General features: G+C 46.6%; 2 protein-coding genes across 5 annotated transcripts; both read right to left on the bottom strand.

Moving 5' to 3' along the window:
• Positions 1-890: 890 nt before the first annotated feature.
• Positions 891-20273, bottom strand: LOC138657386 (RING finger protein 37-like). Of its 4 annotated transcripts, XM_069745143.1 has the most exons (5): positions 20172-20260; positions 11362-11454; positions 9269-10436; positions 7051-7218; positions 891-3901 (listed from the first exon to the last, which is right to left on the bottom strand). In XM_069745143.1, exons 2-5 carry the CDS (start codon positions 11413-11415, stop codon positions 3693-3695), a joined length of 1599 nt encoding a protein of 532 aa, XP_069601244.1. In that variant the 5' UTR covers positions 11416-11454; positions 20172-20260; the 3' UTR covers positions 891-3692. The 4 variants fall into 4 exon arrangements, with proteins under 4 accessions (XP_069601244.1, XP_069601245.1, XP_069601242.1 ...); XM_069745144.1 differs by lacking the exon at positions 7051-7218 and having other exon boundaries at positions 20172-20258; XM_069745142.1 differs by lacking the exons at positions 891-3901; positions 7051-7218; positions 9269-10436; positions 11362-11454 and adding exons at positions 15825-18330; positions 19341-19451 and having other exon boundaries at positions 20172-20246.
• A 702-nt stretch (positions 20274-20975) lies between these two features.
• LOC138658399 (progonadoliberin-2) lies at positions 20976-96470 on the bottom strand. The gene is made up of 4 exons (XM_069745837.1): positions 96432-96470; positions 49085-49257; positions 32324-32407; positions 20976-21310 (listed from the first exon to the last, which is right to left on the bottom strand). The coding sequence occupies exons 2-4, from the start codon at positions 49220-49222 to the stop codon at positions 21275-21277; spliced, it is 258 nt and encodes an 85-aa protein (XP_069601938.1). The 5' UTR covers positions 49223-49257; positions 96432-96470; the 3' UTR covers positions 20976-21274.
• Positions 96471-144179: the final 47709 nt, after the last annotated feature.

A 144179-nucleotide genomic window follows, 5' to 3' on the forward strand; every position in this document is an offset into this window, starting at 1 on the left:
CGCCATTTTACTCTCCTTTCTCCCCTGTTGTACCTCATATTCTCCTGCTTGGCTCTCCTCCTCTTCGGTATCAGCTCCGGCTCCCTCCTCTGCGGCCTCCGCTCTCGCGAACTGCTGGAGCTTTGCCGCTACCACCATACGCTTTCTGCATGCGGCGTTCTCCTTATCCGCCTTCTCCCTTGTGTCGGCGCCATCTTGGATTGCACCTGCATCCCCGGCTCCTGCGTCCTTCTGCCGTCTCCTTGTCATGTTCGCCGGTTCCAGCGCTACCGCTCAGCGCCACCGGGCTCCACAAGTCTCCCCGCAGCCGGTAAGCCCCCTCAGGGACCAAACAGCAGCGGCTCTGCAGGATTTTTAGATATACAGCGGCGGGAGCTCACAGCCACACGTCCGCTCACATGGACTCTCAGGCCACGCCCCCCCAAGCTGTCAACACTAAGGCCAAAAGTAGAGTCATTTTTGGAAGATTGGGGATGACATTATGTTATCCTCCTAAGTATAGAATGATTTAGGCTCTTAACTTGTCAATTACTATGAAAGACTTTTTTTTTTCTTTACGACAATCAGAGATTGTCAGAGTTGGGATGAAGGGTTTAGATCAGGTTGCAATTTTCCTCTGTCATTTGTTGCATTTGCATGGTATTTTCTATTTAAAATAATAAAGAAATAAAAAGCTAAAAAAACAAGGCCGTATTGTCCAGTCTGGATTTACTGCAGCATAGCTAAAGTTTGGAAGCAAAAACTTTCAGAAGTTGGTTCGAAAGGCTTAGGTGAACCACAAGCGAAGGACTGGTTTAGTAGACTAAAATAAGGCAGGCGGTGGCACATGCCCTTCCTCCAAACAAAAAAAAATAAGTATTTTACAGCACAGAAAGCAAACCACAATAACAAAATTTTAGCATATCTTTAATGCGCCATACATTACATTGAGCAGTTGTTATCCAAAGAACGTTCTACATGTTCTTACACAGATTATTCACTCGTCCGTAAGATTATTTAGATTGTGGCAAGACGAGAAGGTGCTTGTGAAAGTATTTGGCCCGTGTTGACATTGGCTTGAAATTTTACAGTTTAACTTACACAAAGGCACAAGAAACAGTCAATTTCGGTTCCATCACATATCCTGAAAAACACATATGGAACTTTACTTAAGACCCAGCAAGCTTATAGCCATATAAAAATCGATGAGCTTGACCTTATGTTTCTAAAAAGACAATCAGAACATGGAGAGATCTGTAAACATTCACATTACAAGGGATAGTCAAAACTGCATGTAATCTTAGGGAGTAGAGTTGGCAATGGACAAAAATAGCAAAATTTTCTCCAACAAAGAGTATAGTTAACATGGCGCAGATTTTACACAACTCTTCTAATTCATTGGTTTAGGGTTTGTAGAAATCCATGTGTTTGGCACCAAAAAAAAAGCAATTTAGTAGAGCACATTTTTGAAGAACACTGCAACAAAAATAGAATTCATCCCAAGGATCAGCTCACAACGCACATGGCTGCCCTTTCATGGCTTCTTCTTTACCAACGCACGTGGCTGCCCTTTCATGGCTTCTTCTTTACCAACGCACGTGGCTGCCCTTTCATGGCTTCTTCTTTCCCTCCATCAGAGCCAATCAATTCAATAAGACAAATGGGGTCCGAATCTGTTTAGCTGGTGACAATAACGGAGTAGTCTACATTATTCTTTTCTGCTGAATTGGACATAGCTGGAAAACAGTGGTCAAACGTTTCATAATTTGGGTTCCATTTGTCTTATTCCACTGAATGGCTTTAAACGGGGGCACAGCAAAACCCTGCTTTTCAGATATACAGACCGAAGCCAACGGAGTCACAATCAGGTCCCAAAACGTGATCTGAACCTGGCCAAGCTCATCTTACCAGAACGTGAATATATAAATGAAGAAGACTTGACAACGATTCCCACTTCACCAAAAAATGGATGCTCTGATGATCTGACAGTCTGTACAGAAAGAGATTATTTTTTTTCTAATGTTTTCTCTCTGCATTAATTGTATGATAGTAAGAAACATTTCTCTCCAAGATGGGTTACGACAATGTGTCATTTTACCAAGCTTCAGTCAAGTTTTGAAAAAATAAACAAAAGCCTAAGAAATAGATCTTTTCCTTAAGGTGGGCATCTATAATACTTTGGCTAAAGAGTAAATCATGTCACAAAACATCAATCTGCACAGTGGTACCACAGTCAGCAATGAGGACCTAAACTTACGGAATGAAACGGACGTACTGCAAGAACACTTCACGTAAAGGTTAGAATTGTCGCACATTCACAGCCACCGTCTCAGAATTACAGCACAGTGAGGGTCATGTACAAGTGTTCGAAGGTCTCTGAAGAAATTGCAAGTCCCCTTTCTGCAATGAAAAGGACCGTAACCAGTTATGTCATTTTTGCACTGATGGCCTCCAGTAAATCAACGGTGTAGAATGGAATTTTTGATTCCCTATTTTAAAAATTGTACAAATTTCGGCATTTTTCCCCAACCGGGGTTGAGTTTAGTTATTTAAAAAACAACCTATCTATCGATTTATAAGGAAAAGGGGAATAATCTACTGGATGCATGGACAATAAGAATGGCCAAGTCAAGCTCCGCTATGATATAGCATCTACACTATTCGTATATGACTCTACTATTGAGAGGGATGTCACGTCATCATAAATGGGTAGTTTTGCAATTTACTTATTAATAATCTACTTTTGTATACATCTTGTTGCCAGGACTACAGGCCACTGCTGCAGAGAAGTGGTCTTCTCGGCAAGGAATGCAGCGCTCATAAGCTCTTTGCTATGGAGACTGCAAGTGCTGCTCTGGAGATTCATAACTCCTCCGGTGCTGTGGAGGCAAAGCCGCTGGTCCGGACCGTCAATCACTGAGAAGCGCATTGCTCCTAGCGATCAGGAAGCCTTAGGTCAGGAGTGATATCTCCTGAAGACATTGACGATAACCATTTAAGAAAACATTCTACATCGCTGCTCCGCATCGACCACAAAGATGGTCATCCTACCGACGTTAGAGAACACCTCTAAGATGGTTGCTAGGATGTAGACAGATTGGATCTGAAACCTTCAAACAGGTACCTGAGATGAATAATTCTAGACTGAAGACGGCCATATTGCAAATTGTACTTATGTCATGTGACAGGAAGTGCACATATATGGAGGGAGCGCCGATCCTTTGACACATTTGGCGCCAATTTAATAACCACATTAGATAACTGAAGGAAGACGGGGGTGGTCTGTGCAAAGGGGGTGCCCAAGTAAGGCCATTTTATTACTATGGAAATGCTCAAGAGACCAACAGGGCACAACAGATGGCGGTACGAGGCCTGTTATTACTGGAACCACGCGGGGAACATACCAGGCACCAAGGAAGGAAAGCATGAGGATCACGATACACAATTGCACTTAATTCCAAAATCAGGTTTCCATCAGGCGTCCGTTGTGGAATCCCATTGTAAACACAAAAACTAGATTTTTTTTTTTGGCTAGCACAGCTATGAGCGAGCGGAGAGGCCGAGGCTCCGGCGCCGGCTAAACATCCTAATATGACCTTTTTAAATAAATATGCACAAGTCTGTAGAGATTAGCAGCAAAGGTTGTGTCCCGTCTAAGCGTTACACCCCGGAAGGAAGCTGAACGTGATTGGCTCCTCTGGTCTTGGCGCCGTCTACAGGTGGACCCTCAGCACGTCACGGGTGGCAACGGTCCGATTGCAATTCCTGCAGACGACGGAGAGCGCCTTTTGCGTTTCGGCCAGGCAAGGGCGACACATCAGGTGGCTGCAGGAAAGCTGGTAAATGGGTTCAGTCTTAGAATAAGCTGAAAATGTCCTCAGACAAGACGCGCAGCCTTGATCCGCGCCGCTCCTCGCGTGCTCTGCAGAAGAGATCCCACACACAAAATCGTTACTAAAACCTGACGTCAAAAGGCAAATACACAACGATGAAGTCTGAAAGTAGAACCCCCCCATTATGTAAAGACAATTAATACAGTCATCAATAATGGGGACCCCTCCTGCACACCCCCTGATCCTGCAATGTCAGCAGTACCTGCGAAAGATGGTGCGGCGGTAACATCAGGAGTGATAAATCCATGGCCTACTGTGGGCCTTCAGGAAGTGGATACTGTCTTTGTTTTTCACCAATTAATTTGCTTAGGCTGTGTGCACACGTTGCGGATTTTTTGAGGTTTTTTTTTTTGCGTTTTTTCGCTATAAAAACGCGATAAAAACGCTTAAAATACACATACATATGCATCCCATCATTTAGAATGAATTCCACAATTTTTGTGCATATGTTGCGTTTTTTCCCGTGGAAAAAAAAACAGCATGTTCATTAATTTTGCAGATGTTTTGCGGATTTCCCACTATATTATTGCATCCCAGAACCTCCGGAAAAAAAAAAAAACAACAAAAAAATCAACAAAAAATCAGCAGGAAGAAAAAAAAATGCAGAAAATGTCCGGTTTTGTTCAGGAAATTTCTGCAAGAAATCCTGACGTGTGCACATAGCCAGTCTGTCTTTAGCACAAAAAACCCTTGTTAGTGACTTTTCTTCTTAGGCCGGGATCCAAGATGTGGCGCCGGCACTGTGGAGTGGAGCGTGCGACTGCATAGCAACACATGGAGCCGCACGCTCCGCTCCCAAGTGCCGGCGCCAGAGCTTGGATTTCACAAGCGAGACACGGACGTGTTTCTCGCATGTGTGATCCCGGCCTTAATCAAAACGGTGACAGGACTTAGTTTTTGTGTTTTTTAGGGGGTGGGGGAGAGTAAAGTGTTGTCATTTTATATTAGTAACATTCTGGAAACTTTAGTCTTTTTATGTATAAAATATTTTTCTTTTTTACTGCTTTCCGATAACATATTTTTGGATCTTTGTGGACCCAGCAATATTTATCTTTAAATTTTTTTCTAATGTAAAAAAGAAGAATTTTGTGCTTTTAATATCGTTACAGCTCTATAAAAAAAATATATATTTTAGACCTGACTTCTATGAAGTTGTTCATTCAAAACCATACTGTATGGTAAATTGGTCGGCATAACACTGATATGCATCTTTATTAGGTTCTTGGATCAAACTGAAGAGGGGGGAGAAAGGGGGTCTTGTGGCAATAACATAACTGTGACATCTAAGGGGGTCACTGCCAGAAAAATGCTGTTAGAGAAGGGGCCGGGATATCACTCATTACCGAGCTTTGTATTTTAACAATTTGCGGGAACAACCCGCCAACTAGGACGTCATTCACACGTATTAGTCTTTTCTCGTTATGGGGGTAAATGGGTTGAACTGACTCTTAGGTCTTCATTAGTGATTCCAATCATAAACTTCAGTCTTTGCGATGTTTTTTCTTTGCTTTTTCCCCCACAAGTCACAACTTCATTTATTTAGAGATGAGAGAAACAACTTAAAAGTTCTGGATTTGTACGGGGAAGCCCGTCGCGCAGTCCAGAGTTCCGGGGGAAGCCCGTCGCGCAGTCCAGAGTTCCAGGGGAAGCCCGTCGCACAGTCCAGAGTTCCGGGGGAAGCCCGTCGCACAGTCCAGAGTTCCGGGGGAAGCCAGTCACACAGTCCAGAGTTCCGGGGGAAGCCCGTCGCACAGTCCAAAGTTCCGGGGGAAGCCCGTCGCACAGTCCAGAGTTCGGGGGGAAGCCCGTCGCAAAGTCCAGAGTTCCTGGGGAAGCCCGTCGCACAGTCCAGAGTTCCTGGGGAAGCCCGTCGCACAGTCTAGAGTTCCTGGGTAAGCCCGTCGCACAGTGCAGAGTTCCGGGGGAAGCCCGTCGCACAGTCCAGAGTTCCAGGGGAAGCCCGTCACACAGTCCACAGGTCCGGTGGAAGCCCGTCGCATAGTCAGGAGTTCTGAGAGAAGCCCGTCGTATCGCATAGTCCAGAGTTCCGGGGGAAGCCCGTCGCATAGTCCCATAGTCCGGAGTTACGGGGGAAGCCCGTCGCATAGTCTGTAGTTCCGGGGGAAGCCCGTTCAATAGTCTGGAGGAAGCACGTCGTAAGTGAAGGGGAGAAGAGGAGAATCAGTGGAGGAGAGAGGGTGAGGCAGAGAGATGCACATAGCTGCACGAAGACTTGATTTTTGGAGATCGAGTTGTAGTTTTGACATTTCATTACATAAGTGAAAAACTAGAAAGAAAACCCTGAAATTTGGTTAAATGGCCCAAATAAAATGCATTTTCAACGGTCTTTGGGGTTTCGTTTTCATAGCAATTTGTGTGACGAGGTGACGGGATGGTCAATACGGTTACGATGACTCCTAGACTTGTGAAGACTTTTTTATATTTTATTGGCTTAAAAAAAATAAGAACTTACATTTGTAAAATAAAAAAATAAAAAATTTGCTTGAGTACTTTCATTTTGAAACCTATAAATTTTATTTTTTACCCAGTGGATAGACCTGTATAAGTTTGTTTTTTATATTACTACCATTTTGGGGTAAGTAATTTGTATTGCATTTTTAAACGACATGCAGTTTACAAAAAAAAAAAAAGGAAGTTCTGGCGTTTTGCTTTTTTTCCCCCAGCATATATTCTATGGATTACATTTTTGTTATACTTTCATATATCGGACTTTTACAGCCACAGCAATAGTGACTACCGTATCTTCTTGTTTGTAATTATTTTTTATATGTAATTTTTTATTTTGGAAGCTGAAGGAGAATTAAAAGTTTTATATTTCTGTTTAACATTTTTAAAAGTTAACTTTTTTTTGTCTTGAACTTGTCATTGTTTGTTCTCTTGCTCTATGTTACAATACTTGGTACTGCTAGTATTGAATACAGTAAAAAAAAAAATTAAGATCTCTAAAGAAGACCATCCTGTGGCTGAGCCTCACAGGAGTACCAAGGTGGTGGTAATGGGTGCCCCCACTGCCATAGCTATCCATTAGGGCCCCATGGATATAGGGAGGACCATATGACATGAGGGGCAGGAGATGCAGGATAGACACGGTGCGGATCATCCCTGCATTGCTCAATATACGGATCATTGCCAGTAGTGATCTTCTCTAGGACAATACCGGTGAAGGTTGAGGCTGTGGTCCAGGGTGGGCTCCCAGCGCTCTCCATGTGAAATCCTGGCTGTTGACTCTTCATAAACCTTGCTGTGTACGACGGCATGGAGCCCAGGGCTGAGGTGAGAGCTTGGTCCAAGCTTTGTGTTAGTCTCTGCTCATGGGATATTGACTCTGTGGGCAAACCAAAATCTTAAAACAAATCCCAAACCCCAACAATAATATTCCAGCCCAACATCCTCGATGTCCCATTTCCCCTCCCACTGTGAGCCTCTTGAGTTTAGATTAAAAACTTTTCCTAAGCCTTGACAATTCAGGCCCAAAGCCTGAGACACCTACTGAGCATCATAAGGATAACATGCCCATTCCTAAAATCTGTCAGTATGGAGACGTTGTCTACACTGATCACCTATGAGGACGTTGTGGCTGAACAAACAGGGCAATATCACTCCTAGGAATCACTCATAAGGATCCAGGAGAGCCTGCTTATCTTACCTGGCTGATGAGACCATCAATACTTTTGTGAACCTCAACAGGGTTATCCAGTTGAAAAAATAAAGTTTAGATGCTGTATTAACTGATGAAGCTGCTCCAATGGTCAGATTTAATGGTGGTCCCAGCTTGGGGCTGGGCCATTTTCAGCTTCTTCTCGACACAGGAGAAAGTTTTCTGTAACAGCACGTTCCAGTGTTGACAAAGGATCATCCTTCGCTACCGAAATGAGCAGCTAGTCCCCTTCTCTCTCAGCGCTGGACACTGGCCAACTTTCTCCAGTGTCGAGAAGCCTCCTCACAGAGGAAAAGGGTCTCTAGTGCCACTTATCCACTATTTAAAAGATCCTTCATTTCACATGAATAAGGAAGTAAAACCAGACCAGAATTTTCTCCAGAACAAGCAGTCCGCCATCTTCAGACAGCTGTCTCATCAGTGCAATGTAGGAGTATGGTTGGCTGTGTGAGAGGCCTTCGACAGATAGAAGGGTCAAAGTTTGGGACCTATCACTGGTCGGAAGTGGCCATTTTTGCTTTTTTTTATTCCGGCTGACCCCGAGTATTCTGCACATTTTTTGTTAAATTCCACATAGGTCCAGAGATTTTAATTTATTGCTACTTTATATGCTCTTAACAAAAGGGCTCACTGGATAATAATACAGAGCAGCCGATTGACACGCCCCTGAGGAGCCGGTGACCATAAAAATTAGCACTAAATATAAAAGGTCTTGATCTCTGGAACTGTATGGTGAAGTAAAAAAAAAAAAACTACTCAGGAAAGTATCAGGAATAAAATAAGAGCAAAAAACTGGCCACGATTGATCCGATGATACGTCCACTAAGAGGTCCCCAAATTGAATTGCCACTTCCCAGTCAAGCCTCTGTTTTTGTCCTATATGTAGAGACTATTTGCATACTGTATTTCCCAGGGGACATTGTGAGGCTTATAGGTCTTCCTACACTAGTACGGTGGTCTCCATCAGGAGAAACATTCCCTATTATTTATTGGCATTCAGCTTGGCCACAAGTCATGGTGACTTGATGGATGAACGATCTGTAGGAAGATCGATCTTGTGCAAGCCTGGATAAGTCTACCAGGGTCTTCACTGCCGTAATTTTGATAGCATGGGTTGCTGGTGCCTTAGTCTTGGCCATTGCCTTTTAGATCCCCATTAACGTCCTCTCCTTCACACAACCACTTTATACTGACAGGTAAGAACGATGTAAAACCTATATACAAGTGGAGGTTCTGGTTTGGCTTTATATCTACACGTCATGTGACAAAGTTTCTTTAAAACAGTGAATATTGTCTTCTAGGATTTCCACTTCCAATCGGTGTCGCTAGAGTGCTTGTTCTCTTCCTATTTGCATATTTTATTTCCCACGGAGCACTGCATGTACTATGAGTTTCCAGTTTGGCAGTTTTCTTAAAGGGGCTGTCCAGAGGGTCTAGGACATCAAATTGGTGGGAGTACGAAACCCAGCACCCCTGAAGATCAGCCTTGGTGGGATCAGCACAGCTCCGTAAGCTGTATAGTGGCTGTGGCCAGGTCCTGCACAATGAATAACGGTGGATCTGCAGCACGGCGCTGTGGCCACTACACAGTTGACAGGAGTCTCCAGCATCGGAAAACAGCTGATCGGTGAGGATGACGAGTATCGCACCTCCCCCAATCAGGTATTGACGACTGATTCCTACTTTACCCTTTAGAAATAGCCAGCGTTAGGAGTACCTGAATTGGAGCAATCCATCTGTGACGTGTGACTGTCAGTCTCCATCTTCATCTTTTTCATGCCAATCGCTGAGGTAGAAGAGAGGCCATTCACTGCCGAAAAGTAGGTGTCTACCTTATCGCCATCGTTGGCCGAATCCTCCATCCACTCCACTTTCCTCTTCATGGAGGACAAAGCGATGGCGGAAGCAGTCACTGGGGCGCCGACTCGCGCTCTTCCCAGGAGGTTGGAGCCGGGAATATTGTGCTGTAGGAGGAAGTAGTCTATCCTAGCTTTGAGTGAAGGATGCGGGAGAGGCTGGGAGTGTGCGGTGTACGGCACACCCGTAAACGGGTCACTTGGTATCCTGCCCCATGATGCTTCACTTTGGTTGCATTTGTCAAGTGTGCTTTGGTCGATGACTTTCCCCGATGGAAGGACTATGGGGAAAGTCATGATCTCCAGTGTGATTGGGTCCAGAAACTCCTCGGGGACATCTTGGAGAATATTGGCGAGCTCGCTCATGCTGTGCTGTGTGTTTTCTGAGTTGCTTTCCATTGGCGACGCCGGACGTTGCTGCCCAAAGCCATGGGGAAGACTCAGGCAAGCGATTTGGTAGACACTCTCCACCAGTTCCTTGGGGCAAGTCTTTGCCGGCTGCCCCCACACCTCCACCCTCTTTATACTACAAGGCGTCCCCCCGGCCACATGCGTTATGCAGATCTTCAGGTGGCCAACATTACTTAGTGAGTGCAGCCCCTTGTTCCACAGATCTTGGCAAGACGAGCCATGGTAGGACATCACGTTATCGGTCTGATGGAACGGGTGTCTAGGCTTGAAGCCCCGGTTATTGAAAGTAGCCTTGCTTTGATTTTTTAGCACAACTTTTCCCACCAAAGCAAAGACTTCTTTGTCCGGTGCCTGGCCGACCGAAGCCGGCTGGTTCACCTCGTGGTTAGTACTAGACATTTTGTTGGTGGAGGTAGCTGTATATATGTCCATTCCTGAAAAGTGCTGGTGCCCCCCTGAGGAGGTGTCAATATTAATCCTACATATATCTAGGTTAAAGGGGAAGGAGAAGGTGATGTGTATCGGAGGCTTAATGAAATATTCACAGCGAAAGCCTCGGTTCCTTTTTGCCAGATCTTCGGAGACCAGATTCTCCACTTCGTATCCATCAGCGCTGATCTAAGAACAGAGGAGACATGTTATGGTCTATTCTTTGTACCGGACTGCCATTTCTAAACCTATAAATGTGGATTTTTCCATAATTGGATTTGAAATCTGAACTTTGGGGGAAAAAAAAAAGGAAGCGACGTATATATTCTTAAGGCGGATTCTGTTTGGAACCTATGTGGAATCTCCATGGACTGTGTGCAGACAGGCGGCAAATCAAATTATAGCTGCATATTTTCTTTCAAAGCATTATCTGAACATGTCTGAGGGCAGCATACTGTAGGGGCAGAGACCCTGATCATAGTGATGTGTCACTTACTAGGATTTGTGCTGTTGATTCTATAACATCAGCGTTTTATCAGCAGGAGATTATCACTACAGGACTAGGCGTCTCGTGCCATGTTGTCCTCCTGAGAAGTGTAACTTTACTGATTGGAAGCTTGCTGCCTATGCACAGTGTACTCAGACAGTTACCAATCAGTGATGGGGGCAAGGTTATACAGAGCTCTACATTTGAGCTCTGCAGAATAGAAAACTGTGATTGTATCAAAATGACAGCAAGCAGCACATCGCTAGAGTCTGGGATTCAATTTATCGCCGGGTTTTTGCTATGTAATCCAATAGCAGCACGATGTAGAGGCATAGACCTCGATTCCAGCGATGTATCACTTACTGGGCTGTTTGCTGTCAGTTTGATACAATCACAGTTTTCTTCGCTACAGATCTAGCAGTGCTCAGAATGCGGAGCTCTGTATAACTCCGCCCACTCCAGCTCTCTGTGTACATTGGCAGAAAGCTGCCAATCAGTGCTGGGGTCGTGGTCGGACTAGGAGGCACGAGACACCTAGTCGTGTACTGAAAAACTTGTTCTTTCGCTAGGAAATGTAAAGCCATCGATTCATTTATCTTTAGCGCTTAATAAATTAGCAAACGTTACCTTGTTGCAATATACCCGTGGCTTGAACTGAGGAAGGCAGAGATTTACGACCATCTTGGCGCAATATAGTGTCAGGTCTCCGCGCAGCAACACCTAGGAGATCAGATGGTTAACGTTCAATCACAGGCTGCGGGTTAGCGTACTGTGACGATGGTTGGGATCAGCGATGGACGGTGGACACTGGATTCATTAAAAAGGGAGATTTCAATTAAGAAAGTGGCACAAAATATTGTGTACGGCAACGCTGATGTCCCTATGCAGCATACGCAAGACGTCGCCATAAAGGTCGACACAAAGCTTTCTATATTTCCACAACGGCACCGCTCTGCTGAACTAGTGCAGTGCAGCCATCCCATAATTTACTATAGTGTCATCAAGTCATCACACGGACCGGACATCACAGGGAGCGACAGAAGCGCCACTCTTGCTCCTTCCTTACAGACAGACATGTAATCAGCTAACAAGCCGGGATCCCTTATGAAGACCGACATCGCCACCGGCTGGTCATTGATGGCTACAGCAAGACCCAAATCCCAAATTTTAAAACCGAGAAATCTGTAGATCTTTTTTTATTCTTTTGCGATTCCTGGTAACATTGATACTTTTTGGTTATGTGGTTTTTTTATTTTGTTTTTTTGCATCTTTATTGTTACTTAAAATTAGAGCAGATGTCAATTAATTGCAAACATTTAAACTTAAATGGTCAAAACACAAAACAAGATACAGGTATTTTTTGTCCAACGTTTACTATAGATATTTATCTTTATTATCCATGCGTTCCCTACGGTCCCCCAATATCGCCCCCAGGAGACCACCGACAACAGCGGTAATGGCAACAACCCATCTACATAGACATGATCCCAGGGGCGCACACATTACCTGCAGGACCATAGAATAAAATGAGGGGTGAAAACAGACGATCACTGGAAGAACTGATCGGGCTCTGCTAACCCCCAAACCCCCAGAGGGAGTTTCATGGTGAGGGGCAGCTGCGGTCACATGACCATAGAACCAAAATGTGACATTTTTTTTTAGAAAGGAGCCGCATGTGTCTGATCTGATTTTGTGGGTGAAATTCACAGGGTCGGCGGGGCGTCTCCTGATTAGCGGTGTGGGGGCTGGACCTTCCTATCTGACACATGGGACTAACCTCCATGGAAACAGCAAAAATATTCAGCTTTATTATTATTAATAATATTTCTTCCTGAAGCCCAATAAACCAGAAAATTTTATATTAATATTCAGGTCCCTTAAATGTCAGTCTAAAGGGATTTTCAGGAATAATGATAATACTAGCAAACAACAGAGGAGGGGAAAAGAGTAAAGGCGGGGGGGAAAGAGGAAAGGCGGGGGGGAAAGAGGAAAGGCGGGGGGGAAAGAGGAAAGGCGGGGGGGGAAAGAGGAAAGGCGGGGGGGGGGGGAAGAGGAAAGGCGGGGGGGGGGGGAAGAGGAAAGGCGGGGGGGGGGAAAGAGGAAAGGCGGGGGGGAAAGAGGAAAGGCGGGGGGGAAAGAGGAAAGGCGGGGGGGAAAGAGGAAAGGCGGGGGGGAAAGAGGAAAGGCGGGGGGGAAAGAGGAAAGGCGGGGGGAAAGAGGAAAGGCGGGGGGGAAAGAGGAAAGGCGGGGGGGGGGGGGAAGAGGAAAGGCGGGGGGGAAAGAGGAAAGGCGGGGGGGAAAGAGGAAAGGCGGGGGGGAAAGAGGAAAGGCGGGGGGGAAGAGGAAAGGCGGGGGGGAAAGAGGAAAGGCGGGGGGGAAGAGGAAAGGCGGGGGGAAAAGAAGAAGGCAGGGGGAAAGAAGAAGGCAGGGGGAAAGAGGGAGGCCGGGGGAAAGCGGAGGGGAAAGAGGGAAGGCAGGGGGAAAGAGGGAAGGCAGGGGGGAAAGAGGGAGGCCGGGGGAAAGCGGAGGGGCAAAGCGGAGGGGAAAGAGGGAAGGCAGGGGAAAGAGGGAAGGCAGGGGAAAGAGGGAAGGCAGGGGAAAGAGGGAAGGCAGGGGGAAAGAGGGAAGGCAGGGGGAAAGAGGGAAGGCAGGGGGAAAGAGGGAAGGCAGGGGGAAAGAGGGAAGGCGGGGGGAAAGAGGGAAGGCGGGGGGAAAGAGGGAAGGCGGGGGGAAAGAGGGAAGGCGGGAGAAAGGCGGAGGGTAAAGCGGGAAGGCGGGGGGAAAGAAGGCAGGGGGAAAGAAGGCAGGGGGAAAGAGGGAGGCCGGGGGAAAGCGGAGGGGAAAGAGGGAAGGCGGGGGGAAAGAGGGAAGGCAGGGGGGAAAGAGGGAGGCCAGGGGAAAGCGGAGGGGAAAGAGGGAAGGCAGGGGGAAAGAGGGAAGGCGGGGGAAAGAGGGAAGGCGGGGGAAAGCGGAGGGGAAAGAGGGAAGGCGGGGGGAAAGAGGGAAGGCAGAGGGGAAAGAGGGAGGCCAGGGGAAAGCGGAGGGGAAAGAGGGAAGGCAGGGGGAAAGAGGGAAGGCGGGGGAAAGAGGGAAGGCAGGGGGAAAGAGGGAAGGCAGGGGGAAAGAGGGAAGGCAGGGGGAAAGAGGGAAGGCAGGGGGAAAGAGGGAAGGCAGGGGGAAAGAGGGAAGGCAGGGGGAAACAGGGAAGGCAGGGGGAAAGAGGGAAGGCGGGGGAAAGAGGGAAGGCGGGGGGAAAGAGGGAAGGCGGGGGGAAAGAGGGAAGGCGGGGGGAAAGAGGGAAGGCGGGGGGAAAGAGGGAAGGCGGGGGGAAAGAGGGAAGGCAGGGGGAAAGAGGGAAAGAGGGAAGGCAGGGGGAAAGAGGGAAGGCAGGGGGAAAGAGGGAAGGCGGGGGAAAGAGGGAAGGCGGGGGAAAGCGGAGGGGAAAGAGGGAAGGCGGGGGGAAAGAGGGAAGGCAGAGGGGAAAGAGGGAGGCCAGGGGAAAGCGGAGGGGAAAGAGGGAAGGCAGGGGGAAAGAGGGAAGGCGGGGGAAAGAGGGAAGGCAGGGGGAAAGAGGGAAGGCAGGGGGAAAGAGGGAAGGCAGGGGGAAAGAGGGAAGGCGGGGGGAAAGAGGGAAGGCGGGGGGAAAGAGGGAAGGCGGGGGAAAGAGGGAAGGCGGGGGAAAGCGGAGGGGAAAGAGGGAAGGCGGGGGGAAAGAGGGAAGGCAGAGGGGAAAGAGGGAGGCCAGGGGAAAGCGGAGGGGAAAGAGGGAAGGCAGGGGGAAAGAGGGAAGGCGGGGGAAAGAGGGAAGGCAGGGGGAAAGAGGGAAGGCAGGGGGAAAGAGGGAAGGCAGGGGGAAAGAGGGAAGGCAGGGGGAAAGAGGGAAGGCAGGGGGAAAGAGGGAAGGCGGGGGAAAGAGGGAAGGCAGGGGGAAAGAGGGAAGGCAGGGGGAAAGAGGGAAGGCAGGGGGAAAGAGGGAAGGCAGGGGGAAAGAAGGAAGGCAGGGGGAAAGAAGGAAGGCAGGGGGAAAGAAGGAAGGCAGGGGGAAAGAAGGAAGGCAGGGGGAAAGAAGGAAGGCAGGGGGAAAGAAGGAAGGCAGGGGGAAAGAGGAAGGCAGGGGGAAAGCGGAGGGGAAAGCGGGAAGGCAGGGAAAAGAGGGAGGCCAGGGGAAAGCAGAGGGGCAAAGCGGGGGTGAAAGAGGGAAGGCGGGGTGAAAGAGGGAAGGCGGGGTGAAAGAGGGAAGGCGGGGTGAAAGAGGGAAGGCGGGGTGAAAGAGGGAAGGCGGGGTGAAAGAGGGAAGGCGGGGTGAAAGAGGGAAGGCGGGGTGAAAGAGGGAAGGCGGGGTGAAAGAGGGAAGGCGGGGTGAAAGAGGGAAGGCGGGGTGAAAGAGGGAAGGCGGGGTGAAAGAGGGAAGGCGGGGTGAAAGAGGGAAGGCGGGGTGAAAGAGGGAAGGCGGGGTGAAAGAGGGAAGGCGGGGTGAAAGAGGGAAGGCGGGGTGAAAGAGGGAAGGCGGGGTGAAAGAGGGAAGGCGGGGTGAAAGAGGGAAGGCGGGGTGAAAGAGGGAAGGCGGGGTGAAAGAGGGAAGGCGGGGTGAAAGAGGGAAGGCGGGGTGAAAGAGGGAAGGCGGGGTGAAAGAGGGAAGGCGGGGTGAAAGAGGGAAGGCGGGGTGAAAGAGGGAAGGCGGGGTGAAAGAGGGAAGGCGGGGTGAAAGAGGGAAGGCGGGGTGAAAGAGGGAAGGCGGGGTGAAAGAGGGAAGGCGGGGTGAAAGAGGGAAGGCGGGGTGAAAGAGGGAAGGCGGGGTGAAAGAGGGAAGGCGGGGTGAAAGAGGGAAGGCGGGGTGAAAGAGGGAAGGCGGGGTGAAAGAGGGAAGGCGGGGTGAAAGAGGGAAGGCGGGGTGAAAGAGGGAAGGCGGGGGGAAAGAGGGAAGGCGGGGGGAAAGAGGAGGAGTATAATATGCTTATATAATATTTGCTATTTTCACTTATCCCTCCCCAAAGAATTTTTTTTTTACTTTGCGATTTAAATGCACCAAACACGAATTCAAATCGGCAGAAAACAATAAATCTGACACTACACAGACAAAAATAAATCCAACCATCTTTTTTTATTCACAGTAAATAGCATGGAGGAGAGGGCTGGAGATATCATTTTCTTGTGTCACGACTATTACTTCTCGTGAATGAATAAACCGATTGGATCAGTTCCGTGTTGGTCGGTCATTGATGACTTTGTCCTTTGGATTGTGATGATCAGTGGTCAGCACTACAGACCCAGCCATCCGTCACCTCGCTTGGTCCAGTGATTCGAACACTTTGTAATGTAGATATGATAGTTTTTCCGACTGGGAGCATTTGGTTAGAGGATACCACTCCCAGTACGGCAGCTCCACCACCACGTAACCCAACTTCTGCAGCTGCCTCCTTTTCATGTTATGGAGACCCAAGAGCCGTTTCTGACCATAGCAATAGTGATTCCGGTTGCTGACCTGAAGGGCCAGCTTAATAACCTCAGCAACAGGTTTCTTATCAAGTTTCCTTCGTGTGGTCAACTGGGACAAGAGGTCTTCAGTGATTCTGGCAGAATCTTTATTTTTTGGACCGTCCCGAGTATCGTCAGGAAAAGGGTTCAGATTTTTATTCAGTAATTGGCTTATGAGGTCATCGGTGACTTGGATGCCAATGGGTTTCTTCTTCGATCGCTCAGCTTTGACAATACTTGCATTTATCGGGATGGGCTTGTTGTTGATATCAAAGTGGACCTCCAAATCTTTTGATCGAGTATGAGGCAAGATCATGTGGTGCTTTACGAACTCAGGACCTCCCAACAAGGTTTCTAACATTGAGGCCGCTACCAGAGCCTCTTCCTTCACGTAGATGTCCAGATTGGAGAAATTTAGAAGCATTTGGGTAACGTCTTGGCGTAGCTCAGGGGAGATGGTTTCTCCGGTGTATTCTGGGCATTCAATCTCTACACTACCGGCTATGGTGAAGAGATCCTTCTTCAGTTCGAACAGGCTTATTTTAGATGACTGAATGATGAACGCTTCGCTTAGGGCAACCTTGATTAAATCCAGCGGGAACCTCTGACAAAAAGCAAGGGCCATCAGGCAAGTCAAGAAGTGTTCAGGAAAGCTCTGAAATTCTTCAAGATTTTTGTAGATTTCTTGAATTAAAACGGAGTAGAAAATGTCAGCGTTGGGTGGATTATAGGTCAAGATGCCAAAAGACCAGAGCAACTTGGCAATGTCTTTGCTCCTACAGTAGACTACTCGATCCGGAATGACCGAGGCGACTGTATTCATGAGATCTTCATCAAGAATATGCATTGAGGCGAAAGACAGGGTAACATGCATGATGCCCTGAATGCCCATGTTGGGTATACGTTGACCGGCCACCTTTCCAACTTGCCTAAAAAACTCCACATGGTCGACGCGGGTGAAGCGGAACATTTTAAGGACGTTGACTAAAGAATAGTTGCTTATGTCATTGATGTTTTCTACGATCAGATCACCAAATTTTCTCATCAGATACTCAGATAAGCCATGACCGGTCTTAAAAAAGCCTAGACAAACTGTCCCGATTTCTTCTAGGTTGATGGTTTGAAGATATCTTAAGACCACTGCCTCGAGTTTCTCCATCAACTCTTCAGGGGCTCGTCTCCCTTCACCGATGATGTATATTAGCTGGATGGCCTGGGCTAAAGTTAGGTTTATAGAACGCAAGTGCATATAACTGTACATTATGTCCAAAAACTTCGGGACGCTGAACGAGAGGCATCTCCACATATCTGCCACCAAAAGTAACTCATTGGTAGACAGGTACCAAACCCGGCCACTAAACTCTTTTTCGTAGGCCTTCAGAATGGGGTGATTCGTGGGAATTTTGAGTTGGACGAAGGCTCTGAGGATACGGATGAGTTCTTGATGACTGTAGAGCTGTAAGGCTTCAACGCTGTGGCCACATAATTTCTCAAAAAGTTTATTGGATTTTAGGTCTCCCATATGGTCTTCAGGGACGCAACTTAGTTTTTCCCAAAAATCTGAAATTTCTGCAGGAGAGAGGTCGTTACAAGCCGCTTTGTGTAGAAGGGTTTCGCCTTCTTCCTTGGATGTGTGCACAGTCTGTCCAAAGCCGTAGCACAGAGACTTGTACTCTGCTCTACTCTGTTGGAAGCCCCTCGGATCGGCCATGCTATTGTACGATTCCACATCATCGTACATGTCCTCATTTCGGCTTTTCCTATACGTCTTTGAAAATTTCTCTGACAGGTTTTCTCGGGTACGTGACGGCAAGTCCAACTTTTTAATTCTCGGCGAACCGGTTGCATTTTTATGCTGCTGGTAGAGACGTTGCGGTCGCCCCTTCTTGGCCACTGTGGGGTAGTCTGAAGGTCTTTTGGGATCGGGAAGGTCTCCAGCATTGCCGCACACTTTCTTGTAATGGGAAGCGGGCTGATCAGCGATTCTTCCAAGTGGATCTGTACTTTTAACGCTTGTCCATCGAGTGAAAGATGAAAATGAAGTCGTGCGGAAAACGCCTCCTTGAAATCCTCGACGTAGTGCAGTGGCCATGGGTCTTGAGGAACCGAATTGGAAGAGTACTGAAAAAAGGGGTAGACGGAGAATGAAGATAAGTGTCTTCCTGATATACAATGATGCACAGAAAAGCAATCAGATGGAAGAAACATCCACAAGAGATAAGAGGCCGGGCAGTGCGTGGACAGGCGGCGCGATGGAAAGACACTCCAGGCGGCTCGCGTCCATTCATCTCACGATAGCAGGCATGAAAGGAGTCAATGAAACGCCCAAGAAAAGTATTGTAAGAAGAAAACACCCAAGGGAAAGAAAAAAATATTGTACCTTGGACAACATAACGGAGGACAAGTCACCACCATCACATCATGGGCGTCCGATACCTCCACCGATCAGCTGGAATAAGCACCGGCCCAATGTATACAGAGATGGAAAACTGCAGCTCAGTCCACTGTCTAGTGGCCGCTATCAGTACTGCAGCCCTGATTACAGTCACTTCAATGGGAGCCAAGGTGCAGTACCTGAGAACGGCCACTATGTGCTATAAGGAGCTGTGCTGTACAGCTGATTGGTGGAGATCCAGCACCAGTCACCCCCACCAGTCTGATATGGATGACCTGTCCTATATCGGAGTTCTGGAAACCCCCCAGATTTGCCCTCCAACTAAAACCATACCTCTAAGTGGGACGGGCATTCTCCACCATTGACTGGAAACAACAACCACCGCTGCAAACAATCACCACCTGACGGGTGAAGGAAGCCACATATACAGGAGAAGGACCAAAAATTATATTAAAGGGACTCTTTCAGCACAGAATGACCCACCACTCGGTGCTCCAAATATATAAACACCCCTTCACTGCTTGTTTTCCCTCAGTCTCCACCCCCTTTTATTTGATTGACAGCTCTGGCTTCATAGAGATAGATGTGAAACAAGTGGGGAAGGATGACGGCGACCGCAGGCACTCGGCGACCACAGGCACTCGGCGCCCCCGCAGGCACTCGGCGCCCCCGCAGGCACTCGGCGCCCCCGCAGGCACTCGGCGCCCCCGCAGGCACTCGGCGGTGGTCTGCTCACCCTGGTGAAGGCATCAGATGTGAACAGTAAGGGAGAGGTCGTTCTTTTTAGCACTTCTTTCTGTAAATCGACACCCCTCAGCGCTCCTGGTACCAACACTGCCCGGTCGGTCTATAAATACCACTGCAGCGTAGAAGTTCCGACACAGGTTCACGTGACCACTGCAGCCAATCACACAGCTCACTACTGATTGGCCGAGCAGTCAGAGAGAACAGGAAGTGGAAACCGGTGAAGGGGGAACACACGAAGGCGCCAAGAAAGGGACGGGGAAGAGAGAATCAAATTTTTTCGTCTTTTGTTCTGAACCCTGACAAAATCAATCTGATGTGGAAACCCCCTCTAATATCACGGACCCTGTGATCAAACAAATGGGGCGATGATAAAGCATCGCCCATCAAGAATGACGCTGGGTGACGGGGGGCTACACATGGCTGCCGGACACCGGGAGCGGGGGTGACCGATGACTGACCAGCAGGGAAATTATAAATGTGGCTTTATGCATCACTGATAGCGCTCTGCTCTGTTCTCACCGCCCGTCACCCAGCGCTAATCAGGGTGAAAATCAAACACAATGTCAGTAACCATCGGTTTCTATAGTGACCGGGTCTGTGAGGAAGGACAGGGGGCCACAAGTGTCACTGACCCCACAGCTCTAGACAACCAATCAGAGAGCAGCTCTCATCTCCAAATCCGCTCTGGGAAACTCAAAGCTGAGCTCTCATTGGTCGCCGTTACATGACTTCAGATCGTCACCAGTCTATGACTACACCGGAGCCGCATCCGTGCCCCTCTCCCCGTCTACACCGGTCCGCCGTGGCGCTGGTGACATACCCGCTCCGCTCTCCTCTGATCACCGCCTGTCCATGCACTGGGAAGAGACGCAATCCAGAGGCGCACAACGATGACGCGCCCAATGTCACAGCTCTGCCGGGCTGCAAGGCGTGGCTAACTCTTGGGGTGACGTCACAAGTTCGGCGCCTTGCCAGTAAGTGGGTGGCTGTAAAAATGCCAGTAAATGGGCGGAGCTTGACGCAAACGCAATGTAAGTGTAGAATGTGGAGGCGGAGCCAGGAGAGGTTGTCAATCTAATATAGGCGTGTCCAGAGGCTAGCTATGATCCAATCCAGAGATGTGTGGGCGGAGTCAGTACTTACCAAGTCCAAAGTGCGTGGGCAGTGCTCGTAGTAACCCGGCAATGGTAGGTATGTGGGCGGAGCTATTTACCAATGTGTGGGTGGAGCTATCATATATTGTGTAAACGGTGCCCACGACTACCACTAGGTGGCGCTGCTTGTACCAGTGACCTGCAGGGGCGGTCCCTGCACCTCCGGCTCCGCCCAGTGCTCAGCTTTCACACAGCCCATGTGTCCGGCAGGTGGCAGCACCGCGCAGCAGAACAGATGGAGGGGCATTAACTTTATCACTGGGGGCGAAGAGACCGTAGGTGACCACCATAATCTGATTATTTTTATAGACGTCAATATATTTTCCCAATTGGGACTGTTTTTGGTAATTTGGTAATGTGCGGTCCTCCTGTAGACCCCATAATGTAGCAGGTCGCCCCCCATGTGCAGTGGGCGCCCCCTGGTGGCGGGCAGCAGACGCACACATACAGGCCCAGACACCTTTATTACCAGATGTGGATTTTATTTCCTGTCCCATTATTAACCCCCTCAGCGCCATCTACAGTGAAAACACACGGAAATTATTTATGAAAATCTCAGGAAAATGGAGAAGGCGACGAGTGAGGAAACCCCGGAGGTCTGCGCCTTCATGTGCGACGAATGCTGGATCCTAGAGGACGGCGGATGAGGAATGTCCTGTAAATCCCAGACAGAAACCAAACGTGGCGATCCGTGCCCGGGTGAGGGGATGGTAGAGTGGCACGGCGGGGGTCCGGGGCGAAACGTGGAGAGTAATTTCATGATAACGTGTCACTTCTTCTGCAGCTGTCTCGCCAGCACATCCGCCTGCAAGAAAGCAAAATGGAGAGTCAGAACAGAATACTGAGTGGAGGAGAAGTTTGATTTTTTGTAATTTTGTTTGTGCACCCTGTATGGATCGCATGCAGCTCCTGAGCCCGCACCAATCACCAGCACCCTTTATGGATCACACGCAGCTCCTGAGCCCGCACCAATCACCAGCACCCTGTATGGAGCGCACGCAGCTCCTGAGCCGCCACCAGTTAGCAGCACCCTGTATGGAGCGCACGCAGCTCCTGAGCCCGCACCAATCACCAGCACCCTGTATGGAGCGCACGCAGCTCCTGAGCCCGCACCAATCACCAGCACCCTGTATGGAGCGCACGCAGCTCCTGAGCCGCCACCAGTTAGCAGCACCCTGTATGGAGCGCACGCAGCTCCTGAGCCCGCACCAATCACCAGCACCCTGTATGGAGCGCACGCAGCTCCTGAGCCGCCACCAGTTAGCAGCACCCTGTATGGAGCGCACGCAGCTCCTGAGCCCGCACCAATCACCAGCACCCTGTATGGATCACACGCAGCTCCTGAGCCTGCACCAATCACCAGCACCCTGTATGGATCACACGCAGCTCCTGAGCCCGCACCAATCAACAGCACCCTGTATGGATCACACGCAGCTCCTGAGCCCGCACCAATCACCAGCACCCTGTATGGATCGCACGCAGCTCCTGAGCCTGCACCAATCACCAGCACCCTATATGGAGCGCACGCAGCTCCTGAGCCCGCACCAATCAACAGCACCCTGTATGGATCACACGCAGCTCCTGAGCCCGCACCAATCACCAGCACCCTGTATGGATCACACGCAGCTCCTGAGCCCGCACCAATCACAAGCACCCTGTATGGATCACACGCAGCTCCTGAGCCCGCACCAATCACCAGCACCCTGTATGGATCGCACGCAGCTCCTGAGCCCGCACCAATCACCAGCACCCTGTATGGATCGCACGCAGCTCCTGAGCCCGCACCAATCACCAGCACCCTGTATGGAGCGCACACGCAGCTCCTGAGCCCGCACCAATCACAAGCACCCTGTATGGATCACACGCAGCTCCTGAGCCCGCACCAATCACCAGCACCCTGTATGGATCGCACGCAGCTCCTGAGCCCGCACCAATCACCAGCACCCTGTATGGATCGCACGCAGCTCCTGAGCCCGCACCAATCACCAGCACCCTGTATGGATCGCACGCAGCTCCTGAGCCCGCACCAATCACCAGCACCCTGTATGGATCGCACGCAGCTCCTGAGCCCGCACCAATCACCAGCACCCTGTATAGATCGCACGCAGCTCCTGAGCCCGCACCAATCACCAGCACCCTGTATGGATCGCACGCAGCTCCTGAGCCCGCACCAATCACCAGCACCCTTTATGGATCACACGCAGCTCCTGAGCCTGCACCAATCACCAGCACCCTGTATGGATCACACGCAGCTCCTGAGCCCGCACCAATCACCAGCACCCTGTATAGATCGCACGCAGCTCCTGAGCCCGCACCAATCACCAGCACCCTGTATGGAGCGCTCCCAGCTCCTGAGCCCGCACCAATCACCAGCACCCTGTATAGATCGCACGCAGCTCCTGAGCCCGCACCAATCACCAGCACCCTGTATGGATCGCACGCAGCTCCTGAGCCCGCACCAATCACCAGCACCCTGTATGGATCACACGCAGCTCCTGAGCCTGCACCAATCACCAGCACCCTGTATGGATCACACGCAGCTCCTGAGCCCGCACCAATCACCAGCACCCTGTATAGATCGCACGCAGCTCCTGAGCCCGCACCAATCACCAGCACCCTGTATGGAGCGCTCCCAGCTCCTGAGCCCGCACCAATCACCAGCACCCTGTATGGAGCGCTCCCAGCTCCTGAGCCCGCACCAATCACCAGCACCCTGTATAGATCGCACGCAGCTCCTGAGCCCGCACCAATCACCGCACCCTGTATGGAGCACTCCCAGCTCCTGAGCCCGCACCAATCACCAGCACCCTGTATAGATCGCACGCAGCTCCTGAGCCCGCACCAATCACCAGCACCCTGTATGGAGCGGTCCCAGCTCCTGAGCCCGCACCAATAACCAGCACCCTGTATAGATCGCACGCAGCTCCTGAGCCCGCACCATTCACCGCACCCTGTATGGAGCGCACGCAGCTCCTGAGCCCGCACCAATCACCAGCACCCTGTATAGATCGCACGCAGCTCCTGAGCCCGCACCAATCACCAGCACCCTGTATGGAGCGGTCCCAGCTCCTGAGCCCGCACCAATCACCAGCACCCTGTATAGATCGCACGCAGCTCCTGAGCCCGCACCAATCACCAGCACCCTGTATGGAGCGCTCCCAGCTCCTGAGCCCGCACCAATCACCAGCACCCTGTATGGAGCGCTCCCAGCTCCTGAGCCCGCACCAATCACCAGCACCCTGTATAGATCGCACGCAGCTCCTGAGCCCGCACCAATCACCGCACCCTGTATGGAGCGCTCCCAGCTCCTGAGCCCGCACCAATCACCAGCACCCTGTATAGATCGCACGCAGCTCCTGAGCCCGCACCAATCACCAGCACCCTGTATGGAGCGGTCCCAGCTCCTGAGCCCGCACCAATCACCAGCACCCTGTATAGATCGCACACAGCTCCTGTGCCCGCACCAATCACCGCACCCTGTATGGAGCGCTCCCAGCTCCTGAGCCCGCACCAATCACCAGCACCCTGTATAGATCGCACGCAGCTCCTGAGCCCGCACCAATCACCAGCACCCTGTATGGAGCGGTCCCAGCTCCTGAGCCCGCACCAATCACCAGCACCCTGTATAGATCGCACGCAGCTCCTGAGCCCGCACCAATCACCAGCACCCTGTATGGAGCGCTCCCAGCTCCTGAGCCCGCACCAATCACTCGCACCCTGTATAGATCGCACGCAGCTCCTGAGCCCGCACCAATCACCGCACCCTGTATGGAGCGCTCCCAGCTCCTGAGCCCGCACCAATCACCAGCACCCTGTATAGATCGCACGCAGCTCCTGAGCCCGCACCAATCACCAGCACCCTGTATGGATCGCACGCAGCTCCTGAGCCCGCACCAATCACCAGCACCCTATATAGATCGCACGCAGCTCCTGAGCCCGCACCAATCACCAGCACCCTGTATAGATCGCACTCAGCTCCTGAGCCCGCACCAATCACCGCACCCTGTATGGATCGCACGCAGCTCCTGAGCCCGCACCAATCACCGCACCCTGTATAGATCGCACTTAGCTCCTGAGCCCGCACCAATCACCAGCACCCTGTATAGATCGCACGCAGCTCCTGAGCCCCCACCAATCACCGCACCCTGTATGGAGCGCACGCAGCTCCTGAGCCCGCACCAATCACCAGCACCCTGTATAGATCGCACGCAGCTCCTGAGCCCGCACCAATCACCAGCACCCTGTATAGATCGCACGCAGCTCCTGAGCCCGCACCAATCACCGCACCCTGTATGGAGCGCACGCAGCTCCTGAGCCCGCACCAATCACCGCACCCTGTATGGAGCGCACGCAGCTCCTGAGCCCGCACCAATCACCGCACCCTGTATGGAGCGCACGCAGCTCCTGAGCCCGCACCAATCACCGCACCCTGTATAGATCGCACGCAGCTCCTGAGCCCGCACCAATCACCAGCACCCTGTATGGATCGCACGCAGCTCCTGAGCCCGCACCAATCACCAGCACCCTGTATAGATCGCACGCAGCTCCTGAGCCCGCACCAATCACCGCACCCTGTATGGAGCGCACGCAGCTCCTGAGCCCCCACCAATCACCAGCACCCTGTATAGATCGCACGCAGCTCCTGAGCCCGCACCAATCACCAGCACCCTGTATGGATCGCACGCAGCTCCTGAGCCCGCACCAATCACCGCACCCTGTATGGAGCGCACGCAGCTCCTGAGCCCGCACCAATCACCGCACCCTGTATGGAGCGCACGCAGCTCCTGAGCCCCCACCAATCACCAGCACCCTGTATAGATCGCACGCAGCTCCTGAGCCTGCACCAATCACCGCACCCTGTATGGAGCGCACGCAGCTCCTGAGCCCGCACCAATCACCGCACCCTGTATGGAGCGCACGCAGCTCCTGAGCCTGCACCAATCACCAGCACCCTGTATAGATCGCACGCAGCTCCTGAGCCCGCACCAATCACCGCACCCTGTATAGATCGCACGCAGCTCCTGAGCCCGCACCAATCACCAGCACCCTGTATGGAGCACACGCAGCTCATGAGCCTGCACCAATCACCAGCACCCTGTATAGATCGCACGCAGCTCATGAGCCTGCACCAATCACACGCACCCTGTATGGAGCGCACGCAGCTCCTGAGCCCGCACCAATCACCGCACCCTGTATGGAGCGCACGCAGCTCCTGAGCCCCCACCAATCACCAGCACCCTGTATAGATCGCACGCAGCTCCTGAGCCTGCACCAATCACCGCACCCTGTATGGAGCGCACGCAGCTCCTGAGCCCGCACCAATCACCGCACCCTGTATGGAGCGCACGCAGCTCCTGAGCCCGCACCAATCACCAGCACCCTGTATGGAGCACATGAAGCTCCTGAGCCTGCACCAATCACCGCACCCTGTATGGAGCGCACGCAGCTCCTGAGCCCCCACCAATCACCAGCACCCTGTATAGATTGCACGCAGCTCCTGAGCCCGCACCAATCACCAGCACCCTGTATGGAGCACACGAAGCTCCTGAGCCTGCACCAATCACCGCACCCTGTATGGAGCGCACGCAGCTCCTGAGCCCCCACCAATCACCAGCACCCTGTATAGATCGCACGCAGCTCCTGAGCCCGCACCAATCACCAGCACCCTGTATGGAGCACACGCAGCTCATAAGCCTGCACCAATCACCGCACCCTGTATGGAGCGCACGCAGCTCCTGAGCCCTCACCAATCACCAGCACCCTGTATGGAGCACACGCAGCTCCTGAGCCCGCACCAATCACCAGCACCCTGTATGGAGCACACGCAGCTCATAAGCCTGCACCAATCACCGCACCCTGTATGGAGCGCACGCAGCTCCTGAGCCCCCACCAATCACCAGCACCCTGTATGGAGCACACGCAGCTCCTGAGCCCGCACCAATCACCGCACCCTGTATAGATCGCACGCAGCTCCTGAGCCCGCACCAATCACCAGCACCCTGTATGGAGCACACGCAGCTCATGAGCCTGCACCAATCACACGCACCCTGTATGGAGCGCACGCAGCTCCTGAGCCCGCACCAATCACCGCACCCTGTATGGAGCGCACGCAGCTCCTGAGCCCCCACCAATCACCAGCACCCTGTATAGATCGCACGCAGCTCCTGAGCCTGCACCAATCACCGCACCCTGTATGGAGCGCACGCAGCTCCTGAGCCCGCACCAATCACCGCACCCTGTATGGAGCGCACGCAGCTCCTGAGCCCGCACCAATCACCAGCACCCTGTATGGAGCACATGAAGCTCCTGAGCCTGCACCAATCACCGCACCCTGTATGGAGCGCACGCAGCTCCTGAGCCCCCACCAATCACCAGCACCCTGTATAGATTGCACGCAGCTCCTGAGCCCGCACCAATCACCAGCACCCTGTATGGAGCACACGAAGCTCCTGAGCCTGCACCAATCACCGCACCCTGTATGGAGCGCACGCAGCTCCTGAGCCCCCACCAATCACCAGCACCCTGTATAGATCGCACGCAGCTCCTGAGCCCGCACCAATCACCAGCACCCTGTATGGAGCACACGCAGCTCATAAGCCTGCACCAATCACCGCACCCTGTATGGAGCGCACGCAGCTCCTGAGCCCCCACCAATCACCAGCACCCTGTATGGAGCACACGCAGCTCCTGAGCCCGCACCAATCACCGCACCCTGTATGGAGCGCACGCAGCTCCTGAGCCCGCACCAATCACCGCACCCTGTATGGAGCGCACGCAGCTCCTGAGCCTGCACCAATCACCGCACCCTGTATGGAGCGCACGCAGCTCCTGAGCCCCCACCAATCACCGCACCCTGTATGGAGCGCACGCAGCTCCTGAACCTGCACCAATCACCAGCACCCTGTATAGATTGCACGCAGCTCCTGAGCCCGCACCAATCACCAGCACCCTGTATAGATCGCACGCAGCTCCTGAGCCCGCACCAATCACCGCACCCTGTATAGATCGCACGCAGCTCCTGAGCCTGCACCAATCACCAGCACCCTGTATGGAGCGCACGCAGCTCCTGAGCCCGCACCAATCACCGCACCCTGTATAGATCGCACACAGCTCCTGAGCCCGCACCAATCACCGCACCCTGTATGGAGCGCACGCAGCTCCTGAGCCTGCACCAATCACCAGCACCCTGTATGGAGCGCACGCAGCTCCTGAGCCCGCACCAATCACCAGCACCCTGTATAGATCGCACGCAGCTCCTGAGCCCGCACCAATCACCGCACCCTGTATGGAGCGCACGCAGCTCCTGAGCCTGCACCAATCACCAGCACCCTGTATGGAGCGCACGCAGCTCCTGAGCCCGCACCAATCACCAGCACCCTGTATAGATCGCACGCAGCTCCTGAGCCCGCACCAATCACCAGCACCCTGTATGGAGCGCACGCAGCTCCTGAGCCCGCACCAATCACCAGCACCCTGTATAGATCGCACGCAGCTCCTGAGCCCGCACCAATCACCGCACCCTGTATAGATCGCACGCAGCTCCTGAGCCTGCACCAATCACCAGCACCCTGTATGGAGCGCACGCAGCTCCTGAGCCCGCACCAATCACTGCACCCTGTATGGAGCGCTCCCAGCTCCTGAGCCCGCACCAATCACCAGCACCCTGTATAGATCGCACGCAGCTCCTGAGCCCGCACCAATCACCGCACCCTGTATGGAGCGCACGCAGCTCCTGAGCCCCCACCAATCACCAGCACCCTGTATAGATCGCACGCAGCTCCTGAGCCTGCACCAATCACCAGCACCCTGTATGGAGCGCACGCAGCTCCTGAGCCCGCACCAATCACCAGCACCCTGTATAGATCGCACGCAGCTCCTGAGCCCGCACCAATCACCAGCACCCTGTATGGATCGCACGCAGCTCCTGAGCCTGCACCAATCACCAGCACCCTGTATGGAGCGCACGCAGCTCCTGAGCCCCCACCAATCACCAGCACCCTGTATAGATCGCACGCAGCTCCTGAGCCTGCACCAATCACCAGCACCCTGTATGGAGCGCACGCAGCTCCTGAGCCCGCACCAATCACCAGCACCCTGTATAGATCGCACGCAGCTCCTGAGCCCGCACCAATCACCGCACCCTGTATGGAGCGCACGCAGCTCCTGAGCCCGCACCAATCACCGCACCCTGTATGGAGCGCACGCAGCTCCTGTTTGGTACTGTGCAACCTGTGGAAATAAACGTCACATTGTTTTGATGCAAGACCCAGTGCCTGTGTGAACGCTGCCTACTGCCCACCTGAGAGCGTGGATCACTACAATTGGTGGATGAAATGAGTTTGTGAGGTCTCAGAGAGCACAGGCGATTGCAGTGTAAAGATTGAATGTCCCAGGTAAAGGCACTTACAGCGCTGAAGATACAGCCTGAAGCATGGAGGAGCTTCTTAAGCAACTGGTCCAAGTGCAGCAGATACAGCAGCAGCAGACCCAACAGGAAACCGACACACTACTGATCTAGCAAGTTCAGCAGCAGCAGCAGATAGCTCTCCTACCAGAAAATGTCCGGGCACAGGACAGTCAGGTGAAGCGAACGGTACGGGAGGCCTTACAGAAAAGGACTCTGGAGAATGACGTTGAGGCTTTCCGGATTGTCTTTGAGAGGGTGGCAGACAGAGAAACTGCTTCTGTAGTAATAGGAAGAGGTCCTTGCTCCATACCTGACATTGGAACCCCAGAAAGCATTCTATTACCTTGCCCTGCAGGAAGCCAAGAAGTACAACAAGCCGAAGATTATAGCACGTTTTAGCATCACCCTGGTAGTCCGGGCCCAACGGGTGCAACTCTGGAGCTACCAAAAGGACAAATCTCATCAGACCCAGATGTTCGACCTGTTACACCTGCTCTCCAGCACAGATGGAAAGAGTGGTAGTGGACCACGAAGTACACACAGAGTGGGATTCTGTGTCCCACCTAGTGGGAGTAGTCAAGGACTTGTTGCATGCTACTATCGGACAAGTTTTTCCATTCTTCTGGGACTTCTTGGCTAAAGTTGTAGCACCCAGTAGTCCGGTATGTCGCCAGGAGTCAGCTATGGTAAGAAGGTCGCATGATGTATACGGTGAATTTCCATTCACTGTACTGGTTAGAAAGGAGGATGAGGGAGCATTCCCTGAAGCCAATATCCCTGAGCAGGAGGAGTCCCAGGACAACTTTGGGACTGCAGAGCTGAGGGACTTAACAGTAAAAGGCTCTTTGGAAAATGTAAATGGTGTTCAACAGGAGGCGGGAGCCAATAGTCGGTTTCTGCAAGGGGCCAGGCATGGTGATTTTTTTGTGTCATGGGAGCAAAGTGAAGGGACAGGTAAAAGAGAGCCTGCTCGAGAGGAAAAATCCAGGGGGTATAATAAGTTGACTCGAGTGAGACAATTAATGCCTGAGTATCGGTTAATTGTGTTAGTGCCTAAGGGAAAAAGCAGGTTCTTTACCCAGCGTCAGAGACCCTATAGGGTGGTGGAAAAAGTGGTAGAGGTCAACTATAAAGCATATCGACCAGTGAAAAGAAATGCCACCTACTAAAACCCTGGAAGGGTATGAAACCGCTTGAAACCCCTTGTTGGTTGGCCTAGTCAGAAGCCAAAATTTCAGGTGTTAAAGGGGCAAGAACTTTGCCACAGTCTAAAAATTGTCATGACCGAAAACCGGTACCCAAAATAGGGACAGGTTCTTAGAGTTACTAGGTCATCCTCATGTCATCAAGCATCTGTTGGCAGATGGTGCAGAGCCCCCCCGCTGTGGGCAAAGGGGGAGGGTATGTAGCAATGCCAGGTAGGCTCCGTGTTCATCTAAATCAGTCAACTGGTGGAAGCTGACCAGAGTAAATGTGTGATGGAGCTGAAGATAGGGACAAGCCGGAATCTCTCCGTGAGAAAAGACTATACAAGCCCTGTGCTCCTAACTGCAAGTGTCAGTGGTTGCTATGGACGATAGCTGTTGTGTTTGGCCATATTGGGACTAGCTCAGCCATCTATGAGTAGCCAGGGTTTGTGTTGTTTATTTAGTCCCTGGACAAAGTCGGGATTTATATTTATGGTTTTGTTCTGGTGCTGTGGATATAATTCACATTGTTTTGACAAAAGAACCCAGTGTCCTTGTGAACACTGCCTACCTGAGAGCGTGAATCCCTACAGTGTATTTATGTGTGTCTATGTGCGTGCCTGTATATATATATATATATATATATATTACTGCACGGATGAGAAAGCCGCTGTTCTACACTATATATGCAGTGTCCATCAATGAGGGCTCACCTGTGTTATAATTAGGCTCATACCTAGTCAGCTTCCACACAAAACTGAACAGCAAACTATAGGTCTTTCCACCTTCACTCCCACCAGACCATTATGGAGCAGCTCAGCCGCCCTTTTACATCAGCTGCCCCTCCTGGGTTGGACGATTGGAATGACCAGTCCCGCCCAGCTATTCCAGTCGTTCCTAAAATCCGGGCCCATTAAAAAAAATCTTCTCAGCATACATATCTCCCATCCAGGATCTTGCCAGCTGTTCCCTTACAAATATATACGTGTGTGTGTGTGTGTGTGTGTGTATATATATACATATGGGTGTGTGTATGTATATATATATATATATATATATATACTGTATATACATATTTAACACATTTTTTTTTAAATAATAACATTTGGAGCATTCCCTTTAGAAAAAGAAAAAAATTACACATGTGGTAAAGTCAGATCTATGAAAACATAAAATTAATCAGACCGAACTGTAAATACTGTAAAAAGAAAAAAAATTAAAACTCCAGAATGGCGGTTTTTCAGTTTCCGCAATTCCCTAAAAAAAAGCAATGAAAAATACAATAACATCATATGTAACCCAAAATGGTATCAATAAAAATGACATCTTGCCACGCAAGATGCAATCGCTCGCACAGGTCCGCTGATGGAAAAATGAAAATGTAACGAGTCTCAGAAAATTGTAAAAATTTTGAAAAAAAATTTCACCACTTAAAAAACCCCAAAACAATTCAAGTTTAGTACTTTTACCACACAATGAATGGAGAAAAAAAAAACAGAAAAACAATGGCGGAATGGAGATTTCTTTTTCACACTTGGAAATTTTTGTTTTCATTTTTCAGTTCACACTAGTCATTTTTGCTACTTTTTTATGCGTTTTTTTATGCAAATTTTCAGCTGCTTCTTACAGTACCAGTAAAGCCAGTGAGATTTCAGAAATCTCATGCACACACATTGGTTTTTTGTGTCATCAGTATTTTGTGCTTTGCCTGGTTTTTAGCACAATGGAGCATGTCACTTTTTTCAGAGTTTTTTCAGCGTTTCTCACCCATTGACTTGAATGGGCGGTGAAAAAACACTGAAAAAACGCAGGTATCATGTTATGTTCTGCCAAAACCTGATTGATAGGAATAGAACATTATTTTGTTAACACTAAAGATTATCGGCATATACAAGAGACAAATCTAGTATGCCAAAACTGTAGCAAAAAAGCTGTGAAAAAAAACAAGAAAAAAACATGCCTTTTTCTGCAGCTTCTTTCCTGCCAAGAGATCAGGTTTTGTTGAAAGAAAATAAAAAAAAAATGAAAAAATGCCTAGTGTGAACTTATCCTATATGGTAAAATGAATGAAGTCGTTTAGTCCTTGGAAAAATTAAAAAGTTGTGGCTCTTAGAAAAAGGGGAGGAAAAAAATGAAAGGCCAAACATGAAAAAAAAAGCCGCAAGCGGGAAGGAGTTAAAATAATCTGACAGCGTCTCTTGTATTCCATACAGTAGATTCTCACCAATATGTTCTTTAGCAGGTTTTTCCTGGAGTTCCTGAGATAAGCGCACTCCTCTCCTTCACACAACTTAATTTCTTCTGAGATCTGAGGACAAAATGGAGATTGTGACAAAAAGCAAAACCTGCTTACATTTATCCTAATAACTCATATATCTTATTAGAGAAGTCTTCTTCTTTCTCCACTTGTGAGCCAGCAGAATCAGAGAAGAACTGACACACAGTTGGTGGAGCTGCTTGTTTGTTTCACTCCATTCCTGGATTCACAGATACACTGCTCAGTACTGATATATAATATCCTCCACCCTGCTGTTGCTTCTGGGCATGTGCAACATAGAGGTAGGAGAGCAGGAATCCCTCATGCCTGTGTGTTCTGTGTATGGAAGACATCATAGCAGCGAGTCTTCCCCCACCAGCTCAGAGACGAGTGAGAATTAGGAATCGAGCCTTCAGAAGGAAAACGAGGCTACAAATTTAGGATAAAAGTGATATAATGGGCAGAAGTAGTGTTATTCCTCATGTATAGTACATACAACAGCTTGTTCTGAAGAGTTACATCTTACATTTGAAAGGAATATTCCAATCTAGTCTATTTATCACCAATTCACTGGATATATGATCATTCTTACATCGGCTCTCGTTCATTCAGCTCCTCTTGGCTGAGGTCTTCCAGCCAAGGAGAATGGCGAACACAAGTCACCACCCCATTCTAGTCACTGGTGGAGGGTCCTAGCCGTGGGACACACACCAATGTAATAGTTTCATGTATCCAGTGTAGAGGGGATTATTTATTTACACCACAAAATCCCTTTATAGAGCACTTCCACCTGACTCTCCCTGTACTGGTCGTAGCGATGCCATGATGGAGTGTTGGTTTCACGTACTCCTGCACTGATTAGAAGTACTTCACCATCACATTAAACTGTGCAAGATTTTTCCTTGCTATCAGTGCAAGGGTTAATCTGTTCAGTTGATGCTCCTGGAGCTTTCCTACATGGATGATCTGAGCTGTTCAGTGTTGGCCACTCCCCTCTGCTATACTACAGTATATATGCTCTCCTCTGGAGTGTTTGGTTTCACGTACTCCTGCACTGATTAGAAGTACTTCACCATTGTATGATGTGCAAGTTTTTTTCCTTGCTAGCAGTGCAAGGGTTAATCTGTTCAGTTGATGCTCCTGGAGCTTTCTTACTTGGATGATCTGAGCTGTTCAGTGTTGGCCACTCCCCTCTGCAATACTATATATGCTCTCCTCTGGCACTTACAGTGAAGGAAATAATTATTTATTTGATCCCTTGCTGATTTTGTAAGTTTGCCCACTGACAAAGACATGAACAGTCTATAATTTTAAAGGGAACCTGTCACCCCCAAAATCGAACGTGAGCTAAGCCCACCTGCATCAGGGGCTTATCTACAGCATTCTGGAATGCTGTAGATAAGCCCCCGATGTATCCTGAAAGATGAGAAAAAGAGGTTATATTATACTCACCCAGGGGGGTTCCTGCTGCGGTCCGATCCGATGGGTGTCGCGGTCCGGTCCAGCGCCTCCCATCTTCTTACGATCATGTCCTCTTCTTGTCTTCACGCTGCGGCTCCGGCACAAGCGTACTTTGCCCTGTTGAGGGCAGAGCAAAGTACTGCAGTGCACAGGCACCGGGAAAGGTCAGAGAGGCCCGGCGCCTGCGCACTGCAGTATTTTGCTCTGTCCTCCGGGGCAGACAAAGTACGCCTGCACCGGAGCCGCAGCATGAAGACAAGAAGAGGACGTCATCCTATGAAGATAGGAGGCCCAGACCGCGACGCCCATCGGATCGGACCACCTGCCCGCCCAGGTGAGTATGATCTAACCTGTTTTTCTCATCTTTCAGGTTACATCGAGGGCATATCTACAGCATTCCAGAATGCTGTAGACAAGCCCCTGATGCCGGTGGGCTTAGCTCACCTTTGATTTTGGGGGTGACAGGTTCCCTTTAAGGGTAGGTTAATTTTAATATTGAGAGATAGAATATCAAGAATAAAATCCAGAAAATCACATTGTATAAATTATATACATTCATTTGCATTTTGCAGTGAGAAATAATAAGTATTTGGTCCCTCTGGCAAAGAAGACTTAATACTTGGTGGTAAAACACTTGTTGGCAAGCACAACAGTCAGACGTTTTTTGTAGTTGATGATGAGGTTTGCGCACCTATCAGGAGGAATTTTGGTCCATTCCTCTTTGCAGATCATCTCTACATCATTAACCCCTTCATGACCTTGGGATTTTTCATTTTTCCGTGTTCGTTTTTCACTCCCCTCCTTCCCAGAGCCATAACTTTTTTATTTTTCCGTGAATTTGGCCATATGAGGGCTTATTTTTTGCGGGACGAGTTGTACTTTTGAACGACATCATTGGTTTTAGCATGTCATGTACTAGAAAACGGGAAAAAAATTCCAAGTGCGGTGAAATTGCAATCCCACACTTGTTTTTTGTTTGGCTTTTTTGCTAGGTTCACTAAATGCTAAAACCGACTTAACATTATGATTCTCCAGGTCAGTACGAGTTCATAGACACCTAACATGACTAGGTTATTTTTTATCTAAGTGGTGAAAACAAATTTCCAAACTTTGCTAAAAAAAAAAAAAAATTGCGCCATTTTCCGATATTCGTAGCGTCTCCATTTTTCGTGATCTGGGGTCGGTTGAGGGCTTATTTTTTGCGTGCCGAGATGACGTTTTTAATTATAGCATTTTGGTGCAGATACGTTCTTTTGATCTCCCGTTATTGCATTTTAATGCAATGTTGCGGCGACCTAAAAAACGTAATTCTGGCATTTCGAATTTTTTTCTCGCTACGCCGTTTAGCGATCAGGTTAATGCTTTTTTTTAATTGATAGATCGGGCGATTCTGAGCACGGCGATACCAAATATGTGTAGATTTGATTTTTTTTTATTGATTTATTTTGATTGGGGCGAAAGGGGGGTGATTTAAACTTTTATATATATTTTTTTTTTTTCACATTTTTTTTTACTTTTTTTTTTTACTTTTGCCATGCTTCAATAGCCTCCATGGGAGGCTAGAAGCAGGCACAACTCGATCGGCTCTGCTACATAGCAGCGATCTGCTGATCGCTGCTATGTAGCAGAAATGGAGGTGTGCTGTGAGCGCCGACCACAGGGTGGCGCTCACAGCCACCGGTCATCAGTAATCATAGAGGTCTCTAGGACCTCTATGGTTACCATCCAGATGCATCGCCGACCACCGATCATGTGATGGGGGTCGGCGATGACGTCATTTCCGGCGGTAGTTAAATGCCGCTGTCTGCGATTGACAGCGGCATTTAACTAGTTAATAGGTGCGGGCAGATCGCGGAGCCCTGCATCAAAGCAGGGGATCTGACCTCGGACGTACTATACCGTCCGAGGTCAGATAGGGGTTAAGATTTTGAGGCTGTCGCTTGGTAACTTGGAGCTTCAATTCCCTTCATAAGTTTTTTAAGGGATTAAGCTCTGGAGACTGGTTAGGCCACTCCATGACCTTAATGTGCTTCTTTTTGAGCCACTCCTTTGTTGCCATGGCTGTATGTTTTGGGTCATTGTCTTGCTGGAAGACTCAGCCACAACCCATTTTTAATGTCCTGGCGGAGGGAAGGAGGTTGTCACTCAGGATTTTACAGTACATGACTCCATCCATTCTCCCATTAATGCATTGAAGTAGCCTTTGCAGAGAAACACCCCCAAAACATAATGTTTCCACCTCTATGCTTGACAGTGGGGACGGTGTTCTTTGGGTTATAGGCGACATTTCTCTTTCTCCAAACATGGCGAGTTGAATTAATGCCAAAGACCTAATTTTTGTCTCATCTGACCCCAGCACCTTCGCACCAATCACTCACAGAATCATCCAGGTGTTCATTGGCAAACTTCAGACGGGCCTACACATGTGCCTTCTTGAGCAGGGGGACCTTGTGGGCACTGCAGGACTTTACACCTTTACGGCGTGATGTGTTACCAATGGTTTTCTTGGTGACTGTGGTCCCAGCTGTCTTGAGATCATTAACAAGTTCCCCTGTGTAGTTTTAGCTGATCTCTCACCTTCCGCATGATCAAGAATACACCACGAGGTGATATTTTGCATAGTGCCCCAGATCGATGTCGAATGACAGTCATTTTGTATTTCTTCCATTTTCTTACTATTGCACCAACAGTTGTCTCCTTCTCACCCAGCATCTTACTTATGGTTTTGAAGCCCATTCCAGCTTTGTGCAGGTCTATGATCTTGTCCCTGATATCCTCATAAAGCCCTTTGGTATTGCCCATGTTGTAGAGGTTAAAACTGATTAATTGAGTCAGCAGTCTTCTATAAAGGTGACTATGTAAGACAGCTGTCTTTAATGCAGGTGATGAGTTGATTAAGAGCATCTAACTGGTCTGCAGGAGCCAGAACTCTTAATGGTTGGTAGGGGATCAAATACCAAACCAGAATCTCAATTTGCAGACACTGTGTTTCGGGGTACTGCCCCTCGTCAGTGCAAAGTGGAGAGGCGTCTGACCGGGATCCAAGAAGTATCATTTCTCCTTGTGGATAGTGACATGTTAAGGATGTCGAGGTGAGGAGACTTAAAGCCGCAATGCTCCTCTGGGAAATATGCAAATTGTCTCTTCAGAGAGGAAGATGACTAGAACTCTAGTGCCACTTTATTGGAAGTAGCAATCCTAACAGTCAATGTCGACCCTTTAACGAGCCTTGTCGCATGACTTAGGATAAAAGCCAAACCAGAATCTCAATTTGCAGACACTGTGTTACTGCTCCTTGTCAGTGCAAAGTGGAGATCTAGTTTGGCTGAGTGAGAGGTGTCTGACCGGGATCCAAGAAGTATCGTTTCTCTTTGCGGAGAGTGACATGTTAAGCATGTCGAGGTGAGGAGACTTAAAGCCGCAATGCAACTTGCATATTTCCCAGAGGAGCATTGCGGCTTTAAGTCTCCTCACCTCGACATCCTTAACATGTCACTCTCCGCAGGGAGAAACGATACTTCTTGGATCACTGCAAAATACAAATAAATGTATATAATTTATACAATGTGATTTTCTGGATTATATTTTTGATATTCTATCTGTCAATGTTAAAATTAACCTACCCTTAAAATTATAGACTGTTCATGTCTTTGTCAGTGAGCAAACTTACAAAATGAGCAAGGGATCAAATAATTATTTCCTTCACTGTAGGGTTTACCAGTGTTAGTTCTTACTGCCTGGTTCTAAGGTGTACATATTTCCTCAGTGGGCACAATTTTTTTTTACTGGCTGAGATCCATATTGACAAAAGTAAGGTTTTTTTTTCAGCCTTTTTGGGCAGATGGGCTGAGTTTAATTTGACTCACAGGTTCATCCAGGACCAGGGTCTAAAGACATGTAAACTACCCAGACCAATATCCACAATCGCCATTGACTCCACACCTTTGAGCCAGGGGTATTTTACTCCGGTCGTCCGAGGGATACATGTGTAGGTAGGGGCCATGTTCTTGGAATTTATTCATTGTTATGTGCTAGGGGGCTTGCCTTGTCCTGTGGTTATTGGACTACCATGGCTGACATTGCATAATAATGTACAGGTCCTTCTTAAAAAAAATAGCATATAGTGTTAAATTTCATTATTTACCATAATGTAATGATTACAATTAAACTTTCATATATTATAGATTCATTATCCACCAACTGAAATTTGTCAGGTCTTTTATTGTTTTAATACTGATGATTTTGGCATACAACTCCTGATAACCCAAAAAACCTGTCTCAATAAATTAGCATATTTCACCCATCCAATCAAATAAAAGTGTTTTTTAATAACAAACAAAAAAAACAACAAATAATAATGTTCAGTTATGCACTCAATACTTGGTGGGGAATCCTTTGGCAGAAATGACTGCTTCAATGCGGCGTGGCATGGAGGCAATCAGCCTGTGACACTGCTGAGATGTTATGGAGGCCCAGGATGCTTCAATAGCGGCCTTAAGCTCATCCAGAGTGTTGGGTCTTGCGTCTCTCAACTTTCTCTTCACAATATCCCACAGATTCTCTATGGGGTTCAAATCATCAGTATTAAAACAATAAAAGACCTGACAAATTTCAGTTGGTGGATAATGAATCTATAATATATGAAAGTTTAATTGTAATCATTACATTATGGTAAATAATGAAATTTAACACTATATGCTAATTTTTTGAGAAGGACCTGTAGTCGTCTGAAAGACTTGAGAGATGCTAAGGTGGAGTGAGTACTGTCAAGGACACTACTTGGGAACCCAGTTGCCAGGGTGGATAACTGGTCTTTGCCGAAATACTTTGAGGATGTGTTCTCAAAATAGAGGTGCCCAGTGGCGTAGGAAGGAGGGTGCGGGGGGGGCGGTCCGCCCCGGGCGGCACAATGCGGGGGGCGGCCGGCGCTGCAGGAGAAGAAGAAAAAAAAAAAAAAAAGACGCCCCTTTAATTCTTCGGCCATCTCCCCCCACCACCGGGCCCCGCCCCCGCCTCCGCCCCCCGCTCTAATACTCACCTCTCCTGGTTCCTGCGGCTTCAGCGTCCTCTGACTCTGCGACGTCTCAGGGCAGAGGGCGCGATGACGTCACTACTGTGCGCGCCGCTCTGCCTCTCTGTCCTGAGCGTCGCAGAGCCGGAGAGACGCTGACTGGCTGCACCGCACCGGACCTGCGCTAGGAATGGGAGAGGTGAGGATTTTACTTTTTTTTTTTCTCTTTATGTCTGACTGTCTGGGGCTGGGGCAGAATGCTGGACACACTGGGGCAATACTGGAGACCATGGGGCAGATTGCTGGACACACTGGGGCAGTACTGGAGACCATGGGGCAGAATGCTGGACACACTGGGGCAGTACAGGAGACTATGGGGCAGATTGCTGGACACACTGGGGCAATACAGGAGACCATGGGGCAGATTGCTGGACACACTGGGGCAATACAGGAGACTATGGGGCAGATTGCTGGACACACTGGGGCAATACTGGAGACCATGGGGCAGAATGCTGGACACACTGGGGCAATACAGGAGACTATGGGGCAGATTGCTGGACACGCTGGGGCAATACTGGAGACCATGGGGCAGAATGCTGGACACACTGGGGCAATACAGGAGACCATGTGGCAGAATGCTGGACACACTGGGGCAATACAGGAGACCATGGGGCAGATTGCTGGACACACTGGGGCAATACAGGAGACCATGGGGCAGATTGCTGGACACACTGGGGCAATACAGGAGACTATGGGGCAGATTGCTGGACACACTGGGGCAATACTGGAGACCATGGGGCAGAATGCTGGACACACTGGGGCAGTACAGGAGACTATGGGGCAGATTGCTGGACACACTGAATACTGGAGACCATGGGGCAGATTTCAGGACACATTGAGGCAATGCTGGAGACCCTGGGGCAGACTTCTGGACATACTGGGGCAATACTGGAGACCATGGGGCAGATTGCTGGACACACTGGGGCAATACTGGAGACCATGGGGCAGAATGCTGGACACACTGGGGCAATACTGGAGACCATGGGGCAGAATGCTGGACACACTGGGGCAATACAGGAGACTATGGGGCAGATTGCTGGACACACTGAATACTGGAGACCATGGGGCAGATTTCAGGACACATTGAGGCAATGCTGGAGACCCTGGGGCAGACTTCTGGACATACTGGGGCAATACTGGAGACCATGGGGCAGATTGCTGGACACACCGGGGCAATACTGGAGACCATGGGGCAGATTGCTGGACACACCGGGGCAATACTGGAGACCATGGGGCAGAATGCTGGACACACTGGGCCAATATAGGAGACCATGGGGCAGATTGCTGGACACACTGGGGCAATACTGGAGACCCTGGGGCAGATTTCTGGACACATTGAGGCAATGCTGGAGACCCTGGGGCAGACTTCTGGACACACTGGGGCAATGCTGGACACTGGGGCAGATTGCTGGACACACTGGGGGTAATATGCTGGACACACTGGGGCAATGCTGGACACTGGGGGTAATATGCTGGACACACTGGGGCAGACTGCTGGACACACTGGGGAAAGGCTGGACACTGGGGCAGATTGCTGGACACACTGGGGGCAGTGCTGGACATACTGGGGCAGATTGCTGGACACACTGGGGGTAATATGCTGGACACACTGGGGCAGATTGCTGGACAACATGGGGGTAATATGCTGGACACACTGGGGCAGATTGCTGGACAACATGGGGGTAATATGCTGGACACACTGGTGGCAGTACTTGAGGCATGGGCAGAATGTAGATACGGGGCAGGATTGGATCATGGGGCAGGACGGATACGATGGAGGCTGGTGGGGCAGGATGGGGAGATCATATGGGGTAGAATGGATACTCATGAGGGCAGGATGCGAGAACATATGGCTGGAGCCAGGAATGAGATAAACGGGGCCAGGGTGGGGAATAGTGTTACCATAGGGGATAATTAAGGGATATTATTACTGCAGTGATGTGTTTATTTTATTTTTTGAGTATACTGTTTTAAATGAGGGGCAGGCCTGTTACTGTGCAGAGTGACACTATATCACCTTTTTTTCTTCATGTGATGTAATGTAGAAGTTGTGAAAAATTAAGTAATGTGTTCTGCAAGCGGAGCTCGAGATAACTGTGTTATTTCCTGCAGAAACGAGTCCTGGCTGGAAGGAATGATGGCGGTCTGTGCTGGATGAAAGATGAAGGACTTCACCTAGAGACGTCACTGGTGAGTCAGTGTTACCTATACACTGACACTATACACTGTATACTATATAGAGGTCCTGTGTATAATGTCACCAGTGATCTCTGTATTACCTCTACACAGACACTGCATACTAAGTACAGATCTCCTGTGAATACTGGCACTTATGGTGATAGTATTGTGGGTTTTTTTTTATTACTGATCAGTATTGTAGTATTCAGTCACTATGTGGTGGTAATATGTGGTCTGGAAATGGTGCGGTGGTATTTGTCCCTTGTATGTAGTATTATTCGGTCACTATGTGGCCTGGTCATGGTGTGGTGGTATTAAGTCACAGGTGTGGCATGTGGGGGTGACACCATTAGGCCCAGTTTAAGTTCTACAAAACAGGAAAACCATTTTTGGTAACCTTTGTGTGTATTGAGCCGGGGGGGGGGGGAAGGGCGCCAAACTCGGGAACAGCCCCGGGCGGCAAAAGCTCTAGCTACGCCTCTGGAGGTACCTCCTTAACCAGATCATCGAGTCAAAATGTTTTTCTAAACTGGACAGCTGGGATGGATGTAATCACATTCAAATTAAGGAGAGAATGAGTGGAAGACAGCTTTTAATACACCTGAGGGATACTATGAAAACCTTGTGATGCCATTTGTGTTGACGAATGCTCCGGCCATCTTCCAGCACTTGATAAATTACATTTTTTATCACCTGGTAGGTAGATTTGTGGTGGTCTATCTTGATGATATATTAATTTATTTGCCTGACCACGAGTTACACCAGGTACATGTCAGGCAGATCTTACAGATACTCAGTGACAATAAATTGTTTATCAAACCATCAGATCCCTTTTCTGGGTTATTACTTATCGTCCACCAGTGGTCACATAGGTCCGACGAAAGTCAGGGCGGTACTGGATTGGGATCGTCCTGAAAACTTAAAGGCTTTACAAAGGTTTTTGGGTTTCGCCAACTACCGTAAGTTCTGACAGATATGACCAGGAAAGTGATGGACTTTTCCAAGTGGTCCAGTCCGGCCAGTAAGGCATTTTATTACTTCAAAGAAATGTTTTGCTTCCATGCCGATTCTTATACAGCCTGATGCAGCTCAACCATTCATTGTAGACGTTGACACGTCTGAAGTGGAGGGGTTGTATTGTCGCATCTCCAAGTAAATGGCGTCTGTGTGTTTACTTTTCAAATAAACTGTTGTCCGCTGAGAAAAATTGACATTGGTAACAGGGAACTCTTAGCAATGAAGTGGGCTTTTGAAGAGTGGCAACATCTTTTGGAGGGGGCAGTACATCCGGTCATGGTAATTATCGATAATAAAAATCTTTTATGTTTGGAATCTGCTAAGCGTATGACACCTAATGCCAAATGCCAGTCATAATTATCGTTGGTCTGACATGTATTCTTTGTATTTTCCTTTATGTCTTTAGCAGAATAACACCATAAATAGAATTGATTGTAATTTATTTTTTGTTTATTTTATTACATATTTCTGGCAACCAGAGAGAGCTTGTCATCCCTCCACTTCCAGTACCAGTTTGGAATTTCCACCCTGTCCAGAATAGTTTTGGACACCTGCCGGGCTTTGTGGAACGTTCTCCGTCAAGAATTTATACCCATAAAGACCGAGGACATGTGAATGGCAATTGCTGATAAATTCTGGACTGTGTGTGATTTCCCCAACTGTTTGGGTGCGGTGGATGGAAAGCACATCCGGATTATCAAACCAGCCAGAACGGGATCAGAGTTCTTCAACTATAAAAAATATTTTTCAGTAGTTCTCATGGCAATAGCTGATGCGGACTCTCGCTTTATCGCCGTTGACATTTGAGCTTTTGGCCATGGCAACGATTCCCAGACTTTCAAAAACTCGGATATGGGCCGACGTGTTTATGGCAAAAATTTTAATTTTCCACAGCCACGACCTCTCCCCAACACTCAAGGCCCACCGATGCCATTTGTTATGGTTGGGGATGAGGCCTTTCAGATGTGTGAAAACCTACTGAAACCATATTCCAGTCAGGACTTGAACCGCACAAAACGGATCTATAACTACAGACTCACCAGGGCCCGGAGAACAGTAGAGTGTGCCTTTGGGATTATGGTCTCAAAATGGCACATTCTTGCAACAGCCATAAATCTAAAAATGGAGACAGTGGATGAGGTGGTAAAAGCCTGTATGGTTCTCCACAATTACATTCTGGCTAAGGAGCGACCCAACATTGAACTTGATGAACAAGCTGCAAACCCTTTGCCTGATTACCGGCATCACCCGCTGCAGTCAACTGTTGAAGTTGGCCACATGCGGGACCAATTTGCTGCCTTTTTTGATTCTGAGATAGGACGTGTGGCATGGCAGGACAATAATATGTAAAATGTCCTGTTGACTTTGGGTCTGTACCAGTTATGTTTTAAATGTTACTAATGTTTGTTGTTAATAAAATACGTGTTTTATTATGTTGACTATGTCTCCTATGTATTTCCTATCAAAACCACTTTGGTTTTTTGGGCTTAGGTTGTTGACGTCATTGCGTCCTGCCTCGGTTCAACAGTAGCTATTTGATGCAGACTGAAGAGACGATGGCTGTTTGGTGCTGTCACATTAGCAGTATTTGTTCTGTACTTTACATCTGTATTTGTAAGCCAAAACCATGAGTGGGTGATAAATGCAGAAGTGGTGCATATGTTTTTATTATACTTTTTCTCACATTGTTCCAGTCGTGGTTTTGGCTTACCAATAGTGATGTAAAATACTGACCAAATACTGCTAGTATGACGGCAGCCTACAAAACAGATCTATAGTCCTCAAGTCAGGTGTCAGAAATAATGAATTCATGATGCACAAGTAAATGCCTCATGAATTCATTATTTCTGACACATGTCCTGGTGACTATAGATATGCCTTGTATGACCTCCATCGTCCCTTCACTTTGTGTGAAATACATTTTATGTACACAGAAGAAAAAATTGAGGTAATATAAGGCATTTCTCTACTCACCAGGTCAGGTGTCATAACTAATGATTTTTTGAACACATGACCTGTTGAGTATAGTTCTGCTGTGTATTCTGCTGTGTATTACTACAATTTTCTCTTCAGTCAGAGACACAAAGTCACAGAGTAAACAGAAAGAAAAGATTATGGAGAAAATACAAGTATTATTTTTTTGGGCCACCTCATATCTCTATACCAGTGTTCTCCAACTCCGGTCCTCAAGAGCCACCAACAGGTCATGTTTTCAGGATTTCCTTACTATTGCACAGGTGATGGAATTAATGCCTGTGCATGTGATGCAACTATCACCTGTGCAATACTAAGGTAATACTGAAAACATGACCTGTTGGTGGCTCTTGAGGACCGGAGCTGGGGAACACTGCTCTATACCAAACACACACAAAGCTGCAGTGTTGTACTTACTAACTTTAGGAGCTAGGAGGTGGCAAAAAAATAAAGTGTGCGGCGCATTTTTTTATTTGGCGCACGGTGTGTGTTGCCGGCGGTGATATACACAATAAACCAAACCTTATTGGGGGCAAAAAAATGATCATTTATTTTAACAAAACAACCAAAAAATAAAATTAACTGCGCCTGCTTGGGGTTGATTGACGGAAATGGGGGGTGTGGAGCTGTGAGGACTGGCTAACTGTGGACGACGCAGGGGTGGCTGGAGAAGGTGCAATAAAATTACTGGGGTCTGGAAATTCAGGGATTGGGCTAGACACATGAGAGGGCAGAGACACACTGGAAGGGTGAGACAAACCAGACATTACAGACACATTTTTTCGTTGAGGGGGGAGGGATAGCTATCTTTTGTTTTTTTGCCTTTCCCTTTCTGTGATTGGCGCTGCTTTCCGGGGAGCCTCGTTGGGCTCATTGGTATCGGCCTGGCCGTGGTGGCCGACCTGTCACGGTCCGTGTGCCTTTGCAGCGGCATTGTTGTGGTGGCAGGGAACGACAGGCCAGGGTCCGGCAGCGGCATTGTTGTGGTGGCGGGTAAGGCCAGGCCAGGGTCCGGCAATGGCATTGTTGTGGTGGGGGGGAAGGCCAGGCCAAGGTCCGGCAGCTGCTGCATGTTAGTGGTCCTGCGGAAGGCCATGCCAGGGTCCTGCGGTTGCCACATGGTGGTGGCAGTGGAGGAGGTCCAAGCAGGAGCAGCAGTTGTGAAGGTGGTGGCTGTGGGCTGTCCAACAGCACTCGGCATGGTGATGGTGCTATAGTGGTGTCCGGCAGTGCTTGGAATGGAGGTGGCCATGCAGTGGTATGCAGCAGAGGTCGGCATTGATGTAAAGCGTGACAGTGTGGGCACAGGTGGAAATGCCCCCACTGTTTGCTGAATATACCGACTCTGCTGCATAGCCTGCACGTAAGCAGCATTGCAGGCCTGCATAACACTAATCTGGAGATCGGGAGTAAGGTGTTCCGACATGCCCTGTTCAATTTGATTAAAAAAAATGATGTGCTGGCCTCTGGAGGTCGGCTTTCACTTGGGCAAGGGCTGTGGTAACCGCCTGGATACGTGTACTCATATGGCTAATAGCAGTATCCAGTTGGTCACCCATCGCCTTGAGTCCCTCGTGGAAAACCGAGCTCAAGTGCAAAAACTCGGGCATGAGGGACCTGTCCGCTGCCGGGAGGAGCCCCAAAAAAACGGGGCAGAGGACTGGGAAAGGGGAACACCTGATGGACCAGCTTCCTGATCTCCAGTCAGTGTGGCAGGCCCACTTGCTGCAGCGCTGGAGGATGGCTGGGACGGGTCCGTGGCTGTCTGATGAAGGACCGCTCCAGAACCTGGGCCAACAGTGCTGCTCCATGTGCTGTGAAAAAAGAAAAAAAATTAATACCAAACATTTACAAAACACAAACTCCTGTGGAATATAAGCATACAGATTAAGGCTGAGGTCACACTGGCAGTATTTGGTCAGAGTTTTACATCAGACTTTGGAAGCCAAAACCAGGAGTACAACAGTATGAGGAAAATCGAAACAGATGCACCACTTCTGCATTAATCACCCAACCCTGTTTTTGACTTACAAATACTGATGTAAAATATGAACGGATGACGGAGGTCATACAAAGCGTATCTATACTCACCAGGACATGTGTCAGAAATAATGTATTCATGAGGCATTTATTTGTGCATCATGAATTCATTATTTCTAACACCTGACTTGATGACTATAGATCTGTTTTGTAGGCTGCCGTCACACTAGCAGTATTTGGTCAGTATTTTACAGCAGTATTTGTAAGCCAAAACCAGGAGTGAAACAATGTGAGGAAAAGTATAATAGAAACATGTGCACCACTTCTGCATTTATCACCCACTCCTGGTTTTGGCTACAAATACTGATGTAAAATACTGACCAAATACTGCTAGTGTGATGGCAGCCTAATGCAATACAAAACATATTTTTTTTTAACCAAAAATATACTTACGTTCTCTGGGCGCAAGGACCGGTCTCAAAAATGCAAGAAGGCGGTGATATTTGTATTTTCTAATCCTTGCTCCGGAACCACTAGGAAGCCGGCTCTCTTGACACAGGTCCTTGTTGAAGCGGTCCTTCATCGAATGCCAACGTATTTGGACTTTGAGCACTGTTGAAAAAAAAAAACCATAATGGTTATACAATGGTCAGGAGTTTCTCTCATCACACACAGTTGTGTGAGCACGGCCAAGGTCTCTGCTGTTTCACACTGCATTGCAATACTTATCAAATGCATTTCGGACCCGAGTAGGGTCTAAAAAAACATACAAAAAAAATGTCATATGTGTTGATGTGACAGTGAATACTTACCAATCTGAGGAGGTGAATATTCACTTCGCTGACATTTTCTGCTTGTGCAGGCCCAGGCATTTGATCTTCATCAGAAGAAGATGACATTTTGATGCATGCAGAAAGAAAGAAATGGCAGAAATTAGGACATGTAGAAACAAAAAACAGAAAATAAAGGCATTGGCTAGGATATACTCACATTGCTCAGTGTCTTGTTGTCCTCCAAGGTTGTAGCCTGCGTCTCGTCTGGTTTCCAGTCTGCTGAGTAGTGACCTGCAAATGTCCACTCCCTCCCTTTATCACCTTGTATGTGGGGGTTGGCTTATCAGTGTCTAGACATGTTTTCCTGGGATACAACGCATGCGTTCACATAGACAGCAATGCGTTTTTTTGGCGCATTCCTTACGCAATCGACCGCATACGTTTCTAGGCGGCAAATTGACGCCTCTAAAATTACTACAATGTAGCGTTTACCGCGCCAAACCGCAGATGACGAAACGACGCATGCGTCGTCAAACGTGACCAAACGCAACCAATCACAGACGCTTGCGTCCCTAATGTTAAATATAGGAATACACAACGCATGCGGATATATGCGGAAGAAACGCTGCGGACACTACCGCAAATGTGAAACCGGCCTGAGCTGAAATGTGTTGCAGCACAGATCCCTGCTGGGTCTTTATACCAGGATGGGCGTCATTATATCAGGATGGGAGTCATTATACCAGGATGGGGTCATTATATGAGAATGAAGGTGATTATACCAGGATGGGGGTCATTATACCAGAATGAAGGTCATTATACCATGACGGGGCCCAGGATGGTAGTCATACCAAGATGGGAGTCTTTATACCAGGATGGGCATAATTATACAAGTATGGGAGTCATTATACCAGGATGAAGGTTATAATTATTATTATTATTATACATTTTTATAGCGCCATTTATTCCATGGCGCTTTACATGTGAATACGAGGCAAATATAGACAAATACATTAAACATGAGCAGATAACAGGCACACGGGTACATAAGGAGGGAGGACCCTGCCCGCGAGGGCTCACAGTCTGCAGGGGATGGGTGATGAAACACTAGGAGAGGGTAGGGCAGGTTGCGCGGCGGTTCAGTAACTTCAGGATCACTACAGGCTGTAGGCTTGTCGGAAGAGGTGGGTCTTCAGGTTCTTTTTGAAGGTTTCTATGGTAGGCGAGAGTCTGATGTGTTGGGGTAGAGAGTTCCAGAGTATGGGGCAGGCACGGGAGAAGTCTTGGATGCGGTTGTGGGAAGAAGAGATGAGAGGGGAGTAGAGAAGGAGGTCTTGAGAGGATTGGAGGTTGCGTGTAGGTAGGTACCGGGAGACCATGTCACAGATGTATGGAGGAGAAAGGTTGTGGATGGCTTTGTATGTCATTGTGAGGGTTTTGAACTGGAGTCTCTGGGCGACAGGAAGCCAGTGAAGGGCTTGACATAGGGGAGAGGCTGGGGAATAGCGGGGAGACAGGTAGATTAGTCGGGCAGCAGAGTGTAGGATGGATTGGAGCGGTGCCAGAGTGCACCAGGATGTGGTATATTCTTATAGAAAGGGGACATAACGGGAAACATTATTATGTGGAGGGTGAACACGCATGTCTTTATATAATCGAGAACCTTACAAGGGCCCACAAATCTGACCAATATGCAGGTGGTTGCCCAAATCCAAATTTGCATCAGAGCCCAGCAAACTCTAGTTACTGTATACAGATAATACTAGTCACATATATTACTGGTCATAGATAGTTGATATATTAGTTTCTTGGGTGCGGTATATAGGATGTTGCTTGGGGTGCGACATGTAGGGCATTTTTCAAGGTGCGGCATGTAGGACATTGCTCGAAGTGCGGTATGTAGGACATTGCTCGGGGTGTGACATATAAGACATTATTTGGGGTGTGGTATATAGAACGCTGCTCAGGGTGCCGCATATAGGATGTTGCTCGGGGTGCAATATATAGGATGTTGGTCAGGATGCGGCATGCCGGACAATGCTCAGGGTGTGGCATATAGGACGTTGCTCTGGGTGCGGCATGTAGGACATTGCTTGGGGGGCGGCATGTAGAACATTACCCGGGGTGCGGCATATAGGACATTTCCCGGGGTGCGGCATATAGGACGTTGCTCTGGGTGCGGCATGTAGGACGTAGCTCGGGGGGCGGCATGTAGGACATTGCCATGGGTGCGGCAGGTAGGACGTTGCTGGGGGTGAGGCACATGGGACGTACCTCTGGTGAAGCGGGTATGTCCAGCTCCCTCTTGCCTCCTGGGTACCAGCCATGAGACCAGTGCTGGCCATGTGACAGCTGTGTACTGACTGCTATCAGGACGAGGAGGAGGAGGACCAGGTGACTCTGGAAGGCCATGGGTCTGGTTATGGTCGCAGTTCACAGAACTGGGTCTGGGAAGAAATAAAATGATGAAGATGTTCTCATGTTACATAGTAAAGATGGCGGACACAATGCATGAAGCAAATATGGAAATAGTTCCATTAGTTCTGCTCCTGGTACTACTGTTACTAATACTGCTGATATTACTACTACTAATACTGCTGCTATTACTACTACTACTAATACTGCTGCTATTACTAATACTGCTGCTATTACTACTACTAATACTGCTACTATTACTACTAATACTGCTGCTATTACTACTACTAATACTGCTGCTATTACTACTACTAATATTGCTGTTATTACTAATACTGCTGCTATTACTACTAATAATACTGCTGCTATTACTAATACTGCTGCTATTATTACTAATACTGCTGCTATTACTACTAATACTACTGCTATTACTACTACTAATGCTGCTGTTATTACTAATACTGCTACTATTACTAACACTGCTGCTATTACAACTACTAATACGGCTACTATTACTAATACTGCTGCTATTACTACTACTAATGCTGCTATTACTAATACTAATACTGCTACTATTACTAACACTGCTGCTATTACAACTACTAATACAGCTACTATTACTAATACTGCTGCTGTTACTAATACTGCTGCTATTACTAATACTAATACTGCTGCTATTACTAATACTGCTGCTATTACTAATACTGCTACTATTACTAACAATGCTGCTATTACAACTACTAATACTGCTTCTATTACTACTGCTGCTACTACTATTACTAATACTGCTGCTATTACTAATACTGCTTCTATTACTACTGCTACTACTATTACAAATACTGCTGCTATTACTAATACTGCTGCTATTATTACTAATGCGGCTGCTATTACTACTACTAATACTGCTGCTATTACTATTACTAATACTGCTGCTATTACTACTGCTACTACTATTACTAATACTGCTCCTATTACTAACACTGCTGCTATTACAACTACTAATACTGCTGCTATTACTACCACTAATACTGCTACTATTACTAATACTGCTACTATCACTAATATTAATACTGCTAATATTACCAACACTGCTGCTATTACAACTACTAACATTGCTGCTATTACAACTACTAACACTGCTACTATTACTAATATTGCTGCTGCTATTACTACTAATACTGCTACTATTACTAATACTGCTGCTGCTATTATTATTATTGTACATTTTTATAGTGCAATTTATTCCATGGTGCTTTACATGGGAAAAGGGGAAAATATAGACAAATACAACTAAACATGAGCAAAAACAAGGCACACAGGTACATAAGGAGGGAGGACCCTGCTACTAATACTGCTACTAATACTAATACTGCTGCTATTAATAATACTGCTGCTATTACTAATACTAATACTGCTACTATTACTAATACTGCTGCTATTCATAATACTGCTGCTAATACTAATACTGCTACTATTACTAATACTGCTGCTATTAATAATACTGCTGCTATTACTAATACTAATACTGCTCCTATTACTAATACTGCTGCTATTACTGAGTCTGCTGCTATTACTAATACTGCTACTATTACTAATACTAATACTGCTATTACTGAGACTGCTACTATTACTAAGACTGCTGCTACTACTAATACTGCTGCTATTACTGAGACTGCTGCTATTACTAATACTGCTACTATTACTAATACTGCTGCTATTACTGAGACTGCTGCTATTACTAATACTGCTACTATTACTAATACTGCTGCTATTACTGAGACTGCTGCTATTACTAATACTGCTCCTATTACTAATAATACTGCTGCTATTACTAATTCTGCTACTATTACTAATACTGCTGCTATTACTGAGACTGCTGCTATTACTAATACTGCTGCTATTACTAATAATACTGCTGCTATTACTAATACTGCTGCTATTACTGAGACTGCTGCTATTACTAATACTGCTCCTATTACTACTAATACTACTCCTATTACTAATACTGCTGCTATTACTAATACTGCTCCTATTACTAATACTGCTCCTATTACTAATAATACTGCTGCTATTACTAATACTGCTGCTATTACTAATACTGCTGCTATTACCAATACTAATACTAATACTGCTACTATTACTAATACTGCTGCTATTACTGAGACTGCTACTATTACTGAGACTGCTGCTATTACTAATACTGCTACTATTACTAATACTGTCGCTATTACTGATACTGCTCCTATTACTAATACTGCTGCTATTGCTGACTGCTACTATTACTAACTAGATGGTGGCCCGATTCTAACGCATCGGGTATTCTAAAATATGTATGTAGCTTATTTATGAAGTTTTCAGAATAATGCAATTTATACAAAGGATTCAGCCGGCCACGACCAATTAGCGAAGCGTGGTTCTAATTCCGCGCCAATTCACGGGCGGACTGCGACTGTCGCTGATTGTTTGCGGCCAAGCGTGACCAATCAGTGAAGCCAGGGCCGGCTCCAGGTTTTTGAGGGCCCCGGGCAAAAGAATCTCAGTGGGCCCCCCTCTTTAACACATACCACGATTCATGATGCACAGATACAGCAGAGAAATATAGCACAGCCAAGTAGCGTATAACACAGCCCACGTAGTATATAGCACAGCCACGTAGTATATAGCACAGCCACGTAGTATATTGCCCAGCCACGTAGTATATTGGCCAGCCATGTAGTATATAGCACAGACACGTAGTATATTGCCCAGCCACGTAGTATATAGCACAGCCATGTAGTATATTGCCCAGCCACGTAGTATATAGCACAGCCCACGTAGTAAATAGCACAGACACGTAGTATATTGCCCAGCCACGTAGTATATTGCCCAGTGACGTAGTATAAAGCACAGACACGTAGTACATAGCACAGACACTTAGTATATTGCCCAGCCACATAGTATATTGCCCAACCATGCAGTATATTGCCCAGCCACGTAGTATATAGCACAGACACGTAGTATAGAGCACAGACACATAGTATATTGCCCAGCCACATAATATATTGCACAGCCACGTAGTATATTGCACAGCCACGTCATATATTGCACAGCCACGTAGTATATAGCACAGCCACGTAGTATATAGCAGAGACGTAGTATATAACTGCCCATGCAGTATATAACCCAGGCCACATAGTATAGAGCACAGCAATGTAGTATATTGCCCAGCCACGTAGTATATACCACAGCCACATAGTATGTAACACAGAGATGTAGTATATAACAGCCCACGCAGTATATAGCAATGTGGGCACCATATCCCTGTTAAAAAAAGAATTAAAATAAAAAATAGTTATATACTCACCTTCCGTCGGCCCCCGGATCCAGCCCAGGCATTTACTGATGCTCCTCGCTACGCTCCGGTACCAAGAGTGCATTGCGGTCTCGCGAGATGATGATGTAGCGGTCTCGCGAGACCACTACGTCATCATCTCGCGAGACCGCAATGCATGGAGAGGACCGTCGCGAGGAGCGGGAAAGTCCTGGGCTGGATCCGGGGGCTGACAGAAGCTGAGTATATAATGATTTTTTTATTATTTTTAACATTAGATCTTTTTACTATTGATGCTGAATAGGCAGCATCAATAGTAAAAAGTTGGTCACACAACTCATACAATAGCAGCGCTAACGGAGTGCGTTACACCGCGGCATAACGTGGTCCGTTAACGCTGCCATTAACCCTGTGTGAGCCCTGACTGGAGGGGAGTATGGAGCGGGCACTGAAGGCAGGGGACTTCATCTCCTCAGCGACCTGGGATTTCCGTGACACACAGACAGACAGGGGGAAGTGACCCTTAGACAATTATATAGTAGACTAGATGGTGGCCCGATTCTAAAGCATCGGGTATTCTAGAATATACATGTCCACGTAGTATATTGCACAGTCCACGTAGTATATTGCCCAGTGACGTTTTATATTTCCCAGTGATGTAGTATACTTCCCAGTGACGTAGTATACAGCACAAAGCCACGTAGTATATTGCACAGCGAAGTAGTATACAGCACAGAGCCACGTAGTATATTGGCCAGTCACGTAGTATACTGCCCATCTACGTAGTATATTGGCCAGTGTTAAAAATGGTTATTGCGCAAAAATATTTAATCAAGACTTAACCAGGTGCGTTATTCTTAAAAGAAAAATGTCATGATATTCTGATAAAAAGTATAGTGGTTTATTGAGTTGTCCACAGAAAAACCAAATTGCAGAAAACATAAAAGTAGATTGTCCATGTGTAGATATCAGCGCTTGTCTTGTTACTCATCTTTCCCAAGGTCCTGAATGGTAAACCTGTCTGTCTGTGTGAAGTTTGAAGGTCATCATGGCTTCCGCTATCAGCTGTTGCTTCTTCATCTGTTGTTCATGGAGAATGATGTGTAGGAAGGGAGGTGACCGTCCCACGTGACAAAAGGCCCCCACACCCTCCTAAGAGACGTTTATATATGTCCAACACAGACCACGTGTCCTCTGTATATGGCGTTAACTTATACTCTGAGCTACATACACAGAAATAGCTTTTGATAGTGTCAGCAATAAGCAATGTGCTCAGTACAGGATTGAGAATAATTCAATTAATATTTAACACTAATCAGTTTTTCAGGTTTCATCTGGGTTCGAATGTCAATTTTGGTAGTAGGTTCAGTAGCGGCAATAATGCCCACTGTGGTAGTAGTATTAGGATTTGTCAGTTCAGAGTTAGTCTTAGTCATGGCAGCAGGTGGTGCTGCTACGGAGCTTATCAGTAGGTCTTCTGTCACTGGGGCAGGGTCGTTCTTCATACCTGCTTCAGATGCGGTCCCTCCGGTGCTGGCCTGCTCCGTCTCCACTGGGATCTGGAACGCTGACTGCGGGGCCTTGCGCTGTGGCGTTGTCATCTCTGTTTGCAGTATCTCGCTTTCCGGCAGGGCCTTGCTTTCTGGCTTCGGAGCGCTGGAACTTCTTTCTCGCTCCGGACCACACGAGGCTGCCGACAGACGTCTGGTGAGGATCCTGATGACGGTTTCCTTCCACCCGGCCTCAGTGCTCAGCTGTGTCCGCCGGAGTTGATCGCTGAGCTCGTCCACTTCGGCCTGCAGGAAGTCGGGGCCAACAGGTGACGCCTGGCCGCGGTATCTCTCTGGGTAGCCGGGGGAGTCCTCTGCTCCGACCCCACACTTTAATCCCGGTCGGCTGGCCATGGCGTCTCCCTCCTTGTCCTTTTCCAGCACTCTCCTTCATGGGCGGTTTCATTTTCTTTGTCTCCGCCCTCCACTGAGGATCAGGAGGCGGATCTCGGCTGCTGACGGACACGTCCTCAAAGTACAGAAATATTTAGACTGGGCGGCCATTACTTTTCGCGCTCTTCAGCTTGCTCACGCCCACTTCCACGCCCTTCTTCTTCTCCTGCGCTCCTCGTGGCGCGGCAATGGCGGCGGTTTTGCCGGGAATCTTGCGGCAAATAGCAATACCCAGTCTTTGAAACAGATCACAGTTCATGCACAATTCAATCACAGTTCCAAGGCACACATGACCTGCTTCTCAGGCTTAAGTACGATCCTGTTCATGACGCCAAGTTGAAGCACCCCCAGACACAGGGCCACGAGTTCTCGGTACCGGGCCTCTCCGGTTCGGTTCTGAGGCGGTCATGGTGGCTAGACCCGGTCCGCGACCCTGCTAAGGGGCGTCCAATAAAGGTGGTGCAGTCTGTCAGGTGTTTGTGACGCCACCTGTGGTGTTCGGTCAAGGTGACCGACGCTGCTGTGGGGTCCGCTGGGGTGATTGAATGGCAGCTGGATGGTATACCTTCCCACAGGTGAAGTATGTCCCCAGGGCTTCCCAGTAAGGTAGATGGTGATGGTGTAAGGCGCAGTCAATAATGAGGACACAGGGTTGCAGTCTCTTTACCTCTTTACTCAAGACTTCAGGATCCACAATCCAGAGTACGCTTAACAGGGATATCTGAGACCGGCCGGTCTGATGGGCATATCCAGAGTTTCCTTCGCAGATGGAAATCGTTGCCTACCACTAGCGCCTGTGTGTTGTAGTCCTACCCTGCTGAGCATTCGGAATAGTCCTCACAACTGCTGTTCTCGTTCGTTCGTTCTCTACAGCTCTCTCGTTCTTTGGTTCCAGATGTTACTAGTTTCAACGTCCCCCAGGTATATTATGGCTAGGACGCCACCCGTATGACGGGAAGGCCTGGAGGTCTTCCGGGACCCTAGAGACGCCCTTCTCCCACTGTTGCCCCCTATGTCTTCGTAGGTGTAGTAAGGTAGACAGCCAACCTATAATTAACTGTCCTGCTGAGTTCGAAGTAAGGCCTAGAGTCAGTTACTCCCGCGGTGTTCCGGCCACCGGCTACGCGCCTCAGTAGGATGTTGCCTCGGTCTCACGGCACGACTCCTACTGGCTCTCCTTTGTGCTTGATTTCGTTTACACTGTTCCACAATATCCTTCCCTTCGTGTCTCTTTCTTAGGATACCGCCGCAAGGTAGTGCAGGCGCGGTTCCGTTACGTTCTGTTCTGTTCGCTAGGCACCTGCCAGGTTCCCACGCCTGACAGGGACCCCCCTGTGTCTTCTCCCTGCAACACCCCCTGCCACGGGATGTTGCCTGAATCCAACCCAGTCAGCTTCTGACTAACTTCCTCCCCAACCCCTAGTTTTACCAGTGTGAGGAGTGGCCCAATAAATAAAGCCTTTTTCTCCCCCTAGTGGCCGGAGTGTGAAGTGTAATGTGTTCTGGTGATACCTGGTCAGGAGAATTCCTTCAGTGCCATCAGACGTACCATCACTCCCCTTAGTGGCAGAGCATCATACTGCAACGACCAGATCTCTGGGGCGCTGCACTGCTATTACTAATACTGCTCCTATTACTAATACTGCTGCTAATACTAATACTACTGCAATTACTAATACTATTACTGCTATTACTAATACTGCTTCTATTACTAATACTGCTGCTAATACTAATACTGCTGCTATTACTAATACTATTACTGCTGCTATTACTAATACTGCTCCTATTACTAATACTGCTCCTATTACTATTAGTGCTGCTATTACTAATACTGCTGCTATTACTAATACTGCTCCTATTACTAATACTGCTGCTTTTACTAATACTATTACAGCTGCTATTACTAATACTGCTGCTAATACTAATACTATTGCTATTACTAATACTAATACTGCTCCTATTACTAATACTGCTCCTATTACTAATACTGCTCCTATTACTAATACTGCTGCTAATACTAATACTGCTGCTATTACTAATACTATTACTGCTGCTATTACTAATACTGCTGCTATTATTATTATTATTAATTTATATAGCACCATTGATTCCATGGTACTTTACATGAGAAGGGGTTACATACAAGTTACAGATATCACTTACAGTAAGCAAACTAACAATGACAGACTGATACAGAGGGGCGAGGACCCTGCCCTTGCGGGCTTATATTCTATTACTAATACTATTACTGCTGCTATTACTAATACTGCTTCTATTACTAATACTGCTCCTATTACTAATATTGCTGCTATTACTAATACTGCTCCTATTGCTAATACTGCTGCTAATACTAATACTACTGCAATTACTAATACTACTGCTATTACTAATACTGCTGCTATTACTAATACTGCTGCTATTACTAATACTAATTTTGCTGCTATTACTAATACTGCTGCTATTACTAGTAATAATACTGCTGCTATTACTAATACTATTACTGCTGCTATTAATAATACTGTTCCTATTACTAATACTGCTGCTAATACTAATACTACTGCTATTACTAATACTGCTGCTATTACTAATACTGCTGCTATTACTAATACTAATACTGCTGCTGCTATTACTACTAATTCTGCTATTACTCATACTGCTGCTACTACTAATACTGCTCCTATTAGTAATACTGCTCTTATTACTAATACTGCTGCTATTACTAATACTGTTATTTCTAATACTGCTCTTATTACTAATACTGTTATTTCTAATACTGCTCCTATTACTAATACTGTTGCTATTACTAATACTGCTCCTATTACTAATACTGCTCCTATTACTAATACTGCTGCTATTACTAATATTACTCCTATTACTAATACTGCTCCTATTACTAATACTGCGCCTATTACTAATACTGCTGCTATTACTAATACTGCGCCTATTACTAATACTGCTGCTATTACTAATACTGCGCCTATTACTAATACTGCTCCTATTACTAATACTGCTCCTATTACTATTACTGCTCCTTTTACTAATACTGCTGCTATTACTAATACTGCTCCTATTACTAATACAGCCCCTATTACTAATACTGCTGCTATTACTAATATTACTCCTATTACTAATACTGCTCCTATTACTAATACTGCTGCTATTACTAACATTACTCCTATTACTAACTAGATTGTGGCCCGATTCTAACGCATCGGGTATTCTAGAATATGCATGTCCCCGTAGTATATGGACAATGATGATTCCAGAATTCGCGGCAGACTGTGCCCGTCGCTGATTGGTCGAGGCAACCTTTATGACATCATCGTCGCCATGGCAACCATTATAACATCATCGTCGCTGTGCCCGTTGCTGATTGGTTGACGCCTGGCGGCCTCAACCAATCAGAGAAGCGGGATTTCCAGGACAGACAGACAGACAGACAGAAAGACAGACAGACAGAAAGACAGACAGACGGAAAAACCCTTAGACAATTATATATATAGACTAGATTGTATAGACTAGATTGTGGCCCGATTCTAACGCATCGGGTATTCTAGAATATGCATGTCTCCATAGTATATGGACAATGATGATTCCAGAATTCGCGGCAGACTGTGCCCGTCGCTGATTGGTCGAGGCAACCTTTATGACATCATCGTCACCATGGCAACCATTATGACATCTACGTCGATACTGTGCCCGTCGCTGAATCAGAAACATGGGATTTCTACGTCCTTTATGACATCATTGTCGCTGTGCCCGTTGCTGATTGGTCGAGGCCTGGCAGCCTCGACCAATCAGAGACGCGGGATGTCTACGTCCTTTATGACATCATCGTCGCTGTGCCCGTCGCTGATTGGTCGAGGCCTGGCGGCCTCGACCAATCAGACACGCAGGATTTCTACGTCGATGCTGTGCCCGTCGCTGATTGGTCGAGGCAGAGACGTGGGATTTCCTGGACAGACAGACAGAAAGACAGACAGACAGACAGACGGAAAAACCCTTAGGCAATTATATATATAGATACTGCTCCTATTACTAATACTGCTGCTATTACTAATAATTCTGCTGCTATTACTAATACTGCTGCTATTATTAATACTGCTCCTATTACTAATACTGCTGCTATTACTAATACTGCTCCTATTACTAATAATGCTGCTATTACTAATACTGCTGCTATTACTAATACTGCTCCTATTACTAATGCTGCTATTACTAATAATTCTGCTGCTATTACTAATACTGCTCCTATTACTAATACTGCTGCTATTACTAATAATTCTGCTGCTATTACTAATACTGCTCCTATTACTAATAATTCTGTTCCTATTACTAATACTGCTGCTATTACTAATACTGCTCCTATTACTAATACTGCTCCTATTACTAATACTGCTCCGATTAGTAATACTGCTGCTATTACTAATACTGCTGCTATTACCAATACTAATACTAATACTGCTACTATTACTAATACTGCTGCTATTACTGAGACTGCTACTATTACTGAGACTGCTGCTATTACTAATACTGCTACTATTACTAATACTGTCGCTATTACTGATACTGCTCCTATTACTAATACTGCTGCTATTGCTGACTGCTACTATTACTAACTAGATGGTGGCCCGATTCTAACGCATTGGGTATTCTAAAATATGTATGTAGCTTATTTATGAAGTTTTCAGAATAATGCAATTTATACAAAGGATTCGGCCGGCCACGACCAATTAGCGAAGCGTGGTTCTAATTCCGCGCCAATTCGCGGGCGGACTGCGACTGTCGCTGATTGTTTGCGGCCAAGCGTGACCAATCAGTGAAGCCAGGGCCGGCTCCAGGTTTTTGAGGGCCCCGGGCAAAAGAATCTCAGTGGGCCCCCCTCTTTAACACATACCACGATTCATGATGCACAGATACAGCAGAGAAATATAGCACAGCCAAGTAGCGTATAACACAGCCCACGTAGTATATAGCACAGCCACGTAGTATATAGCACAGCCACGTAGTATATTGCCCAGCCACGTAGTATAGAGCACAGCCCACGTAGTAAATAGCACAGACACATAGTATATTGCCCAGCCACGTAGTATATTGGCCAGCCATGTAGTATATAGCACAGACACGTAGTATATTGCCCAGCCACGTAGTATATAGCACAGCCATGTAGTATATTGCCCAGCCACGTAGTATATAGCACAGCCCACGTAGTAAATAGCACAGACACGTAGTATATTGCCCAGCCACGTAGTATATTGCCCAGTTACATAGTATAAAGCACAGACACGTAGTATATAGCACAGACACTTAGTATATTGCCCAGCCACATAGTATATTGCCCAACCATGCAGTATATTGCCCAGCCACGTAGTATATAGCACAGACACGTAATATAGAGCACAGACACATAGTATATTGCCCAGCCACATAATATATTGCACAGCCACGTAGTATATTGCACAGCCACGTCATATATTGCACAGCCACGTAGTATATAGCCCAGCCACGTAGTATATAGCAGAGACGTAGTATATAACTGCCCATGCAGTATATAACCCAGGCCACATAGTATAGAGCACAGCAATGTAGTATATTGCCCAGCCACGTAGTATATACCACAGCCACATAGTATATAACACAGAGATGTAGTATATAACAGCCCACGCAGTATATAGCAATGTGGGCACCATATCCCTGTTAAAAAAAGAATTAAAATAAAAAATAGTTATATACTCACCTTCCGTCGGCCCCCGGATCCAGCCCAGGCGTTTACTGATGCTCCTCGCTACGCTCCGGTACCAAGAGTGCATTGCGGTCTCGCGAGATGATGATGTAGCGGTCTCGCGAGACCACTACGTCATCATCTCGCGAGACCGCAATGCATGGAGAGGACCGTCGCGAGGAGCGGGAAAGTCCTGGGCTGGATCCGGGGGCCGACAGAAGCTGAGTATATAATGATTTTTTTATTATTTTTAACATTAGATCTTTTTACTATTGATGCTGAATAGGCAGCATCAATAGTAAAAAGTTGGTCACACAACTCATACAATAGCAGCGCTAACGGAGTGCGTTACACCGCGGCATAACGTGGTCCGTTAACGCTGCCATTAACCCTGTGTGAGCCCTGACTGGAGGGGAGTATGGAGCGGGCACTGAAGGCAGGGGACTTCATCTCCTCAGCGACCTGGGATTTCCGTGACACACAGACAGACAGAGGGAAGTGACCCTTAGACAATTATATAGTAGACTAGATGGTGGCCCGATTCTAAAGCATCGGTTATTCTAGAATATGCATGTCCACGTAGTATATTGCACAGTCCACGTAGTATATTGCCCAGTGACGTTTTATATTTCCCAGTGACGTAGTATACTTCCCAGTGACGTAGTATACAGCACAAAGCCACGTAGTATATTGCACAGCGAAGTAGTATACAGCACAGAGCCACGTAGTATATTGGCCAGTCACGTAGTATACTGCCCATCTACGTAGTATATTGGCCAGTGTTAAAAATGGTTATTGCGCAAAAATATTTAATCAAGACTTAACCAGGTGCGTTATTCTTAAAAGAAAAATGTCATGATATTCTGATAAAAAGTATAGTGGTTTATTGAGTTGTCCACAGAAAAACCAAATTGCAGAAAACATAAAAGTAGATTGTCCATGTGTAGATATCAGCGCTTGTCTTGTTACTCATCTTTCCCAAGGTCCTGAATGGTAAACCTGTCTGTCTGTGTGAAGTTTGAAGGTCATCATGGCTTCCGCTATCAGCTGTTGCTTCTTCATCTGTTGTTCATGGAGAATGATGTGTAGGAAGGGAGGTGACCGTCCCACGTGACAAAAGGCCCCCACACCCTCCTAAGAGACGTTTATATATGTCCAACACAGACCACGTGTCCTCTGTATATGGCGTTAACTTATACTCTGAGCTACATACACAGAAATAGCTTTTGATAGTGTCAGCAATAAGCAATGTGCTCAGTACAGGATTGAGAATAATTCAATTAATATTTAACACTAATCAGTTTTTCAGGTTTCATCTGGGTTCGAATGTCAATTTTGGTAGTAGGTTCAGTAGCGGCAATAATGCCCACTGTGGTAGTAGTATTAGGATTTGTCAGTTCAGAGTTAGTCTTAGTCATGGCAGCAGGTGGTGCTGCTACGGAGCTTATCAGTAGGTCTTCTGTCACTGGGGCAGGGTCGTTCTTCATACCTGCTTCAGATGCGGTCCCTCCGGTGCTGGCCTGCTCCGTCTCCACTGGGATCTGGAACGCTGACTGCGGGGCCTTGCGCTGTGGCGTTGTCATCTCTATTTGCAGTATCTCGCTTTCCGGCAGGGCCTTGCTTTCTGGCTTCGGAGCGCTGGAACTTCTTTCTCGCTCCGGACCACACGAGGCTGCCGACAGACGTCTGGTGAGGATCCTGATGACGGTTTCCTTCCACCCGGCCTCAGTGCTCAGCTGTGTCCGCCGGAGTTGATCGCTGAGCTCGTCCACTTCGGCCTGCAGGAAGTCGGGGCCAACAGGTGACGCCTGGCCGCGGTATCTCTCTGGGTAGCCGGGGGAGTCCTCTGCTCCGACCCCACACTTTAATCCCGGTCGGCTGGCCATGGCGTCTCCCTCCTTGTCCTTTTCCAGCACTCTCCTTCATGGGCGGTTTCATTTTCTTTGTCTCCGCCCTCCACTGAGGATCAGGAGGCGGATCTCGGCTGCTGACGGACACGTCCTCAAAGTACAGAAATATTTAGACTGGGCGGCCATTACTTTTCGCGCTCTTCAGCTTTCTCACGCCCACTTCCACGCCCTTCTTCTTCTCCTGCGCTCCTCGTGGCGCGGCAATGGCGGCGGTTTTGCCGGGAATCTTGCGGCAAATAGCAATACCCAGTCTTTGAAACAGATCACAGTTCATGCACAATTCAATCACAGTTCCAAGGCACACATGACCTGCTTCTCAGGCTTAAGTACGATCCTGTTCGTGACGCCAAGTTGAAGCACCCCCAGACACAGGGCCACGAGTTCTCGGTACCGGGCCTCTCCGGTTCGGTTCTGAGGCGGTCATGGTGGCTAGACCCGGTCCGCGACCCTGCTAAGGGGCGTCCAATAAAGGTGGTGCAGTCTGTCAGGTGTTTGTGACGCCACCTGTGGTGTTCGGTCAAGGTGACCGACGCTGCTGTGGGGTCCGCTGGGGTGATTGAATGGCAGCTGGATGGTATACCTTCCCACAGGTGAAGTATGTCCCCAGGGCTTCCCAGTAAGGTAGATGGTGATGGTGTAAGGCGCAGTCAATAATGAGGACACAGGGTTGCAGTCTCTTTACCTCTTTACTCAAGACTTCAGGATCCACAATCCAGAGTACGCTTAACAGGGATATCTGAGACCGGCCGGTCTGATGGGCATATCCAGAGTTTCCTTCGCAGATGGAAATCGTTGCCTACCACTAGCGCCTGTGTGTTGTAGTCCTACCCTGCTGAGCATTCGGAATAGTCCTCACAACTGCTGTTCTCGTTCGTTCGTTCTCTACAGCTCTCTCGTTCTTTGGTTCCAGATGTTACTAGTTTCAACGTCCCCCAGGTATATTATGGCTAGGACGCCACCCGTATGACGGGAAGGCCTGGAGGTCTTCCGGGACCCTAGAGACGCCCTTCTCCCACTGTTGCCCCCTATGTCTTCGTAGGTGTAGTAAGGTAGACAGCCAACCTATAATTAACTGTCCTGCTGAGTTCGAAGTAAGGCCTAGAGTCAGTTACTCCCGCGGTGTTCCGGCCACCGGCTACGCGCCTCAGTAGGATGTTGCCTCGGTCTCACGGCACGACTCCTACTGGCTCTCCTTTGTGCTTGATTTCGTTTACACTGTTCCACAATATCCTTCCCTTCGTGTCTCTTTCTTAGGATACCGCCGCAAGGTAGTGCAGGCGCGGTTCCGTTACGTTCTGTTCTGTTCGCTAGGCACCTGCCAGGTTCCCACGCCTGACAGGGACCCCCCTGTGTCTTCTCCCTGCAACACCCCCTGCCACGGGATGTTGCCTGAATCCAACCCAGTCAGCTTCTGACTAACTTCCTCCCCAACCCCTAGTTTTACCAGTGTGAGGAGTGGCCCAATAAATAAAGCCTTTTTCTCCCCCTAGTGGCCGGAGTGTGAAGTGTAATGTGTTCTGGTGATACCTGGTCAGGAGAATTCCTTCAGTGCCATCAGACGTACCATCACTCCCCTTAGTGGCAGAGCGTCATACTGCAACGACCAGATCTCTGGGGCGCTGCACTGTTATTACTAATACTGCTCCTATTACTAATACTGCTGCTAATACTAATACTACTGCAATTACTAATACTATTACTGCTATTACTAATACTGCTTCTATTACTAATACTGCTGCTAATACTAATACTGCTGCTATTACTAATACTATTACTGCTGCTATTACTAATACTGCTCCTATTACTAATACTGCTCCTATTACTATTAGTGCTGCTATTACTAATACTGCTGCTATTACTAATACTGCTGCTTTTACTAATACTATTACAGCTGCTATTACTAATACTGCTGCTAATACTAATACTATTGCTATTACTAATACTAATACTGCTCCTATTACTAATACTGCTCCTATTACTAATACTGCTCCTATTACTAATACTGCTGCTAATACTAATACTGCTGCTATTACTAATACTATTACTGCTGCTATTACTAATACTGCTGCTATTATTATTATTATTATTAATTTATATAGCACCATTGATTCCATGGTACTTTACATGAGAAGGGGTTACATACAAGTTACAGATATCACTTACAGTAAGCAAACTAACAATGACAGACTGATACAGAGGGGCGAGGACCCTGCCCTTGCGGGCTTATATTCTATTACTAATACTATTACTGCTGCTATTACTAATACTGCTCCTATTACTAATACTGCTCCTATTACTAATATTGCTGCTATTACTAATACTGCTCCTATTGCTAATACTGCTGCTAATACTAATACTACTGCAATTACTAATACTACTGCTATTACTAATACTGCTGCTATTACTAATACAAATTTTGCTGCTATTACTAATACTGCTGCTATTACTAGTAATAATACTGCTGCTATTACTAATACTATTACTGCTGCTATTACTAATACTGCTCCTATTACTAATACTGCTGCTAATACTAATACTACTGCTATTACTAATACTGCTGCTATTACTAATACTGCTGCTATTACTAATACTAATACTGCTGCTGCTATTACTACTAATTCTGCTATTACTCATACTGCTGCTACTACTAATACTGCTCCTATTAGTAATACTGCTCTTATTACTAATACTGCTGCTATTACTAATACTGTTATTTCTAATACTGCTCTTATTACTAATACTGTTATTTCTAATACTGCTCCTATTACTAATACTGTTGCTATTACTAATACTGCTCCTATTACTAATACTGCTCCTATTACTAATACTGCTGCTATTACTAATATTACTCCTATTACTAATACTGCTCCTATTACTAATACTGCGCCTATTACTAATACTGCTGCTATTACTAATACTGCGCCTATTACTAATACTGCTCCTATTACTAATACTGCTCCTATTACTATTACTGCTCCTTTTACTAATACCGCTGCTATTACTAATACTGCTCCTATTACTAATACAGCTCCTATTACTAATACTGCTGCTATTACTAATATTACTCCTATTACTAATACTGCTCCTATTACTAATACTGCTGCTATTACTAACATTACTCCTATTACTAACTAGATTGTGGCCCGATTCTAACGCATCGGGTATTCTAGAATATGCATGTCCCCGTAGTATATGGACAATGATGATTCCAGAATTCGCGGCAGACTGTGCCCGTTGCTGATTGGTCGAGGCAACCTTTATGACATCATCGTCGCCATGGCAACCATTATGACATCATCGTCGCTGTGCCCGTTGCTGATTGGTTGAGGCCTGGCGGCCTCAACCAATCAGAGAGGCGGGATTTCCAGGACAGACAGACAGACAGACAGAAAGACAGACAGAAAGACAGACAGAAAGACAGACAGACGGAAAAACCCTTAGGCAATTATATATATAGATACTGCTCCTATTACTAATACTGCTGCTATTACTAATAATTCTGCTGCTATTACTAATACTGCTGCTATTATTAATACTGCTCCTATTACTAATACTGCTGCTATTACTAATACTGCTCCTATTACTAATAATGCTGCTATTACTAATACTGCTGCTATTACTAATACTGCTCCTATTACTAATGCTGCTATTACTAATAATTCTGCTGCTATTACTAATACTGCTCCTATTACTAATACTGCTGCTATTACTAATAATTCTGCTGCTATTACTAATACTGCTCCGATTAGTAATACTGCTCCTATTACTAATACTGCTGCTATTACTGATACTTCTCCTTTTACTAATACTGCTGCTATTACTAATAATTCTGCTGCTATTACTAATACTGCTGCTATTACTAATAATTCTGCTTCTATTACTAATACTGCTCCTATTACTAATACTGCTGCTATTACTAATACTGCTCCTATTACTAATACTGCTGCTATTACTGATACTTCTCCTTTTACTAATACTGCTGCTATTACTAATAATTCTGCTGCTATTACTAATACTGCGGCTATTACTAATAATTCTGCTTCTATTACTAATACTGCTGCTATTACTAATACTGCTCCTATTACTAATACTGCTGCTATTACTAATACTGCTCCTATTACTAATACTGCTGCTATTACTAATAATTCTGCTGCTATTACTAATACTAATACTGCTATTACTAGTACTGCTGCTATTACTAATATTTCTCCTATTACTAATACTGCTGCTATTACTAATACTGCTCCTATTACTAATACTGCTGCTATTACTAATACTGCTCCTATTACTAATACTGCTCCTATTACTAATACTGCTGCTATTACTAATATTTCTCCTATTGCCTCGACCAATCAGCGACGGGCACAGTCTGCCGCGAATTCTGGAATCATCATTGTCCATATACTACGGGAACATGCATATTCTAGAAAACCCCATGCGTTAGAATCGGGCCACAATCTAGTTACTAATAATCCTGCTCCTATTACTAATACTGTTCCTATTACTAATACTGCTCCTATTACTAATAATTCTGCTGCTATTACTGCTCCTATTACTAATACTGCTCCTATTACTAATTCTGCTGCTATTACTAATACTGCTGCTATTACTAATAATTCTGCTGCTATTACTAATACTGCTCCTATTACTAACACTGCTGCTATTACTAATAATTCTGCTGCTATTACTGCTCCTATTACTAATACTGCTCCTATTACTAATTCTGCTGCTATTACTAATACTGCTGCTATTACTAATAATTCTGCTGCTATTACTAATACTGCTCCTATTACTAATACTGCTCCTATTACTAATACTGCTGCTATTACTAATAATTCTGCTATTACTAATACTAATACTACTCCTATTACTAATACTGCTCCTATTACTAACACTGCTGCTATTACTAATAATTCTGCTGCTATTACTGCTCCTATTACTAATTCTGCTCCTATTACTAATTCTGCTGCAATTACTAATACTGCTGCTATTACTAATAATTGTGCTCCTATTACTAATACTGCTGCTATTACTAATACTGCTCTAATTACTAATGCTGCTACTACAAATTATTCTGCTTCTATTTCTAATAATTCTGTTGCTATTACTAATACTGCCACTTTTACTAATACTGCTCCTATTACTAATACTGCTCCTATTACTAATACTGCTGCTATTACTAATAATACTGCTGCTATTACTAATACTGCTCCTATTACTAATACTGCTGCTATTAGTAATAATACTGCTGCTATTACTAATACTGCTGCTATTACTAATACTGCTGCTATTACTAATACTGCTCCTATTACTAATACTGCTGCTATTACTAATAATTCTGCTGCTATTACTAATACTAATACTGCTCCTATTACTAATACTGCTCCTATTTCGAACACTGCTGCTATTACTAATAATTCTGCTGCTATTACTGCTCCTATTACTAATACTGCTCCTATTACTAATTCTGCTGCTATTACTAATACTGCTGCTATTACTAATACTGCTGCTATTACTAATACTGCTCCTATTACTAATACTGCTGCTATTACTAATAATTCTGCTGCTATTACTAATACTAATACTGCTTCTATTACTAATACTGCTCCTATTACTAACACTGCTGCTATTACTAATAATTCTGCTGCTATTACTGCTCTTATTACTAATACTGCTCCTATTACTAATTCTGCTGCTATTACTAATACTGCTGCTATTACTAATAATTCTGCTCCTATTACCAATACTGCTGCTATTACTAATACTGCTCTAATTACTAATGCTGCTATTACAAATTATTCTGCTTCTATTTCTAATAATTCTGTTGCTATTACTAATACTGCCACTTTTACTAATACTGCTCCTATTACTAATACTGCTGCTATTACTAATAATTCTGCTGCTATTTCTAATACTGCTGCTATTACTAATAATTCTGCTCCTATTACTAATACTGCTGCTATTACTAATACTGCTCCTATTACTAATACTGCTCCTATTACTAATAATCCTGCTCCTATTACTAATACTGCTGCTATTACTAATAATTCTGCTCCTATTACTAATACTGCTGCTATTACTAATAATTCTGCTCCTATTACTAATACTGCTCCTATTGCTAATACTGCTGCTATTACTAATAATTCTGCTGCTATTACTAATACTGCAGCTATTACTAATACTGCTCCTATTACTAATACTGCTCCTATTACTAATACTGCTGGTATTACTGCTACTGCTCCTATTACTAATACTGCTGCTATTACTAATAATCCTGCTCCTATTACTAATACTGCTCCTATTACTAATACTGCTCCTATTACTAATACTGCTGCTATTACTAATAATTCTGCTGCTATTACTAATACTGCTGCTATTACTAATAATTCTGCTGCTATTACTAATACTGATCCTATTACTAATACTGCTGCTATTACTAATAATTCTGCTGCTATTACTAATACTAATACTGCTATTACTAGTACTGCTGCTATTACTAATATTTCTCCTATTACTAATACTGCTGCTATTACTAATACTGCTCCTATTACTAATACTGCTGCTATTACTAATACTGCTCCTATTACTAGTACTGCTCCTATTACTAATACTGCTGCTATTACTAATATTTCTCCTATTACTAATACTGCTGCTATTACTAATACTGCTGCTATTACTAATACTGCCCCTATTACTAATACTGCTGCTATTACTAATATTAATCCTATTACTAATACTGCTCCTATTACTAATACTGCTCCTATTACTAATACTGCTGCTATTACTAATAATTCTGCTCCTATTACTAATACTGCCATTTTTACTAATACTGCTGCTATTACTAATACTGCTCTAATTACTAATACTGCTGCTATTACTAATACTGCTCTAATTACTAATGCTGCTATTACAAATTATTCTGCTTCTATTTCTAATAATTCTGTTGCTATTACTAATACTGCCACTTTTACTAATACTGCTCCTATTATTAATACTGCTGCTATTACTAATACTGCTCCTATTACTAATACTGCTCCTATTACTAGTACTGCTCCTATTACTAATACTGCTGCTATTACTAATATTTCTCCTATTACTAATACTGCTCCTATTACTAATGCTGCTATTACTAATAATTCTGCTGCTATTTCTAATACTTCTCCTATTACTAATAATACTGCTGCTATTACTAATACTGCCACTTTTACTAATACTGCTTCTGCTACAAAGTCTTCTATTAATCCTGGTGTTGTTACTACTAGTGCTGCCTTCCACTACTGTGACTATTAGTACTACAAGTCCTGAAGCTAGTACTATTAATGCTACTGTTATTACTGCTACTTATTCTGTTACTGCTGCAGTATTACTAGTCCTACTGGTAACTATTAATACTGTTATTATTATGCTACTTGTAGTACTTCTATTCCTCCTGTTGCTGATGTGGCAAATAAGATACCGAAATACCAAAAATGGTTAAAAAATAAAAGTTTAAAAGTTTTAGAAAAAATATAGATAAGTAAAATACTGATAAAAATGGCCTTTTTTCCCCTTTTGTCCTTTATTAATTATCACCTGCACTGATCCACACGACAGAACAAACACATTATTTAGCCAAATTTAAATAAATCACAATTACAGGAAACTTGTCAGCCAAAAAATGCCATTTCCCTGCAGATATGGCGGTAATCCGCAGAGAAATAGAGTTTAACCCCGTGCAGCCTGTTACAGGGAAATAATGAAGCTTTATTCTCTGCTGCCGGATGGAGCGATATACTCAGCTCTGCTACATCTGTGCGTCATGGAAGTCAATACCGGACGCCCTGTGTGATTCTCCAGCCACTGCAGGACTACTACTCCCAGCATGTGCTTTGGCTGTCTGGGTATACTGGGAGTTGTAGTCCTGCAGCAGGTTACGTGTTAATATCTCCAGCTGGTGACGCTGCTCTGGTCACTGTCCCCGGGTAGCATTACCTAATTGGCGCCTCCTGACCTGACACGTAACATCGATCATTTGGTCCCTAAACCGTCTGGCGCCTAAACGACCCCCAGACTGTGCCGTCATCACTCTGTGAAGTGCACTGGGTAATAAATCACTGCCCTGATACTGCAGATTTGCGACAATTCTATAGAATTATAAAACAAAATAAAAAATAACCCAACATTTATTTAAAGGGTCCCAAATGAAACGCCTTAAAGGCAATGTCCACTTATTAACACCATTTCAATTTTAAGACTGTGTGCAGTCTCCACTAGGGGGAGCTCAGGAGCTTACAGCAGTCTGACCTATTGTTATACATCTCTCCAGCTCCCCCTGGTGGTGACTACAGGTAGTAAGAATTTTATCATATAACCCTGGCATTATATAAAGGATCTGAGTCTCAGTATCAGAAAAATTAAGTTTCAAGCACGAAAATAAAAGTAGAAATAATACAACAAAATATGGACAATTATCTGACGATCTGATGCCAATATTCTCACTGCAACTTCAGTCTCGCAAACTGACATAAAAGCTGTGTGAGATGTAGCAGAGCTGAATGTGTTACTCACCTTTTCCTTCATTGTACAGTAATAAAACCATACATAAGGCATTGTGACAGATAACAAACTCGGCTCTGCTACATCTGTCTTACACCATTATGTCACTGCCGCTCATTTTTCGGTTCTTTGCAGCTTTTTTTCATCCTGTTATGAAGACCTATTATGTCGGCTTACATTGAACCCTTGATTGCAGATTTTCGCCTCCGTCCCTGATTGTTTTTTAATGCATTTTCTGGAACACTTCTCAAGTTCTATTACTTACTAAGACGTTTGGTGTTCGACCATTACCCCGACAGGTATATACACTGGGATTATACCCCTTAAAGGGCCCAGGTCACCGATACTCAATGGAGACAACTGCTGGGTGAACAGATGTTCTGGAAAATGTGAAAAAAATGCCATTCCTCCATTATTTTAGTTTTCTTACAGCGTTTATTGTTTGGTAAAAATGAACCGGTGACGTGATTCTCCCGGTCAGTACGATTTCGGCGATACCACACATGTAGGATTTCTTTTTTTTTAGTCCTCTTAGGGGATTGCTGCGGTCAAACAAAAGGAACCCAACTACTTCAATCAGGGACTGGCAGCAGCAGGCAGGGGGTAAAAACGGCAGCGATCGGAGCCAGTTCTGATTGCTGCTGTTGGAGGCAGTGACTGATGTAGAACAAGTATAAAAGGGGTTAAAATGATTGCTGCATTTTCCCTGCAAACACTCAGGATTTTGGTGCAGAAAAATCTGCTGCAAAGACTCAAAAGTCTGCACACAGGCATAAGAGCAGCAGCAATCTTTCCGGTGTCCTCAGAATTCGTTACAATGTATCAGTGCAGGTAGAAACCTATCAGCATTGCTGCACTCTGACAACCCTGACCTGTATAAGGCTGTGTCCACATGCAAAGTTTGGGGGGGGGGGGGGTTTAGCAGTTTTTCTTTTATGCAAATTAAAAGCTGCTTTTTACAGGACGAGTAAAATCCTGGAGATCTCAGGAGTCTCCGCACACAATTGTCACATTTGTTTCCTGACTAAAATTAAGAGCTGCAGCGTGTCAATTCTTCCAGTGTTTTTCCACTCATAGAAAGAAATGAGAAAGTGAAAAAAAAAACTGCAAAAACACAAAAAAAAACAGGGTGGCATTTCTTCCTGCGTTTCTGGTGAATAAACCTAAACTGTAGAAAAATCACACACGTCATCTGCACCAAAAACCGCAGCTAAAAACACTGGTCAAAAAAGCCTGTATTATGAGTGCCAAAAAAGCAAGTTTTAATGTAGAAAAAATGCTGAATGTGAACACAGCCGAAGCAGGACTGAATCTACACCAGAATATCTTCTACTGACAACAAAAAGAGAAAACCGCGATGAATGGAAACAGAATGTGAGCAGGTTGCGGGATGCAGTGACGGACGGGAGGCAGAGCAAGGGTTAACAATTTTAATTCACACTAAGATACTCCACAGGGAGGTTAAAGGTTAACTAGGGGGGTTGGGTATTAACAGTTCTTGGGGGTTAACTTATCCTGCCAGACGTTTGTCAAGACGTGGTAGTCCCGGAGCAGGTGATGGCGCCAACAATGGCTGACGTGGCTCTTGTACAATATGGTCCTGGAGGTAGCAATGATCCGTCTTCTGGCGGCAGCGGTTGGTCTTCGGTACCTTCCACTGAGCCCCTAGTCCATGTACTGATGTGGCCGGAGGAACGTGAGTCTGAGCCCGATGGCACCCAGCAGACGTACACTGGTGAATCAGGCCTCAGATGACAGTCATGCACCCGGTCTCTCTTTGGCAGCACGCACGCAGCACTCACTAGCGCAGAACGTTCAACACCGCACTTTGCGGTCACCAATGCGCACACTGTACGTCCTTCCTCACAGTCTCTGTCAGTGGTGGCGGGGATGCTCGAGTGTGGGCCTGCGCTATATCGATGCTCGAAGGCCGGAGCACTCACGTCCCCCTGCTGCGCACTGCCTCTTACCGCCAAGTCTGCCCGTTTCCGCGTGCGCTGAGTCTGTAAGTGCTTAGCCACACCCCGTTTTCGCCTACAATGATTGGTCCGGTCTCTTAAGCTTTCCCCTGGACAACAGAGGAGACAGCCCCGACAGTTCCGGACCTGGCACAAGAAAGGTGCCCGCGGCACAGTCCCCCTTCTTACAAGAACATATAATGAAAACATCACAGGTTTCTTGCAACCAGAAGATTTCAATATGGTGAGTGCAGCTCTGGGGTATAATACAGGATGTAACGCAGGATCAGTAATGTAATGTATGTGCACAGTGACTGCACCAGCAGAATAGTGAGTGCAGCTCTGGGGTATAATACAGGATGTAACGCAGGATCAGTAATGTATGTGCACAGTGACTGCACCAGCAGAATAGTGAGTGCAGCTCTGCTCATTGTGCTAATTGTGGGTGCGGTCGCTGCTGATCCTGCTGTGTGCTCCTGAGAATCACCACCTCTCCACCCGGGGACCTGCTCTCTCTCTTGCCCAGGGAGGGGAGTGGGTTTCCTGGGAAGAGTGAAGGAGCCAAGTCCCAGGCTTCTGCTTCCCGGACCAGGCTGGCGGGGGGCAGAAGGAACCAGCAACCAGCCTGCACATCAGAGGACTCAGGGGTGAGATGCTCCACCAGGAGTCGCAGCAATGTGGCTCCTACTCCCCCCAGGTCTGTAGAGACCCAGAGAAGCCGCAAGGCTTCCATGGAGGAGAAGCCTGCTAGCGTGCAAGATGGTGGCCCTCCCGGAGGAAAGCTGAGTGCTCACGGAGGTGAGGCCGACCTCACTGAGGAGGGTTGGGCACTGCAGAGACCCTGGGAGTCTGTGTCCACCTATGCCTCCCGGGCCATGAGCCACCTCTGTGAGTATGAAGAGGCGAGTAAGACCCTGAGGAGGCTTCAGGAGGAGCTGCGCTGCACAAGCGCTAAAGCTGCAGGTGCCTCCAGACCCAGGAAGACGCAATTCCAGGTGGAGGTAAAGAGGCTGAAGCTTGAAATTAATGATCTGGAGGTAAGAAAAGCGTTTATTCAAGGAAAAAATGGACCATTTAAAGAAAAATTGCAAAATAAAGACCGATTCAGAGAAATGGCTGATAACAGAGAGCAAAGGCAGATGGGGCTGCAGCCTGAGAGCCAGGTGCATGATGATGATAATGATGAGGAGGATGACCAGCAGAAAGCCCCACCTGGCAGACTGCTTAGTCACAGGCCACGTGCAGCGAGCTCCCTGCAGGACAGGCGACAATGACATCTCGTCGCAGTTCTGCTGGCTCTGGGGAGGACAGTGACAACATCGGCCAGGGAGGGGCGCTAATGGCAGAGATCAAGCTCCTGGAGTCCCCAGTGTGCCTTCAGAACTTCCATCTTGGTGATGATTTACCAGAGGAGGCACCTGGGGGCCAGAAGAAAAAGGTAAAGAAAATCAAACCTAAGCTGCAGGAAGCAGTAAGCTATATACATGCCCCCTCCCTGTACCCCCCGAGTCGGCTGCAGGGTGAGCTCGCTGTATAAGCCCCGTTGCCCAGCCCGGGTTCTGCTGTGGATCTGATGCAAAGGCGTTGGGAGATTACAGAGCATGGTAATGAGGCGCAGAGCTCCATCTCTGCTTGCAGTAGCGGAGATGTAGCAGCAGGTGCATCAGCCGAGAGGCTGGACAGTGAGGGCGGCCCGGCGACGGCAAAAGGTCAGGCCACAGTATTGTGGTGCGCTCCGCAGTGGGAGGGGGGAGCGGCCCGGTGTCGGGGGCAGCTCCGGTAGCCTCAGTGCCCCTGAATGCTGTTGCCGCTGATCACTTAGTTGAGAAGCGGCGCCAATGTGAGGGGGTTGCTGGGGCTGGGAGTTTCGGTCCTCCCACCAAAGTCCTGTTCTGTGTTGGCATCGCTGGTCAACAAGATGCTGATATAAAGGATCAGCGGCGCCTGGTATCAACAGTAAAGCAGCGGAAAATATCATCTGATGATGCGGAGGGCACACGTAAAACCAGGGGTGAGGTTGCCTCCAGTTCTGTGGAGGAGACTCAGGCCCTTGAGCCTGATGATGTGGAGGTCAAAATGCCACCCCCTGTTGTCACAGGTCCAGCAGGAGTGAATGTGGTGATGGGTATGGATGAGGAAAATTCTTTGGCTAGTGGTGTGGTTGCTGGTTTGGTAGAGGGTGAGGGGGTTATGGAGGTGGGTAATAGTGATGCTGTTGGTATAGGTGTGGTCACTGGTTCGGTTGCCCCCCCTGTGGTGGCAGCACATTCAGGAGTTTTGCCGCTGACACCTCCGGGGGAAATGGGGCATCCTCCTCGTCTCCGGGCTCTGGGGACGGCATGTTGCAACGGCGTCTCCTGGAGGCTCTAAAGAAGGGAGAGAGATCACTAATGGTACAGGGTCGAGAGGTTGATCTATCCTTCTGGATAGAGAGGCATGGCCTCGGTGCCTCCCAACAACTGGGCTGGGTAGTGTGCGTAGGAATGTGGTCCATCTTCGGTGTAGGGGCAATGATGCGTGTCCTCTAAGTCTAAAGTTGTGGAGCTCCTGCTGAGGAGGGGCTTCAGGGCGATTGACATCTGTGCCTTGATACATCCCTATTCCACACCTGAGTTTGATGTCAGCTTTTTTTTCGGTCGGAGGGGCTTGAGCTCTTCTGGTCGAACTATGAGTTGGCAAAAAATGAGTCTGGCTGGCGAGACTTTGCCGTTCAGGTAGTGTCTCGCCAAAACCAAGTCAAGAAAGTGACCGTGATGACTTGTAATGAGTCACTTTCTTGTTATGACATCATGACGTGGCTTGGCCGGTATGGAGAGGTGGTAGAAATGCCAAAGAAAAACCGTGACGAGTTTGGTATCTGGTCAGGGGCCTGGATGTTTATGGTAAAACTTAAGTGTTCAGGTGGTACGGTTGCCCACATACCATCATCTGCCTTCCTGGGTAGAGATCGTATCCTGGTCTTCTACCAGGGGCAACCAAAGCTCTGTCACAAGTGCGGCGACCCCACACACTTCAGCGCAAACTGCACTGTGCAGAAATGTGCATTGTGTGGGGATATCGGCCATCTTGCTGCATCTTGTGTAGAGATTAGGTGCCACCTGTGTGGTGAGTTAGGTCACCCATTCAGCCGTTGTCCTCGCTCCTTCGCTAATGCAGTCGTGACCCCGGTGGGAGAAAGCCGTGAGGCTGATTCTGCTGGGGAAGGGACTAGCAGGGAAGAGGGAGCTGAGGGGCCAAGGAAGAGAAGCAATAAAAAGACGCCTGCCCAGCTAAGATGTCTAGACAAGAGCAGACAGGATAGGGAGCTGGGCGAGCCTCGGGCTACTGGGGCGGCCCCTGTTCTGGACGCGAGTCTTGCAGCTGAGGCCCCGAGGGATGATGAGTTGGATGAGGAGGCCAGGAGGATCCACAGGGAGGAAAGTGCCACTGCCTCAGAGTCCTCCCATTATGAAAGTATGGATGAGGATAATAGGCAGTGGCTAGAGGACAAGTGTAAGCTCGGCACCAAAATGAAGAGAAAGAAGGGCGATAAAAAATCTCCCGCTCTGACCAAGGTACCTAAGGAAGGAAAAACCGACTCCCCTCTGGTTGGTCTTTCTAACCGGTTCCAAGCCCTTGAAAACATCTCTTCCTCTAAGGCCGGCTTCACACTCAGCGTATGAAAATACGGTCCGTATATTACGGCCGTAATACGCTGAAATGTCCCGAAAATAGTGGTCCGTAGCTCCTCCGTAGGCAGGGTGTGTCAGCGTTTTTTGCGCATGGCATCCTCCGTATGTAATCCGTATGGCATCCGTACTGCGTGGTTTTCTCGCAGGCTTGCAAAACCAACATACCGCTATAGAAATGATCCATGTGTCCCAAAAAGAAAAAAATATATATATATATACTGTCTATATATATATATATATATATATATATATATATATATATATATGTCATTAGACACATATATGTATATATATATTAATATTTATTCCAGCGCTATACAGCTTGAAAGCCGGTAATTCAATTACCGGCTTTTTCTTTCTCCTTCCTAAAAGCCGACATGATTTGAGACATGGTTTACATACAGTAAACCATGTCTTCTCTCCATTTTTTTTGCAGATTCCACACTACTAATGTCAGTAGAGTGTATCTGCAAAATTTGGCCGTTCTAGCTCTTAAAATAAAGGGTTAAATGGCGGAAAAAATTGGCGTGGGCTCCCGCGCAATTTTCTCCGCCAGAGTAGTAAAGCCAGTGACTGAGGGCAGATATCAATAGCCTGGAGAGGGTCCATGGTTATTGGCCCCCCCCTGGCTAAAAATATCTGCCCCCAGCCACCCCAGAAATGGCACATCTGGAAGATGCGCCTATTCTGGCACTTGGCCACTCTCTTCCCATTCCCGTGTAGCGGTGGGATATGGGGTAATGAAGGGTTAATGCCACCTTGCTATTGTAAGGTGACATTAAGCCTAATTAATAATGGAGAGGCGTCAATTATGACACCTATCCATTATTAATCCAATTGAATGAAAGGGTTAAATAAAACACAAACACATTATTTAAAATTATTTTAACCCTCCGTCACATACAATATTCGGACTAACGAGTTCACATACAATGTGCCTGTCAGGCGCCTGCTGGAAAAATACCTATAATATCTAATGTTTGCAATTTCAGTGCTCTAAAAGTGATCAGTGACCTTCATAGGGATGTAATAAAAGAGACTACACATAATCAGTTGCAAAAAAAAAACATTTACTTAACATAAAACTAATAACTATGAAATACAAACTTTTCAAAACTCCCGCCAAATAGTCCCCAGTTCGACTCTCTCAAAAAAATGTACAAAGAAAATTTTTGAACACAAACTTAATTTTAAGGTAACTTAAGTACTATTAAAAACATATTCAATCAGAAGTAGATGCTGAGGTTTCCACAGAAAAGTCACACTTGCAGAGCAAAGAGCAAGAATTACACACCATTTTTGCATGTGTCAGGCAAATTGCTTTATGACATTTGAGACATTCATAATTTGAAAGCCTTCTGGTTCCGCTTTCCATTTGGCAGGTGGTGCATCGCCTTCTTTTGTGAGGTGGTGCAGATGGTGACTTTTCACCATCATCTTCTGGGCGGAACCTTTTGAGCTGAACTTGAAGGCGAGAGGGGATACCGATTGTTTTCACGCTTCTCCTGCGTTGCTCTCCAAGTACTAGTTCATGGGCCAATTTTTTCAGATACAATCGTCTATGGAGTGGTTCAAGCTTGTTTTCAAGATAAATTACTTGTGAATTTATACCACCCAAATTCAACATAGCAAAAAATATGACCATTGGCCAGCGTTTGATGTTTCTGCTGACGTTGAAAGTGGAGCACATCTGATCTGCTGTATCCACACCCCCTTTGGTGGCATTGTAATATGTAATTATCTCCGGTTTTTTTCTGCCCCAGTCCCAGGATCGATGGCAGCATCATCATGAAGTGTTGATAGAAGAAGTACGATTTTTTTGGCATGTGGTACATAGGAAACTAAAGCCTTTCCATTATGGAATGCAAACATACTGCTGTACTGTTTTCTCTCTTTCACACTTACAAACTGTGGCGGCAATTCCCTTTTGTTTTTTCTTACAGTTCCCACATATGACAGCTTCTGAATTTTCAGATAATCAATCAGATCACAACTTGTAAACCAATTGTCAGCTGTAATATTGCGACCCGATCCAAATAAGGGTTCAGCCAGTCTTTTTACAACATCAATGGGTTTGTTGCTCACACAGTAAGGACCTTCTGGTTGTTTTCCTGCATAAACTTCCAGGTTGTAAGTGTAGGTCTTACTGGCATCAACAAGGGCATACATTTTTATTCCATATTTGTTTGGCTTTGATGGAATATATTGACGAAAGGCACATCTACCACGAAAACCAGGGAGCATTTCGTCAATAGTGAGATTCTCTCCAGGGTAATAACTTTGTTTACAGTTTACAACAAATCTTTGAAATATATCACGAATTGGAGCAAGTCGGTCATGTGTTTTGCGTTCGGTTCGGGTAGTTCTGTCGTCAAACCGAAGGCAACGAATTAGAATCTTGAATCTGTTTATGGACATAACAAGGCTAAATTTTTCAACTCCATCCCCATCTTTACCCCAAAGTTCCTCCAAACTTTGTCTATTTGCCCTATAAGCTCCTGCAAGGTACAGTAATCCAAAAAAAGCACGCAGTTCTATTTCATCTGTGGGCTTGATGGTTCTGTTGCAGATGTACTTGTCCTTTATAATGTCTATATATTGGTTGGTATATGTGACAATAGAGTCCAGAATGTCATCTGTAAATATACTGTTCCAGCATTCAACTGCAGTTTTTGCAATACGTGCAGTTCCTATTACTGCAGGAAGGTGAGTAATAATGTTTAAAGGTTCCCTACGTTTTTTCTGGAATGGCTTCTTGTTCCATTTAGTATTTTTATCTTTTCCAATATAATATGATCCAACTTCTTCATCCTCACCACTGTCACCATCTTGCTCTGTTTCAGAATCCAGGACACATTCTTCCACCTCATCATGAGAATCAATCTCACTTTCCTCTCCTAAATCCTCATTCAGTGTGAGGTCTCTATCATCTAACAGCATGTTTGTTACTTCCTCAACATCAAGTTGTTTGGATAAATTGTACATTTTCCTCTCCATTTCAGCAGATAATCTGAAGCAAGAGAAGGAATATGTTAGGAATAGTGTTGAGCGATACCGTCCGATACTTGAAAGTATCGGTATCGGATAGTATCGGCCGATACCCGAAAAATATCGGATATCGCCGATACCGATATCCGATACCAATACAAGTCAATGGGACATCAAGTATCGGAAGGTATTCTCATGGTTCCCAGGGTCTGAAGGAGAGGAAACTCTCCTTCAGGCCCTGGGATCCATAGGGATGTGTAAAATAAAGAATTAAAATAAAAAATATTGATATATTTACCTCTCCGGCGGCCCCTGAACTCAGCGCGGGTAACCGGCAGGCTTCTTTGTTCAAAATCAGCGCTTTTAGGACCTGAGAATCACGTCCCGGCTTCTGATTGGTCGCGGGCCGCCCATGTGACCGCCACGCGACCAATCACAAGCCGCGACGTCACCGCAAGCTATTAACGCGCTCATTTTTAAAAATGAGCGCGTTAATGGCTTTCAAAGACGTAGCGGCTTGTGATTGGTCGCGGCCACGCGACCAATCACAAGCCGCGACGTCACCGCAAGCTATTAACGCGCTCATTTTTAAAAATGAGCGCGTTAATGGCTTTCAAAGACGTAGCGGCTTGTGATTGGTCGCGTGGCGGTCACATGGGCGGCCCACGACCAATCAGAAGCCGGGACGTGATTCTCAGGTCCTAAAAGCGCTGATTTTGAACAACGAAGCCTGCCGGTTACCCGCGCTGAGTCCAGGGGCCGCCGGAGAGGTAAATATATCAATATTTTTTATTTTAATTCTTTATTTTACACATCTCTATGTATCCGATACCGATACCCGATACCACAAAAGTATCGGATCTCGGTATCGGAATTCCGATACCGCAAGTATCGACCGATACCCGATACTTGCGGTATCGGAATGCTCAACACTAGTTAGGAAACTACTGTATATGCCTGAGCAGCACACTTTCTTTTATAAAATCTAACTTATTTCTATGAAATATCCTCACATTTTGTGCTATACATTCATAAAACAAGCTAAATAAACTATTGTGATGAATAAAAACATAAAATACCAACCTTACTGAATGTGACTTATTCACATACAATGAGCCTGAGAGATCTGTGCAGCTATATCCTCTCCCCTGAAGCTCTGAAATCCAACTGTGATATCAGGTTTCACAGACCTTTAAGAGACAGGAGACTACCTGGAGGGAGGGGGTTTCCTCACAATCTGGTGAGGAAGGAGAAATGAAAGTAAAAAAAGAAGCGCCTGTCAGATCAGTTGTATGTGACGGAGGGTTAATGAAATAAAAACAATGGTTGTTGGAGTATTTTATTCTACGCCCAATCCAATCACTGAAGACCCTCGTTCTGTGAAAGCAAAAACATAATAAACCAACAATATACTTACCCTCCGCAGATCTGTAACGTCCAACGATGTAAATCCTTCTGAAGGGGTTAAAACATTTTGCAGCAAGGAGCTTTGCTAATGCAGGCTGCTCCTCGCTGCAAAACCCCGGGGAATGAGTCTAAATATAGATCAATGAGCTATATTTAGCTTCATTTGCGGTGAGGCGCCCTCTGCTGGATGTTCATAGATCGTGGGAAATTTCCTAGAAAGCTCCCAGGTCACACTGCTTGTCCGTGTGAAATCCGTATTTTTCACGCTTCCATAGACTTTCATTGGCGTATTTCTTGCGCAGTACGGTGACAAACGCAGCATGCTGCGATTTTGTACGGCTGTAGAAAGCCGTATAATACTGATCAGTAAAATACGGCAGATAGGAGCAGGGGCATAGAGAATAATTGTGCCGTATTTTTTGCGAGTTTTACGGACGTAGTTTCTGCGCTCTTACGTCCGTAAAACTCGCAAGTGTGAAGCCGGCCTAAGGAGGAAGCTGAGGGTGAGTTTGTGGCTTCGGCGGGGCTCACAGGGGACGCCGAGTCTCCTTCTTCTGGGAATATAAGATCCTTGGAGGGAGGGACTGGCCCAGAGTCCGGAGACGAGGATGATAAAAATAAAAAACATGTGGGAATGGATACCTCATTGTCATTAAAGAGGGGAAAGGATTCCTCCTCTGAGGTAGAGGATAAGGGGAGTGGGAAAAAGAAAGCCATCTAACTCAATCACCAATGATGGTGGAACCCACTCCGTTGACGCTGGCGTCCATTAATGTCACCAGCATAAAGTCAAATACAGCTAAATTTGCGGCCTTTGATTTTCTCAGCCGGGTTGAAGCTGACATTTTCTTTTTGCAAGAGACCAGGCTGCTAAACATGGCAGACGTGTTTAAAGCTAAGAGAGAGTGGAGACTCGGGCCCTCCTATTGGTCTCTTGCGGCCGAGCCGTATAGCGGAGTGGCGGTCTTTTTTACCGCACTGGTGGAATGCCGACTGGTTATTGAGGTAGAAATATGGAGGTGCCTGATCTTAGATGTCCTTATGAAGGGACAAGAGCTCAAGCTCATTAACATCTATGGTCCCCAATCTAAGTGGGATCGGAAGTGTCTCTTTATGAGTATCAAGCCCTACCTTTTTACAAGTCGGCAGGTTGTCTTTGGAGGGGACTTCAATGCTGTCACAAGGCCCCGAGATAGGGGAGGTTCCAGAGACAAGCTGACTTATGATAGCGTCTTGCCTTGCACAGGCGTGTACTATGGAGGACAGAGAATGAACTTCAATCCAATATTGCAGCCAGCATGCAGCCAGCGGGTAAGGAAAGGGTGAATCAAAAACCCCAAAACCCCGCCTCCATGGCTGAAGATTGTTCCCTCCAAATTCAGGTGACAGTGTCCCTTTAACATCTGAATTCTACAGGTCCTTCTCAAAAAATTAGCATATAGTGTTAAATTTCATTATTTACCATAATGTAATGATTACAATTAAACTTTCATATATTATAGATTCATTATCCACCAACTGAAATTTGTCAGGTCTTTTATTGTTTTAATACTGATGATTTTGGCATACAACTCCTGATAACCCAAAAAACCTGTCTCAATAAATTAGCATATCAAGAAAAGGTTCTCTAAACGACCTATTACCCTAATCTTCTGAATCAACTAATTAACTCTAAACACATGCAAAAGATACCTGAGGCTTTTATAAACTCCCTGCCTGGTTCATTACTCAAAACCCCCATCATGGGTAAGACTAGCGACCTGACAGATGTCAAGAAGGCCATCATTGACACCCTCAAGCAAGAGGGTAAGACCCAGAAAGAAATTTCTCAACAAATAGGCTGTTCCCAGAGTGCTGTATCAAGGCACCTCAATAGTAAGTCTGTTGGAAGGAAACAATGTGGCAGAAAACGCTGTACAACGAGAAGAGGAGACCGGACCCTGAGGAAGATTGTGGAGAAGGACCGATTCCAGACCTTGGGGAACCTGAGGAAGCAGTGGACTGAGTCTGGTGTGGAAACATCCAGAGCCACCGTGCACAGGCGTGTGCAGGAAATGGGCTACAGGTGCCGCATTCCCCAGGTAAAGCCACTTTTGAACCATAAACAGCGGCAGAGGCGCCTGACCTGGGCTACAGAGAAGCAGCACTGGACTGTTGCTAAGTGGTCCCAAGTACTTTTTTCTGATGAAAGCAAATTTTGCATGTTATTCGGAAATCAAGGTGCCAGAGTCTGGAGGAAGACTGGGGAGAAGGAAATGCCAAAATGCCTGAAGTCCAGTGTCAAGTACCCACAGTCAGTGATGGTGTGGGGTGCCATGTCAGCTGCCGGTGTTGGTCCACTGTGTTTCATCAAGGGCAGGGTCAATGCAGCTAGCTATCAGGAGATTTTGGAGCACTTCATGCTTCCATCGGCTGAAATGCTTTATGGAGATGAAGATTTCATTTTTCAGCACGACCTGGCACCTGCTCACAGTGCCAAAACCACTGGTAAATGGTTTACTGACCATGGTATTACTGTGCTCAATTGGCCTGCCAACTCTCCTGTCCTGAACCCCATAGAGAATCTGTGGGATATTGTGAAGAGAAAGTTGAGAGACGCAAGACCCAACACTCTGGATGAGCTTAAGGCCGCTACTGAAGCATTCTGGGCCTCCATAACATCTCAGCAGTGTCACAGGCTGATTGCCTCCATGCCACGCCGCACTGAAGCAGTCATTTCTGCCAAAGGATTCCCGACCAAGTATTGAGTGCATAACTGAACATTATTATTTGATGGTTTTTTTGTTTGTTATTAAAAAACACTTTTATTTGATTGGATGGGTGAAATATGCTAATTTATTGAGACAGGTTTTTTGGGTTATCAGGAGTTGTATGCCAAAATCATCAGTATTAAAACAATAAAAGACCTGACAAATTTCAGTTGGTGGATAATGAATCTATAAACTGTAAAGCGCTGCGGAATATGTTAGCGCTATATAAAAATAAAGATTATTATTATTATTATTATTAATATATGAAAGTTTAATTGTAATCATTACATTATGGTAAATAATGAAATTTAACACTATATGCTAATTTTTTGAGAAGGACCTGTATAAGACCTTTAAGGACGTTTTGGTTCCCCTCTTGACTGAGGTAATCAATGAGTGTCTTTCCTCGGGCACTCTGCCGAAGTCAATGAGGAGGTCTGCTCTGATCATCTTGTCAAAGGGTAAGGACCCATCTTACATTGAGAACTGGCGTTCCATAGCGCTTCTCTATGCAGACAGGAAGGTTCTGGCAAAGGTGCCATTTAATTGGCTGGTGAAATTTGCACCCCGATTCCTTTTGGATGCCCAGCATTGCTCTGTTCCAGGCCGCAGCACATTTAGTGCTGTGCTCTGTGTTTGAAAGGCAGTGGAGCAGGGTAGGGCTGGTCACTGTAAGGGTTACATGCTGTCACTGGACTAGGCAAAAGCATTTGATCGGGTTTATCACGAGTACCTTCTGAGATATGGCCTGCCGGGGGGGGGGGGGGGGGGGTTGTTGATTGGCTTAAGACCTTGTACAGTGGGGCAGAGAGTTTCCTGCTTGTGAATGGTTGGATTGACAGCTCTTTTGAGGTTGGGTCTGGTGTTCGCCAGGGTTGCCCCTTGAGCCCGCTGCTGTGCGTGTTTGCGATTGACCCTCTTGTTAGGAGGGAGGAGCGTGGACCATTGGCCATGATCGGGATGGACCAGGCAGTATCGGAAGCCACTCTGAGGGTGGTGGCGTATGCCAATAATGTCACTGTGTTTGTTTCCTCTCACGGAGAGGCAAGGTGGCTGATGTCAGAGGTAGATCGCTACTCGGAGGCATCCGGGTCCAAGATCAACCGGGATAAGTGTGAGAGTCTCTGGCTGGGAGGAGGAGATCCTGATCAAAACTTACCTGCTCCCTTTACCGATTTATCTGGGCAGTGTGTGCATCTTGCCGGAATCTCTCTGGACTCGGGTCTACAGTTTGTTCTTCCAACTGTTATGGGGGAATAGACTGAACCTGGTCAAGAGGGAGGTTACTTACCAAACGAGGAGACTAGGAGGGTTGGGTGTGGTCAACCCTGTGGTATTCCTTGTGGATACCTTCATTAATATCAATATTGCAAACCTCTGGAAAGAGAGGGCTCCTCCGTGGGTATTCTCCTGTAGGGGATGGTTTCAGCCTTTCTTCCAGGAATGGGAGACAGGAGGGCAAGTGAAGGATCTTCGAACACCGCATGGGCATCTTCCGGCTTACGCTACCTTGGTTCTGAAGGTAATTTGTCGGTGGGGTCTGGGAATGTGGGAGATCAGGACTCTGCCAAGGAAACTTCTTGACAATAGGGTTCTGTTGACCCATTTCCAGAGGCCTCTGGCGCTCAGGGACTGCCCAAGTCGGGATCTTGGGGTGGGTTTGCATCTTTTGAATTCTATCAGGATCCCCTCGAAGTTTTCGGACTTGGCGCTGCTTCCATGGGAAACTGTGTGTGAGGGGCAATCTGAAGTGTAGGAGCTCTGAGGACAGGAATTGTCCTCGGGAGCATTGTGGTACCTTGCTGGAAAGCATGGACCACTTCCTGCTTCATTGTCCCTTCAACATAGAGGTGTACAACAGGGTGGGCGCCTTCATTGGCTGGTCTCGGCTGGCCAGTCTCTCCTATGCGGAATGGGCCTATGGAGTATTCGGAGACCTTGGTGGTCGGGACCGCTGCACCTTATTTCTAGTTAGTGCAGTGATTAGGTATCCCACGTGGAACGCACGGTGCTTAGTATCGACGCAACGAAAAATCCTCCCAGTGGACGATGTGTTTAGGACCATACTCGGGGACCTGGTGAAGGTGCGCTCTGTGGAGTATGGGAGACTGGGCGCACAGAGGGCCGCTCTCCTCTGGAGGGGCTTTTCTTTTAGTGTGCCCTAGTCTGGTCATCTCCTTTCCTGGTGGTAGGCTGATGCTGACACTGTAGATTTTTGTTTTGTTTGATCATTATACAGTGATGTAGGGCTGCAGGTGCCGAACTTGGGCTTCGTGATTTGTAATTATCGTGGTGTGTGCTGCTGTATATAATGTATATATTGTACATAGAGATATAGATTTGGGTGTAGGTGTCAGGTTGGGTGGTGGGAAAAGGAGGGAGGTGGGATTATCTTGTGGGACTATGGGACACTGGGTTGTTTGGGGGAAAACTAGCACTGCCTGATCTGGCCTATGGACGTTGGACATGGACCAGTGGCGTAGGAAGGGGGGTGCGGGGGGGGGCGGGCCGCCCCGGGCGGCACAATGCGGGGGGCGGCCGGCGCTGCAGGAGGAGGAAGAGAAAAAAAAAAAAGACGCGGGCACTTTAAATCTTCGGGCGGCGCCGCCCGCCGCCAAGGCCAGGCTCCCCCCACCCCCCCGCCCCCCGCTCTAATACTCACCTCTCCTGGTTCCTGCAGCAGCTGCAGCGTCTTCAGTGCCCTCTGACTCTGCGACGTCTCAGGGCAGAGGGCGCGATGACGTCATCACTGTGCGCGCCGCTCAGCCTCTCTGTCCTGAGCGTTGTAGAGCCGGAGAGACGCTGACTGGCTGCACCGGACCTGCGCTAGGAACGGGAGAGGTGAGGATTTTTTTTTTTCTTTATGTCTGACTCTGGGGGCAATGCTGGAGACACTGGGGCAATACTGGAGACCATGGGGCAGATTGCTGGAGACACTGGGGCAATACTGGAGACCATGGGGCAGATTGCTGGACACACCGGGGCAATACTGGAGACCATGGGGCAGAATGCTGGACACACTGGGGCAATACTGGAGACCATGGGGCAGAATGCTGGACACACTGGGGCAATACTGGAGACCATGGGGCAGAATGCTGGACACACTGGGGCAATACTGGAGACTCTGGGGCAGATTGCTGGACACACTGGGGCAATACTGGAAACCCTGGGGCAGATTTCTGGACACATTGAGGCAATGCTGGAGACCCTGGGGCAGACTTCTGGACACACTGGGGCAGATTTCTGGACATACTGGGGCAATGCTGGAGACACTGGGGCAGATTGCTGTGCACGCTGGGGCAGATTGCTGTGCACGCTGGGGCAGATTGCTGTGCACGCTGGGGCAGATTGCTGTGCACACTGGGGGCAATGCTGGACACACTGGGGGCAATGCTGGAGACCCTGGGGCAGATTTCTGGACACACTGGGGCAATGCTGGACACTGGGGCAGATTGCTGGACACTGGGGCAGATTGCTGGACACACTGGGGGCAATGCTGGACACACTGGGGGCAATGCTGGACACACTGGGGGCAATGCTGGACACACTGGGGCAATACTGGAGACCCTGTGGCAGATTTCTGGACACATTGAGGCAATGCTGGAGACCCTGGGGCAGATTTCTGGACACACTGGGGCAGATTTCTGGATATACTGGGGCAATGCTGGAGACCCTGGAGCAGATTTCTGGACACTGGGGCAATACTGGACACTGTGGCAGATTGCTGGACACGCTGGGGCAATGCTGGACACTGGGGCAGATTGCTGTGCACACTGGGGCAATGCTGGAGACCCTGGGGCAGATTTCTGGACACACTGGGGCAATGCTGGACACTGGGGCAGATTGCTGGACACACTGGGGGTAATATGCTGGACACACTGGGGCAATGCTGGACAACATGGGGGTAATATGCTGGACACACTGGGGGCAGGACTTGAGGCATGGGCAGAATGTAGATACGGGGCATGATTGGAGACACGGGGCATGATTGGAGACACGGGGCAGGATTGGATCATGGGGCAGGACGGATACGATGGAGGCTGGTGGGGCAGGATGGGGAGATCATATGGGGTAGAATGGATACTCATGAGGGCAGGATGCGAGAACATATGGCTGGAGCCAGGAATGAGATAAACGGGGCCAGGGTGGGGAATATTATTACCATAGGGGGTAATTAAGGGATATTATTACTGCAGTGATGTATTTATTTTATTTTTTGAGTATACTGTTTTAAATGGGGGGGCGGTCCTGTTACTGTGCAGAGTGACACTATATCGCCTTTTTATCTTCATGTGGTGTAATGTAGAAGTTGTGAAAAATTAAGTAATGTGTTCTGCAAGCGGAGCTCGAGATAACTGTGTTATTTCCTGCAGAAACGAGTCCTGGCTGGAAGGAATGATGGCGGTCTGTGCTGGATGAAAGATGAAGGACTTCACCTAGAGACGTCACTGGTGAGTCAGTGTGTTACCTATACACTGACACTATACACTGTATACTATATACAGAGGTCCTGTGTACAATGTCACCAGTGATCACTGTATTATCTATACATTATATACAGCGGTCCTGTGTACAATGTCACCAGTGATCACTGTATTATCTATACATTATATACAGAGCTCCTGTGTATAATGTCGCCAGTGATCTCTGTATTACCTCTACACAGACACTGCATACTAAGTACAGATCTCCTGTGAATACTGGCACTTATGGTGATAGTATTGTGTTGTTTTTTTTTATTACTGATCAGTATTGTAGTATTCAGTCAATATGTGGTGGTAATATGTGGTCTGGAAATGGTGTTGTGGTATTTGTCCCTTGTATGTAGTATTATTCGGTCACTATGTGGTCTGGTCATGGTGTGGTGGTATTAAGTCACAGGTTTGGCATGTGGGGGTGACACCATTAGGCCCAGTTTAAGTTCTACAAAACAGGAAAACAATTTTTGGTAACCTTTGTGTGTATTGAGCCGGGGGAGGGGGGGGCGCCAAACTCGGGAACAGCCCCGGGCGGCAAAAGCTCTAGCTACGCCTCTGACATGGACTGAGGCATGAGACGCAGGACCAGCTCTCAGGTCAGTGCGGGGGGTTGGGAATGAAGGATAGCTTAGTATTGTATATTTGTTTATTTTGTGGTTATTTTATTTAAAAAGAAAAAAAAAAAAAAAAAAAGTTCATGTATATAGTTTTTGTTTGCCACTGATTATTTTTATTCGTTATTATTATTTTGTTTTGGTGACCGGACCAGAGGGTCAAAGTACCGTATTTTCCGGCGTATAAGACGACTGGGCGTATAAGACGACCCCCCAACTTTCTTCTTATACGCCGTATGTCATCTTATACGGCCGGTGACTAATGTGCCTTTTTTTGGGGGGGGGAGTGGTCCCGATGACGGAGGGGGCGTCTCACAGGGAAGTGTGAGTATGCCCCATTACCTCATATTATAGCTGCAGCGTCAGCGTGGGGTGCTGGGGAGCGGCGGCGGCGGCTGCTCCTTTGTGCCGCGTGGGTGCTGTGGGGTGGCGGTTCCTTTTGAATCTTCCTTTTGAATTTGAATTTTGAGATCTGAATCTGAGCCTGCGCCGCCCCCAGCGGCCATTTTCCCGGAGGCCACCGCATCGCAGCAATGGAGCTGCCGGCGCCTCCGGGATTTCGGGAGATGCCGGAGGAGCCCCGACTGACTCTCCCTGAAGATACGCCGCCGCTGCCGCCCCCGCTGCCGCCCCACAGCACAGAGCCACGACGCTGTACCAAAAGGAACCGCCGCCCCACAGCACCCACGCGGCACAAAGGAGCAGCCGCCGCCGCCGCTCCCCAGCACCCCACGCTGACGCTGCAGCTATAATATGAGGTAATGGGGCATACTCACACTTCCCTGTGAGACGCCCCCTCCGTCATCGGGACCACTCCCCCCCACCCACCATAGATACCCGGCGTATAAGACGACCCCCGACTTTTAAGAAGATTTTCAGGGGTTAAAAAGTCGTCTTATACGCCGGAAAATACGGTAGTTATTATGTATATACTGTATAATATGTGTGAGAGGAGAGAATGAGCGGCTGGACCAGTGTTCAGTATACTGATTATTTTCTGGCTAATATTTTTGTTATGCTTTCTGCTATTATTATTATTATGCTTTTTTATAATAAAAGATCTACAGGATGTAACTCAGGATCAGTAATGTATGTATACAGTGACTGCACCAGCAGAATAGTGAGTGCAGCTCTGGGGTATAATACAGGAGGTAACTCAAGATCAGTATAGGATCAGTAATGAAATGTATGTACACCGTGACTGCACCAGCAGAATAGTGAGTGCAGCTCTGGAGAATAATACAGGATGTAACTCAGGATCAGTAATGTAATGTATGTACACAGTGACTGCACCAGCAGAATAGTGAGTGCAGCTCTGAGGTATAATTCAGGATGTAACTCAGGATGAGTGCAGGATCAGTAATGTAATGTATGTACACAGTGGCTGCACCAGCAGAAAAGTGAGTTCAGCTCTGGAGTATAATACAGGATGTAACTCAGGATCAGTAATGTAATGTATGTACACAGTGACTGCACCAGCAGAATAGTGAGTTCAGTTCTGGAGTATAATACAGGATGTAACTCAGGATCAGTAATGTAATGTATGTGCACAGTGACTGCACCAGCAGAATAGTGAGTTCAGTTCTGGGGTATACTGAATGTAACTCAGGATCAGTAATGTAATTTATATACACAGTGCACCAGTAGAATACTGAGTGCAGCTCTGGGGTACAATACAGGATGTAACTCAGGATCAGTAATGTAGTGTATGTACACAGTGACTGCACAAGCAGAATAGTGAGTGCAGCTCTGGAGTATAATGCAGGATGTAACTCTGGATCAGTAAAGGATAAGTGTCATGACACAGCTGTCAGGTGACCCGGGACCAGGGTCTCCTTTGCTGTCCCTAACAATAGGCGCCCTATCTCACCTTACTCCCCAGGATACTTCTGAAGGTGAAGATGCTGGTGCCTCCACCCTTGCCTTGTCCTCCGAGTTATCCCCCGTTCTTTCTCCTCCCCCACCTAGGGAAGAGGGGTGCTACTGCGCACCGTAGTACACCAACCCGACAAACAAGGCAACACAAACAAGAGTTAACAGAAAACTCCAAGCATACAAAATATTCACTTACATATAACAGAGGAATGCCCTGGGGTGTGACAGTAGGGGAATAACTCAAAATAGAGGATAGGGAGTTACCACACATACAAACCAAGCAGCAGTCACAGATAACTCCTCCAACTCTTCGTCTTATATGAACTCTCCCACCGTTAGCCATGCAGCAAATACTAGCTAGGAGTGGCAGTGCTAGCTCTGACAAGGATTTGTATCAGAGCCCAGATTATAAAGGGAAAAGGAGTGGCTAACCGAGCTCAGCTGTGAGCACAGGGATTTCCAACATGGCCGGATAACCCCTGTTCTGCCAGATGAAATAAACACATTCATAATGAAGGAGAAGTGCCTCTTCTCAGCGCCGGAGTAGGAACAACTCTGTGACAGTACCCCCTCTTCTACGAGAGACCTCCGTAATCTCAGGACCAGGCCTATCAGAGTGTGGCATGTGAAAAGCCTGGACCAGTCTGGCCGCATGAACATTTGATGCTGGTACCCGCCTCCTCTCCTCAGGACCGTACCCCCTTAAATGTACCAGATACTGAAGCGACCAACGATCAACACAAGAATCCAAGATCTTCACAATCTGAAACTCCAAGTTTCCATCAATAAAGACAGGAGATGGTGGTAGAGGTGATGGTACCGAAGATACAACATATTTTTTGAGGAGAAAACAATGGAATACATTACAGCTCCTAAAGGTAGATGGTAAAGCAAGTCGAAATGCTATGGGATTGACGATGGCTATGATCTTATAAGGACCGATAAACCTGGGACCCAGTTTCCAAGACGGAACCTTCAGCTTAATGTTCCTAGAGGACAACCACACCAAGTCACCAACACACAGGTCTGGACCCACCAAACGTCTCCGATCAGCCACAATCTTATATTTAGATACCAGCTTCCTCAAATTATTTGTAACCCCCTGCCATATGGTAGAAATGGAAGGTGAAAACCGTTCTTCCAACAGTAATCCAGAGGGGTGATTACCACTAAAAGAACTAAACTGAGGATTGAATCCATATGCCCCAAAAAACGGGGACTTACCGGTTGATTCCTGACAACGATTATTTACAGCAAATTCAGCTAACGTTAAATAGATAACCCAGTACTCCTGATTTTCAGATACAAAACGCCTGAGGTATGTCTCTAGATTCTGGTTAATACGTTCAGTCTGCCCATTAGACTGTTGGTGAAAAGTGGATCTCAGATTGGTGCAAAATGCCCTCCAAAACTTGGAGACAAACTGCACCCCCCCGATCAGAAACAATATCGATCAGGATCCCATGTAATCTTACAATTTCCCTGACTAAAACTTGCGCCAAAGATTTGGCGTTTGGCAAAGCGATTAAAATGAGACATCAAACTGAATCTGTCCACTACCACCAGGATTACAGTATTCCCTTCTGACATGGTTAGATCTGTGATAAAATCGACTGACAAGTGAGTCCAAGGTCTGCTGGGAATCTCCAACAGTTGGAGATCCCACAACGGGCGAGTATGAGAGGTCTTGGAACGCACACAGTCACTGCAGGCATACTCCCTGATATCCTTATGATAAAGGGTTGAGAGACGTCAGGCTGAATAAGAATCAGCACAGAAGAAAAACACCTCTTCAATGTATCAAATGCCTCCCTGGCAGGACTGGAGCACGTGGAGAAGTCCGTTCCCTTTCTGGTCACATCTGTAAGAGGTTTGGCTACTATCGAAAAGTTCTTTATGAATTTACGGTAGTAGTTGGTGAAATCTAAAAATCTTTGTAATGCCTTCAATACCACCCAGACTTTCGCAGGTGGAAGACAACACATACCCTAGGAAAGGGATCTCCTCAACCAAGAAGATACACTTCTCTGGTTTGACATATAATTTATTGTCTTGGAGTATATGTAAGACCTGCCTGACATGTCCCTGGTGTGACTCATGGTCAGGTGAATAAATTAATATGTCATCCAGATAGATAACCACAAATCTGCCTATTGGTGACTAAAGATATCATTTATAAAGTGTTAAAAGATTGAAAGACATTCGTCAACCCAAAAGGCATCACCAGATTCTCATAATGTTCCTCAGGCGTATTGAGCATAGTTTTCGACTCCTCACCCTCTTTAATGCAGATGAGAGTTTGTGCCCCCCTGAGGTAGATCTTAGAGAACCATTTTTCCCCTACAATTTGACTAAAGAGGTCTGGAATGAGAGGGAGTGGATAAGGATCACGGACAGTGATCGTATTGAGATCACGGAAATCCAGGCAAGGACGTAACCCTCCATCTTTTTTTCTTTACAAAAAAGAACTGACTACGGAGTGCAGGGTCATTCCACTTGGTGTCTATGGCCCACCTCCGAAACTCAGAGCAATATTCCTCTTCCGGACGGTCTAGTTACTGAAGTTGGCGCGGTGTGGACTCAGCTAAGGAGATGCGATCGGGGTCATCATATATTCATATATAAGGCCCAGTGCCCGAAAAAATCCCTCCACCGTCTAAAGCAGCTAGGAGTCAGGTGAGAAAATTACCATGCTTGCGGGTCCCCCTGAAGGAGCGAGATTACTATCCCCACACGTTGCTCCTCTGTACCTGAAGAAACCAGACAACCTGAAGTACAGTTTACAGACCTCTCTGAAAACAACAAACTTGTCACCCCCCCCCCCCCCCTGAAAGAACCTGTCAGGCAATGCGACCTTGGGCTCCACTATGGCTTGCTAGGGAGCTAGGAGTCCATCAGATGTATGAGGGTGCTGCAAAACCACCATGTGTAAATCTGCCACCTCCAGATTGAGATGCCGCAGTTACCCTGTCAGAGCAGCAATTGGATCTATAATGGAAAAGAAAAAATGGTTACGGTCAGAGCAAATGTCATTACCCAGCTGTCGGGTCACCCAGGACCAGGGGCTTCTTCTCTGTTCCTAACACTAGGGGGCATCTTGGCTCGCCTTACTCCCTTGGATACTTCTGAAGGTGAGGATGCCAGGGCCTCCACCCTTGCCTTATCTCCTGTATTAGCTCTCCGTCTGTTCTCTACCCCCACGCAGGGAAAAGGGGGTGCTACTGTGCACCCTAGTACACAAACACAAGGCAACAGAAAGAAGGGTTAACAGAAAACTCCAGGCATACAAAATACTCAGGTATAACAGAGAAATGCACTGGGGCGTGGAGGTGTAGGAATAAACCAAAATAGAGAAGGATAGGGAGCTACCACACATACAAACCAAGTAAAAACACATATAACTCCTCCAACTCTCCTTCTCATAAGAACTCCTCTCCCCCCATTAGCCATGTACTGTAGCAAATGCTAGCTCTGACAAGGATTGTATCAGAGCCCAGATTAAAAAAAAAAGGGGAAGGGAGTAGCTAACTGAGCTCAGCTGTGAGCACTGGGATTTCTATCATGGCCGATTAACCCCTGTTCTGCCAGAAGAAATAAAAACATTTAAAATGAAGAAGTACTTCTTCTCAACATCGCAGTAGGAGCAATCAGGCACTGCGGTCTTCTGGCTCCACACTGTCACGGTAACCACGTGGCACCAGCAGAATAGTGAGTGCAGCTCTGGAGTATAGTACTGGATGTGCCTTATTACATGGTTGACTATCCATTTCAGTCACTGAGCATTACAAGTGGAGGGGTTCTTTGAGCGGCAGGATGACTTTGCTATCAGGTATTACCCACCTCTCTGAATGATACATATCAATACTTATAGAACACTCCGGAATGTAGGGGCACATGTTCGTTCCTAGACCAGGTCGGAGTTTGTATAATTCTCGTTATTAGGGGTCTTAGCTTTTATCAGCAGATCGCATCATTTCTTCTCTTTTCCAGTAGATTGTTGGGTCTCGTCCCTCCGGATCCTGCGCTGCTATCTATCGATAGAGGACAACACGTCCCTGACACAGTGATTACAGATTCCCTCATTCTGGAGAGTATAACGTTAGAGGGCTCTGCAGAACTACAACTCCCAGCTAGCAGAGCACTGTGGTACTTGTAGTCCTACCGCGGCAGATAACCAACACTTTCCTGACTATACTACCCGAGACGTTACATTGTCATTACATTCCCAAATATCTGCAATTCATCATTCCAATGTCTCCACTGTCTGCAGATCCTGTCGCCCCGACCACCCTCCGTCCTGAGCGACCGCGTCATCCGTCCCGTCCCTTTAAATAGGTGTAATGGAGGTTGAAAGCGTAAGACATTGAAAATTTCCAGCATCGTTCATGTGTGGAAAATAAAGTGTAAACTCAGACAGAAAGGATCAATGATAATATATCCCAGGGAAGGGAGAGCAAATGGTTAATCTCTATAATCTCCGAGCCGTGTACACTGTGCAAATGCCGCCACATCGAACACCTTCATCTCCTATAGCAGAGGCAGCAGAGTTTAGTTTGTCACTTCGTACAATCAGTCTATGTGCACACGTCAGGATTCTTTGCAGAAATTTCCTGAACAAAACCGGACTTTTTCTGCAGGAAATCTGCGTACGTTTTTTGTGCGTTTTTATCGTGTTTTTCTCGTGTTTTTTGCGCGTTTTTATGCAGATTTTTCACTTTTTTTTCCGGAGCTTCCCAATGCATTAAATAGCGGAAAATCCGCGAAAAATCCGCAAAATTAATGAACATGCTGCATTTTTTTACTGCGATGCGTTTTTTTTCATGGAAAAAAATGCAACATGTGCACAAATTGCAGATTGCATTCTATTAATAGGATTCTTAATGCACGCGTTTTTTTTTGCGGTTTTATCACGTTTTTATAGTGAAAAATCCAGAATGTGTGCACACAGCCTCAAGGTGTACAAATCTGCGTTTGAATTCTACAGATGTAGCAGAGACGAGTTTGTTATTTGGCGCAGTTCCTGCTCATATCATGATTCTAATGATGTAGCAGGGCTGGATTTGTCACTTGGCCCAACTACTAATCTGAACAGTTAGCACTATATGCAAAATGCTAAGTTTAATGGCATCTGTATAGGTAGAGATGTAGCAGAGCTGAGTTTGTCCTTTGGTACAACTCATGTTTGATCTTTTCAGGAGAAATACTAAGTTTATGGCATATATTTAATATCCTGCTGGGACCCCACTGAGGTGAACAATGGGGGTCCCAGAATGCTATTTCTGTAAGTCCAATACAAGTGTATGGATAGAATCATATTTGCGGAACAGCAGAGCTGAGTTTGTGTAAATTGTAATAATTATCACATTTTGCTTCTGATAAAGATCCGCTAAGTTCCGTAAAAAAAAAAAAAGTAAGCTTATCAAAATGCACAAAAACAGTTCAGACGCCGCCACATCCGTATGTTACATATGTAGCAGAGCTGAGTTTGTCGGTGTAAAGTATTCTATCATTGCTATGTTCTACGTTAATATTCTGGGTCTCTCCGTAATAAGGAAACACTTAGAAATGAATGTCATATCTGTGTGTGACGTGATGTAGCAGAGCTGAGTTTGCATTTTGGTCTATCTATAGAAATGCAGGAAAATGATCACAAATGAAAGAGTTCAGTGACGCAGTAAGCAAAAATGAAATAATCAAAATACCTATTTAGCCCTGCCACATCATGTAGCAGAGTTGAGCTTGTCATGGACACAATCCCTTATTACACTATATTAGTGATCTTTACAAATCAATGGAGATAAAAATACCAATTGTCATGAGGCGCAAGAGAAGAAAATCGTAAGAAATATATGACCCTGCCACAAAGATGCAGCAGAGCTGACTGTGTCATATATCTGTCCTTAGGAAATGGGATTAACAAAGTTTTCAGACAGGTTACAGATAAAGTGTCACAAATCAGAATAGGAAGAGTTCAGTAACACACTCAGCTCTGCTACATCTGTACACTGTGACATGCAGTAAGGTGGGCAGCAGGTGGGCACGTACCTTGCAGGCGTCTGCTTAGATCCTCCAGACTTCTCTGAGTGGCGAGCACCTGCCCTGGGTATTTATACATCCGCTGCGCCTGGGCGAGGACGACTTCCCAGGATCTGCCTTCTGCTGACGTCTGGGGTCTGACTGGTGACACCACCAGGTCTCAGTCACAGCACATGCCATCATATCTCCGGCTGGTGGGGGGCTCCAGAGCTGCGCTCCCCTCCTACGTAAACTGTTGCAGACTCCAGATGTAAGAGATAAAGATGCAATGTCTGCACATGTGAACATGGGGCAAAATCAGAGGCAGACAGCTCCTGAAATACATCATACAGCATACTGCCCCTATATGTCCAAATGTAAAAGAGGAGACTGTACTGATGGTCAAAGTAGGGAAATAAAGCTTCATACAATGCTGAAAAGTCCTGTCACTTTTATAAACTATAATTTCTTACTATTTCAGGACCTCAAATACAAATATGTAAAATATTATAATACTATTTCCTATGTACTAGAATATAACTACTATAATACTGCCCCTATGTACAGGAATATAACTACTATAATACTACCCCTATGTACAAGAATATAACTACTATAATACTGCTCCTATGTACAAGAATATAACTACTATAATACTGCCTCATATGTGCAAGAATATAACTACTATAATACTGTTCTTATGTACAAGACTATAACTACTGTAATACTGCTCCTATGTACAAGAATATAACTACTATAATACTGCCCTCTATGTATAAGAATATAACTACTATAATACTGCCCCTATGTACAAGAATATAACTACTATAATACTGCCCCCTATATACAAGAATATAACTACTATAATACTGCCCCTATGTACAAGAATATAACTACTATAATACTGCCCCTATGTACAAGAATATAACTACTATAATACTGCCCCTATGTACAAGAATATAACTACTATAATACTTCCCCTATGTACAAGAATATAACTACTATAATACTGCCCCTATGTACAAGAATATAACTACTATAATACTGCTCCTATGTACAAGAATATAACTACTATAATACTGCTCCTATGTACAAGACAATAACTACTGTAATACTGCTCCTATGTACAAGACTATAACTACTATAATACTGCCCCTATGTACAAGAATATAACTACTATAATACTGCTCCTATGTACAAGAATATAACTACTATAATACTGCCCCTATGTACAAGACTATAACTACTATAATACTGCTCCTATGTACAAGAATATAACTACTATAATACTGCTCCTATGTACAAGAATATAACTACTATAATACTGCTCCTATGTACAAGACTATAACTACTGTAATACTGCTCCTATGTACAAGAATATAACTACTATAATACTGCCCTCTATGTATAAGAATATAACTACTATAATACTGCCCCCCTATATACAAGAATATAACTACTATAATACTGCCCCTATGTACAAGAATATAACTACTATAATACTTCCCCTATGTACAAGAATATAACTACTATAATACTGCCCCTATGTACAAGAATATAACTACTATAATACTGCTCCTATGTACAAGAATATAACTACTATAATACTGCTCCTATGTACAAGACAATAACTACTGTAATACTGCCCCTATGTACAAGAATATAACCACTATAATACTGCCCCTATGTACAAGAATATAACTACTATAATACTTCTCCTATGTACAAGAATATACAGTGCCTACAAGCAGTATTCAACCCCCTGCAGATTTAGCAGGTTTAATAAGATGCAAATAAGTTAGAGCCTTCAAACAAGAGCAGGATTTATTAACAGATGCATAAATCTTACAAACCAAAAAGTTTTGTTGCTCAGTTAAATTTTTATAAATTTTAAACATAAAAGTGTGGGTCAATTATTATTCAACCCCTAGGTTTAATATTTTGTGGAATAACCTTTGTTTGCAATTACAGCTAATAATCGTCTTTTATAAGACCTGATCAGGCCGGCACAGGTCTCTGGAGTTATCTTGGCCCACTCCTCCATGCAGATCTTCTCCAAGTTATCTAGGTTCTTTGGGTGTCTCATGTGGACTTTAATCTTGAGCTCCTTCAACAAGTTTTCAATTGGGTTAATGTCAGAAGACTGACTAGGCCACTGCAACACCTTGATTTTTTGCCTCTTGAACCAGGCCTTGGTTTTCTTGGCTGTGTGCTTTGGGTCGTTGTCTTGTTGGAAGATGAAATGACGACCCATCTTAAGATCCTTGATGGAGGAGTGGAGGTTCTTGGCCAAAATCTCCAGGTAGGCCGTGTTATCCATCTTCCCATGGATGCGGACCAGATGGCCAGGCCCCTTGGCTGAAAAACAGCCCCACAGCATGATGCTGCCACCACCATGCTTGACTGTAGGGATGGTATTCTTGGGGTCGTATGCAGTGCCATCCAGTCTCCAAACGTCACGTGTGTGGTTGGCACCAAAGATCTCGATCTTGGTCTCATCAGACCAGAGAACCTTGAACCAGTCAGTCTCAGAGTCCTCCAAGTGATCATGAGCAAACTGTAGATGAGCCTTAACATGACGCTTTGAAAGTAAAGGTACCTTACGGGCTCGTCTGGAACGGAGACCATTGCGGTGGAGTACGTTACTTATGGTATTGACTGAAACCAATGTCCCCACTGCCATGAGATCTTCCCGGAGCTCCTTCCTTGTTGTCCTTGGGTTAGCCTTGACTCTTCGGACAAGCCTGGCCTCGGCACGGGAGGAAACTTTCAAAGGCTGTCCAGGCCGTGGAAGGCTAACAGTAGTTCCATAAGCCTTCCACTTCCGGATGATGCTCCCAACAGTGGAGACAGGTAGGCCCAACTCCTTGGAAAGGGTTTTGTACCCCTTGCCAGCCTTGTGACCCTCCACGATCTTGTCTCTGATGTGTTGTGAATTCTGTTATCGAACTCCCTCCTGTGGTCGTGAATGGTACTTCGGCGAGTTCTGTCCATGGACTCCCTCTGGTGGCTGTGAGTGGAGCTGCTGCTTCTGAGGTTCCTTCCACAGGTGACTTAGTTTATTCTTTGGCTGGCTGCTCTATTTAACTCCACTCAGATCGTTACTCCATGCCAGCTGTCAATGTTCTTGTACTGGTTCAGTTCGCTCTTGGATCTTTCTGGTGACCTGTCTACTCCAGCAGAAGCTAAGTCCCTGCTAGTTAATTATTTGTTCATTGTTTTCTTGTCCAGCTTGCTATCATGATTTTGCCTTGCTAGCTGGAAGCTCTGGGATGCAGAGTGGCACCTCCGCACCGTGAGTCGGTGCGGAGGTCTTTTTGCACACTCTGCGTGGTCTTTTTGTAGTTTTTTGTGCTGACCGCAAAGATACCTTTCCTATCCTCAGTCTGTTTAGTTAGTCTGGCCTCCCTTTGCTAAAACCTGTTTCATTTCTGTGTTTGTGACTTTCATCTTAACTCACAGTCAATATATGTGTGGGGCTGCCTTTTCCTTTGGGGAATTTCTCTGAGGCAAGGTAGGCTTTATTTTCAATCTCTAGGGCTAGTTAGCTCTTAGGCTGTGAAGAGGCGTCTAGGCAGAGTTAGGTACGCTCCACGGCTATTTCTAGTGTGTGTGATAGGATTAGGGGTTGCGGTCAGCAGAGCTCCCACTTCCCAGAGCTTGTCCTGTGTTAGTTTAACCATCAGGTCGTTCCGGGTGCTCCTAACCACCAGGTCCATAACACTGATGGCCTTGGAATGCTCCTTTGTTTTCCCATGTTGACCATGTATGAGTGCTGTTCACAAGTTTGGGGAGGGTCTTAAATAGTCAGAAAAGGCTGGAAAAAGAGATAATTAATCCAAACATGTGAAGCTCATTGTTCTTTGTGCCTGAACTACTTCTTAATACTTTAGGGGAACCAAACAGAATTCTGGTGGGTTGAGGGGTTGAATAATAAATGACCCTCTGAAAAGACTTTTCACAATTTAAAAAAAAAATAAACAAAGAAATAACATTCTTTTTTGCTGCAGTGCATTTCACACTTCCAGGCTGATCTACAGTCCAAATGTCACAATGCCAAGTTAATTCCAAATGTGTAAACCTGCTAAATCTGCAGGGGGTTGAATACTACTTGTAGGCACTGTAACTACTATAATACTGCCCCTATGTACAAGAATATAACTACTATAATACTGCCCCTATGTACAAGACTATAACTACTGTAATACCGCTCCTATGTACAAGAATATAACTACTATAATACTGCTCCTATGTACAAGAATATAACTACTATAATACTGCTCCTATGTACAAGAATATAAGAACTATAATACTGCCCCTATGTACAAGAATATAACTACTATAATACTGCCCCTATGTACAAGAATATAACTACTATAATACTGCTCCCTATGTACAAGAATATAAGAACTAGAATACTGCTTCTATGTACAAGAATATAACTACTATAATACTGCTCCTATCTACAGGAATATAATTACATTTATACTGCCCCTATGTACAAGAATATAACTACTACAAGGCTGCCATCACACTAGCAGTATTTGGTCAGTATTTTACATCAGTATTTCTAAGCCAAAACCAGGAGTGGAACAAATAGAGGAAAAGTATAATAGAAACAAGTCACCACTTCTGCATTTATCACCCACTCCTGGTTTTGGCTTACAAATACTGATGTAAAATACTGACCAAATACTGCTAGTGTGACGGCAGCCTAATACTGCCCCCTATGTACAAGAATATAACTACTATAATACTGCCCCTATGTACAAGAATATAACTACTATACTACTGCTCCTATGTACAAGAATATAACTACTATAATACTGCTCCCTATGTACAAGAATATAACTACTATAATACTGCTCCTATGTACAAGAATATAACTACTATAATACTGCCCCTATGTGCAAGAATATAACTACTATAATTCTGCTCCTATGTACAAGAATATAACTACTATAATACTGCTCCTATGTACACGAATATAACTACTATAATACTGCTCCTATGTACAAGAATATAACTACTATAATACTGCTCCTATGTACAAGAATATACAGTTGTGCTCAAAAGTTTACATACCCCAGCAGAATTTTTGCTTTCTTGGTCTTTTTTCAAAGAATATGAGTGATAACACCAAAACGTTTTCTCCACTCATGGTTAGTGGTTGGGTGAAGCCATTTATTGTCGAACTACTGTGTTTTCTCTTTTTAAATCATAATGACATCCCAAAACATCCAAATTACCCTGATCAAAAGTTCACATACCCCATTTCTTAATACCGTGTATTGCCCCTCTAACATCAATGACAGCTTGAAGTCTTTTGTGGTAGTTGTGGATGAGGTTCTTTTTTTTCTCAGAATGTAAAGCTGCCCACTCTTCTTGGCAAAAAGCCTCCAGTTCCTGTAAATTCCTGGTCTTTCTAGCATGAACTGCGCGCTTGAGATCTCCTCAGAGTGGCTCAATGATATTGAGGTCAGGAGACTGAGATGGACACTCCAGAACCTTCACTTTGTTCTGCTGTAGCCAATGACAGGTCGACTTGGCCTTGTGTTTTGGATCATTGTCATGTTGGAACGTCCAAATACGTCCCATGCGCAGCTTCCAGGCTGATGAGTGCAAATTTTACTCCAGTATTTGCTGATAATGTGCTGCATTCATCTTTCCTTCAACTTTGACCAAGTTCCCTCTGCCCTTGTAGCTCACACATCCACAAATCATCAGCGATCCATCTCTGTGCTTTACAGTAGGAATGGTGTTCCTTTCATCATAGGCTTTGTTGACCTCTCTCCAAATGTAACGTTTATGGTTGTGGCCAAAAAGTAAAATTTTGGTCTCATCATTCCAAATTAGGCTAGTTTCACATTTGCGTTAAAAAACGCAGCGTTTTTAATGCAAACGCATGTGGTGCAAAAAAATGCATGTAAACGCATGCAAACGCTGCGTTTTTTAGACGCATGCGTTTTTGCATGTGGTAAAAAAACGTGGCGTTTTGACGCGTTTACATGCGTTTTTTACCGCGTTTGCATTTTTGAAACGCATGATGAGAAGTGTGTGACAGATGCCAATCATCAAAATCAACTAGAAAACCCACTATAAACAGAAATAGCTAGGGTTAGGGTTAGGATCCCTAGGGTTAGGATCCCTAGTAACCCTAGGGATCCTAACCCTAACCCTAGGGATCCTAACCCTAACCCTAGGGATCCAAACCCTAACCCTAGGGATCCTAACCCTAACCCTAGGGATCCTAACCCTAACCCTAAGGGTTAGGATCCCTAGGGTTAGGGTTAGGGTTGGGGGGTGGCTTATCAGTGTGTATTCTTGTGTTTTTCTATTGAAACGCATGCATTTAAAAACGCATGCAAATGCATGTGCTTAAAAACGCATGCATTTACATAGACAGCAATGCGTTTTTTTGCCGCAAAAAAACGCTGCTAGAAATTACTACAGGTTGCATTTCTGCAGCAAAACGCAAACATAGAAACAACGCATGCATCGTCAAAATGCGGCAAAACGCATGCAAAAAATGCATGCGTTTTTAATGTTAAGTATAGGAAAAAAACGCATGCTTTTTTTGCGCAAAAACGCAGCGGCAAAAAACGCAAATGTGAAACCAGCCTTACCTTGTTCCAGAAATTTTGAGGCTTGTCTCTGTGCTGTTTTGCATATTGTAGGTGAGATACTTTGTGGCATTTGCGCAGTAATGGCTTTCTTCTGGCGACTCGACCATGCAGCCCATTTTTCTTCAAGTGCCTCCTTATTGTGCATCTTGAAACAGCCACACCGCTAGTTTTCAGAGAGTCCAGGATTTCAGCTGATGTTATTTATGTTTTTTTTCTTTGCATCCCAACCAATTTTCCTGGCAGTTGTGGACGATACTTTTGTTGGTCTACCTGACCGTGGTTTTGTTGTTTTTACAGAGCCCCTGAATTTCCATTTGTTAATCACAGTTTGAACGCTGCTGACTTTCATTACCAATTCCTTGGATATCTTTTTGTATCCCTTTCCTGTTTATACAGTTCAAATAACTTTTCCTGTAGATCTGTTGACAATTCTTTTGCTTTCCCCATGACTCATAATCCAGAAATGTCAGTGGCTGGATGAAAGATGCAAGAGTCTGTCTGGATCCCAGAAACTCACTCTGCTTGTAATCAGTGTGTGTGCACAAAAGCTAGGTCACAGGTGAGGATATTACCTTTAGTTCAAACCCATTTGTGTCAGTCAATTTCTGTGCATGTTATCAGGCCAAAATCACCAGGGTATGTGAACTTTTGCTCAGAGTCACTTGAATGTTTTGGGTTGTGATTATGATTTAAAAAGAGAAAACACAGTAGTTTGACAATAAATCGCTTCACCCAACCAGTAACCATGAGTGGAGAAAAAGTTTTGGTGTTATCATTCATATTCTCTGAAAAAAGGCCAAGAAAGCAAACATTCTTGTTGTAACTACTATAATACGGCTCCTATGTACAAGAATATACAGTGGGGGAAATAAGTATTTGATCCCTTGTTGATTTTGTAAGTTTGCCCACTGACAAAGACATGAACAGTCTATAATTTTAAGGGTAGGTTAATTTTAACATTGAGAGGTAGAATATCAAAAATAAAATCCAGAAAATAACATTGTATAAATTATATAAATGTATTTGCATTTTGCAAACAAGACTAAAGACTAGGTGGCAAAACCCTTGTTGGCAAGCACATCAGTCAGTTTTTTTTTTGCATAGTTGATGATGAGGTTTGCGCACATGTCAGGAGGAATTTTGGTCCACTTCTCTTTGTAGATCATCTCTAAATCATTAAGACTTTGAGGCTGTCGCTTGGCAACTTGGAGCTACAACTCCCTCCTGTTTTCTGTGGGATTAAGGTCTGGAGACTGGCTAGGCCACTTCATGACCTTAATGTGCTTCTTTTTGAGCCTCTCCTTTGTTGCGTTGGCTGCATGTTTTGGGTCATTGTCTTTCTGGAAGACCCACCAATGACCCATTTTTACTGACCTGACAGAGAGAAGGAGGTTGTCACTCAGGATTTTATGGTACATGGCTCCATCCATTCTCCCATTGGTGCGCTGAAGTAGTCCTGTGCAGAGAAACACCCCCAAAACATAATGTTTCCACCTCAATGCTTGACAGTGGGGACGGTGTTTGGGTCATTAGGCAGCATTTCTCTTCTTCCAAACACGGCGAGTTGAGTTAATGTCAAAGACCTCAGAAGGAGTCCCCTGATCTGCAAGGATCTCCTTTGTTAACCCAAGGCGACAAAACATGGCAAACAGCTTGTGGGCTATTAGCTTGGCCGAGGTGTGGTGGAGAGATATCACCTGTGGGTACCGTGTGGTGTAGTCCACTATTACCAAAAAATGTTGATGGCCACTGGCGGATTTCACTATGGGGCCTACCAGATCCATAACTATCTGCTCAACTGGTACCCCTATGATGGGCAGAGGTACCAATCGACTTCGATAGTTCATGGTTGGTGAAGATAGTTGGCACTCCGGACAGGTGTCACAGTGCCTCTGGACCTCTGTGTCGACCCCAGATAAAAAAGCTGCTGCAGAATGCGCTCCTGCATCTTTTTGGCCCCCAAGTGCCCTCCTAGCATGTGGGTGTGAGCCATGTCGAGCACCACTCATCAGTAGGATTGGGGCACCACCAGCTGTTCCACCACCTCATCCCGGACTTTATCCACCCAGTACAACAATTTCTGGTGGATAGCCATGCGGGGAAAGACTGTCTCAGCACCTTGATGCTGAGCTACTCTGTTAATTTCATTCACCCTTTCTCATGCCCGGGCCAGGGTTGGATCCTGGAGCTGAGCTGTCCCGAACTTACTAGGGGCAACTTCCAGCTTGGGGATCAGTGGGGTCTCGTCGACCTCTCCAGCCAATACCTCTAAGGGGAGCCTATCGGGGTTAGACTCTATCCCTATGTTGGCGTCCCCTACAGCAGATATCCCTGGCTCGGGATCTTCTGGTTCCGTGCCTGGAATAGTGTTAACCTTGGGAGAGTTAACTCTGGTCTTCCACAAGGACCAGAACAGGGGTAAGTCTCTTCTCAGCACAGTCCCATACAGAAGCGTTCTTACCACTCCCACCACATATCTTATTTCTCCAAATGGGGTGGAAAACTTAACCTCCGCAGTTGGTACTCTTAGAGTTCCCCATCTATGCATACCACCCCCACTTTCCATCCAATGGGGTTATCCCTGGCAACAAGGACCCATGGACCAGAGTGACTAGGCTCCCCGAATCCAAGAGAGCGTCCGTCTGGTATTCGTTAACGAGTACCTTGCACAGTTGGGTTTGGTACCAGCAGTGCATGTAGTGGCAGTGCAGACTGGCTGGGTTTACATTGACACACGGTGAGTATACAAGCAGTCCATGGGTTCAGCTGTCAGGGTGCAGTTGCCAGCCACATGTCCGGGGCCCTGGCACTGCCAGCACTTGATAGCTGCAGCGCGACCGGACCTTGGGGCCAACTTAAGGGACACAGGTCTCCTGTCACTCTCCATTCAGGATGTATGGTCTCGGTCTTGATTGGCCCCAGTAGAGGGTCAGTAATTTTCCCAGGCTCCTGGGTTGATGGGGCCTGACGTGATAGCCGAAGTGAAGCTGTGTCCCATATAAAGTCCTGAGCAGGCTCGGACTGGCCCACGGGAGAACCGGAGGATTCTCCGGTGGACCCAGGCACTGACATCTGCTGGCATACTGGCCAGCAGCTGCTTAGGGCCCCCACTGCTCCAGGGGCTCCCAGTCAGTGGCTAATGGGCCCCTGAGTCAAGGGAGCCCACCCTGTGCCAACCTAGCATCAGCTGGAGACAGGATCCTGTCCCCGCTGCTAAAGCAAAATTAATATTCATGAATGAATATTCACGCTTCCCCATAGGAAAGTCATTATCATCATCCAGCGCGTCTCAGACAGAAAGCTGCCGACGAGGCTGCCGGGATGTGCTGTTGCTGCGGGGAGGTGAGCTGTGCTGTGTGCCTGCATGTGTATGTGGTGCGGTGCTTTGTGTGTGTGAGTGTGAGAGAGTGATGCGGTGCTGTGTGTGTGAGAGGTGGTGAGGAAGGACAATGATATTGGTGAGGGGAGGCAATGATCCAGGTGATGGGCAATATTGGCAGTGGGGGAAGGCAATGATGGATGTGATGGGCAATCATGGTGAGGTGAGGCAATGATGGTGGGGGGAGGCAATGATGATGGTGATAGGCAATGATGATGGGGAGGCAATGATAGAGGTGATGGGTAATGATGTTGGTTGGGGGAGGGAATGATGGAGGTGATGGGCAATGATGTTGGTTGGGGGAGGCAATGATGGAGGTGATGGGCAATGATGGTGGTTGGGGAGGCAATGATGGAGGTGATGGGCAATGATGGTGGTTGGGGAGGCAATGATGGAGGGGATGGGCAATGATGGTGGTGGGGGAGGCAATGATAGAGGTGATGGGCAATGATGGTGGTGGGGGAGGCAATGATGGAGGTGATCAAATGGGCAATGATGGTGGGGGAGGCAATGATTGAGGTGATAGGCAATGATGGTGGGGGAGGCTATGATGGAGGTGATGAGCAATGATGGTTGGGGGAGGCAATGATGGAGGTGATTAGGCAATGATGGTGGGGGAGGCAATGATGGAGGTGATGGGTAATGATGGCAGTGGGGGGAGGCAATGATGTAGGTGATGGGCAATGATGGTGGGGGAGGCAATGATGGAGGTGATGGGCAATGATGGTGGTGGGGGAGGCAATGATGTAGGTGATGAAATGGGCAATGATGGTGGTGGAGGCAATGATGGAAGTGGTGGAATGGACAATGATGGTGGTGGGGGAGGAGGCAATGATGGAGGTGGTGGAATGGACAGTGATGGGGTGGTGGGGGAGAATGATAGGGGTGGTGGGGAGAAGGCAATGATGGAGGTGGTGATGAGGACAATGATGGGGTGGAGAGGGGCTGCATTATACTTTATGAGGGGGCTATATTATATTCGGTGGTGGGGCTGCATTACTCCCTCAGGGGACTACATTATATACTGGGGGAACTACATCATATTATATGAGGGGGGCAGCATTATGCCCTATGAGGGGGCTACAGTATACTCTATGGGGGGCTGAATTATATTCTGTGGTGGGCTGCATTATACTATATGAGGGGGGCTGCATTATACCCTATGAGGGTGCTACATTATATTCTATGGTGGGGACTGCGTTATACCTGAGGGGGTTGCATTATATTTTGTGGGGTGCTGCATTATATTCTATGAGAGGGGGCTGCATTATATTTTATGAGGGGGCTTACATTATTTTATGAGGGGGGCTACATTATATTCTATGAGGGGGCGACATTATATTCTATGATTCTATATGGGGGCTACCCCTCTATGATTCTACCCCAACCCCTGCTACATAATTAAGACAGGTACTAACTTATATTATACCTTGATATTAGCGTGTTTTACCACACAATTGGTGGTCTCGTATTTATTTCTTTGTAGCTACATAGTGGGCCCCAAGAATGATTTTCTCTGGTGGGCCTAAGGTGCTCCAGTCCGACACTGGTCCTGAGCATCTGTGTACCGCTCAATCAGTCCCACCACCTGGTCCAGAGTGCCTGGGTCACCTTGCCCCACCCAACGCTGTATGGCTGCTGGCAGAGCTCTCACCAGTCGGTCGACCACCACTATCTCCACCATCTGGGCCACATTCAAAGTCAGGTTGGTGCCACCTTTTAACAAAATGCAGTAAGCCATAAACCTGAGACCGGGCGGGCTGGGCCTCCACAAAAGTCCATTAAAATACCCATTGGACTCTCACATAGGTGTTAACCCCCAGTCGGGCAAGGATTTCGCCTTTTAGCTTGGCCTAGTCCTGGGCGCCCTCAGGAACGGAGCCACCACTTCCATCCACTGGGGAGTTGGCAGGTTCTCCCACTCTGCCGTGCACTCATAGACGGTGAAGAAAGCTTCCATGTTGTCTTCCAGACTCAGTTTCCTCAAAGTGGAGGGGACCTTGTTTCGGCTCTCACAACGTTCCAGGGTCGGCGCTGGAGGTGCATCACGCAGGGCTGCAATTTGCTGCAGCAACAGGTTATTGGTCTGTTGCTGTGGTTGCTACGTGAGGACCAGCTGCCTCAAGATTTCTTCCATTTTGTCTGCAGGCCTGGGTTGCAGTGTGGCAGGCCTAATGACAGACACATACCTCCCAACCGTCCCGGATCCAGCGGGACTGTCCTGATTTTGACAGTCAGCCCCGCGATCCCGGGCGGGACATTAATTGTCCCGCACTGGTTGGGAGGTATGTGAATCACCCGGTCGGTCAGCTGAGAGCTCCCTGCACCCGGCCAGCACAGCAGCACATAATGGCTGCTCTGTGCACAGGACCTGTGATGAGGTCACAGGATGGGAGGAGTTAGGGGTCACATGATCGGATTCGGGAGGAGGACCTCCGTGTACAAGACTTTGCTGGTTGCCATGGCGCCGGAGGAGGGTAAGGCAGCGTATGTGTGAGGTCAGGAGGTCTTTACAGGGTGGATGTAGTAGAGCCGTGTGTGTACGAGGTGTATGGAGCTGAGCCGTGTGTGTAAGGGGTGTACGGAGCCGTGTGCATGAGGTGTACGGAGAAGAGCAGCATGTGAAAGGTGTACGGAGCGGAGCCGTGTGTGTAAGGGGTGTACAGAGCACAGCCGCGTGTGTATGAGGTGTACGGAGCACAGTCGCGTGTGTGCGAGGTGTACGGAGCGGAGCAGCGTGTGAAAGGTGTACGGAGCGGAGCCGTGTGTGTAAGGGGTGTACAGAGCACAGCCGCGTGTGCATGAGGTGTACGGAGCGCAGCCGCGTGTGTACGAGGTGTACGGAGCCGTGTGCATGAGGTGTACGGAGCGCAGCCGCGTGTGTACGAGGTGTATGGAGCAGAGCAGCATGTGAAAGGTGTACGGAGCGGAGCCGTGTGTGTAAGGGGTGTACAGAGCACAGCCGCGTGTGCATGAGGTGTACGGAGCGCAGCCGCGTGTGTACGAGGTGTATGGAGCAGAGCAGCATGTGAAAGGTGTACGGAGCGGAGCCGTGTGCATGAGGTGTACGGAGCCATGTGTATGTGGTGTACGGAGCACAGCCGCGTGTGTACAAGGTGTACGGAGCGGAGCCGTGTGTGTAAGGGGTGTACAGAGCACAGCCGCGTGTGTACGAGGTGTACGGAGCGCAGCCACGTGTGTGCGAGGTGTACGGAGCGGAGCAGCGTGTGAAAGGTGTACGGAGCGGAGCCGTGTGTGTAAGGGGTGTACAGAGCACAGCCGCGTGTGTAGGAGGTGCACGGAGCACAGCCGCGTGTGTGCGAGGTGTACGGAGCGCAACCGCGTGTGTGCGACGTGTACGGAGCGGAGCAGCGTGTGAAAGGTGTACGGAGCGGAGTCGTGTGTACGAGGTGTACGGAGCCATGTGTATGTGGTGTACGGAGCACAGCCGCGTGTGTACAAGGTGTACGGAGCGGAGCCGTGTGTGTAAGGGGTGTACGGAGCACAGCCGCGTGTGTACGAGGTGTACGGAGCGCAGCCGCGTGTGTGCGAGGTGTACGGAGCGGAGCAGCGTGTGAAAGGTGTACGGAGCGGAGCCGTGTGTGTAAGGGGTGTACAGAGCACAGCCGCGTGTGTAGGAGGTGCACGGAGCACAGCCGCGTGTGTGCGAGGTGTACGGAGCGCAACCGCGTGTGTGCGACGTGTACGGAGCGGAGCAGCGTGTGAAAGGTGTACGGAGCGGAGTCGTGTGTACGAGGTGTACGGAGCCATGTGTATGTGGTGTACGGAGCACAGCCGCGTGTGTACAAGGTGTACGGAGCGGAGCCGTGTGTGTAAGGGGTGTACGGAGCACAGCCGCGTGTGTACGAGGTGTACGGAGCGCAGCCGCGTGTGTGCGAGGTGTACGGAGCGGAGCAGCGTGTGAAAGGTGTACGGAGCGGAGCCGTGTGTGTAAGGGGTGTACAGAGCACAGCCGCGTGTGTAGGAGGTGCACGGAGCACAGCCGCGTGTGTGCGAGGTGTACGGAGCGCAGCCGCGTGTGTGCGACGTGTACGGATCGGAGTCGTGTGTACGAGGTGTACGGAGCCATGTGTATGTGGTGTACGGAGCACAGCCGCGTGTGTACAAGGTGTACGGAGCGGAGCCGTGTGTGTAAGGGGTGTACGGAGCACAGCCGCGTGTGTACGAGGTGTACGGAGCGCAGCCGCGTGTGTGCGAGGTGTACGGAGCGGAGCAGCGTGTGAAAGGTGTACGGAGCAGAGCCGTGTGTGTAAGGGGTGTACAGAGCACAGCCGCGTGTGTAGGAGGTGCACGGAGCACAGCCGCGTGTGTGCGAGGTGTACGGAGCGCAGCCGCGTGTGTGCGACGTGTACGGAGCGGAGCAGCGTGTGAAAGGTGTACGGAGCGGAGTCGTGTGTAAGAGGTGTATGGAGCACAGCCGCGTGTGTTACGAGGTGTACGGAGCACAGCCGCGTGTGTATGAGGTGTGCGGAGCGGAGCAGCGTGTGAAAGGTGTACGGAGCGGAGTCGTGTGTACGAGGTGTACGGAGCACAGCCGCGTGTGTATGAGGTGTACGGAGCGGAGTCGTGTGTAAGAGGTGTTCGGATGAGAGCAGAGTGTGAAAGGTGTATGGAGTGGAGACACGTGTGTACGAGGTGCACAGAGCAGAGCCACGTGTGTACGAGGTGTGCGGAGCAGAGCCATGTGTGTGCAAGGTATACGGAGCGGAGCAGTGTGTGCAATGTGTATAGAGCGGAGCCGTGTGTGTACGAGGTGTACGGAGTAGTGCCGTGTGTGTACGAGATGTATGGAGAGGAGCCGTATGTGTATGAGGTGTACGCAGCGGAGCCGTGTGTGTGCAAGGTATACGGAGCGGAGCAGCTTCTGCAATGTGTATGGAGCGGAGCGGTGTGTGTATGAGGTGTACGTAGTGCCGTGTGTACGAGATGTATGGAGCGGAGCCGTATGTGTATGAGGTGTATGGAGCGGAGCCGTATGTGTATGAGGTGTATGGAGCGGAGCTGAATGTGTACGAGGTGAACGGAACGGAGCCGAGTGTGTTTGAGATATATGGAGTGGAGCCGTGTGTATGGAGCGGAGCCGTGTATGCAAAGTGTACGGAGCGCAGCCGCGTGTGTAGGAGTAGCTATGTGTGGCCATTATACGGTACGAAGTATCATGTGCGGCCAATATACAGTATGGAGCATCATGTGCGATCATTATACAGTATAGAGCATCATGTGTGGCCATTATACAGTATGGAGCATCATGTGTGGCTATTATACAGTATGTAGCATCATGTGTGGCCGTTATACAGTATGGAGCATCATGTGGGGCCATTATACAGTATTGAGCATCATGTGCGGCAATTATACAGTATTGAGCATCATGTGGGGTCGTTATACAGTATTGAGCATCATGTGCGGCCATTATACAGTATGGAGCATCATGTGTGGCTATTATACAGTATGGAGCATCATGTGGGGCCATTATACAGTATGGAGCATCATGTGTGGCCATTATACAGTATGGAGCATCATGTGTGGCCATTATACAGTATGGAGCACTGTGTGGCCATTATACAGTATTGAGCATCATGTGTGGCCATTATACAGTATGGAGCATCATGTGTGGCCATTATACAGTATGGAGCACTGTGTGGCCATTATACAGTATTGAGCATCATGTGTGGCCGTTATACAGTATGGAGCACTGTGGCCATATTTTTTTGTTTATAATTATTCTTTATGAACAGTGTGATCAGCAGTGCTAAATGGGTGTGGTTGAGACGTGGATATGGGTGTGACTAGTGAATGGGTGTGGTCAGAGGCGTGGCCTAAAATTTGCCGCGGAGCGCGTTGCGCGCCGCTAACTTTGTCCCTCTTTCCCAGCTTCAAAAGTTGGGAGGTATGCAGACATGCAGCTGGAGTTGGGGTATGCCTCAATGCACACTGCCCGCATTCTTTAACCAAATGTAGTGCAGCGGTGTCCTCACTGTGCAGTGAAGAGGCAGTGACCCAGGAGAACTCAAAGTAAACACAGGTTAAATGTCCATAACAAAAGAAGCGGTATCCTCTGGATCGCAGCCGGGAAACAAGACAGTCCGTAAATGCGGCTTGTTGCCAAGGGTGACTGCACCACCGTATAATGCTGCAGGGTGCAGGAGTTCGCTCTGTTTGGTGCTGTGTTATGTTACACAGGCTGAGCTTTTGCAGAGCCATCTGCTCTGCACCTTGCAAACTCCACACTGACACACCCAACCCTCTGCTGCAGGGGTTTTAACAAAGAACCTGTAGCCGTAGGCCACATTGAAAACCCGGGCCGAGGGAGGAAACTGACCGGCGCGCTTCCTTCCTGTAGTCCGTTTAAAAAATAAAAGCCCATGGCAGTTTTTTTTAATCTGCCTTGGACAAATAGCTTGTCCAAGACTAAAGCTATGTACACGCGATGATGCGGATCCGCGTCGTTTTTGGATACACAGAATTGCATCAAATCCACAGTGTAGTGCACAACCAATGTTAGTTAATGGGAAATTCAGAATTGGTGTGCACATGCTGTGGAAAAATACGCGCGGATTTGCAGCGTTTTATTTTCCGCTGCATGTCAATTCTTTTTGCAGATCTGCAGCGTTTCTGCACCCATTGACTTCCATTGTGTCATTTAGATCTGCAGCAAAACCGCAGGTTTAAAAAGATCTGTGGTTTTGCTGCAGAGTTGCGTGTGAGAAACGCTGCAGATCGGGAAGAGGAAGAGTGTGTGAGCGGAGAATATGTGTGAGCGGAGAAGATGTGCATGTCTGTGTGCGTGCGGGTGTCTGTATGTATCTGTGTGCGTGGGCCTGCAGGTGTGTGCGTGGCTGTGTGTGAGTCTGTGTGTAGGCAGGCATTGTCCGATGGGACTACTAGTCCCTTCCAGCTATGTCTGCACCAGTGACAGCTAGCCGATGATAGGACAGTAGTAGTCCCATCATCCAGCTACTGTGTGGAATAGTAAAAAAAAAAAACATAGACACATACAGAACACATACTCACCAAACAGCTAATCCCCATGCCTTTGATCGCCTGCAAAAAAAATTAAATAATAAACCAACAGTATACTCCCTGTTCCAACACCCTCGATCGCCAGCAGAAAAATAAAATAATAAGCCAACAGTATGCTCCCTGTTCCGACATAATCCATTTAATAACGAATGTCCCACAACGATCTCCCGTGTAGAGCTGTCATATCAGGAGATGTGAATGCTCTTCAGGGGCCTGAGTACATGTGGGGGTTGCCTGGTTGCTAGGGAATCCCCACATGTATTCAAGCTGGTTAGTAGCTGTAAATCATTCAGCTGAGGCTATGAAAACTAAATCTCTGAGCAGTCATAAATACTCGGAGATCACCGGAGCGTGCTTGGGAAAACTCGAGCAACGAGTATACTCGCTCATCACTAATAGATAGATATATCTATAGATATCTAACTATTGATCTATCTATATCTATAGATATATCTATTGATATATCTATCTATAGTCACTTATCTTTGTTTTGTGTGTGTAAACATTATATGTGAACATGGTATGTGATGATATTATGGTATTCAATGGATTATGTTAAAAAAAGAGGTTGGACAAAGAAATGACAACACAAATTTTTTTTTGTTGTTAAATAAAAGATCTTTGTTTAGCTTACAAAAACGCATACAAATCCGCATTAAAAAAACATGAAAATCTGCATCAAAAGCATCAAATCCGATCAGATTTTTACCTGCTTTTTCTGCCAGAGAGGAAGAATCTGCGCAGAAAATTCCACAGGCCAATCCGCAACGTGTGCACATACCCTCATTTATTCTGCATTGTAATCGCGGCTCCCTCTGTGACGGCAATGCACTACTGCAGCCTCAATATGCTTCTTTGCTCATCCTGGGTGACACATAGCGACCCTCGCATATGACACCGGTCACTGCCTCACACCTGACACAACATTTTTTAGATGTGTCGCTGCCGCCAATTTCTAAAACAGTTAATGGTTCAAATGAAATGGAAAAATGTCCTGCGTTCATCTTCTGTCCCGCGTTCATCTTCTGTCCTGCGTAAATCTTATCTCCCGTATTCATCGTCTGTCTCGCGTTCATCCTCTGTCCCATGTTCATCCTCTATCTTGCGTTCATCTTCTGTCTCGCATTCATCTTCTGTCCCATGTTCATCCTCTATCCTGCGTTCATCCTGTCTCGCGTTCATATTCTGTCTTGCGTTCATATTCTGTCTCGCGTTCATCTTCTGTCTCGCGTTCATCTTCTGTCTCACGTTCATATTCTGTCTCGCGTTCATCTTCTGTCTCGCGTTCATCTTCTGTCTCGCGTTCATCCTCTGTCCCGCGTTCATCCTCTGTCCCGCGTTCATCTTCTGTCTCGCATTCATCTTCTGTCCCATGTTCATCCTCTATCCTGCGTTCATCCTGTCTCGCGTTCATATTCTGTCTTGCGTTCATATTCTGTCTCGCGTTCATCTTCTGTCTCACGTTCATATTCTGTCTCGCGTTCATCTTCTGTCTCGCGTTCATCTTCTGTCTCGCGTTCATCCTCTGTCCCGCGTTCATCCTCTGTCCCGCGTTCAACCTCTGTTCCGCGTTCATCCTCTGTCCCGCGTTCATCCTCTGTCCCGCGTTCATCCTCTATCCCGCGTTCATCCTGTCTCGCGTTCATCTTCTGTCCCGCGTTCATATTCTGTCTTGCGTTCATCCTCTGTCCCACGTTCATCCTGTCTCGCGTTCATCTTCTGTCCCGCGTTCATATTCTGTCTCGCGTTCATCCTCTGTCTCGCGTTCATATTCTGTCTCGCGTTCATCTTCTGTCTCGCGTTCATCTTCTGTCTCGCGTTCATCTTCTGTCTCGCGTTCATCTTCTGTCTCGCGTTCATCTTCTGTCTCGCGTTCATCTTCTGTCTCGCGTTCATCTTCTGTCTCGCGTTCATCTTCTGTCTCGCGTTCATCTTCTGTCTCGCGTTCATCTTCTGTCTCGCGTTCATCTTCTGTCTCGCGTTCATCTTCTGTCTCGCGTTCATCTTCTGTCTCGCGTTCATCCTCTGTCCCACGTTCATCCTGTCTCGCGTTCATCTTCTGTCCTTCGTTCATCTTCTGTCTCGCGTTCATCCTCTATCTTGCGTTCATCTTCTGTCTCGCATTCATCTTCTGTCCCATGTTCATCCTCTATCCTGCGTTCATCCTGTCTCGCGTTCATATTCTGTCTTGCGTTCATATTCTGTCTCGCGTTCATCTTCTGTCTCGCGTTCATCTTCTGTCTCACGTTCATATTCTGTCTCGCGTTCATCTTCTGTCTCGCGTTCATCTTCTGTCTCGCGTTCATCCTCTGTCCCGCGTTCATCCTCTGTCCCGCGTTCATCTTCTGTCTCGCATTCATCTTCTGTCCCATGTTCATCCTCTATCCTGCGTTCATCCTGTCTCGCGTTCATATTCTGTCTTGCGTTCATATTCTGTCTCGCGTTCATCTTCTGTCTCACGTTCATATTCTGTCTCGCGTTCATCTTCTGTCTCGCGTTCATCTTCTGTCTCGCGTTCATCCTCTGTCCCGCGTTCATCCTCTGTCCCGCGTTCAACCTCTGTTCCGCGTTCATCCTCTGTCCCGCGTTCATCCTCTGTCCCGCGTTCATCCTCTATCCCGCGTTCATCCTGTCTCGCGTTCATCTTCTGTCCCGCGTTCATATTCTGTCTTGCGTTCATCCTCTGTCCCACGTTCATCCTGTCTCGCGTTCATCTTCTGTCCCGCGTTCATATTCTGTCTCGCGTTCATCCTCTGTCTCGCGTTCATATTCTGTCTCGCGTTCATCTTCTGTCTCGCGTTCATCTTCTGTCTCGCGTTCATCTTCTGTCTCGCGTTCATCTTCTGTCTCGCGTTCATCTTCTGTCTCGCGTTCATCTTCTGTCTCGCGTTCATCTTCTGTCTCGCGTTCATCTTCTGTCTCGCGTTCATCTTCTGTCTCGCGTTCATCTTCTGTCTCGCGTTCATCTTCTGTCTCGCGTTCATCTTCTGTCTCGCGTTCATCTTCTGTCTCGCGTTCATCTTCTGTCTCGCGTTCATCCTCTGTCCCACGTTCATCCTGTCTCGCGTTCATCTTCTGTCCTTCGTTCATCTTCTGTCTCGCGTTCATCTTCTGTCTCGCGTTCATCTTCTGTCTCGCGTTCATCTTCTGTCTCGCGTTCATCTTCTGTCTCGCGTTCATCTTCTGTCTCGCGTTCATCCTCTGTCCCACGTTCATCCTGTCTCGCGTTCATCTTCTGTCTCGCGTTCATATTCTGTCCTGCGTTCATATTCTGTCTTGCGTTCATATTCTGTCTCGCATTCATCTACTGTCTTGCGTTCACATTCTGTCCTGCGTTCATATTCTGTCTTGCGTTCATATTCTGTCTCACGTTCATATTCTGTCTTGCGTTCATCTTCTGTCTCGTGTTCATCTACTGTCTTGCGTTCATATTCTGTCCCGCATTCATATTCTGTCTTGCGTTCATATTCTGTCTCGTGTTCATCTACTGTCTTGCGTTCATATTCTGTCCCGCATTCATCTTCTGTCTCGTGTTCATATTCTGTCTCGCGTTCATATTCTGTCTTGCGTTCATATTCTGTCTTGCGTTCATATTCTGTCTTGCGTTCATATTCTGTCCCGTGTTCATATTCTGTCTCGAGTTCATATTCTGTCCCGCGTTCATTCTCTGTCTTGTGTTCATCCTCTGTCCCGCGTTCATCTTCTGTCTCGCGTTCATCTTCTGTCTCGCGTTCATATTCTGTCTCGCGTTCATATTCTGTCCCGCGTTCATTCTCTGTCTCGTGTTCATCCTCTGTCTCGTGTTCATCCTCTGTCCCGCGTTCATCTTCTGTCTCGCGTTCATCTTCTGTCTCGCGTTCATATTCTGTCCCGTGTTCATCCTCTGTCCCGCGTTCAACCTCTGTCCCGCGTTCATCCTCTGTCTCGTGTTCATCTTCTGTCCCGCGTTCATCCTCTGTCTCGTGTTCATCCTCTGTCCCGCGTTCATCTTCTGTCCTGCATTTTGCCGGGAAGAAAATATGGCAATAAAAGATTTCCAAATTGCTTTCTTGTTTCTTTACTTTTTACACTACACAGAATGTCAACTTTATTGGAATTTAAGCTGCACAGTGGGGAAAAAAAGTACAGCTGCACAGGGGAAGAGACGGCCATGAGCTCTGGTATCTGCTCTACCACCTTAAAGGGAACCTGTCACCCCGTTTTTTCAGATTGAATGTAGGCTACATCAGCCCAGGGAGCTCCCAAAAAACACTGCTCTTAAAGGGAACCTGTCACCCCGTTTTTTCAGATTGAGATAAAAATACTTTTAAGTAGGGCCTGCGCTGTGCATTACAATAGTGTATGTAGTGTACCCTGATTCCCCACCTATGCTGCGAAATACATTACCAAAGTCGCCGTTTTCGCCTGTCAATCAGGCTGGTCAGGTCGGTTGGGCGATCTGCGCTATTACCCTTGTCATCGGTGGGGGCGGCCATCTTCCTGAGGCTGCGCGTGCGCAGATGGAGTGCTCTGCTGCACGGGGCTGCACGATGCAAACTCAACCATTTTCCTCAAGCCCCATGCAGCAGAGCACTCCATCTGCGCACGCGCGGCCTCAGGAAGATGGCTGCCCCCACCGATGACAAGGATAATAGCGCAGATCGCGCGCTTTTTCTTCACCTGCGCGCAGTGGATTCGGCACTTGGACATGCGCACACCACTACGCCACCAACGGAAAGCTGGGGAAGAAACAGCGATGTCACCACGCCCAACCGACCTGACCAGCCTGATTGACAGGCGAAAACGGCGACTTTGGTAATGTATTTCGCAGCATAGGTGGGGAATCAGGGTACACAACATACACTATTGTAACGCACAGCGCAGGCCCTATTTAACAGTATTTTTATCTCAATCTGAAAAAACGGGGTGACAGGTTCCCTTTAAGAGCAGTGTTTTTTGGGAGCTTCCTGGGATGATGTAGCCTACATTCACATTTGCGTTGTGCGGTGCTGCATCGGCGACGCAATGCACAACGCAAACAAGAACGCATGCAAAACGCATAGTTTTGCGACGCATGCGTCCTTTTTTTGCCGGATTTTGGACGCAAAACAATGCATCTTGCTGCGTCCTCTGCGCCCTAACGCTTGTGGCAAAAAAGACGCATGCATCGCAAAACGCATGCAAACGCATGTCCATGCGTCCCCATGTTAAATATAGGGGCGCATGCGTCGCTGCGGCTGCGCTCGACGCAGCCCAGCAGAACGCAAATGTGAACGTAGCCGTACATCTAGATCCTTTGCTCCTTTGGTGAATGTGATGGCTCAGCAGGATTTGTCCTGGCACAGAGGGATCTCAGTAACCCGGAGACGCCATGACTTCCCAGATCGCGATGTCAGCTAACAGGTTAATGAGGCTCTGCTCTGTTGTCGGCGCTTGGAAACATATCAGAAGAAATTCGATTATCTGTCGGTAGGATTTTAAGTCAGAACATATTGGTTGTTGTAATCCATAAAGGGACACAAGGGAGGCAGATCAGGGCCGGAAGTTGTAGTTAAAAGGACTGATGACGTCCATCACCATTTCTGCGGACGTGATCTCTACACTCCTCAACATTGAAATCCTAAGTCATGGATTACGGAAATCACAGGATGGAGACGCTACTGATCTGCACATGAGGAAATAACATTTTCAAAACATCTGGATTTATTCAGTCTGGTGTATTCGCGGCACGTAGAGGAATCCCGGCACCTCCAGCCTAGACTGCCATCACTGAGGTCATTAATGGTCGTCTGTGGAATGTTCTGCAGCTGACTGCACGCGAGCAAATCATCAGCTCCCGTGTAATCACCAACCAATGACATCTCAGATGTGCTCGATGGGAGACAAGTCCGGAGACTCTGGCATAATGTACGGTAGCTAGACCCCTCTAGCCTTGCACTAACAGCTTGGTGTTACCCTGATAATGGAACCAATAGTGCAGACATTACTCCAAAGTTTCCCAGGAGACGTTTTTTTAACACAACAGCATGCCGCATTTTCATTTGAGACTGTGAGCAGCCTGTGTGGCCGAAACGTATTACTATGGCTGTGACGTCTCCATCCAGTGATTTCCATCATTCCACGACTTTTCCTTCTTGGTGTTACAATTTCATTGTTGAGTTGATATAAGAAACAGAAAATGTTCTGTAGAGGCTCCAGTTATCTGATAGACACAGATGGAAAACACTAAGGGGTATTGGCCTGTAATATGGCGTAGATGGGTTCTTTTGACATCCGCAATACCTCCACAATGATGACACAAGCAGCACCTCCATAGCAATGACACCCGTGATACCTCGATAACCATGACACCTGTAATACCTCCATAACCATGACACCCGCGGTATCGCCATAACAATGACACCTGCAGTACCTCCGTAACAATGACACGAGCAGCACCTCCAAAGCAATGATACCTGTGGTACCTCCATAACCATGACATCCGCGGTATCGCCATAACAATGACACCCGCGGTACCTCTGTAATGATGACACGAGCAGCACCTCCATAGCAATGACACCTGTGGTACCTCAGTAACAATAACACGAGCAGCACCTCCATAACCATGACACCTGTGGTACCTCCATAACCATGACACCTGTGGTACCTCCATAACCATGACACCCTCAGTACTTCCATAGCAATGACACCCGCGGTATCGCCATAACAATGACAAATGCGGTACCTCCATAACAATGACAAGCACAGTGCTTTAAATGCAATGGCAGCCACAGCACACCTATAACAATGCACAGTGTCCCCGTAGCAATGACAGCCAGAGCTCCTCTAAAACAATGACACAGTGCCTTTGAGAGGGGCACCCACAGTGCCCTCATGTTGGTAATGGTGATACGAACTGGATGAGAATGGCAGCCGCAGCGCCTCTTTCAGGATGAGTTGAGGCCACGTCTGAGCCTTCATTCAATCAGATACGACCCCAGCTGAGCCAAATACTCCAATTTGGTAAACGGAGTCAAAAAGTCACAACTTTAGATTCCAACCTTTTTTAGACAGCATACATTGTCGTTCCAGCCAGATGTGATAATTTTGTTGCATTCGCTAGAGTTGTTTTGGAAAAAAAATACACCACAAAGTGTTAATTCAGGAAAACTGTGTGTGGCCTTTTAGTCGTGAGCTCCGGTGACAAGTTCTGGGCAACCACAAGCCCTACGATCACACAAAACCCGATAATGGTGATGACCAGAGCAATGTCTACTGTATGGTGAATGGCTGGTCAGCACAGTGAAGGCGGGTCTCTAACTCAATTCTGCGCAGGTGTCCTAACCACAGGGTAAAAATGGCTGCAACCACCAAAAGTATCAAGTACTGTGGACTGCCCCTTCCTTCCTGGATTCCTCTGGTAGTGATGTTTGAAGCTCATCTAACAGTTAAGAACTATTTTGCATGGTCCTCACTGCATACAGATCAGTGGTGGGAGGATGCAGCAGCAGCAATCTCCCCTTCTGTGATGGAGACATCACAGCTCCTCTCCCTCTCTGCGCAGTGACATCTGCAGGTGACATGGAGCATGCTCACTACAATCTCCCCTTCTGTGACGGAGACATCTCAGCTCTACTTCCTCTCTGCACAGTGACCTCTGCAGGTGACATGGAGCATGCTCACTACAATCTCCCCTTCTGTGACGGAGACATCTCAGCTCTACTTCCTCTCTGCACAGTGACCTCTGCAGGTGACATGGAGCATGCTCACTACAATCTCCCCTTCTGTGACGGAGACATCTCAGCTCTACTTCCTCTCTGCACAGTGACATCTGCAGGTGACATGGAGCATGCTCACTACAATCTCCCCTTCTGTGACGGAGACATCTCAGCTCTACTTCCTCTCTGCACAGTGACCTCTGCAGGTGACATGGAGCATGCTCACTACAATCTCCCTTTCTGTGACGGAGACATCTCAGCTCCTCTCCCTCTCTGCACAGTTACCTCTGCAGGTGACATGGAGCATGCTCACTACAATCTCCCCTTCTGTGACAGAGACATCTCAGCTCCTCTTCCTCTCTGCACAGTGACCTCTGCACGTGACATGGAGCACGCTCAGTACAATCTCCTCTTCTGTGATGGAGACATCTCAGCTCCTCTTTCTCTCTGCAAAGTGACCTCTGCAGATGACATGGAGCATGCTCACTACAAATTACATTTCTAGCTGATGGCTGCTCATGTGAAAATAATAAGTTTGGAGGGAAAGGGAATGGTCAGGGAATGATTGCGGAGGTGGTATGGTCCCAAAAAGGGGCAGAGATGTGGAATGTTGCAAACCGCACACTTATTGGTTTTCCCTGATGCCAATCATGTAACTGTTATGATTAGTAATTCAGGAACACAATGTACATAGCGATCAGAGCACACACAGTGATCTGACAACAACCCAAAATAACAGAATGAGCTCTGAGACGTGGGAACTCTGTAGACCGCAATTCCTAATCCTCTCCAAACACAACTAGAGGCAGCTGTGGATTGCGCCTAACGCTCCCTATGCAACTCGGCACAGCCTGAGAAACTAAATAGCCTGAAGATAGAAAAATAAGCCTACCTTGCCTCAGAGAAATACCCCAAAGGAAAAGGCAGCCCCCCACATATAATGACTGTGAGTAAGATGAAAAGACAAACGTAGGGATGAAATAGATTCAGCAAAGTGAGGCCCGATATTCTAGACAGAACGAGGATAGGAAAGATAACTTTGCAGTCTACACAAAACCCTAAAGAAAACCACGCAAAGGGGGCAAAAAGACCCTCCGTACCGAACTAACGGCACGGAGGTACACCCCTTGCGTCCCAGAGCTTCCAGCAAAACAAATAGACAAGCTGGACAGAAAAAATAGCAACAAATAGCAAAGAAGCACTTAGCTATGCAGAGCAGCAGGCCACAGGAATGATCCAGAGAAACACAAGTCCAACACTGGAACATTGACAGGAAGCATGAATCAAAGCATTAGGTGGAGTTAAGTAGAGAAGCAGCTAACGACCTCACCAGATCACCTGAGGGAGGAAACTCAGAAGCTGCAGTACCACTTTCCTCCACAAACGGAAGCCTACAGAGAGAATCAGCCGAAGTACCACTTGTGACCACAGGAGTGAACTCTGCCACAGAATTCACAACAGTACCCCCCCTTGAGGAGGGGTCACCGAACCCTCACCAGAGCCCCCAGGCCAACCAGGATGAGCCACATGAAAGGCACGAACAAGATCGGGAGCATGGACATCAGAGGCAAAAACCCAGGAATTATCTTCCTGAGCATAACCCTTCCATTTAACCAGATACTGGAGTTTCCGTCTTGAAACACGAGAATCCAAAATCTTCTCCACAATATACTCCAATTCCCCCTCCACCAAAACCGGGGCAGGAGGGTCAACCGATGGAACCATAGGTGCCACGTATCTCCGCAACAATGACCTATGGAATACGTTATGTATGGAAAAGGAGTCTGGGAGGGTCAGACGAAAAGACACAGGATTAAGAACCTCAGAAATCCTATACGGACCAATAAAACGAGGTTTAAACTTAGGAGAGGAAACCTTCATAGGAATATGACGAGAAGATAACCAAACCAGATCCCCAACACGAAGTCGGGGACCAACACGGCGTCTGCGATTAGCGAAAAGTTGAGCCTTCTCCTGGGACAAGGTCAAATTGTCCACTACCTGAGTCCAAATCTGCTGCAACCTGTCCACCACAGTATCCACACCAGGACAGTCCGAAGACTCAACCTGTCCTGAAGAGAAACGAGGATGGAACCCAGAATTGCAGAAAAACGGTGAAACCAGGGTAGCCGAGCTGGCCCGATAATTAAGGGCGAACTCAGCCAAAGGCAAAAAGGACACCCAGTCATCCTGATCAGCAGAAACAAAGCATCTCAGATATGTTTCCAAGGTCTGATTGGTTCGTTCGGTCTGGCCATTAGTCTGAGGATGGAAAGCCGAGGAAAAAGACAAGTCAATGCCCATCCTACCACAAAAGGCTCGCCAAAACCTCGAAACAAACTGGGAACCTCTGTCAGAAACAATATTCTCTGGAATGCCATGCAAACGAACCACATGCTGGAAGAACAAAGGCACCAAATCAGAGGAGGACGGCAATTTAGACAAGGGTACCAGATGGACCATCTTAGAAAAGCGATCACAGACCACCCAAATGACTGACATCTTTTGAGAAACGGGAAGGTCAGAAATAAAATCCATAGAGATATGTGTCCAAGGCCTCTTCGGGACTGGCAAGGGCAAAAGCAACCCACTGGCACGAGAACAGCAGGGCTTAGCCCGAGCACAAATCCCACAGGACTGCACAAAAGTACGCACATCCCGCGACAGAGACGGCCACCAAAAGGATCTAGCCACTAACTCTCTGGTACCAAAGATTCCAGGATGACCAGCCAACACCGAACAATGAAGTTCAGAGATAACTCTATTCGTCCACCTATCAGGGACAAACAGTTTCTCCGCTGGGCAACGATCAGGTTTATTAGCCTGAAATTTTTGCAGCACCCGCCGCAAATCAGGGGAGATGGCAGACACAATTACTCCTTCCTTGAGGATACCCGCCGGCTCAGATAAACCCGGAGAGTCGGGCACAAAACTCCTAGACAGAGCATCCGCCTTCACATTTTTAGAGCCCGGAAGGTACGAAATCACAAAGTCAAAACGGGCAAAAAACAACGACCAACGAGCCTGTCTAGGATTCAAGCGCTTGGCAGACTCGAGATAAGTCAAGTTCTTATGATCAGTCAATACCACCACGCGATGCTTAGCTCCTTCAAGCCAATGACGCCACTCCTCGAATGCCCACTTCATGGCCAGCAACTCTCGGTTGCCCACATCATAATTTCGCTCAGCAGGCGAAAACTTCCTGGAAAAGAAAGCGCATGGTTTCATCACTGAGCAATCAGAACCTCTCTGCGACAAAACAGCCCCTGCTCCAATCTCAGAAGCATCAACCTCGACCTGGAACGGAAGAGAAACATCTGGTTGACACAACACAGGGGCAGAAGAAAAATGACGCTTCAACTCTTGAAAAGCTTCCACAGCAGCAGAAGACCAATTGACCAAATCAGCACCCTTCTTGGTCAAATCGGTCAATGGTTTAGCAATACTAGAGAAATTGCAGATGAAGCGACGATAAAAATTAGCAAAGCCCAGCAACTTTTGCAGACTTTTCAGAGATGTCGGCTGAGTCCAATCATGGATGGCCTGGACCTTAACAGGATCCATCTCGATAGTAGAAGGGGAAAAGATGAACCCCAAAAATGAAACCTTCTGCACACCAAAGAGACACTTTGATCCCTTCACAAACAAAGAATTAGCACGCAGGACCTGAAAAACCGTTCTGACCTGCTTCACATGAGACTCCCAATCATCCGAGAAGATCAAAATGTCATCCAAGTATACAATCAGGAATTTATCCAGGTACTCTCGGAAGATGTCATGCATAAAGGACTGAAACACTGATGGAGCATTGGCAAGTCCGAACGGCATCACTAGATACTCAAAATGACCCTCGGGCGTATTAAATGCAGTTTTCCATTCATCGCCTTGCTTAATTCGCACCAGATTATACGCACCACGAAGATCTATCTTTGTGAACCAACTAGCCCCCTTAATCCGAGCAAACAGGTCAGATAACAATGGCAAGGGGTACTGAAATTTAACCGTGATCTTATAAAGAAGGCGGTAATCTATACAAGGTCTCAGCGAACCATCCTTCTTGGCTACAAAAAAGAACCCTGCTCCTAATGGCGACGATGACGGGCGAATATGCCCCTTCTCCAGGGATTCCTTCACATAACTGCGCATAGCGGTGTGCTCAGGTACGGATAAATTAAACAATCGACCTTTTGGGAATTTACTACCAGGAATCAAATTGATAGCACAATCACAATCCCTATGCGGAGGTAGGGCATCGGACTTGGGCTCATCAAATACATCCCGGTAATCAGACAAGAACTCTGGGACCTCAGAAGGGGTGGATGACGAAATTGACAGAAATGGAACATCACCATGTACCCCCTGACAACCCCAGCTGGACACAGACATGGATTTCCAATCTAATACTGGATTATGGACTTGTAGCCATGGCAACCCCAACACGACCACATCATGCAGATTATGCAACACCAGAAAGCGAATATCCTCCTGATGTGCAGGAGCCATGCACATGGTCAGCTGGGTCCAGTACTGAGGCTTATTCTTGGCCAAAGGCATAGCATCAATTCCTCTCAATGGAATAGGACACTGCAAGGGCTCCAATAAAAACCCATAACGCTTAGCATAATCCAAGTCCATCAAATTCAGGGCAGCGCCCGAATCCACAAACGCCATGACAGAATATGATGACAAAGAGCATATCAAGGTAACGGACAGAAGAAATTTTGACTGTACTGTACCAATGGTGGCAAACCTAGCGAACCGCTTAGAGCGCTTAGGACAATCAGAAATGGCATGAGTGGAATCACCACAGTAGAAACACAGACCATTCAGACGTCTGTGTTCATGCCGTTCAACTCTGGACAAAGTCCTATCGCACTGCATAGGCTTAGGTTTAATCTCAGGTAATACCGCCAAATGGTGCACAGCTTTACGCTCACGCAAGCGTCGACCGATCTGAATGGCCAAAGACATAGATTCATTCAGACCATCAGGCATAGGAAATCCCACCATGACATCTTTAAGGGCTTCAGAGAGACCCTTTCTGAAAATCGCTGCGAGCGCAGCTTCATTCCATTGAGTGAGTACAGACCACTTTCTAAATTTCTGACAATATACCTCTATCTCATCCTGACCCTGACACAAAGCCAGCAAATTTTTCTCTGCCTGATCCACTGAATTAGGCTCATCGTACAGCAATCCGAGCGCCAGGAAAAACGCATCAATATTACCCAATGCAGGATCTCCCGGCGCAAGGGAAAATGCCCAGTCTTGAGGGTCACCACGCAAAAAAGAAATAATAATTCTCACTTGTTGAGCTGGGTCACCAGAGGAGTGAGGTTTCAAGGCCAAAAACAGCTTGCAATTATTTTTGAAATTCATAAACTTGACTCTATCACCAAAAAACAAATCAGGAATAGGAATTTTTGGTTCTAACATAGGCTTCTGAACCACCAAGTCTTGAATCTTTTGTACATTTATAACGAGATTATCCATTGAAGAGCACAGACCCTGAATATCCATGTCCACACCTGTGTCCTGAACCACCCAAATGTCTAGGGGAAAAAAAAGACAAAACACAGTGCAAAGGAAAAAAAATGGTCTCAGAACTTCTCTTTTCCCTCTATTGAGAAACATTAGTACTTTTGGCTTCCTGTACTGTTATGATTGGCAATTCAGGAACACAATGTACATAGCGATCAGAGCACACACAGTGATCTGACAACAACCCAAAATAACAGAACGAGCTCTGAGACGTGGGAACTCTGTAGACCGCAATTCCTAATCCTCTCCAAACACAACTAGAGGCAGCTGTGGATTGCGCCTAACGCTCCCTATGCAACTCGGCACAGCCTGAGAAACTAACTAGCCTGAAGATAGAAAAATAAGCCTACCTTGCCTCAGAGAAATACCCCAAAGGAAAAGGCAGCCCCCCACATATAATGACTGTGAGTAAGATGAAAAGACAAACGTATGGGATGAAATAGATTCAGCAAAGTGAGGCCCGATATTCTAGACAGAACGAGGATAGGAAAGATAACTTTGCAGTCTACACAAAACCCTAAAGAAAACCACGCAAAGGGGGCAAAAAGACCCTCCGTACCGAACTAACGGCACGGAGGTACACCCCTTGCGTCCCAGAGCTTCCAGCAAAACAAATAGACAAGCTGGACAGAAAAAAATAGCAACAAATAGCAAAGAAGCACTTAGCTATGCAGAGCAGCAGGCCACAGGAATGATCCAGAGAAACACAAGTCCAACACTGGAACATTGACAGGAAGCCAGGATCAAAGCATTAGGTGGAGTTAAGTAGAGAAGCAGCTAACGACCTCACCAGATCACCTGAGGGAGGAAACTCAGAAGCTGCAGTACCACTTTCCTCCACAAACGGAAGCTCCCAGAGAGAATCAGCCGAAGTACCACTTGTGACCACAGGAGTGAACTCTGCCACAAAATTCACAACATGTAACATTGGCAATTATAGTAATTGGTGCATGGAGATGATGCATCATCGAGGACAAGAAAAATATAAGAACATATCCACACATTTAAATTCCGATATGTGCAAGTTCTCTTTATTCTCCAAAAAGGAGTAAAAAAATATTATTGTATGCGATGACTGGAGGGTTTGGTTTATTTTTTTCAAATTTTTCATTTTATTTTTCACCTATCTTACAGTTACTTGAATAAAATATCAAATCAGAAACGGTTAAATAATACATTTTGTAGCTAGAAGTAATGACGTTTGGAAACTTTCTGTATTTTTACACAATAATCTCTGTGGATTATAATCTCGTTATTATATATCATGACTTTCATATAAATCTGGGTGCCGGGGGAACATATAGGATTGTCTTCTACTGATCTGATGACTTTTGCCTCTACAATTTAATTACATTTTACAATGTGGTTTAATATGGGGTCTACATGGGAGGAAATATAAAAATATGCGATAATCCATTAGGTAACATGCAGCCGATCCCGGTAACTACAGAGCAGAAAAAGACCTTGTTATACAAATTAATAAATACAGGATCCTCATTAAAAAAACAATGGGCACTCACCTCCCGCAGTGTTGCCATTGCAGTGATATTGGCGCCACTGTTCCCCGAGAGTGAGATGGTTATTGTGCCACGTCCAGTCTGCAGCCAATGACTGGCTTCTCATCAGCCTTGACTACTTCGGCAGAGCGGACATCTGCCTTGGAATTTGGGAGTTTTATACATCGCAGAGGTCCGGGTTGCTCTGGCCCAGAGGCGTAGCTAGAGCTTTTGCCGCCCGGGGCTGATCCCGAGTTTGGCGCCCCCCCAGCTCAATACACACAAAGGTTACCAAAAATGGTTTTCCTGTTTTGTAGAACTTAAACTGGGCCTAATGGTGTCACCCCCACATGCCACACCTGTGACTTAATACCACCACACCATGACCAGGCCACATAGTGACCGAATAATACTACATACAAGGGACAAATACCACCGCACCATTTCCAGACCACATATTACCACCACATAGTGACTGAATACTACAATACTGATCAGTAATAAAAAAAAACCACAATACTATCACCATAAGTGCCAGTATTCACAGGAGATCTGTACTTAGTATGCAGTGTCTGTGTAGAGGTAATACAGAGATCACTGGTGACATTATACACAGGACCTCTATATAGTATACAGTGTATAGTGTCAGTGTATAGGTAACACTGACTCACCAGTGACGTCTCTAGGTGAAGTCCTTCATCTTTCATCCAGCACAGACCGCCATCATTCCTTCCAGCCAGGACTCGTTTCTGCAGGAAATAACACAGTTATCTCGAGCTCCGCTTGCAGAACACATTACTTAATTTTTCACAACTTCTACATTACACCACATGAAGAAAAAAAGGTGATATAGTGTCACTCTGCACAGTAACAGGACCGCCCCCCCATTTAAAACAGTATACTCAAAAAATAAAATAAATACATCACTGCAGTAATAATATCCCTTAATTATCCCCTATGGTAATAATATTCCCCACCCTGGCCCCGTTTATCTCATTCCTGGCTCCAGCCATATGTTGTCGTATCCTGCCCTCATGAGTATCCATTCTACCCCATATGATCTCCCCATCCTGCCCCACCAGCCTCCATCGTATCCGTCCTGCCCCATGATCCAATCCTGCCCCGTGTCTCCAATCATGCCCCGTATCTACATTCTGCCCATGCCTCAAGTCCTGCCCCCAGTGTGTCCAGCATATTACCCCCATGTTGTCCAGCAATCTGCCCCAGTGTGTCCAGCATATTACCCCCATGTTGTCCAGCAATCTGCCCCAGTGTGTCCAGCATATTACCCCCAGTGTGTCCAGCAATCTGCCCCAGTATGTCCAGCATATTACCCCCAGTGTGTCCAGCAATCTGCCCTCAGTGTGTCCAGCAATCTGCCCCAGTGTCCAGCCTTTCCCCAGTGTGTCCAGCAGTCTGCCCCAGTGTGTCCAGCATATTACCCCCAGTGTCCAGCATTGCCCCAGTGTGTCCAGTATATTACCCCCAGTGTGTCCAGCAATCTGCCCCAGTGTCCAGCATTGCCCCAGTGTGTCCAGAAGTCTGCCCCAGGGTCTCCAGCATTGCCTCAATGTGTCCAGAAATCTGCCCCAGGGTCTCCAGTATTCAGTGTGTCCAGCATTCTGCCCCATAGTCTCCTGTACTGCCCCAGTGTGTCCAGCATTCTGCCCCATGGTCTCCAGTATTGCCCCAGTGTGTCCAGCAATCTGCCCCATGGTCTCCAGTATTGCCCCAGTGTGTCCAGCATTCTGCCCCATGGTCTCCAGTATTGCCCCAGTGTGTCCAGCAATCTGCCCCAGTGTCCAGAATTGCCCCAGTGTGTCCAGAAGTCTGCCCCAGGGTCTCCAGCATTGCCTCAATGTGTCCAGAAATCTGCCCCAGGGTCTCCAGTATTCAGTGTGACCAGCAATCTGCCCCATAGTCTCCTGTATTGCCCCAGTGTGTCCAGCAATCTGCCCCATGGTCTCCTGTATTGCCCCAGTGTGTCCAGCAATCTGCCCCATGGTCTCCTGTATTGCCCCAGTGTGTCCAGCAATCTGCCCCATAGTCTCCTGTATTGCCCCAGTGTGTCCAGCAATCTGCCCCATGGTCTCCTGTATTGCCCCAGTGTGTCCAGCATTCTGCCCCATGGTCTCCAGTACTGCCCCAGTGTGTCCAGCAATCTGCCCCATGGTCTCCAGTATTGCCCCAGTGTGTCCAGCATTGCCCCAGCCCCAGACAGTCAGACATAAAGAAAAAAAAAAAAAAAGTAAAATCCTCACCTCTCCCGTTCCCAGCGCAGGTCCGGTGCAGTCAGCGTCTCTCCGGCTCTGCGACGCTCAGGACAGAGAGGCAGAGCGGCGCGCACAGTAGTGACGTCATCGCGCCCTCTGCTCTGAGACGTCGCAGAGTCAGAGGACGCTGCAGCTGCCGGCGCCGCAGGAACCAGGAGAGGTGAGTATAGAGCGGGGGGCGGGGGCGGGGGCGGGACCCGGGGGTGGGGGGAGCTGGCCCTGGTCGTGGCGGCGGACGGCGCCGCCCGAAGATTTAAAGGGGCGTCTTTTTTTTTTTTTTTTTCATCTTCTTCTCCTGCAGCGCCGGCCGCCCCCAGCATTGTGCCGCCCGGGGCGGACTGCCCCCCCCGCACCTCCCTTCCTACGCCACTGCTCTGGCCCATTAGAAGATTCGGTCATTGACAGGCCATAGGATGACACGTCTGGATGGTTGGTCACCAAGGAGAGGTGTTTAGGAAGCAGTGTGCTCCATTAAGAATTTGGTAGAATATAGTGGCCCTCGATTCCCCACTTAGGGACTGAGGAAGGCACAGACGGCAATTCAACAATTTTATTTAGAGAAAGACAAAAGAAATTGATAGTTACAGAGTTTTACATGAGGCAATGAACATGATGGCTGCAAAGTCTTGCATGAGGCAATTAACTTGATGGTTACAAAGTCTTACATGAGGCAATGAGCTTGATGGTTACAAAGTCTTACATGAGGCAATGACCTTGATGGTTACAAACTCTTACATGAGGCAATAAACTTGATGGTTACAAACTCTTACATGAGTCACTGAGATTGATGGTTACAAAGTCTTACATGAGTAAATGAGCTTGATGGTTACAAAGTCTTACATGAGTCAATGAGCGTGGTGGTTACAAAGTCTCACATGAATCAATGAGCTTCAGGGCTACAAAGTCTTACATGAGGCAATGAGCTTGATGGTTACAAACTCTTACATGAGGCAATGAGCTTGATGGTTACAAACTCTTACATGAGGCAATGAGCTTGATGGTTACAAAGTCTCAAATGAGTCAATGAGCTTCAGGGCTACAAAGTCTTATATGAAAGCATGAGCTTCATGGTTACAAAGTCTTACATGAGTCAATGAGCTTGATGGCTACAAAGTCTTACATGAGCCACTGAGATTGATGGTTACAAAGTCTTACGTGAGTACATGAGCTTGATGGCTACAAAGTCTTACATAAGTAAATGAGTTGATGGTTACAAACTCTTACATGAGGCAATGAGCTTGATGGTTACAAACTTTTACATGAGGCAATGAGCTTGATGGTTACAAAGACTTACATGAGGCAATGACTTTGGTGGTTACAAAGTCTCAAATGAGTCAATGAGCTTCAGGGCTACAAAGTCTTATATGAAGGCATGAGCTTCATGGTTACAAAGTCTTACATGAGTCAGTGAGCGTGGTGGTTACAAAGCCTTGCATGAGGCAATGAGCTTGATGGTTACAAAGTCTTACATGAGTCAACGAGCTTTATTGTTACAATGTCTTACATGAGGCAATAAGCTTGATGGTTACAAAGGCTTACATGAGGCAATGATCTTGATGGTTACAAAGTCTTAAATTAGTAAATAAGCTTGATGGTTACAAAGGCTTACATGAGGCAATGAGCTTGATGGCTGCAAAGTCTTACATGAGGCAGTGAGATTGATGGTTACAAAGTCTTACAAGAGTCAATGTGAATGATGACTACAAAGTCTTACACGAGGTAATGAGCTTGATGGTTACAAAGTCTTACATGAGGCAATGAGAATGATGACTACAAAGTCTTACACAAGGCAATGAGCTTGATGGTTACAACGTCTTTCATGAGGCAATGAGCTTGATGGCTACAAAGTCTTACATGAGGTAATGAGCTTGATGTTACAAACTCTTACATGAGGCAATTAGCTTGATGGTTACAAAGTCTTACGTGAGGGCTCGAGCTTGGTGGGTTAGAGTCTTAAGGGTATGTTCACACGTTCCTGATTTCCATCCTTTTTTTTTCAGGACTGTTTTTTAAAAAACTGCAGCTCTTGGCAGAAAACGCAGGTCCTTTTTTTGGTCCTTTTTTTGTCCTTTTTTTTATCCTTTTTTTTATGCAGTTTTCTATGCAGAGTCTGTGTGTTTTCTAGGAAGTTTTTTAGGGTTAAAATGGCTGAAAATACCCTACCCCTAACCCTACCCCTAACCCTAACCCTACCCCTAACCCTACCCCTAATCCTAACCCTACCCCTAACCCTAACCCTACCCCTAACCCTACCCCTAACCCTAACGGAAAAAAAAAAAAAATCTTAATTTTTTTATTGTCCCTACCTATGGGGGTGACAAAGGGGGGGGGGGGGTGTCATTTACTATTTTTTTATTTTGATCACTGAGATAGGTTATATCTCAGTGATCAAAATGCACTTTGGAACGAATCTGCCGGCCGGCAGATTCGGCGGGCGCACTGCAAATGCGCCCGCCATTTTGCAAGATGGCGGCGCCCAGGGAGAAGACGGCCGGCCGGACACCGGGACGCCGGGTAAGTATAAGGGGGGGGGGAGATTAGGGCACGGGGGGGCATCGGAGCACTGGGGGGGGGCATCGGAGCACGGGGCGGTGGGATTGGAGCACGGGGGGCGGGATCGGAGCACGGGGGGGCAGCCACACTCCGCCCACGCACTTCCGCCCGCTTCCCCGCACTTCCTGCTGCAGCGGTACTGCACCACAAACCGCAGTAAAACCCGCAGATATTTTTTTCATCTGCGGGTTTTACTGCGGGTTTGACCTCACAATGGAGGTCAATGGGTGCAGAACCGCTGCGGCTCCGAAAAAAGAAGTGACATGGTACTTCTTTTTTCCCGCAGCTATTCAGCGCGGCTTTTTTTTTTATTTTCCGCATTGTGGGCACAGCAGTTCCTGTTTTCCATAGGGTACAATGTAATGTACCCTGCATGGAAAACAGCTGCGGACCCGCAGCGGGAAAATCGCGGCAATTCCGCATGAAAAAAAGGATCGTGTGAACATGGCCTAAATGAGGCAGTGAGCTTGGTGGTTACAAAGCCTTGCACGAGACAATGAGCTTGATGGTTACAAAGTCTTACATGAGTCAATGAGCTTGATGGTTACAAACTCTTGCATGAGGCAATTAGCTTGATGGTTACAAGGTCTTACGTGAGGGCTCGAGCTTGGTGGTTTAGAGTCTTACATGAGTCAGTGAGCTTGGTTGTTACAAAGCCTTGCATGAGGCAATGAGCTTGATGGTTACAAAGTCTTACGTGAGGCAATGAGGTTGGTGGTTACAAAGTCTCACATGAGTCAAGAAGCTTCAGGGCTACAAAGTCTTATATGAGGGCAAGAGCTTGATGGCTACAAAGTCTTACATGAGTCACTGAGGTTGATGGTTACAAAGTCTTGCATCAGTAAATGAGCTTGATGGTTACAAAGTCTTACATGAGTCAACGAGCTTTATTGTTACAATGTCTTACATGAGGCAATAAGCTTGATGGTTACAAAGGCTTACATGAGGCAATGATCTTGATGGTTACAAAGTCTTAAATGAGTAAATAAGCTTGATGGTTACAAAGGCTTACATGAGGCAATGAGCTTGATGGCTGCAAAGTCTTACATGAGGCAGTGAGATTGATGGTTACAAAATCTTACATGAGTCAATGTGAATGATGACTACAAAGTCTTACACGAGGCAATGAGCTTGATGGTTAAAAAGTCTTACATGAGGTAATGAGCTTGATGGTTTCAAAGTCTTAAATGAAGGCACAAGTTGGGTGGTTTAGGGTCTTACATGAAGCAACAAGCCTAGTTGTCGCACCCACATAATAAATGGCAGCATGAGGCAATAAGCCATTTTCTAAACTTCCGTTCATGAGCAGTGTGCCTCTGAAGCCTGAAAGCATAAATCCGGCTACAAAAGGCGCAGTGTCACTGCGAAAATGAATCGTGCCCATGTGTGAGATTGGCAGGAGTTGGCGATAACGCCGGTTTATGCAAGTTATGTTATCACGCCCACAGGGACGTGATAACATAGAAATAGAGCTGAATAGTCTGGCGAAACTAGCACCCCATCGACTAGTCAAAGCCTTCATTCTTTTTTAAACATTGATTTAAGTGAATTGCGTTATGCAGGACTGGTTATGCAGGGAGTTTAGTACTATATAGGTGAATGCCGCTGGGTTGGAGGGCACGGGGAATCTGACAGGTCCTGTTTAACCGGTAAATCGATGACCCTGTTCTGATGAAAATACCACCAGAACAGAGTATTACTCTAGTGCAAGTATTATAGCATTAGGTACAGTATATAAAGGCCATAAGAAAGCTGCGTTATGTGGGGTTATGCTGTGATATATTTTTGCGGTATACCTGCAGTGTTGTGATGATGCAGCGCCCTATGTTACAGAAATGTGTAACATTATCCAGCAACGTTATCCCCCATTGATACCAGGTAAAAGCAGGTTGGATTTGGGTCAGCACAGCGGGCTTCCCCATGTCCCTGTAGCATATCAGAGCCTAGAGGTCAGACTCAGAGATGGTACAGGGAGACGGAGGGACAACTAGGGACTGTGATAGCGGAGAGGGATGGCGACCAGAACTGTGAGTGTGAGCGACTCTGCTGAGATAGTCATACAGTAAGGGTTGCAGTGTGAAGGAGGTGCTGCTGAGGAGAGTGCCAGCAGACAGTCGTAAGTTTCAGGAAATTGTCGCAAGTGTTAAAAATGTCGGTCGGTCGTGTAACCATCAAGGTCACTGCCTCCCTGTGAATAAAGTTCATAAATCGACTACTGTGAAAGTCTGTATTTTTCTCACTGTCTCTCAGCCTACTACTTGGGGTAATACACCCCACATTTCCCCCAAATAGACCTCTCCTGCAAGGTAAAGGTCATAAATGGCTACTTAAATAATAAAAAATTATCAACATTTAGAAAAACAAATATTTTGGACTTATGTCTACCTTCAACCTTAAAAATGATGAAACTATTAACACCCATCAATACCCCCAAAATATCCACATTTGGGAATGGCTTTGCTGAGCCATACCCCTTTTGCTGTCCAGTTCTTGCAATATCAGGAATCATTCACATTGACAAGTGTCCTTTTTCCTCCTGGTCTGGAATTGATAGCCAAGGGATCCATACTGGTAGATGGAGCAAGGTTGGGAAGCAACTGGTTTATAGGGGTCAGAAGTAGGGTGACCTGGGGGGATGAGAAGTAGCAATGGACCAGCCCCGCGCCCCGCGCCATTCTTCATCGTATGTTGAATAATATTCTCCGCGCACAGTTTCATCCATCTTGTAAATGTGAACAATTTGTCAAACTGCTTTTCAGTTTGGGAACCAAAAAAAAACGGCATCTTCCTGATTTGTGTGACAGGGCGAACAGCAGAACAGTATGCATCATCGGGTAATGGGCACGGTGACATCTCCCGGGCGACAGGATCCTGCATCATCCAGCGACTATACTGGCTTCCTCTACATACTCTTAGTAGATTGTAAGATTATCCCTAAGCACAAAATGAGAGACGCTGCTGTTACCTGGGAATTATCTAAAGACAGATATAATAAGATAAAAGTCCATAAACTCGAGCATAACACAGTATTATGTATAATGAATGAGAAATCTGGGAAGGTGAACGGTTACTGAGCAGCCACGGGAGCTTTAGTTTATGCCTAAAAACTCCAAGGACAAAGTTCTAAAAACTCCTAAAACTTTGGTCGACTTCCTCCATTGGAATTTCAGTAACTGCAGTGACATCTACAGGCAGCAAAGAGAAATGCAGGTTACAAAAATGTTGCACACAATTGGGGTGGACTACACAAAAAGTACTGGGAGATGTTTACTATCAGACTATGCAAAAGATAGATCATTAATAGTGACTTTTTTTAATTCTATCTTTACAGTTGTCTGGACTGTACAGACTCCAATGCAGCAAGGGAGGCAAGTGAAGATAGTTCTTCATATAAACATAGTGGATGCAGAGATAGAGATTGCACATCAGCCCTAAAGTTGAAGAGGTCCTACTGCCCCTTCTACCAAATAAAAAGAAACCAGTATTAGAAATGGCACAAAGTCACTGGATTTTTTGCTGACAAGAACAAGCTTACTGCCACTAGGGGGAGTCTAGTGGATCCTGTATGCAGCTGGCTCCTAAGCTCCCTCTGGTGGCAGCTGCAGGTACCAAGAATGTGAGGTGTGCCGTGCTTCTGTGTAACCAAAAAGTGTGCCGCGGCTCTGTGTAACCAAAAAATGTGCAGTGACTCCGAGTAATCAAAAAGTGCGGTGGCTGTGTAGCCAAAAAGTGTGCGATGCCTCTGTGTAACCCAAAAATGTGCCATGGCTCTGTGTAACCAAAAAATGTGCAGTGCCTCTGTGTAACCAAAAAGTGTGCGGTGCCTCTGTGTAACCAAAAAGTGTGCAGTGCCTCTGTGTAACCAAAAAGTGTGCAGTGCCTTTGTGTAATTAAAAAGCGTGCAGTGCCTGTGTGTAACCAAAAAGTGTGTGGTGCCTCTGTGTAATTAAAAAGCGTGCAGTGCCTCTGTGTACTCTGTGTAATTAAAAAGTGTGCAGTGCCTCTGTGTAATCAAAAAGTGTGCGGTGCCTCTGTGTAATCAAAATGTGTGCAGTGCCTTTGTGTAATCAAAAAGTGTGCAGTGCCTCTGTGTAATCAAAAAGTGTACAGTGCCTGTGTGTAACCAAAAAGTGTGTGGTGCCTCTGTGTAACCAAAAAGTGTGCGGTGCCTCTGTGTAATCAAAAAGTGTGCAGTGCCTCTGTGTACTCTGTGTAATTAAAAAGTGTGCAGTGCCTCTGTGTAATCAAAAAGTGTGCGGTGCCTCTGTGTAATCAAAATGTGTGCAGTGCCTTTGTGTAATCAAAAAGTGTGCAGTGCCTCTGTGTAATCAAAAAGTGTACAGTGCCTCTGTGTAATCAAAAAGTGTACAGTGCCTCTGTGTAACCAAAAAGTGTGCAGTGCCTCTGTGTATTCAAAAAGTGTGCAGTGCCTTTGTGTAATCAAAGTGTGCAGTGCCTCTGTGTAATCAAAAAGTGTACAGTGCCTCTGTGTAACCAAAAAGTGTACAGTGCCTCTGTGTAATCAAAAAGTGTACAGTGCCTCTGTGTAATCAAAAAGTGTACAGTGCCTCTGTGTAACCAAAAAGTGTGCGGTGCCTCTGTGTAATCAAAAAGTGTGCGGTGCCTCTGTGTAATCAAAAAGTGTGCGGTGCCTCTGTGTATTCAAAAAGTGTGCGGTGCCTTTGTGTAATCAAAAAGTGTGCAGTGCCTCTGTGTAATCAAAAAGTGTACGGTGCCTCTGTGTAACCAAATAGTGTGCGGTGCCTCTGTGTAATCAAAAAGTATGCAGTGCCTCTGTGTAATCAAAAAGTGTGCGGTGCCTTTGTGTAATCAAAAAGTGTGCAGTGCCTCTGTGTAATCAAAAAGTGTACAGTGCCTCTGTGTAACCAAAAAGTGTGCGGTGCCTCTGTGTAATCAAAAAGTATGCGGTGCCTCTGTGTAATCAAAAAGTGTGCGGTGCCTTTGTGTAATCAAAAAGTGTGCGGTGCCTTTGTGTAATCAAAAAGTGTGCAGTGCCTCTGTGTAATCAAAAAGTGTGCAGTGCCTCTGTGTAATCAAAAAGTGTATGGTGCCTCTGTGTAATCAAAAAGTGTGCGGTGCCTTTGTGTAATCAAAAAGTGTGCGGTGCCTTTGTGTAATCAAAAAGTGTGCAGTGCCTCTGTGTAATCAAAAAGTGTACGGTGCCTCTGTGTAACCAAAAAGTGTACGGTGCCTCTGTGTAATCAAAAAGTGTACGGTGCCTCTGTGTAACCAAAAAGTGTACAGTGCCTCTGTGTAACCAAAAAGTGTGCAGTGCCTTTGTGTAATCAAAAAGTGTGCAGTGCCTCTGTGTAATCAAAAAGTGTACGGTGCCTCTGTGTAACCAAAAAGTGTACGGTGCCTCTGTGTAATCAAAAAGTATGCAGTGCCTCTGTGTAATCAAAAAGTGTGCGGTGCCTCTGTGTAATAAAAAAGTGTGCGGTGCCTCTGTGTAATCAAAAAGTGTACGGTGCCTCTGTGTAATCAAAAAGTGTGAGGTGCCCGTGTGTAATAAAAAAGTGTGGGGTGCCCCTGTGAGAAATAATCCAGTCTTGCATCAGGGAACAGTGTCTGCATCACCAGTAAGGACACGATTCCTCCCTTTTCAAGGGCATCTGTGGATGACATCACCTCCTCGTCTCCCCGATTTAGTTCCCAGGTCCTGTCCACCATCAAACCATCATCGTCAACGTCCGGATTTCCTGGATTCACCCGGGCGAACCCCCCTGATTGACTGTGCTGTGGATGGTGTTTTACTGCACGTCACAGCCCAGTATCCAGCACACTTTCTCTTTTTTCTGCAAGCATGATGGATACTGGCCTGTGCGGTGAAATGCTGCCCACAGCAAAGTCAATCGGGAGTGCGTGCGACAAGGTATGGGCCTATAGTCACAGAACCATGCATATAATGTAACACCTAACCGGAAAAAAAGGTGTAAAACCTGGAACAAATACCAATTGAAACAAATGAAGTCAATATGCCGACAATATTAAGACACAGAGGTGTAAAGTGCATAATAAAAAGCACTAAGTCAATAAAGATGCACATCAGATAATACAAGGTGTGACGATAATGTATAATATGATTTTTAGTTTTCCCTGTTAGCACAAATGCTGTGGGCTCTGACCCCCCATTCTCTCTGTGCTTCTGTCTGCTGATAAATGTGTGTGTGTCAATCCCAAACCTCTTGGAATTGCAGGACCAAAGGAATGTTTACTGCTCCTGTAGCTGCGGTAAACAATTGTCCCATCTGGTACCAGCTGAACCTGGCCTAGTCTCTCTCAAAAGACATGAGGTTCTTTGTTCTATTATAGTAAGATATTGGGCCACCGATTTTGGCTAGAAAAATAATGAGTACATATTGCGAATTTCCAACGGTAGATCTGTCAACCACTGTAAGCGCTAGCAGCTAAACATGAGTACAAAGTGCGGATTTCTCCGGAACCATGTGGAACAAATAGTACAAATTTGGTATCAATAGAAAGCTATCTTCAATATAAGATGAATGATACATGTGTTGTGACTGCTAGATTTGCGAGCCAAGCTATGAGAATGACAAGTATTGTTGATACAATCTGTAACTTGAGGAGAAGGGAAGGGGCAGGCAAACCAACCCCTCTAGTGATGTCACAAGCCTGCAGGTATAAGTTACTGCACTCAACCCAACCTTCATTCTTGCCTGGGATTTCACTACAGAAAGACCTCCTGATGCACTGGGATATTTGGCTCTGCCTACCAGCATGGTTAGCTAGGATGATCTGAGCACATGTAAGTGTTCATTTCTGTTTTAATCCCTGTTTATTTTGTGATTGCCTTGTATATACTTTGTCTCATATTGTAAAATCTTTATATACCTTTTATAAACACTGCCTAATCTTCTTGGAGTAATCTATAAAACTACTAGTTCGTCTTCATCATGTTCTATGCACATTTTTTACGTACCTGAAGTAATTATGCAACTAATTTAGGTTGGCTTGAACCCCTCTCTGCGAGAAATCCTAGCTGGTGGCAGCGAAGTGTGTTCTTGGCTAGGTGGGTGCCCCTGGCAACGATGGAACAGGGTTTTATAAGCTATTGTCTGGCTGCAGCCTGAGCATTTATAATTCCCTCGCTGCATGCCTGCTAGCCAGTCCACAGTGAAGCGGCCCGTCCGGCGACTAATTATCCCAGGTGTAGTTCCCTGACTGACCTGAGGGTAAGGGGGGGCGCTGGAGAGCTGCAAGTTCCAAAGTGGAACTAGAAAGCGGCATATACATAAATCCCTTTACAGTTCATGTTATTTTGTAGCAGCAGTGGGATAACTAAAATAAGCCCCTGCGGTAAATTGATAGGTCAATAGCCTTGCTTGTGTTTTCATCACATTGTAGCAGTGGAGGGATAACTAAGATAAGCCCCCCTGCACATGTGATAGCCATGTGCTGGCTAAAGGTCACCCACGATCCGTAACCTACTGGTGTCAGCACAGTGGGAATCGTGACACAAGGATTGTGCTTCTTTGGGAAGCGATTGGAGTCAAACTTGCATGCACCGAAATAATAAGAATGCAAGTTGGGCCATATTGGCATACAGGTGTTAAGGCGGACAAACAAACCCCATGTGTTTTGCCACTGGCTTCTTCAGGGGAGCTATTTGCCTCTTGTTTGTTACATGGATATATATGTGAACAAAGATTAAGGTAGTTAGATAATTAAATGAATATTTACCAGCTGGTGGGAGCAGCGTGCTTCTCAGACCAACATGGTAGCCGCCATGTTGTCAGTATTGCTGCACTGGTTAGGTATACATAAAGTGACGCATAACAACATGCAAAAGTAAATCTATAAATATACAAATAGAGGCAGTTACTGACAAGGCACATGCTAACATACAATTATATGAAAAAGTTTGGGCACCCCTATTAATCTTAAGCTTAATGTTTTCTAAAAATTGTTTTTTTTTGCAACAGCTATTTCAGTTTCATATATCTAATAACTGTTGGACACAGTAATGTTTCTGCCTTGAAATGAGGTTTATTGTACTAACAGAAAATGTGCAATCTGCATTCAAACTAAATTTGACAGGTGCATAATATTTATTGGGCATATTGGGCACCCCACCAGAAAAGTGACATTAATATTTAGTAGATCCTCCTTTTGCAAAAATAACAGCCTGTAGTTGCTTCCTGTAGCTTTTAATGAGATCCTGGATGAAGGTATTTTTGACCATTCCTCTTTACAAAACAATTCCAGTTCAGTTAAGTTTGATGGTCGCCAAGCATGGACAGCCCTCTTCAAATGATCCCACAGATGTTCAATGATATTCAGGTCTGGGGACTGGGATGGCCATTCCAGAACAGTGTAATTGTTCCTCTGCATGAATGCCTGAGTAGATTTGGAGCGGTGTTTTGGATCATTGTCTTGCTGAAAGATCCATCCCCTGCGTAACTTCAACTTTGTCACTGATTCATGAACATTATTGTCAAGAATCTGCTGATACTGAGAGGAATCCATGCGTCCCTCAACTTTAACAAGATTCCCGGTGCCGGCATTGGCCACACAGCCCCAAAGCATGATGGAACCTCCACCAAATTTTACTGTGGGTAGCAAGTGTCTTTCTTGGAATGCTGTGTTTTTTGGCCGCCATGCATAACGCCTTTTTGTATGACCAAACAACTCAATCTTGGTTTCATCAGTCCACAGGACCTTCTTCCAAAAATAAATTGGCTTCTCCAAATGTGCTTTGCATACCTCAGCCGACTCTGTTTGTGGCGTGCTTGCAGAAACGGCTTCTTTCGCATCACTCTCCCATACAGCTTCTCCTTGTGCAAAGTGCGTTGTATAGTTGACCGATGCACAGTGACACCATCTGCAGCAAGTTGATGCTGCAGCTCTCTGGAGGTGGTCTGAGGATTGTCCTTGACTGATCTCACCATTCTTCTTCTCTGCCTTTCTGATGTTTTTCTTGGCCTGCCACTTCTGGCCTTAACAAGAACTGTACCTGTGTTCTTCCATTTCCTTACTATGTTCCTCACAGTGGAAATTGACAGGTTAAATCTCTGAGACAGCTTTTTGTATCCTTCCCCTGAACAACTATGTTGAATAATCTTTGTTTTCAGACCATTAGACAGTTGTTTTTTAGGAGCCCATGATGCCATCTTCAGAGGAGAGTCAAACAGGAGAACAACTTGCAAGTGGCCACTTTAAGTAGCTTTTCTCATGATTGCTTACACCTGGCTATGAAGTTCAAAGCTCAATGAGGTTAGAAAACCAAAAAAAAGTGCTTTATTAAGTCAGTAAAAAGTAGGTAGGAGTATTTAAAACAAGAAAATGATAAGGGTGCCCATACTTATGCACCTGTCAAATTTTGTTTGAATGCAGATTGCACATTTTCTGTTAGAACAATAAACCTCATTTCAAGGCAGAAACATTACTGTGTCCAACAGTTATTAGATATATGAAACTGAAATAACTGTTGCCAAAAAACTATTTTTATAAAACATTAAGCTTAAGATTAATAGGGGTGCCCAAACTTTTTCATATAACTGTATGTTGTGCAAAATGCGCAGAAAAAAAAAAAATGAAAAGGTAAGTAATGTGTCAATAATTTGAGAGTGCAAGAAGTGTAAAAAAAAGTGCAAAATGATAATATGTGAATGCACAATGATTAATGTCATGAAAATGCACTTTGAACATGTGACACACAAAGATAAGGGTATATGAAATAATGAGACATGAAAAGAACAATACTTGAAAATGCAAGGACTGAATCAAGTCCACCTTACTATGAACAAACAATGCTTTGTCATAGCATTCAAAGAACTCATGTGCAAGTATACACTAGTTCATTATATTAACCCCTTCACGCCGCAGCACTTTTTCGGTTTTGCGTTTCCGTTTTTTGCTCCCCTCCTTCCCAGAGCCATAACTTTCTTAGTTTTCTGTCAATATGGCCATGTGAGGGCTTATAATTTACGGGATGAGTTGTACCTTTGAACGACACCATTGGTTTTACCATATCTTGTACTGAAAAACAGGAAAAAAAATTCCAAGTGCGGTGAAATTGCAAAATAAAGTGCAATTCCACAACAGTTTTTGGGATTTTTGTTTGCTATGTTCATCAAATGCTAAAACTGACCTGCCATTTTGATTCTTTAGGTCAGAGGTCCCCAACGTTTCTGACCTTGAGAGCCACATTCAGCTCTGAGAGAGGGTCGGGAGCCACATCCAGCCTTGAAAGAGGGTTGCGAGCCACATTCAGCTCCCGCCCCCTCACAATAGTGGCAACCAGAGCCCCAATTAAAGGCATAATGGTTAACCAAAGTTTTTCCAAAAATCACACCAAAGCAGTATACTAAGATCCATGGGTTCCTACAATACCCCCATTCAGTATTCTCCTATAAAGCACTCCCAAGACACTGTCACATCCAGCTTCAAACACCTCCTCTGACAGATGGTGTAATCTTGTCTCCAGCATACCATACTTAAATCATCTCAAAACCCCTAAGACCAGTATATGTGCGTCCAAATCTGCTCTTCTGTGCAGGGCTGCTCACAAAATTCACCATTTTCAGATTTGCTCTTCATACCTGTTTGCTAGAACTGGAGCTAATTCACCAAGCAGGCAGACAGCCGCGAGCCACAATTCATGGGACCGCGAGCCACATGTGGCTCCCGAGCTACAGGTTGGGGATCCCTGCTTTAGGTCATTAAGAAATTGCAGGCACCAAACATTTATAGGTTTTTTTTTTTTAGTTAGCTGGTGAAAAAAACTCCAAAACTCCAAAGTTTCTTAAAAAAAAATAGCGTCATTTTCCGAGACCCGTAGCGTCTCCATTTTTTCATGATCTGGGGTTGGGTGAGGGCTTGTTTTTTGCGCGCTGAACTGACATTTTTAATTATATCATTTTGGTGCAGATAAGATCTTTCGATCGCCCTTTATTGCACTCCAACACTAGAGAAAAAAGGTGGTACAAAGAATCACCAATTCAAAGATCAAAGGGACCAGTTTAGAAAAGAGGGCACCACCCAATAATGAAAAAGGGATCACCTAAAGCATGCTTACAGTTAACATAAGGAACTGGAGAAAAGATGCATGCTGACAAACAGGGATCACCAAATAAAAATAATTTTTAATTAAAATCAACATATACAAAACACAGACAAATAACTATTAAAAAAACAAGAAATGGTTAAATT

The sequence above is a fragment of the Ranitomeya imitator genome, chromosome 1, assembly GCF_032444005.1.
Source record: "Ranitomeya imitator isolate aRanImi1 chromosome 1, aRanImi1.pri, whole genome shotgun sequence".
Classification (NCBI taxonomy): Eukaryota; Metazoa; Chordata; class Amphibia; order Anura; family Dendrobatidae; genus Ranitomeya; species Ranitomeya imitator.

Excerpts from the sequence above, each read along its gene's own strand:
- LOC138657386 (XM_069745141.1), bottom strand. The coding sequence starts at position 18,301 with ATGGCCACTGCACTACGTCGAGGATTTCAAGGAGGCGTTTTCCGCACG.
- LOC138658399 (XM_069745837.1), bottom strand. The coding sequence starts at position 49,222 with ATGGCCTTCCAGAGTCACCTGGTCCTCCTCCTCCTCGTCCTGATAGCA. Across the intron at positions 32,408-49,084 it reads ACATACCCGCTTCACCAGAG|ATCTCAGAAGAAATTAAGTT; the intron begins GTACGTCCCATG and ends TTTTGTCCTCAG. Across the intron at positions 21,311-32,323 it reads ACCTGCTAAAGAACATATTG|GCGGATGTGCTGGCGAGACA; the intron begins GTGAGAATCTAC and ends GCTTTCTTGCAG.